At 33.3% G+C, this 120725-nt stretch overlaps 8 protein-coding genes and 1 pseudogene across 10 annotated transcripts; 4 read left to right on the forward strand and 5 right to left on the reverse strand.

The window, feature by feature from the left end:
• Positions 1-14266: 14266 nt before the first annotated feature.
• Positions 14267-16217, reverse strand: LOC116117449 (transcription factor MYB62-like). Its single transcript, XM_031403473.1, has 3 exons — positions 15722-16217; positions 15491-15620; positions 14267-15092 (listed from the first exon to the last, which is right to left on the reverse strand). Exons 1-3 carry the CDS (start codon positions 15888-15890, stop codon positions 14423-14425), a joined length of 969 nt encoding a protein of 322 aa, XP_031259333.1. The 5' UTR covers positions 15891-16217; the 3' UTR covers positions 14267-14422.
• Positions 16218-48292: 32075 nt separating this feature from the next.
• LOC116117445 lies at positions 48293-55039 on the forward strand. Of its 2 annotated transcripts, XM_031403467.1 has the most exons (10): positions 48293-48672; positions 48893-49308; positions 49528-49762; positions 50655-50824; positions 51872-52014; positions 52207-52384; positions 52505-53084; positions 53716-53828; positions 54291-54534; positions 54688-55039. In XM_031403467.1, exons 2-10 carry the CDS (start codon positions 49118-49120, stop codon positions 54913-54915), a joined length of 2082 nt encoding a protein of 693 aa, XP_031259327.1. In that variant the 5' UTR covers positions 48293-48672; positions 48893-49117; the 3' UTR covers positions 54916-55039. The 2 variants fall into 2 exon arrangements, with proteins under 2 accessions (XP_031259327.1, XP_031259328.1); XM_031403468.1 differs by lacking the exon at positions 48293-48672 and having other exon boundaries at positions 49174-49308; positions 49515-49762.
• A 2325-nt stretch (positions 55040-57364) lies between these two features.
• Positions 57365-79227, forward strand: LOC116117432 (annotated as a pseudogene).
• Positions 72119-72733, reverse strand: LOC116117451 (VQ motif-containing protein 20). Its single transcript, XM_031403476.1, has one exon. The coding sequence runs from the start codon at positions 72731-72733 to the stop codon at positions 72119-72121; it is 615 nt and encodes a 204-aa protein (XP_031259336.1).
• Positions 79228-80096: 869 nt separating the features above from the next.
• On the forward strand, positions 80097-94817 carry LOC116117441 (extended synaptotagmin-1). Its single transcript, XM_031403462.1, has 14 exons — positions 80097-80576; positions 81835-81909; positions 82064-82171; positions 83158-83190; positions 83623-83712; positions 88573-88698; positions 89282-89425; positions 90625-91041; positions 91433-91567; positions 91931-92149; positions 92278-92550; positions 92983-93120; positions 93596-93898; positions 94325-94817. Exons 1-14 carry the CDS (start codon positions 80385-80387, stop codon positions 94544-94546), a joined length of 2475 nt encoding a protein of 824 aa, XP_031259322.1. The 5' UTR covers positions 80097-80384; the 3' UTR covers positions 94547-94817.
• Positions 94818-94851: 34 nt separating this feature from the next.
• LOC116117442 (acetylajmalan esterase-like) lies at positions 94852-96564 on the reverse strand. Its single transcript, XM_031403463.1, has 5 exons — positions 96146-96564; positions 95817-96032; positions 95563-95711; positions 95210-95483; positions 94852-95100 (listed from the first exon to the last, which is right to left on the reverse strand). The coding sequence occupies exons 1-5, from the start codon at positions 96414-96416 to the stop codon at positions 94880-94882; spliced, it is 1131 nt and encodes a 376-aa protein (XP_031259323.1). The 5' UTR covers positions 96417-96564; the 3' UTR covers positions 94852-94879.
• Positions 96565-97982: 1418 nt separating this feature from the next.
• On the reverse strand, positions 97983-100152 carry LOC116117456 (GDSL esterase/lipase At5g03980-like). The gene is made up of 5 exons (XM_031403480.1): positions 99704-100152; positions 99364-99579; positions 99000-99148; positions 98650-98923; positions 97983-98338 (listed from the first exon to the last, which is right to left on the reverse strand). The coding sequence occupies exons 1-5, from the start codon at positions 99972-99974 to the stop codon at positions 98118-98120; spliced, it is 1131 nt and encodes a 376-aa protein (XP_031259340.1). The 5' UTR covers positions 99975-100152; the 3' UTR covers positions 97983-98117.
• A 1825-nt stretch (positions 100153-101977) lies between these two features.
• LOC116117459 (GDSL esterase/lipase At5g03980-like) lies at positions 101978-104064 on the reverse strand. Its single transcript, XM_031403483.1, has 5 exons — positions 103616-104064; positions 103276-103491; positions 102912-103060; positions 102562-102835; positions 101978-102250 (listed from the first exon to the last, which is right to left on the reverse strand). The coding sequence occupies exons 1-5, from the start codon at positions 103884-103886 to the stop codon at positions 102030-102032; spliced, it is 1131 nt and encodes a 376-aa protein (XP_031259343.1). The 5' UTR covers positions 103887-104064; the 3' UTR covers positions 101978-102029.
• Positions 104065-106978: 2914 nt separating this feature from the next.
• Positions 106979-113855, forward strand: LOC116117443 (CRM-domain containing factor CFM3, chloroplastic/mitochondrial). Of its 2 annotated transcripts, none has more exons than XM_031403465.1 (10): positions 106979-108022; positions 108718-109186; positions 109267-109397; positions 109888-110232; positions 111013-111169; positions 111247-111539; positions 111640-111699; positions 112751-112834; positions 113096-113261; positions 113450-113855. In XM_031403465.1, the coding sequence occupies exons 1-9, from the start codon at positions 107135-107137 to the stop codon at positions 113213-113215; spliced, it is 2547 nt and encodes an 848-aa protein (XP_031259325.1). In that variant the 5' UTR covers positions 106979-107134; the 3' UTR covers positions 113216-113261; positions 113450-113855. The 2 variants fall into 2 exon arrangements, with proteins under 2 accessions (XP_031259325.1, XP_031259324.1); XM_031403464.1 differs by having other exon boundaries at positions 113424-113850.
• The last annotated feature ends 6870 nt before the right edge of the window (positions 113856-120725 follow it).

Consider the following 120725-nt stretch of genomic DNA (forward strand, 5'->3'; position numbering starts at 1 on the left):
TTGATTAATATACTAATGTTTATAATGGAATGTTATAATTGATTAAGTAATCATATTATAAATATATAAGGTAATGTTATAATTAATTAAATTTTTAATCGTTTAATTAAGTAATGTAATAATATAGTAAATTAGTAAATTACTAATGTTTATAATGTAATGTTATAAATTCATAACTAATTATGTAATTATGTAATCATTTAACTATGTAATGCTATAATTAAGTAAGTGATCATAAAATATAATGTAATATAATAATATTATAATTTAATTGAGTAATTATTTAACTATAATGTAATGCTTAATTAATGTTTATAATGAAATGTTTATAAGGTAATGTTATAATTAATTAAATTTCTTATCATTTAATTAAGTATTATGCTAATGTTTATGTAGTAAATTAGTAATTACTAATATTTATAATATAATGTCATAATCAATTAAGTAATTATTTAATTATGTAATGTTATAATTAATTATATAATCATACTATAATGTAATGTTATAGTGAATTAACTATTAAGTAATCATACTATAAATTTTTAATGTAATATTATAATTAATTAAATTTTTAATCATTTAATTAAGTTTGTACTAATGTTTATAATAAAATGTTATAATTGATTAAGTAATTATACTATAAATCTATAACGTAATGCTATAATTAATTAAATTTCTAATTATAAGTCAATTAATTAACTATTTAATTATGTTATAACTTATAAGTCAATTAATTAAGTAGTAATCAATTAATGTAATGCTATAATTAATTATACTATAAATCAATTAAGTAATGTTATAAAATTATAATTAATTAAGTAATCATTTAACTATAATGTAATGTTATAATTGATTAAGTATGATATTTAACTAGTAATTAAATTTATTAATGTTTATCAATTTATCATATATAATTAATTAATTACTAATTTATTATAGATATACTTAGAACTTGATAATTGAAGTAAATAACTAAATATATTATTACTCAATCAAATATACTATTTTATTCAAAAATAATTCTTTTAATAACATTAAAAATGTAAAACACTTTTAATTGGATCATAATTCCAATTATTCACTTAATTGATCAAAACTTTAATATTAATGTATTATAATATATTAAAGCTTTTAATATGGTGTAATTTATATGTAATAAGTATAATTGTATTCGTATATTTATTTAATTAGGTTATTCTAAAAATTTAACTTTTTCTATTTTAAATTTTTTTATATGTAAAATAATAGAAACTCCCCCATTATTTACATTTCACAAATATTTCATTATAGTCCAGGTTCCAAAATAGGTTCTAAACAGGTTCTAAAAACAGGTTCCAAAGCAGGTTCCAAATAAGTTCCAAAACAGGTTCCAAACAGGTTCCAAAACAGGTTCCAAACCGGGTACCCCCTACAGGTTCCAAACAGGGTACCCTTTTTACAGGTTCCGGTTCCTCCACATGCAAGAACCAGAACCGGAACCGCACAGTAGCGGTTCCAAAAAATTGGAACCGGAACCTACCCGCACAGTGTAGGTTCTGGGTAGGTTCCTGGTTCCAGTTCTTATCCCCGGTTCCGGTTCTACCCGCTACCCGTGCTCACCCCTAGACTCTTTTGGAAAAAAAATTGAGTGGAGTAGTATTCTGAGAAATTTTTTATACATTTTTTATAAGCATTTTCTAAAAATATTTAGATTATTTTTAATCCCTTAGGTTTATTAATTTAACTAAACACTTCAAATAATAAAAGTTTATAAATTAATAAAAACACCTCCATCCACCCACTTATTACCGACAATCGGCCACCACCGATGAAAGGTGGCTAGAATCTGTCGTAATGATGCACTAGTGATTGGATTTGGCTGGTAGTTAGCTGATCTAGCTTTTTCTAGTCGATCCACCGTGGATCTGACTAGAAAATGTTAGATATAGCCGTTAACGATTAGATATACGACTATAGATCTGGTTATTAACGGCTAAATGACGACCAAGATATGGTTGTCATCAACAGCCAAATGTAGCCAGATGTGGTCGTCAATAACCAGATCTTTGGCCATATATCTAGCATTTTCGACCAAATCCACAATGGATCTAGCTGGAAAATGCCAGATCAGTACACTATCGATCAGATCCAGTCAATAGTGTGTCATTACAGCATATTCTAGCTACTTTCCGATGGTGGTAGTTAAACTTTTATTGTTGTGGGTGTTTAGTTAAATTAAAGTTTATAAATTAACAAATCTAGTGGATAAAAAATAATTTAAATATTTTGAGTAGAACAAAATATGATTGGATTTTAAGAATATTAAAACAAATGTATTTTTAAGTTTTTAAAATAGGACAGTGGAATATGATAGGATATGAAAAGTGTGCCAATCAGACCTTGAAATTTTTGTATCTCGTAGTTCTCTTGGCCCAAACATGTCTGAGTCCAATATCTTTTTTTTTTTAATTAATTATATAAAATAATCTTATTTTAAAGATACACCAGTAGAGTTTAGGGTTAAAATCATTTTGCCCCTTAAGTTCCAATGATTTTTGAAGTGACACTTTTGTCCTGATCATGTTGGAGAAGCGTGTAAAATCATTTTTCACCCTTTAGGTGTTAGAGAGCTTATTAAAGCCATGTATTCTAAAAGGTGACACTTTACCATCAACTCTCCTCTGCTTAACATGTCATAAATTTCTATTGTTGATATCTTCAAGTAGTGCATTATACTTCATTTGATGGCTTCATCAAAGATGAAATTGTACAAATATTTAGCGTTAAGGCGACATAAGCAACCTGAAAGATTTGCATCAAACAATAAGCTTAATTTTAATGGTTTTTATTGTGTCAATCACCGGTATCAATGCAAGCATCGAGGATTTGATATCTTTTGTTTTATTTTTTATTTTGAAAATGTTTTTATATGATTAACTAAATTACCCATTTACCTATTTAACTCTCACCATTGATAAAAAGCTTCCAAAGGCGTTCGCGTATATTTTATATGCATTTGAGGGTCAAAAGAGGTTGACAAGGCCCTACAATATAAGTTATTTAAGTGATATCAAATTATCAATGTATTTGACCACAAGGCATTGAAGATATCAATATCTTTTTTGTAAGTCATTGGTAATATGTTCAAGTTGTCAATTATAGGGGTGAGCGGGTCCGAGTATCCTCCCAAATCCCATGGAACCAGAACCAATCGGTTCTTAGGATTTGAAACATGAACCGGAACCAATCGGTTCAAATTCCTAAATGCCTAGAACCGAAACCTATGTTTTAGGTTTCGGGTACCCAGGAAAATTACAATACCCCTTAGGTTGTATAAATTGAATAATTAAGGTTATTCCAAAGTCTACTCTGTAAAAACTGTTCAAAGATCTATTGTTTTAATAATGAAAAGTTTCATTTACTATCAGTGAAAGGCAATTTAACTCTCAACTTAAGTAGCAGAAAACATTATAACAATAGGCTTGGCAAAACGGGCGGATGGGCCAAGTGTGGGTAAGGGTCTCATGGGTACAGGCCCTAAACGGGTCTAATATTTTGGATCCGCACCCTACTCTATGCAGGTACAGGTGGACCCGCAGGTGCCCTTTTTTCTCTCTCCAGTTTTCCATTTTTCACCCCCAACAATTTTCAATTATGACAGTTACATCCCAAAAATTCCTACAGTTTTAATTTTTTATAATTACACCCCCATAATTGTTATATAGCTTTTGTTGAGCCTTCTCATCATCCAATTATACAATTCAACAACAAACATTGCTATTTTATTTATATAATTATATATCTATATAAATTTCTTTACTTTTTCTCTTTCTATAAAAAATCTTTCTCTCTTTCTATCTCTTAACAACATTGAACAAGTCCTCCTCGAATCTCCTTTCACTACTGCTTCGGGTCCTGAAAAATAAAACCCCACTTTCCCATAGGACCCATCAACCGCCTTTATCGTCGCACAATTGCTTACAATTTTTTTTTTTATTTTTTTTTTTTTTTTTTTTTCAACCAACACCAACGTCATGGATTCTTTTATCGCTTCAGAATTTCAACTCTGCTTTTTTTGGTATTTGTTGTTGTTGTTATTGTTATTGTTATTGTTATTATTATTCTTTTCTTCTTTCAATTTCATTTTATTTTCTCTCTTTTACATCGCCTTGAGGAGCAAAACAAAAGCAAAGACGTGGAGAATTGGAGATGAGATTGGAGTCTGGAAATGACTGATAAGTGTGAGTGAGTTAAACGCCTAACCAGAGGACGAGAGTGACTGAGTGACAGAGTGAGTGAGTGTGAGAGTTAGAGACAAAAGTGTATGTGACATACCTTGGATGAGCAAATGTCGAGAGTGGAGAGAAGATTGATGAGAGATTCCAATGACTTTGAGACTGACGGTGGAGTGGAGAGCAGATTGATGAGAGATTGAGAGTGAGTTCGAGTTAGGCAAAACTGAAAAGTGAAAAGAGTTAAGGATTTCACATTTCAGATTTCGCGATTTGGGGGGCAAACTAAATGAATTTTTTTTTTTTTTTTTTTTTAATAAACGGGTACTCGCTGGTACTCAGTAGGTTTACTCGCCTAACCCATTGACAAAACAGGTCGAGCCAGGTACGGGTTGAGAAAAACGGGTCCAATTTCAAAGACCCGCACCTTATATTTTTTTCTCAGGTTTAGGGTTGACCCGAGGTCTAGACCCGTTTCGTCAGGTCTAAATAATAGGGATGTTTGTGCAAATTTCTCAAACATTTAGATTTTTATATATACAATTTTCTTTCATGTAAATGAAAATGAAATGGATCTCCATAAAATTTAATCCTTATAGTTTTTTTTTTAATGAATAATTATAACATTAAATATAGATATATATTACACTGAAAATAAAATTTGAAATGTAATATTATGCATAAAGAAATCACTCATTTTTAAGAACAAATTCAATGATTTCTATGTATGATAGTTCTTAATTAATATCAAATAATTAAAAAAAGAACTTAAATTTAATATTAATGTAATACTTTTAAAACTTGAAAATTTACTATACCATAATATCATAAAAAACAATTGAATAATAGAAAATTTCTTTTTCAAAATGAATGTATGTGTATCCGTCTAATCACGATGAGACACATTAATATAATTTATTCTTATGTCAATTTAATCGCAATGAAACATGTCAACGCATTGTGTAAGTATCTCTCATGTATAATGAGATTGAATAGGAGTATGCATCCAACTGTGTAGGTATTTCTCTTAGATAAATGTATGTGTGTTTGTCCAATCATGATGAGATATACCAAAGATATATATCAATTTAATCGCAATAAAGATATGTCTGTGCACGTATAAATATCTCTCGGGATATAGTGCAAGAGCACCTTCATTAATTTTTAAATATAAAAAACAAAATTTTTATTCAAATCCAATGGATTTTTTAAATTTAATGAAGATGCATTTTATTTTCAAGAAAAAAGACTTAATAGGAGAGATAATTAATAAATAAAATGTATAGAAACTTATAGTATATTAATTAAAATAAGGATAGAAAGTGAAATTTGACTCAAGGTTTTAAAACCGCGGGGAGTGATCTAGTCAGGTCACCAAGTTGGCTGGTCAAACTGGTTCAACTCCCGGGTCGAACCGTGATGTCATCATGCTTATGTCAGCATGATAATGTCATTCTAACGTCAGCATGACATATAAAAAATAATAAAATAATAAAAATGTGGTTCAACCGCTGGGTCGAACCGGTTGGACTAGCGGTTCATAACAAAAAATCTGGTCCAACCGCGGTTCAAACTGGGTCATTGAATATTTCTGATTTTTTAGTCGAACCGACCTAGCTCAATCACCGATTCCTAGTTCAACCAGTTGAACCAGTTGGGCTAGACCAAGTTTTAAAACTATGATTTAACTCTCTAGACGTGAAGAGTAGCCAAATTCACTCTTTAATTTATATTTAAAAGATAAAGTGTCTGTTGAACTCTTATTTTTATAGATAGATTCTTTATAATAAATATTTTAATTCATATAAAGAGTTATTTAAATATGTTCTTACATTATAAATATAATTTAAATTGATAATTCCATCCAACTAAAAGCACCCTAAAAATTCTCAAACTTCAAAGTACTTCAATTTTGCTTGTTTATAAGGGTTGATGACATTAGTCCTCCTAAAATATGAAAAATAATAAAAATCCTCCTTTGGTATCCCATTTTCTTAATTGTTAATACTCAAAATAAATTGTTAATATATAACCACAAACAAAATGGATCGTTTTAGTTTGTTAGCATCTACAGCAGTAAGAAATAATAATAATAAAAAATTGCTGTTTCTTCATCCCTTCGTCTTTCAAATGATTCAATTGCATTGGTTCCAATTATTGTATTTTTAAAACATAACCATTACAATTAAAAAGTATATATAATTTCATAGAATAATAATTTACTTGAATATGCAGCGGATTAGACAATTAATGAGTCATATAGCATATTAATAATCAAGAAAAAAAATATAATACATTATTTTATATTCACATTAGATAATAGATAAGTACAAGATATTTTTCTATTTATTTTTTATTCCTCAATTTATTACTCTCCTACAGTTCTACTCCTATAATAATTCCTGCAAAGTTACTCACTATATTTTCCGATCAAAAGGAACTTGATCAACAAGAAAGCTTTGACAATGGCGTCTGCTGTGTCTTTGCCATCATCGCAACCTTTACCAAGCGTCCCCTTTTCACCATTTAAACCTGAACCATCTGAAATCATTCACAAATCATAATCACCTGATCAAAACAACTCTTCCTTTTTCCCCACCTCTGCGGAAAACAAACATTTTGGTTTAATGGAAACTCACAATCATCTTCCTGTTCAGACTCCAGAGAATAAACCAACAGCCACAACACAAAATAAACCCAGAATGGTGTTGAAGTTTCGTATAAAGAGCGAGAACAAGAAGGATGAAGCAGTGGAGCAAACCCTAATTGCCTCAAGCAACAATGAAGAATCCAAGAAAGTTAAGAACTCGGACAAGAAATCAGCCGCATCAGGCAAGAAGACTGACCAGAGGGAGAAAAAGAAGCGTCGGCCGTTTTCTATTTCACTTACGAGAGAAGAAATCGAAGCTGATAAAGAAGCCATAGGAGGGTCAAAAAAGCGGCCAAGAAGGATAAAAAAGAGACCACAGAGTGTACAGCAAGTATTGGATAATTTGTTTCCCGGTTTGCGTCTAAAATATATGACAGCCAATGACTATAGGGTTCCTGATTCGCCATAATGTCAAGGTGTAAGCTATATTAGATACATAGTACTGATAGCGCAGCCATGGGAGGGTCGACAAAAGCGATCAAGAAGGATACAAAAGAAACCAAAGAGCATGCAGCGAGTACTGGATACTTTGTTTCATGATTAATTCGCCATAACGCTAAGATATAAAGACATTAATTAAAATGTTTGTTGCGATTCTTTTTGAAGATTTATGTCTTATTTTTGTTCTTTATTAAACTGATCCATTCCAAAGTGTTCGCTTTTGTGTTAGATTAATAACGAAGATTTCTTAGTTCTTTCAACTGATTGATTGATAAATTATTCCTAGGGAAACTGTATGTTTTTATTTATTTATTTATTTATTTATTTTTTAACAGTCATTATGTTGGTGGGTTGTTGAGAATAATTAATTTCCTATAATTACACAATTAATTAAAGCTAGTATTTGATGTTTATGTTATATAGGAAGTTTTAATTTAGTTATTAAGTGATAGGTTAAAGTTATCGTTACAACATGGATGTCTTTCTCTTGATACTAATAACTCTAGGTTTTCTTGTAAATACGATACACAATAGTATCTTATACAATTTCTATGCAATAAATATACACACATTTAGTGACTTGCATATACATCTTTTATACATAATATCTTTTCATAAACACACAAAGATGAAAGATGTAAATGATACAACTCATAGTTAGGTTTTCTTCTTATTATAATTATAGGAGCTAATTATATTTTTCTAAGTTAAAAAGGATTTGCGAAGATGCAAATTTGCAAGATATGGGTCATGGATAATACTCCAAAGAAATTAAACTATAGCTTATAAAATATAATTTGTATTTTAAAGTTCCTTAAATAATAAAATTTTCGTTTGATTCAATTTTATCAAACATTAACTTCAACTCTTTTTTTTTTGGAAACAATTTTAAGATAGAGTTCATCAATTAACAGTAAAACATTAAAAGAGAGAGAGAGACCGAAAGCGAGCCCGAACGGGCCACGGAATGTGGACCCTAATAAAACGGGCTGCCTTGCATGGCCTGTTTGACACATTTCCAAACATCTAGGCCCATTCCGGATTGCATTGAGCTCTAATATCAGACTAGAACCACCCCATATTTAGTTGTGTGAATTAATTTCGGAGATTGATGTAACACATATTAATAGAAGTGTTGATGTCCATACGATAGATTAATATTATTAAGGTTATTATTTTTCAATGTAAATTGAGAGTCTTGCAGATAGTTTTGCGGTTCTATTTTATTTTATTTTTAACATTAATTCGTGTTTGAGGTAAATATTTATATGATTAATTATTTTTTCTCAAATATAAATATTCTTATATTTTAATATATAAACACTAATTTTCGGGATTTGTATACAGAAAACGCTTATGCAGTAAAAACTAAAAAATTGTTAATTTTGGTAGAAATAATTTGAATGAAATATGGAATTATATTTTGCCCATATTTTTTTACTAATTCATTTTACAATAAATTACAGTGTTAACCAAATCTGCTCACTAATAAATATTCTAACTATTATGCTGGCTTTTAATTTAAAATAACGCTTTTATATTCTAACTGAATAGTGTTTATATAAAGAGATCCATATTTTCTTTGCATTGAATAACATAATATAGTTGAATTTATTATGCTATAATTGTTAAAAGGACTGATTCAATATTTCAATGAATTACTGTGTTAACCAAATATGGGCCATGTCGACTGAGGCCAATAAATATTTTCCATTTTCTAGTCATCAGGAAGCAAGAAAATTGGATATAAACTCGATCCCAAAGTGGAAACATCAATGGTGAACAAAAATGAGGTCACTTTCTTGCATAAATTTAGGAGTCTGTTTGGGAATTGGCAATGGCAACGTGGCTTTGAAAGCAAGAGAGAAGAAAAGAGATAAAGAGTTTAGCTTCTTTACGTTTCCATGTGACAATGACAAAGTAGCAACAAGAGAATAATTTTGTTGAATTTCAAAACCCTAAAAATTCTTTAGAGTAAATGACATGTTCCCAACCCAAGGTTTAGCAAAACTCTAGATTGGTATCCCTAGTTTCATAAATTCTAGATTTTCACCCTTAAATGGACATCATTTCGTTTCTTTTAATAGTTAAAGGCTAAAATGGTCATTTAATATTTTAATTTATGCAAAAACATCTCTCTCACCCAATCAGTGTCGCTGTTGATCCTTGGTACCATCTCCGACGTCAAACACTTCCAAATAAATCACAATCAACTTCCAAACAGTCTCAATCTACTTTCAAAAACCTCTTAAACAAAAGCCTACCAAATCCAAAATTCACCAAAATTGCGAAACCCTAAGAGAAGAGGTGGTAGACAAACGGTGGGCGACTAAGACCTAGGATGTTGAGGGTCTTAGAGAGGGAACGACAATGGTGCAAAAGGTGGTGGTGGGGGGAATTTTCGATGAAAGGAGCGACAGAATTTGGCTGGGAAGGGGTGATAATTGCGCGAAACCCTAAAGGGTTGGCAGCAGTGGTCGACGTGCAATTGTTGTGAGCGAGGTTGGGGGTTTTGGTGGGGGGATTATAGTGAGGCTAATGGTGGGATCTGGGGTGACTGTCGTCGACGGATTCACTAGGCGCTAGACCTAGATGAGTGCGCAAATGGCAGGGGTAGTTGCACTTGGGAAATTTTTCAAACAGGGGGTGTGCCAGCAGTCGAAAAAAAACTCAATCTTCGATCCCCAATTCGTCCAAAACCTAGCAAATCAACAAACAATACTCCAAAAAACATTCAATCAAACTCCAATTATAACCCCAACATTGAATGTCCAATCAAATAACAAACAACCACCAAAATTACACAAAATCACCCAAAATCGCAAAGAGAGCTCCTGACCGGCAAACTTTAGGCTAGGAAAGTGTTTGATTTGGGGTGAGGGTGATGGATCCTACTGATTTGGGTGAGACATCCGATAGGATCCATAGAAAGTGGCCGACGACGGCACTGGCAATGGTGGTGAGTTGAGAGAAATGGAGGGTAGTTTGGACAGAAAATTGTGGAAGGGCAGTTTAGTAATAGCATCATCTGCTCCTATGTCAAAGCTCATCCATCACTAACAATATCCATCTAAGGGTGAGAATCTGAAATTTATGAAACTAGGGGTACCAACCTGTGATTTCGCTAAACCTTGGGTGGGAATATGTTGTTTACTTTCTTTTTTATTTAATTACTATTGATTAGCATTAATTCAAGGTTATTTTCAAGTATGATTCGGATATTATTCATTATTCAAGACAGCTGAGATAGATAGCTTCGAGTTGAGTAATATATAGTTGTAAAGTTTAAATATTCATCTGTCAACCAATTATTAATTTGATTCTTCTAATCAATTTAGATATTAGGTAAGATGTTTGATGTTTATATCCATAATTAAACAATTCAAAGATCTTAGTCATCTTGTTAATTAACTAACTAGATTAAAAATAATTTCAAGTCTATTTTTATGGCTTATAAATTGCAATATTACACATTTTTTTAATCAAACTTCCTTGGAATATGCTCCTTTCTTATCACATATTCGGATTTGCATCCTGTGATTAATAAAAATATTTTTAAAAACTTTTCAATTGGTTATAAAATTTATCCCAAAACCCTAGCTACCTCCTCTTAAATTTTATATATATACATATATATATTTGTCTATTTTTCCAATTTATTATTATTATTATTACTACTGCAAAGTTAATTGGATAAGATAATAAATTGTCCGATTAGTTAGTGAATATGACATCGACATTAATGGTATGAATTCTCTGCAAGAAAAGTTAGCAAATGCCAAGGAGAATAGTCAGATTCTTTCTACAGAGATTTTATTTATTTTTTCGTGAGCTTAGTAGGAGTATTTTAATTCAGTGATGGAGAGTTCTTTGACCAGTCAATTACTTTTAATTAATTAGTTAAGATGTAATTTCTTGTTGGAAACAATCTTTATCAGGACCACCTTTTTTTCAATTTCCAGAAGTAAATTTCCATTAAAATATTGGATTCTTGTATGCATTCATTTATGAGAAGAAAGAATTTATGCGCTGTTTATCATGCATCAAAATGCCAATTGGTTTTGATATCTTTCAGTCAATATTAGTTAACCGACTATTTGTTGAAAAAAATAAAATAAAATTCTAACATGTGCTGGTTGCTTTCAGTATCCCTTTAAAAATGAACTACTTTGACTTGTCCTCTTGTATTTCAAGTAATAATAAGATCATGGATTTTTAGATACAATATATTAGTATTTATATTATAAAGTAATTCCCCACTACTAGTATCAAATTCATCTGATTTGGAAAACGGGTAGACGAAGATCTTTCCATTGGAGAGATTTTCCATAACTAGATAGTGTGAAACACACAAGGGTGTCTTTGATGTTAATTAATTTAAGAAATGTTTATCACGATTTCAATTATTTAATTGAGTTTTATGAACTTTATATGGGAATTATGATTTGATTGTTTGACAGAAGAGAAAATTCAACCACACAAAGAGAACTGAGAGAAGCTAGAGGGAAGTTGCCAAAAGATTGTAAAGGGTTTATATATGATTAATTTATTTGTCTTTATTATTAATTGGTAGAGAGATGCTAATTTACTATGGTTAGAAGAATCTTAAGTATTATTATTTTATATCACATTTTATTTATATTTTATCAATAATATTAGACGTACAAACAATTTTGATTAGTGTAAAACACAAGCGTTGAAGGTCTTTGATGTTAGTTAATTTAAAAAAGGTTTATCACGATTCAATTATTAATTGAACTTTATAAACTTTATATGGGAATTATGATTTGATTGTTTGACAAAAGAGAAAATTCAACCACACAAAGAGAACTGAGAGAACCTTGAGGGAAGTTGCCAAAAGATTGTAAAGGGTTTATATATGATTAATTTGTTTGTCTTTATTGTTAATTGGTAGAGTGTAGAGAGATGCTAATTTACTAGGGTTAGAAAAATCCTAAGTATTATTGTTTTATATCACATTTTGTTTATATTTTATCAATAATACTAGACGTACAAACAATTTTGATTAGTGTGAAGCACAAGGGTCGAAGGTCTTTGATGTTAATTAATTTAAGAAAAGTTTATCACGATTCAATTATTATTTGAGTTTTATGAACTTTATATGAGAATTATGATTTGAATATTTGACAAAAGAGAAAATTCAACCACACAATGAGAACTGAGAGAACCTAGAGTGAAGTTGCCAAAAGATTGTAAAGAGTTTATATATGATTAAATTATTTGTCTTTAGTTTTGGAAGAGAAATGCTAATTTACTAGGGTTAGAATTATCCTCTGGTATTAATTTTTTTTTTATATCACATTTTATTTATATTTTTGTCAATAATGATAAACGTACAAACAAATCTTATAAATAGTTGTATGCAAACTAATGTGATTGAAAGTGCAAGCGATGGGAAATTTTGACTTATTTTTACAATACATCAATGTAAAAAATGATATCGATAATTGTTTATTTAAAATGTCTTTATTTTGTTCTTAAAATTGAGGAGAAATATCAAATCTTAGAGGCTAAAATGTAATTAACTTAAAGGAAAATAATGAAGATGTGCATCTAGAATCTCGTAAGTGAAATGGGTTGGTGACAGAATGAAAAAAATAGTTCAAAATCAAAATTATTTTCCAAGAGTTGCTTGAATTTTATTTATTTCATTGAAAGATGACAACACTTTCACTGTCATAAACTCTTGTCGTTCTCCTGATGATTTCAAAGGGAGTGGGGTCTCTTATACACTACTGGGATATTGCTTCAGTTTTAAGAATTGTTTCCTAGAATCGGCTCATTCAGTTGGTAGGCAGCCAGTGGAGTACTTAATTTATGTATTAAATTGTCAGAGATCTAATAGTTATACTTATAGTTATCCTGTGGCTTTAAAATCAAACAAATGAAATAATATTGAAAGGAATTGACCTATGTTTCGAGCAAATGATTATCATATTGAACTTGTTTTCCTACCATTTGTCACGCCCCAACTTGAGGTCGTTGATTAATAAGTGGGGTTTTATCATTTTAAAAAATATTTTATATTATATGGTTATATAATTTCAAACAAGATATTATATTATATGGTTGTATATATGCAAGTTTAATCAATATATTAACATCTTGTTTTGTTAGACAAAGTGTATGATTTTTTTTTAAATGATTTAACCCTAACAATATCTAAGACAGTATTATATTTTAGATGCATAACTTTTATACATTGGTGAATTAACATTAGCCCACTATTGATCCATATTTTAGTCTAAATTTTATAATTCTTCAATAGAGTAAATGACATTTTCCCACCCAAAAAGTTTCAAAATACCATTTTCCCATCTAAAGTTTATATTTTATTAATACCCAAAATACATTTCACTTTCTTAGCCGACGTTCTTTGAGTTACCAAGAGTTAGGGTAAGAGAGGTTTTGTAGAGTTGAGGTTAATGGATCAACTGATGGTGATCGATTGAATATTTGTCGTCGAAATAAGCCAAAAATCAATTAAGAATAGGAAACCCTAGCTTTTCAGTAGCCAACAATCGACGAGAAATAAGGTGTCAACGAAAGAAGGTTTTTGTGGAGAGGAGATTGTAGGTTCAAATGGTGGTGATAGAGAGAATTTCCACGGCCTGAATCGGCTTTGGGTAGTAATGGAGTATTAACTTTGGGTGAAAAAGTGGTACTTTTAAACTTTTTTGGTGGGAAAGTGTCATTAAGGGAAACCTTGGGTGGGAAAAATTCATTTGCTCTTCTTCAATAAGTTTGTGTCTATCTAATTATTATGATTAAGTGTAAATTATGTGTATTTGATTTCAAAGTGAAAATAGATATAACTCATCACATAAATGATAAATCTTGATAAGAAAGAATGAATTTAATAATATACAACTTAATTAGAAGAGTAACATACATTATATTCATGGTCTAATCAAACAAACAAAAGAACATCATGTGTATTTGATTTCTCAAATTAGACTATAATTTAAAATTAATTTAAAGAAGAACATTAACAATTGCTTGTTATTAATATTGACTGACTAAAATTAAAGTTTTGAACCTTTATATTTGTTTATTACAAAAAAGTAAAAATAAGAAAACAAAGACTTTTCAGGTACCATTAATTTTCTTGTGAAGTCTTGAATTGCCACAGTTCATCCATGGTCCACATGCCATCTGCTGCTAGATCATATTCAGCCCAGTTGTTATTATCAGCTTCTATTTGGCAATCACTAAGTGGGTTGATGAAATCTCCCTGATTTGCCATGGTTTCCAAATAGAAATCTTTTTGAAACGTGTTGTATTGATAATGAAAAGGACTCGTTTGGTAGTCTGAAAACTGAGATATTTGTGAGATATTCATCGATTCTGATGAAGATATGGACGAATTTGGGCCGTGTTCGGAGTCTGAGTTCAACTCTTGCTGATTAAATCCGTAATTAACGGCTCCCTGGCCTGCAACTTTCGGTGGGGCTGCTGGTAGTGGAGACGATGACGTTGAATAATATTGCTGAAAATTAGCATGGTCATCGAAAGACTGAGGATTGAGAATATTAACCGTTGAATTTTGGGAATTATGCAAAGCTGAACTTGACGAAGATGATGATGATGATGATTCATTGATCTTCTGAAGCAATCTGGGAATCCAGAAATAACGAATAACATCTTGAAATGCTGCGCTGTTGGCGTCGATCTTCAGATGCCTCGCTTGTTTCTGAACACGAGTTCTCCAGTAGTTCTTGATTTCATTGTCAGTCCTCCCTGGTAAATGTTGAGCAATCTTTGACCACCTACAAAATTAAACAATCGATAAATTTTCACCTTATTTTAGTAGAGAAATTAAGCATTATAGAATAATGCCAAAAATAATAATAAAGATTCACATCATTTTTTTATTCCCTTTATAACTTATGTGTACTATAATTACTTTATGTCTTTTTTAAAAATTTTATTGGATCGATATAATCGTTTTAATGTTAACTATTAGATTTTCAGATACTAATATAACGAACTATATCGACGTGACACTATAACTAAAGTAATAGTTCTTTCATCGCGATCAAACTAAAGTATATTACCACTTTAATCATGTCAAGTTGATTAATGAATGATGCATATAGAACAGAGTACCAAAAAAATAGTGAAAATAAAATCAAGAAAATCAAAATTAATAATTTAGATGATTTACCTATTACCCCACTTAGAATGAAGTTCAAGAATGGACATCTGTTCCTGAGGAGAAAGATTTCCGCGCTTCACGTCTGGTTTCAGATAATTTAGCCATCTCAATCTGCAACTCTTTCCAGTCCTCTTCAAGCCTTGACCAAAACAAAATAAACCCAAAAAAAAAAAACATTAGATAAAGTCTATAAAAAGCTTGTTCAAATAAGTGAAAAAAAGAATGAAGAATCAAAGTTACCAGAACGTTTTGCTAACAAATTCCAGCGGCCTTCTCCGTGGCGAGATATGCAATGAATGAGGAGAGAGTCTTCTTCCAGAGTCCACGGCCCTCTTCGGAGCTCATGATCAGAATCACTTTCCGCAGAAGTGCTTTTGCTCTCACTAAAGGAAGACATGGAGTCTCTCATTGATTGAAGCTAAAATGGGGAAGTCTCACACAGGGAGCAAAAATATAAATGACACTTAAGGTCAATTAAAAGCTTCACCTAATTTTCTGTACTTAAGCAACTTTTCAAAGACGTAGAGGTTGAAGAAGGAAACAGACTATGGAGTTTCCATTGAACTTCCATAAGTCCAACACTTCAATCATAAATATAGAAAATAACAGAATTTTTTTAAACAGTTTGCAATCAAAGTTAAACAGTGTTTGATTTGTCTATAATCAATCACTCTAGAAGTAGCAAAACTAGGGACTCTACATAGATGGCCCCAGATTCCTCCATTTCTTTATCAAAAAAAAAAAGACTAATCACTCGAGACTCTTTCAAGCCATCACACAAAAGGAAAATAAATAAATACATAAATTATTGTTTCAATATATTTTGGCTCGTTCTAGTAGGTTTTTATTTCTCTATCAAAAAAAAAAAAAAAGAGAGAAATCTCAAAAAATAAATTTAAGGGTAATAGTCAAATTTAGGTTACGAAACATTGCTTTTTTAAAGATCATATGTTATAACAGTGTTTAAACATTTCTTTCTCATTCATGGATATTGACCATTATAGAGAAGTAGGGTAAATTATTTTATTTTATGAAGTGTGATTATTTTATATGTTATCAATCTTAATATTTATTTATTTATTATTTTTTTTTTAACTGAACTGATCGGATTAGTTTATGTACATCCTGATTAATTTTGGAGGCTAAGGGAATATTACAAATCTCGAAGCACCGGCCTGGAGATTTACCACAATTGATTGAGACATTGACGTGGCTGAACAGGGTCAATTAATTGATAGGTCTAGTGCCTTTAACTTGCACATTTTCCATTTGGGAGAACGACATTTTCCGCCCAAGTTTCGAAATGACATTTTTTCACCCTTTGTAGTTTCTGTTTTATTTTTTATTAATATTTTATTAAAAAGATAAAAATACTCTTAAATATTTTATTTTAAATTTTTTTTTATTTTTTAATTAGTCAAAAAGTCAAATATTAAAAAAGAAAAAATAGTTAACTCCACCTAAAAATTAGGATTAATGTTATAAAATTATTTAAAGTTAAATAATTTTAATATTTATTTATAATGTCATCAATATCATATCACTATTCTTTATAATGTTTTTTATTTTTACTAATTAATATAAAAAATCAATGTTCCTAATTAATTAAATAAACAAAGAAAAAAATATATTTTTATACTTGGACTAATAAATAATCGAATAAATACTTTGAATTAAATAAATTTAAATTTATAATCAACTAATTAAGAAATAAAATATTTAAGGGTATTTTCATATTTTTAGTCAAATATTAACAGAAAACACTAACCAAACCTAATGAAGGGTGGGAAAGTGTTATTTTGAAACTTGATGGGTGGGAAAGGTCATTTCATCAAACCTTGGGTGGGAAAATATCGCTCGCCCTTTCCATTTAGATATTCTTGCCAGGGGCAGCAGGTCCTTCGTGGCTTCGTGCTATATACAACATAAAAATTAATAAAGACTAATAAAATTCAACATCTAATTATAAAAATAAATATAGATTTATGATATGAATATTGTAATATTGATGGTGTGTTTGTTTTATTGTTTTAAATAGTATTTTTAAAATATTATTGTTAAGTTGAGTTGGATTATTATTACGAGATAGGATTTGAAAATTAACCAAAAAAACCTCTAGGTTTGTTAATTTAACTAAACACCTTCAATAATAAAAAAATTATAAATTGACAAAAACATCATCATCCACCCACAGTTGCTAGATTCTGGCCACCACCGTCGGAATCTTGTTTTATTGTGTACAACCAGCCAAATCTGGCCGGCTGTGCACCGCTATGGCCTTTTCCAGCCAAATCCGCCACGGATCTGGCTAGAAAAGGCCAGTTCTACAGTTAGATCTGGCTGGCCACATCTGGCTGTCAACGACGGCCAAAGATATGTTTATCGTGGATGGTCAATGATGACCATATATTAGTCATCATTGACGGTCAGATCTACTGCAAATTTGATCGAAAAATACCAGATCGATGCACTACCGGCCAGATCTAGCCGGTAGTGTGCTATTACGCCAAATTTTGACCACCTTTTGGTGGTAGTTGTCAGAATCTGACAATTGTAAATCCCTTCAAATCTCATGAATCCATTCACGTATGTCTCCTGAATCAGCTCAATATTTCCCGCATATGAGTTGTTGACGTTCAAAATTAAACGTCAATAATATTTATCATTTTTTTTTTAACTGAAGTGTTCGCATCAGTTTACCTCTATTAATTTTCAGGTTCATTGAACATTACAAATCTCGAAACGCCGGCCTGGAAATTTAAAACAAAATTGATCGAGACATTGACGTGGCTGAACAGGGTCAATTAATTGACAGGTCTTGTGCCTTTAACTTGCACATTTTCCATTTAGATATTCTTGCCAGGGGCAGCAGGTCCTTCGTGCTATATACAACTATCTTTAATTATTTCTGATTATTTTAAGTTGTAGATTAATATTTTTATTTATATCTAAATACTTATGACATGAATATTATAATATTGATGGTGTGTTTGTTTTATTGTTTTAAATAGTATTTTTGAAAGATTATTATCAAGTTGAGTTGGATTATTATTAAAAGGTAGGATTTGAAAATTAACCAAAAAACCTTTAGGTTTATTAATTTAACTAAACACTCTAAATAAAAAAAATTATAAATTAATAAAAATACCCTCATCTACCCACAGTTACTAGATTCCAGCCAATCTTGTTTCATTGCGTACGACTAGCTAGATCTGGCCGGTTGTGCACCGCTATAGCCTTTTCCAGGCGAATCTGGCTAGAAAATGTCAGAACTAAGGTTGGATCTGGCTGGCCACATCTGGCTATCAACGACAGCGAAAGATATGGTTGTCGTGGACGGTTAATGACAGTCATATGTTAGTCGTCATTGACAGCCAGATCTACTATGAATTTGGTCAGAAAATGTCAGATCGGTGCACTACCAGTCAGATCTAGCCGGTAGTGTGTTATTATGTCAAATTCTGGTCACCTTCCGTTGGTGGTTGTCAGAATCTAACAAATGTGAGTTGGTAGGGGGTGTTTTTGTCAATTTATAAAAAAAATAATTATTAGGGTTGTTTAGCTAAATTAACAAACTTATGGGGATTTAAAAGTTGAATATTATAGGATATGATTTTAAGAATAGAGAAACAAATATGTATTTTTTTAAGGATAGGAATAGAGTATTTTGAAAAAAACAAAACAAGCGCAACTATCTAACTATGTTGTTAATCCTATATATATATCACATTATGTATCTATATAAATTTTACAGAAAAATCATATGAATAAACGAATAATCATTTTTTTTTAATTTTATTTGATGTTGACTCAACTAAAAAAGAGCAAACAACATGTTCTCACCCAAGTTTTAGCCAAATCCTAAGTTCATACCCTTGGTACTATTTATTATATATTCCCACCCTTAAACTAACACTATAAGTTAATTTTAAATTTTGATTTGCGCAATTACCATCCTGCCCTTCGTTCTTATTTCACCCCACCCAACCACCATCACCATCACCGTCACCATCCAGCCACCACCACCACCCACCAAACCCACTCGATCGCCGTTCAGGCTCAATTTGGCCTGATTCCGACGCCGATTGACCAACCCAACACCACCACCAGGATCCTCTCATCTCCCTCTCGAAAACCCCTCTCATCTCTAACTGTTTGCTGCCAAGCCACCACTGCCACAGTCGACCATTCTTCTTTCCCAACACCAGCCAGCCAAACCGCCACCATATTCGGCCCTTCTTCTTTCCCAACACATTCACCTAAACACACAACAGTCAAACTAAAACATCAAACAAAAAACTAAATCAAAAATTAGTTCCACGACCCAACCAAATTCCATTTCAACTAATTTCACAAAACACAAAGTTGAGTGGCGGCGATGAATAGCGAGCAATCATGGTCGGGAAGGATGGGTGTTTTGAAGGGGAGATGCTTGTGAGTGCAAGGGTGGTGTCGTTTGGGGTTGAGGCCACCAAAATCAGCCAGAATCCAGCTGGAGACAATCGCACAGCGCATAGAAAAACCCAGATGTGGTCGGTGTTTTCCAGGTTGGAATGGTTGGTTTTAATTGAGGAAAGGCTGGAGTTTTAATGTGGGAGGTTTAGGGAGGCAGATGGTGGTGGTTTTGGGTGAAAAAAAAGCTGGAAAAGTGGCAAAAAGGACGACGACTGGACTGATTTTAGAATACGCCAAGGTGTGCTTTGTGGGATCTGTGGGGTGGGGGATCGCGATGGTTGACGAATGGTGGCAGCAAACAGTTAGAGATGAGAGGGGTTTTCAAGAGGGAGATGAGAGGATCCTGATGGTGGTGTTGGGTTGGTCAATCGGCGTCGGAATCAGGCTAAATTGGGCCTGAACGGCGATTGAGTGGGTTTGGTGGGTGGTGGTGATGGCTGGATGGTGAAGGTGATGGTGGTTGGGTGGGGTGGGGTGAAATAAGAATGAAGGATAGGATGGTAATTATATAAATCAAAATTTAAAATTAACTTACAGTGTTAGTTTAAGGGTGGGAATATAAAATAAATAGAATCAGGGGTATAAACTTAGGATTTGGCTAAATCTCGGGTGAGAACATGTCGTTTGCTCACTAAAAAAAATATAAAGTTAAAGGCAGTACTTTATTCTTGGAAAATATGGAAAAACTTTAGATTCTGACTTGACTTAAAAATTTAAGCCTAGTAAACAATTCGAATTCTTTTCCCTTTTTTTTTTGAAGGATAAAATATCAAATCCATTTATTTAATTTAAATATCACAATGGGAAAAATCATATGCTCAATTACTCAAAAAAATTTAAGTTCCAATATTCCATTATGAAATATGATATCAATTACATTGGTCTCATCGGATTTGATTTCCAACTGCACATTTCTTCTTTATTTCCAGAAATGTCTCATCGGATTTGATTTCCAACTGTACATTTCTTATTTATTTCCAGAAATCAATAAATGCCGATTGATAAAAAATATACAAAACGTGCTTGACTGAACAACATAACATAACTCATCATGAACTGCAAATCAAAACGTGGATTAATAGTGCTAGCTTAATGAGGCGGCATATTTTTGTAGCTTTTTCATTTACCGTCATTAATCTGTGGTTCTTGTTGCCCCATCTGTTTTCAAGACAAAGACACAAACAAATAAAGAGGAACGAAAAGTCAGCTAAATTTATCACTGCAGCAATATTTGACTCTCGATTATTAATTATATGTCCTGTTGTTTTCCACATATTAATTAATTGCCACTCTATGCCTATATAAATATAATTGACATTAGAACAACTATATGGCTATTTTAATTTCTGGCTGCTAAAACGTATAAAAAAGATTGGTAAACTTTTGCTATATATATATATATATATATAAAACCCAAAGAATATTTGAGTAAGCTTAATTAATTACTTAACAGTTATGCTGTTTATTTTTTATAATTAAATTAATTGGCTGCCATTTTGGGTACGAATTATCCAAATTAATAACATTCTATGACGCCAGCCATGAAGTTTGAGTGCAACGATTGAAAATTATCATTGAAATTAATCCTGCAATCTTGTTTTGCTACATTTGTTGTTCATTCATGGAAAATTATTCCAGAGATTAACAACTGTGACAAGACAGGCAATTAATGGAGACAAAATAAAGATCAGAAATTGAGTACTGATAATAATTAAATTAAGAAAAATATATTATTTGCACGCACAGCTGCTGCCTTCACCAGTTCACCTCTTCATGACACACAGAATTCTAAGAAGAAGAAAATGATAATTATGGTGGCTGATTAGATGAGAAGAAGATAACAATAACATATAAAAATTTTACCTCCCCTGGAGTCCATATTTATTAAAACCGAGTTCTGCCGTTTAAAATATTAGGATATATCCCTTTAAATTTAAGAAACAGTAGTTTTTTTTTACAATAATTTTACCATAATTCAGTTAAAAGAAAAAATCATCCCAGTTAATAGAATATGTAAATATTTATTAAATTCAAGGGAGATATTTTAAAATACAAAACCCGAACATAATTAACAGAAACCTCGTAATAAAGTCTTTCTCTCCAATTTCCATGCAAAATGACAATATAATTTGTGGGATCTTCCAGGGAGAAAAATAAAAAATATGAAAAGGATCAAGCGTGATTATCGGCTACATGCAAAAATAGAATATAAAAATCACATCATTGAATGGGATTAATTTACACGCAACCCCTGGATGAATACGTACATAGACAGTGACTTCTTCTAGTTATAGGANAAGATATCAAATCCATTTATTTAATTTAAATATCACAATGGGAAAAATCATATGCTCAATTACTCAAAAAAATTTAAGTTCCAATATTCCATTATGAAATATGATATCAATTACATTGGTCTCATCGGATTTGATTTCCAACTGCACATTTCTTCTTTATTTCCAGAAATGTCTCATCGGATTTGATTTCCAACTGTACATTTCTTATTTATTTCCAGAAATCAATAAATGCCGATTGATAAAAAATATACAAAACGTGCTTGACTGAACAACATAACATAACTCATCATGAACTGCAAATCAAAACGTGGATTAATAGTGCTAGCTTAATGAGGCGGCATATTTTTGTAGCTTTTTCATTTACCGTCATTAATCTGTGGTTCTTGTTGCCCCATCTGTTTTCAAGACAAAGACACAAACAAATAAAGAGGAACGAAAAGTCAGCTAAATTTATCACTGCAGCAATATTTGACTCTCGATTATTAATTATATGTCCTGTTGTTTTCCACATATTAATTAATTGCCACTCTATGCCTATATAAATATAATTGACATTAGAACAACTATATGGCTATTTTAATTTCTGGCTGCTAAAACGTATAAAAAAGATTGGTAAACTTTTGCTATATATATATATATATATATAAAACCCAAAGAATATTTGAGTAAGCTTAATTAATTACTTAACAGTTATGCTGTTTATTTTTTATAATTAAATTAATTGGCTGCCATTTTGGGTACGAATTATCCAAATTAATAACATTCTATGACGCCAGCCATGAAGTTTGAGTGCAACGATTGAAAATTATCATTGAAATTAATCCTGCAATCTTGTTTTGCTACATTTGTTGTTCATTCATGGAAAATTATTCCAGAGATTAACAACTGTGACAAGACAGGCAATTAATGGAGACAAAATAAAGATCAGAAATTGAGTACTGATAATAATTAAATTAAGAAAAATATATTATTTGCACGCACAGCTGCTGCCTTCACCAGTTCACCTCTTCATGACACACAGAATTCTAAGAAGAAGAAAATGATAATTATGGTGGCTGATTAGATGAGAAGAAGATAACAATAACATATAAAAATTTTACCTCCCCTGGAGTCCATATTTATTAAAACCGAGTTCTGCCGTTTAAAATATTAGGATATATCCCTTTAAATTTAAGAAACAGTAGTTTTTTTTTACAATAATTTTACCATAATTCAGTTAAAAGAAAAAATCATCCCAGTTAATAGAATATGTAAATATTTATTAAATTCAAGGGAGATATTTTAAAATACAAAACCCGAACATAATTAACAGAAACCTCGTAATAAAGTCTTTCTCTCCAATTTCCATGCAAAATGACAATATAATTTGTGGGATCTTCCAGGGAGAAAAATAAAAAATATGAAAAGGATCAAGCGTGATTATCGGCTACATGCAAAAATAGAATATAAAAATCGCATCATTGAATGGGATTAATTTACACGCAACCCCTGGATGAATACGTACATAGACAGTGACTTCTTCTAGTTATAGGAGTATGATACAGGAATAAAACTACGTGTATTAACCAATTTGTATTATCCAACTATTAACATTGGAAATTTGAAATTCTCTCCAAAAAAAAATTTCAAATTTCCAATGTTAATACTTGGATTAATATACATTGGTTAGTGTACATAGCATTACTCATGATACAGTATTATCGTTGACAATCTCGTTTATGTAAACATAGGCCTTTTTTTTTTTTTTAAATGATATTTCGAATTTTTATCTTCAGCTTTATCTGAAATTAGAACTTTATCTAGAGCTTAATTTGCGTAGATATTTTGGCTTTGATTTCTTGAAAAACAAAAAAACAAAAAACAAAAAATAATGATCATATTTCATTGCCTTTTTTTGTTTTTTTAAAGATATAATCTCACTAGTTCTAAAATTGATCACGCCACCTTCAGTTTAACGAATTAATTTTCATGAAATTTTCAAACGTTTAACGAATTCAAGAGAAGTTTATGATGATTTTCGCAGTTTAAGATTTTTTTTCCTACGAAAATAAACTGGCTGGTTATGATAAAACAAGTAAACAACACAGTTTAATTTGATTTTAAATTTTAGTTTACGTACACCTTCAAACAAGGATAATCATGAAAAAAGAAAAAAGAACCCAGTGACCTGGATACGAGTGGATTAATGACAAAAAATATGAATACTATTATATAGTTATAAAATAATCTTAGATAATGTGTCGTACCAATATTGTTTAAGGATATAATCATTGGTCCACAATAATTAATTAGTGCCCTAACTAAGCTTAATATCTCTGATTCATAACAGGAGCTTGAGTTTTCCCAAATGGCATTTTGGCCAACCCTAGCTTCTCTCTTATTAAAATAGTATTCCCATAATACTAAATCATTACTTCATATAAATGTTAATATCATATAACACATAATATATCATTTACAATGAGAAAATTTTGATATGTAACACTATTTAACTGTAGTTTTCGTTTGTTCAACAATTACAAATAAACAAAATCTACCCAATTTTTTTCAATTTCGTTCGAACAAACTTGTCCGATTTTTATTTTTCCCCAAACCACATCCCGAATCTATAAATTACAAAAAAATAAATTAATATATTTTATTTTGCAATCCATTTCTACTTGCTCTTATTTTCTAATCAAAATTGGTGTATTTAGCAACCCTCTTTTATCTTTAGTCCCATTCCTCTTATCGTTCTACTGAGTTTTCAATTGGTCCATTGTCCATTATTATAGTTTTGCATAAGCAGTCTGGCTATTAAAAGAAATTCAAAGACATATTTTTTTTCAACCCAATTTAGGTCCATAGACTAATTTTAGGCCCAATATCTATTTGGGCGTGTGTCAATTTTATTAAGCCCAAAACCCTCAACGTTATGCTTGCCCGATGAGTTTCTTTTTAATAATTTTTTAGAATTCATTATTCTCTTTTGGTCCCTCTCATTGGTTGCAATTTTTGGTTCTAGAAATTAATGTTGATATATATATATATATATATTTTTTTTTTTTTTTTTATGAGGCATAGTTTTATTTAGGAAAATTTGAATTATAACAAAGATGGAAGCCGTTTATTTCAAGTAATTTCTTTTCAAAAGTGACCTATCAATCTTTATATTAGATTATTTTTTGGTGATTGCGGCGTTTGGGTGTAAAAACCCCCTCCAATCAGGTGTCCTCTGAATATCCCTCAATGAGAATCTCGAGGATACATGTCTGGAAAACGAGTTGTATTTAGAAAAAATATCTATGTAAGGATAATAATAGTAATATCCAGTACATGCATATAAAATGTCATGCAGGATCCAAACATATAATTTCAAAACTTTAAGAATTTATCCATAAAATACACATTCGAAACATATTTATAAGGTGGAATATTCCAAAAGGTGCTTCACAAATATTTATCATTTACATTATTTACATCAAGATAAAAACATCGAGATGACAATAAATCATCTCCCCTCTCATGTAGCCCTACTGTCTCTAGCATCCTTCGCTTCTGGTCTACCTGTAAAGCAATCAACAATAAAAGGGTAAGCGTTAATCGCTCAGTAAGGAATGATTCATTTCATTCTAAATGTGCTATTTGACCTTTATTTGAACATATTTGGCAACACATCACTTATCTTTTACATCTAGGGATACTTCCCCTTTTATTTTATATATATATATATATATATATCTAATTATATTATATTGTTTTTTTTTTCTATTTCATATGTCTTTCATCATTTTATCCCATGGCTATATAACATCAATGTGTACCACATCAATAAGTATGTAAACATGTACACGCATCTAAAATCATCTAACATGAGCATAATCATCGCATAATGTAAATAACATCATAACTCATGTAATGCGACTAAACGCATATGAACCTTTAATATCTAGCCGAGCGACTTTTCTTAGCATCTTACCACTTTATATCATCTAGCCTCAAATTCATCTAAGCTCATCATTCGGGAGGCGTGCTTATGCGTATTAGCATCTAAAGCATATATTCATATTTCCTCAACCCGTATCGAGGATATGCTTAGCGTTTCCCATCATGTCTATATGAATCTCTAACATCTTATGGCATGTAATACATATTTTGGTGAGCTTAAACTTTTAATTTATCTATGATTATCAATCCATTTATATTACCTCTTGTTCACATACATCATCTTAAAACATGTTTACATCGCACTTCATGCCATTTCATAACATTAATCATGCATTGACATCATGACCATGTATATCTTTCAAATTCATCTAACTAATGGGTAACATTAGTCACATGGCATAATTACAATAATACATTAATAATCAATTCATAATCATAAGAATTGATCATGTTAAATCTTAAACCTTACTAACCAGTTCATACTTTAGGCCATTTTCCATCCATTTCTAAAACGAATTGGCTCCTGGCATAAACATAAAAGTTATAGCTCTATGTCTTAGCTTTCTAATGATTCAGAATCATCTCTTTCGATCTTATAACTCAAGTTATAGTCAAAATACGAGTAGGGTTAACAAAACCCCTAACTCACTAAATCCGAATTTTCATATAACTATGCCACATCATTCCTATTGACATAACCAATAGGTCAACTTATGGATCAAATAAACCCCAACCACCACCGCCCCTCCCCCTTAATAGTCTTTACATCTTAAGATTGTAAAATCTCATTCCAATAATCATCCTATTGCTATAACATTGTAAGCTAATGCAAACAACACCTCAACACTTCTAATAGCAACCATTAACACCATGTGGCCTCCCATACTACAGTTTTGCCACAATCAGCATCCACACTTCATTTTCTTCAATCAAACATAACAACTCATAAAACATAATAGCAATACTTCATGTACAATGAATTCAACGTAATAAGTAGAATAAATGAGTTCAACTACACTTGTCATCAACTAATTCTTGCCTTAAAGCCTTAATTTAAGGTTTCATAAAATTTACAACCCCTAGCATAAACCCTAAAGTCATGGGAGGTTCTTCCTTACCTTTTTAAAGAATTCCTCCAACAAATCCTTTGCCTTTGACTTCTTTTACACCTTATACCTACATTATAACATTATACCTCAACATCTACCTCAACTTCAAATCACATCAAAACTAAAGTTTTTAATCCTTACCTTAAACCCTTCAAATTGAAGATCCAAGGCTCCTATCTTGTTCTCCTTGAAAAATTAAGCAAAACTCCTTTAAAACTTAGAGAAAGAAAGCTTGTTTCATGGAAGATTTGAGAGAAAATGGAAGAAATGTTGAAGAAAGGCTCTCTCCTTTGGCTTGAACGAATTTCATCTCATTTATAGGAAAATATTTCATTTATTTTCTAAAATTATGCAATTGGCCCAATTATTTTAATTGTATAACTCATCAGTCCTTAATTCTTCATATAAGGGCATTTTGGTCATTTCACACTAGACATAATTATTACTTAATTAATGTCATTAAATGCAATGAAGCCTTCTCATCCTTGACTTTTTCAATGCTTATCCAGAGGCAAAATGACCATGTGGCCCCTAATGCCTTTCTATGGATAATTGATTCATACCGTTCCAAATGAATCGACTATTTTGCCTAATGTCTTTCTATGGATAATTGATTCATACCGTTCCAGATGAATCAACTATTTTGCCGTTAGTTATGTTTTATGCTTTTTAACATAAAATTAACATCTAAAGGACTATTTTGAGTTAGGAACATACCTTTCACATCTTGAGTATTACATTGGGCCAACTTGCCCGCATCTCAAATAATCTCCGGGGTATAAGCTCAATGGGCTAGCTAAATCACAAATGTGGTAGGTGGCCACTTGATGGGACTCAAACATAAGACCTTTGGATAACTTGGATAACCTAAGGTTTTGCCATCCGGCCATAGCCAAATGGTTCTTTATATTAGATTTTCCATTTAATAAGGGAACAAAACTATATTAACTCCTCTTAAGTCTAAGAACTAGGATCTATTTCATCATGCTATATATACTCAATTCATAAATTGGTAAATTAATTATTTGACTTTAGAAACATTATAGGGGATATATTAATAGGATTATTCCCATTTATCTTATAGAATTAAACTCTTTTATGGTATGACCAAATATAAACTCTTATTGGGTTATTGAATACATCAATAAATTTGTGAAATTAATAAAAGAAATCTTATATCCAATTATCAATATGGTGTCATCACATCAATAACTATATCAATTCAGGAGTTTAAAATTTTCAAGATGTCAAAAATATGTTTAATATCATTTCATTGAAAGCTATCAATATGGAAATGAAAACAATAAATACACGAAAATTCTTTTATGCTATTAGTAAATACTTAAAAAAGATTTTATCATTTTTAATATGAAACAATTTGATTATTTTGTCTTTTATTGTTACCGAAAAAGGAGTTACCAAGATCATTTAACAATGTTTATATCTATAAATAGGGGTTTTCATCTCAACCTTATGAGGTTTTGTTAAATAAGTGAAGCCTGCGACGTCGTTTAAGCCAAGTAAAAACGCTGTCGTTTTGCCTATTAGTCCAAATCAATCACAGCCATCAAAGTTAAAGAGAATCTGACGACTCCAGTTCAATCACAAGTCAACATATAAAAGGGGAACCTTTTTCACGCATTTTGGCAACTGTTAGTGTATTAGGGTTTTCTCTCTTTTCTCTGTAAATACATTTTGTAACCTGGGTTACGGTTCGAGATTCATTCTGGTTCTTCTCTGTGTAAATCGTTCTAGAGTCTTATTTTGAGGGCAAGGTGTTCCTTAAAGGGTATAGAGTATTCTAGTGGTTGAGATTTGCGGGATAAAGAGAAGTGAATGAGTGTGTGAATGTTTGGTTAACAGTGAAGGAGATTTGTCTGTAATCTATAATCTTTTTGAAGTGATTAATCTTAGTGTAGTGAGCTCCATATTCTAGAGTTCAACGTGGATGTAACTTGTTCTATATTGAACAAGCGAACCACGGTAAATCGTGTGTTGTGTGATTTTCTTGATTCTTGCGTTTTCTGTTTTGATCTGAGATTGGTTTGGCAAGTTGAGTAATTAGTATTAATTCACAACAGTGGTATCAAAGCTCTAGGTTCTAAGGCGTATCTAGGGTTAGAAATCGTTTAACTCTTAACAAATTCGAAAATTAGGGTTTGTCAGTTTTGGGGGTTTTTCGATTTAAAGGTTCGTAGATCATTAGAACTTCAAATCTTGCTGAGTCTTGGGATTAATTCGTGAGATTAGGTCATAAACACAAGGGATCGAAGAAAATAGCGCAAAAATCAAAATTAGGGTTTTGTTCGGATTTGGGGGTTTTCTTTTCGAATTAGGGTTTCAAATAGTTCTGAATCTGTTTAAGGGTATTTCAGTTGGAAAACCAGTAACCGCCTTAAAAACTGCCTGGCAGTACTTGGCAACCTCTGGTATAACAATGCCACGTACTCCTTAGACTGGATTGCCCTGTCATTATAGTATAATGAGCATTACTCGTATGGAGATCTCCCAATACGATAGGAAGATCGATTTTAATACATGGAAAAAGAAAATGAAGGCATTGTTATCCCACAATAAGGTGGGAATTGCACTGGAAAAGGATGAAACCAAGTGGTTCGAGGAAAAGGTGAAAAAGAAAGCTGAGATAGATGAAGAGGCATACAATCTGATAATCATGAATTTATCAGATAATGTACTGTGAAAGGTGGATGGCCTGGACACACCGCTTGAGCTCTAGGGTAAACTCGAAACTCTGTATGCATTAAGGTCTGCTCCTAATTTAGCATTTTTGAAAGGTGCTTTGTTTTTTTATAGAATGGATGTCTCTAAGTCAGTAGAAGAAAACCTAGATGAATTTCTTAAAATGACACTAGTGCTAAAAGGAACTGACAAGAATTAGGGGATTCGAGTCTTGCAATGATTTTATTAAATTCTTTACCTGATGAATACTTAGTAGTAAAAAATGCATTGCAGTATACTGGAACAGTCCCTGGTGTTGATCTGATAATAGCTGATCTAAAATCCAGAGAACTTGAGTTAAAGATACAGAAAAGAAATGGTAGTAATCTTTTTGTAAAGGGAAAACAAGAATCTGGTCACTCTAGTAAAGATACTGGAAAGGGTGTTCAACAAAAGTTAGGGCCACAGAATAAGAAGAAAGGGAAAGCCTATAATAATAATAAATCTAAATCAGAGACTAGAAAGTGCTTCCATTGTAACAAACCTGGTCACCTCAAAAAGAATTGTTATGATTGGATTAGGAAGCAGAAACAAAACATTACTGAGAGCAACTTAGCATCCTCTAGTAATAGCATTGAAGTTATAGAAGCCCTTACTATGTCTAGTTCTGAAATGGCCAATGAATAGGTACTAGACTCAGGGTGTTCTTTCCATATGAGTCCTAATAAAACCTGGTTCCAGAATCTAACAAATGGTGAACCTGAAACAGTGTTTATGGGCAATAATCACTCATGTAGGGTCTAAGGTGTGGGTAATATAACCATTAGACTTAAAGGTGGCCAACTCATTATGTTAACCAGAGTAAAGTACACACTAGAGCTTAAACGTAACCTGATTTCTTTAGGCACATTGGATGAAGCTGGCTATAGCTACAGGGCTAAAAATGGGTGCATTATTGTATACAAAAATGATAAAATGCTGTTTGAAGGTGTTAAAAGGAATGGGTTGTACATATTGTGTGGACAATATCATCAACTGAATGTTAACTCTGCTTTTATATCTACTAACATTTCAACTACAGAAAAGTGGCACCTAAGGATGGGCCATATAGGCCAAACTGGTATGAGCTATCTCAAGCAGCAGGGGTATTTTGGTAATGACAATGTGTCAGACCTAGATTTTTGTGAAACTTGTGTCATAGGCAAACAGCACAGGCTGAGCTTCTCAAAAGGAACTCACCTATTTGTGGGATGTTTGGATTACCTTCATGCTGATCTTTGGGGTCCTGAAAGAGTCAAAACACATGGGGGGAATAGTTATTTTCTAGCTATAGTGGATGACTTTAGTAGGAAGGTGTGGGTTTACCTACTTAGATCCAAGGATGAGGCTCTAATTAAGTTTAAGGGCTGGAAGACCTTAGTAGAAAACCAATTGGAGAAAAAAGTGAAAACACTCAGAACTGACAATGGATTGGAGTTCTGTAACACTAAGTTTGACACTTACTGCAGAGACTAGGGAATTGAGAGACATAGGACTGTAAGAGGAACCCCTCAGCAAAATGGAGTTGCTGAGAGGATGAATAGGACACTATTAGAGAAAGTGAGGTGTCTCCTTTTCACAGCTGGGCTACCTAAGTCTTTTTGGGGGCAGGCCTTAACCACTGTAGCCTATTTAGTTAATAGGACTCCATCTAGTGCAACTGGTTACATTTGTCCTAAAGAAAGATGGTCATGAAGAAAACCATCCATAAACCATTTAAAAGTTTTTGGATGTGCTGCCTATGCACATACCAAAGATGGGAAATTAGAACTAATGTCCCTAAGATGTGTGTTCTTAGGATATCAAGAAGGGACAAAAGGTATAGGCTGTGGGAGAGAGAGGCTCTAGGAATTAAGGTCATTATCAGTAGAGATGTGGTATTTAATGAATGTGTGTTTCCTTGCAGGGTTACCAACACTAATGCAGGTACCTCAAGCCATCAAGTGGAAAATCCACAGCAAACTGAAAGTACTCAGTTTGAGGTGGAGCTAACCAACCAATAAGAACCTGAAAACAAGACTGATGGACCAGAAGCTGAACCTGTACAAAATACCATTGATATTGATCTTGATGGTGAAAATGAGAATGAAGAAAACAGCGATAATGCCCAACAAGAGGATCTGGCTCATTACCAACTTGCTAGAAACAGAACAAGGAGGGAAATAAGACCACCTCCAAGGTGCAGCTATGTTGAACTTATCTACACAACCCTACTTGCTGGGGTAGATATATAGAGGACAGAGCCTGAGTCTTATGAAGAAGCCATGAAATCAAAGGATAGTAAGAAATGGCTCACTACCATGAATGAGGAAATGGACTCCCTAAGGCAGAACAAGACTTGGACTCTGGTTCCAAAACCCAAAGACTCAAAACCAGTGGAATGCAAGTGGTTATACAAGCTGAAGAAGGGCATAAATAATACTGATCCACCAAGATATAAGGCCAGATTAGTGGCCAAAGGCTACACCCAGAGGGCAGGTATAGACTTCACTAAGATCTTTTCCCCTGTTGTTAAATTTAAAACTATAAGAGTGATGTTATCCTTAGTAGCACATCATGACTTAGAGTTAGAGCAGTTAGATGTAAAAACTGTATTTTTGCATGGGGAATTAGAAGAACAGATATATATGAGTCAACCCATGGGATTTAAGGATAAACAGTTTCCTAATCATGTATGTTTGCTGCATAAATCATTGTATGGACTCAAACAATCACCTAGGCAGTGGCACAAGAGGTTTGACTCATTCATAGTAGGGATAGGCTTCACTAGAAGTGGGCATGATAACTGTTTTTATTTTGCACATGTGGATACAAATCCTGTATATCTTTTACTGTATGTTGATGACATGCTTTTAATCAGTAAGTCTAAAGCTCAGATTGATGTGTTGAAGGGAAAATTACATGTTGAATTTGAAATGAAGGATTTAGGCTGTGCAAAGAAAATATTAGGCATGCTAATAGAAAGAAACAGAAAAACTTGCAGTTTAAAACTCCACCAGATGTCCTATCTACAGAAACTGGTAGTTAGATTTGGAATGAATGACTCCAAATATGCCTCAATGCCCCTAGCTAGCCATTTCATCCTTAGTAAAGCCCAAAATCCACAAACAGAATCTGAAAGATTAAAAATGGAATCCATACGCTATGCAAATGCTATTGGCCCTGTCATGTATTCCATGATTAGTACAAGACCTGACTTGTCATTCTCTATATCACTGCTAAGTAGGTTTATGTCTAACCCTGGATGGGAACATTGGAATGCTTTGAAATGGCTTCTTAGATACATTAAGAACACTGTGCATATGAGTTTAAATTTTTGTAAAAGAAACTCCTCACTTGATATGGTTGGGTATGTAGACTCGGATTGTGCAGGTGATAGAGACTCCCGGAAGTCTACAACAGCATACCATTTTACTTTGGGAGGTAACTGTATCAGTTGGAAGTCCCAGTTACATCCACTGGTAGCTCTAACCACAACTGAAGTTGAATATGTGGTTGTAACTGACGCATTCAAAGAAGCCATATGGCTTCAAAGGTTCTTGAAAGAAGCCAAACTGCTGGATGGAACTGTGACTGTCTATTCAGACAGTCAGAGAGCTATTCATTTGGGGAAGAATCTCATGTACCATGAGAGGACCAAACACGTAGATGTGCAGTACCATTTTGTAAGGGATATGATCTCAAAAGGAGAGGTGAAACTGATGAAAGTCCCAACTGAAAACAACCCGGCAGACATTGGAACCAAGGTTGTAACACTTGCAAAGTTCAAGCACTGCTTGAACTTATTGCATGTGAGATAACCAAATCAGAACTAAGAAGGAATATGGAAATGCTTGCAGCACAACAGGAGAACATTGTTGGAAGGACTGCCACAGACTTCAAGGTGGAGATTGTTAAATAAGTCAAGCCTGCGACGTCGTTTAAGCCTAGTAAAAACGTTGTTGTTTTTCCTGTTAGTCCAAATCAATCACAACCATCAAAGTTAAAGAGAATCTGACGGCTCCAGTTCAATCACAAGTCAACAATATAAAAGGGGAACCTTTTTCACGCATTTTGGCAACTGTTCGTGTATTAGGGTTTTCTCTCTTTTCTCTGTAAATACGTTTTGTAAACTGGGTTACGATTCGAGATTCATTCTGGTTCTTCTCTATGTAAATCGTTCTAGAGTCTTATTTTGAGGGCAGGGTGTTCCTTAAAGGGTATAGAGTATTCTAGTGGTTGAAATTTGCAGGATAAAGAGAAGTGAATGAGTGTGTGAATGTTTGGTTAACAGTGAAGGAGATTTGTCTGTAATCTGTAATCTTTTTGAAGTGATTAATCCTAGTGCAACGAGCTCCATATTCTGGAGTTCAACGTGGATGTAACTTTTTCTATATTGAACAAGTGAACCACAGTAGATCGTGTGTTGTGTGATTTTCTTGATTCTTGCGTTTTCTGTTTTGATCTGAGATTGGTTTGGCAGGTTGAGTAATTAGTATTAATTTACAACAAGTTTGATCAAATAAACAATTATCTTTTAAATTTCAGAAATAACAAAAATTGTCCTACCGTTAATTATCTATTAATATACTGTTACAATTTATAACATGATAGGTGAATGAATTTTTATCTAATTTCCCACCTTTCGTGTATTTTGACACCAAAAATTTAACGATAGATGAAATTATGTTATTTCTCTAACCATATGAGAATTTTGTTATTATATTATATATAAGGGGGATTATTGTTAATACCAATATAAAAAGTAGAAACATTTACAGCAGAAAGCGAGTATAATATAATCTGGATATAACTATATTATATAATTTCTATTAAGTGACAAGTGATTAGATGAAGCTAAGTTAGGATTTTGAATGAAAATGGCAGACCATAATACTAAATACCAAACCCAAGGTTGGTAGAAGTTGAGTAAAGAAATAGATATTCTCAAGAGGCCAAATTAATTGAACTGCCACACATCCCATATGCATCAAATTAACTCATCTAACTATATATAATCTTAATAATTGATGTGTCCATATCAAATGTAATGAATTAAAGGCATGACTTTTTTGTTTAATTAATGCCTTAATCCATCTCTTTCCTTGTATCATCGAAAATTATTGTCTTTGCATGGTCTTCCTTTTTATTATTAATCATAATTCTAATTAATAAAAATGTAACTCTTTTTCTCTGGAAATTTTTCGTGTTATATTTTTAATTTTATATCTCAATTTATGAGTACTTGAGTTAATTAATTCATTTATCTTCATTTCACATCTGAATTCTTGAATAGAATAGTTCCTTCATAGAATTTTATTTAAAATTGTCTTTTTCTATTAATTTGAATGATTTAAAAGACTTTTGTTTGTTTGTTTGTTTTTTTTTTTTTTTTTTTTGTGATTTTTCTTATCAATTCTCCACTCCAAAATGGATATGTCATTTTCAAATTATATTATTAAGAATAACAACCTAACACTTTGCTCATATAAGGTAAATTAGGTTGTGTTCATAATTTGAACAGGCAAGCTGAGGTGACTATTTATTAGGGGAAACTATCCCATAGGCCATAGCATCTAACGGCGTAACCCCCAAATGAATCATGAACAAAAATATTATGTTTGTGTTCAACGGAGAATCAAACCTGAGACTGTGGATTGAAGTCATGTACAACTTCTTTACAATCCCCTTGGTTTGTCCTTACCGTTGAACTATCTATAAATAGGTATTTTCATTCTCTCTTTATCTCAACATTTATGAACAAGTTTTATCGTAGTATTTTATATTTGCCCTAAGAAAGGAATCACAAATGTGTTTTTACTGTTTTCATTTTTAGATAATAATAAATTAGAAAAGATACAAACGATGATAATAAACGCATTTTTATAATTTGAAAACTTAAAATAGAACTTCTTGTTTTTTATTTTAAATTGAAAATACTAAAAACAATAATGAACGGCACCTCATTTATCCTGAAATGGAACAACATTAATTCCCGGAAAACAAATCATGTGAAATATAAAACGAATACAAGAGCTTGTACAATACCTATCATAAAATTTATTAGATAAATATAAATCCTATCCACACATAAACACTGAGACAAAAATGAAGCTGTACCTAAAACTTTGAAAAGCACATTTTCTGCCCAAATACGCTTAGCAGCAGCAAACCTAACAGTAACAGAAACAGTGGCCTCCCATTTGACAGAAAATTTTGTGGTGTTCCTGTGCATCAATTTATTGCTTTCAGATCCCGAAACCAATTTCCAAAAAGAAAAAACTGGAAACAGAAAAATGGAAAAGATGAAACTATCAATCTGGGGTCGAGACCCTTTTTCGGATACAGAAAATCGGCATGAGCTCAACCCCATTTCGATTGAAGAATGAATAGTTTACTGGCTAAGCAATTCTTGTTCTTAAAGTAGGTGTCGTTTTCTTCCAGGTAATGTTAAAATAAGGTTCAAAGAAGAAATTTCTTCTTCCTCCACTTGAAAAATGAAATCAAACCCTTTTCATAAAACTTCAACTCAGAGTCAGTTTGGACCCACTTTGTTATTGGATATATCTCCTGAAGGTGGGACCTACTCAGGGAGCACAATTAAAAGAAACTCAAATTGCCACGTTGTCCTCTCTAAATCCGTCTACTTTTTTCATTTTATTTATATGTTTTTTTCCAAAAAAATGTCGAAATTTGTTTATCCCAAATATATATATATGAAATTAATTTTTAAATTCATCAAATATATCAAATGAAATTCTTAGTTTTTACAAAAAATTCCCAACGAATACATTTAGTAAATCATATAATGAATTATATATATCTATATATTATTTAATTATACAAACAACAAAACGAAAAAAATTTGTATATCTTTTCATATATTTTATAAAATAAATATCATTTCTAAAATTTGTTTGTCAAATTAAATTACTGTTAATTGTTTTGTGCTTATATATATATATATGCTAGCTTAAAACCTATCGTCACGGTTTCTCACTTAAATTACGGATACTCAGATAGAGAATCAAATCTGAGACCATGTGTCTATCCATACTATCCAAAATTCATTATAACCATTTGCACTACCCACAAATGAGTTATATCAAAATTTTGAAGTTTGGAAAAAAACATAAATATAAAAAATATGTATTTTTATGCATTATTTTAAGGAGTCGAAACATAAAAGTAAAAATACAACAAAAGATAATATTTTTACTATAAAAGCTATATAAATTTTTGAATATTTTATTAGTATAAATTTTATTATAGTTTAATTTGGAGGTGGTATTTGTGTTGGCTTAATAACTTGTTCATTAGTAAATTTTCTTAGTTTTGTTTTACACTTGTCAAAGTATTATAAATTTATTTTATATCGTCAATATATTAATTATAAAGAGCATTATGAATAAATACTCATATTTTTTTATAACTTATACCAAATATATTATTTATTATAAGTTTATTTACAATTGTATTATTAAGTTTAATTAACGTCTTGACCCCCCAAAAATGAGTTTTTGGCTATGCCCCTGATGTTCAGTTAGTTTACGCGTATTTCAACTAATCCCTCAAAACCCTAGAATCGTCGACCGAGTAAGAACTCCAATGACCACTTTTATTAACAACCGAAGAGAGACTTGAACTTAGAACCTCTTGAGTAATATATCAAAGAACATTTATCGAACCACTCGGTTACCCCGAGGTTGGTTTATCCCAAATTCTTTGTTAGTGGTGTTTATTTTATTTAAAAAAAAAAAAAATTGAATTTGAAAATGGAAACACTGAAAACATATATTTATTATACTTTTGGGAACAAACATGAAATATTATAATAAAGTAGAGAATGAAAACTTAGAAAATAACTATTTTATGTTTAGTGCGTTTAAGTTTAGTTATATACGAGATTCTCTATTTTTTCGTTTAAGTTTAGTTATATATGAGATTCTCTATTTTTTCTGTTTTCTATTTTAGAAAATGAAAATAGGAAATTAACATGTACTACTTGTTTTACAAAATAAAATAGATAATGAAAATAATAAGCTAACACAAACCTTATTTTACATTAAATTGTACCTTTTTTTTTTTTTTAATAACGGGATGTATGAGCCATAACACCCTGTGGTCACTTTGTAGGACTCAAACACAAGACTTTAGATAATCCACCCAGATAACTAAAGTTTTGCCGTTGGGCCACAAGGCTAATGGTTCTTTTTTTTTTTTCTTTTCACTTTTTTAGATAAATAAAATTTTAACATCATTTCATCTATAAATATATAAATTAAATATTTTGCACTGTAAAATTCAAAGAAGCCAGTCTAGAATTCATATTAAATTCTCTCCTTTGTAATGAAGTACTTTTGTGGTTGCTTCTAATTTTCATTCTTTAGTGTAAAGTAAAACTCAAAATCAAGCAAAAATTTACAAAAGCACAAAACTCCTGTGATCACACTATAAATGCACAACTCTCAGCCTCATTATTCCAACACCATTTTGGCTATTCAACAAGTTTCCATAACAACTCTCATGGCCGATTCACACAAGATTTTCAAAGCTTCAGACACTCAAATTTGAAATGGATATGGATCCAATTATGGAACAAATACACCAGTTCAATCTCCTCGGCAACTCAAACTTGAATAATTGTCAAACCTTCATGCCTTTCTGCACTGGAACTTCTTAAACTCAAACACTACTGGACTTCCCGGAAGTTTGGCCGAAACTTTTCCAGGTTTTTCCTGCAAGCAATCAGAGTATTGTGCCTGCAGTTCCTCAATCTACAGTCCATCTGAAAATGAAATTCACGAGAGCAAGAAGAGAAAAGCAATGGATATATTAGAAAGCAGCTGTGAGAACTCTTCTCCTGCAGTGTCCAAAACTGGGATTAAGAGGAAAAATGTAAACATCTAATCTGTTATCATCTTTATATTGTTAAATGTGGAATATAGTTTCATTATTGGTTGTTTTTGTTATTTTTTCAGACTTCAGGGAGAAGAAGAGAGCGAAAAACAATGAGAAGGAAGAGGAAAAACCAAAGGAAGTTGTTCATGTGAGAGCTAGAAGAGGACAAGCTACTGATAGCCACAGTTTAGCAGAAAGGGTATTAATTATTTAATCAATTATAAGCTTTTCAGAAACAATTGAAACTGAACTTGAATTAGTGAATGATGGAGATTTATGGGTTTATAATTGTTTTAATTCAGGTTAGAAGAGGGAAAATCAATGAAAGACTAAGATGCTTACAAGATATTGTTCCAGGATGCTATAAGGCAATAACAATTTTTCTTCAAGGAATTTATATAATTTACATTGACTTTCCGTTTTTGTAATATTCTCAAACTCATGAAAATTTGCAGACAATGGGTATGGCAGTAATGTTGGATGAGATAATTAATTATGTTCAGTCCTTGCAGAATCAAGTTGAGGTGAGTTTCATTAGAATTTAAAGAAGAATTTCATTAACATTACTTTCTCTGGTAAGAAGATTAAGCTAATAATAGGATTTTTTTTTCTCATTGGTTTGGATGCAGTTTCTCTCCATGAAGCTTACTGCAGCAAGCACATTTTACGATTCAATTCAGAGTCAGACGCCATAGAAAAAATGCAGGTAAAAAAATAATATACGTGGAAAAAGACTTCAATAAGAATATATCAAGTCATCTGTATTTTACTGTAGTTTTTGTTGATTGAATGTCTGAAATTTGCCAGGGGCAAAGGCAAATGAAGCAAAAGATGAGTTGGAAGGATGGTTGAGAGAAGGGATGGAGGAATTGGTTGCTCCCAAATAAGAAGGCCATCTGACTTTCACTTTTCTCTCCATACGAACACATGAAGATGCTCTAATATGTCCTAAAATTTCTCCCATTTCAAGAATTTGTCCCCACTTCATGTTATACATAGCTAGAACTTCTGGACTTTGTGTTACTTTGTAATTGCCACTCACACATGTGGGGGAATTGGAATTCAGTCAGTATATTAATTTTTAAAAGAGAAGAAAAACGAAAAGAAAATCTTATCCCTTCATTATCATTCTTCTGTATGGTTTTGTTTCCTATGGATCAGAATCTATTTGGATCCACATATAACAGTATGAAATGATGCCATTTTATATCATTCTGTAAATTTCTGTTAATCATATCAAATTGTAAGACAAATTCTGCCATCCCTTCAGAACTTTTTCTTCTTCTTCTTCTTCTTCTTTCTTTTGTTTTCTGCTCAACTTGACTGGAACTGTAATAATGAGAATGCTGAAGTGATGGCAAAAGGGCCAAAAATGATGATTGAGAATTGGGGGGACTATAATTAAGCCATTTTCATCTTGGCACGATGCTTTCACAGTACTTGACTAAACGATTCACTTGCATTCAAGTATATATCATATCAATATTGAACTTTCTTTTTGTTTCCATATGCTTTCACAGTACTGACTCCATCCAGACATGCAGCCAAAGAGAAAAGTGTTCACAATATACATTCAATGCCACTTTCTATGGTATTACTATTTTATATTTGATGATTATAATTTAAAGCATTCGATATAAGAATATAACACTATATATATCTACTTTTATAACAGTGAATTGTAGCTCGATCAGTAAAATATGTTAAAAGTCATACATGTTATCTCCTAAATGTAACTTTTTGAATAAATTTTTATATTTTTTTTTTTTTTAAAACATTGGGAGTGTCCGAACCAATTTGCATACACTTAAACTAATCTCTGAGACCTTAAAGCTGCCGGTTAGATAAGATTCCCAATGGTCACCCTAGTAGTGTATGAGGGGACTCAAACTTAGAACCTCATGAACCGTCTTTTGCTTTTTTACCACCAAATCACCCAATGATAGTTAATTTTTATACTAATTCGATTGCTCTCATGTATTGAACATTATATTTAGACCCCCATACTGCAATTTCTTGGTTTCGTTCTTGAATTTCATGTTATTAATAGTCTTGCTTTTTATTTATTTTATTATCAATCTTGTATTCAACCTTATCGATTTATGTTTTTCGTATTTTGGCTATAATAATAATTTATATACGAATATGAATATTGAATGCAAGAAAGGCCAAGTTTCTGTGGATTTATAGGTAACTATAAATTGTGTAGGACCAAAAAGAAACAAATAATTTGTAGCAAGTTGTAGAAAAATCCTAATTGTCTGTGAAAATTTAAAACTAATACGCGCATAGACTTCAAAAGGCAACAAATTTTGCAAGTGATCTCTTCTTGTCTCTCAATTATGGAACCCACAAAGCTTAGATGGATACATAAAATCTCATGGATTTTGCCAATTCATGAATTGAATGATTGGAGATGAGAAATTATTTAAGAACAAAAATTTTTAGCTTCTTTAATTGAAAAAGAAATTTAAAAAAATTGGGATAGATGCAATGCATCCATGAAAATGGGAGTTTAAATGGGCCAACAAGAGAATGGGTAAGGTGGGTTCTCCACAACGTCTCAAATGATAAGAACTCGTGAACCTATCTAATCAATTTAATTTTGTTTTTCTCTTTCCACTCAAAATCTTCTCTATTTTTGACCCTCTTTTGACTTGGTCTTTTTGGTTTGTGTCTTGAAGAAGCATGCATGAACTAGAACTAGAAGGGAAAGAGCACAATAGACCAACTGGATAACGTCAAGAATTAATCCCAATTTAAATAAGAAGTTAGATTGAGGGTCACATGGTAGGTGAAGTTAAAGTGACTAAATATATTATGTGGGCAAGTTCAAGGATCCATGAAAGTGGGCTCATCATCAAGCTTTTCAAGTGGGGAAGGTTGTTAGCTTGTCAAGAATCTAATTTAATTCCACTGATTAATAATTTTCATTGATTCATTGTTAAGTTCATACATAGAACAACACCCACTTTTTAACTAGAAAAGGGTCTATAAATATAATTTAATATCCACTATATTCCACACATATTGGCTACCATATCCTCTAATATAAATGCTTTTGATGGATTCTTAATTAAGTTCAATCCACGTAGTAATCAACTTTGTATAAGAAATAATTGTTTATATTCAAAATAAAGAAGAATACGATTGGTGAAAAGTCAATTACCCCCTTACAGAGTTTTTGAAAGTCCAAGAGAAGAACTGTGACCTTTTTAATCAACTTCCTCTCAATAGTTTCAAATATAAACCAAAGAAGAACAAAAACACAGACGGAATGTATGTCTGTTAGGATTATGTGATTATTGAATATGGGTTTTGTTTATTTGATATTTGAAAATATGGGTTTTGTTGGTTTAGTTTTTTAAAATGGCTTTTATGATGAATTTTGAGGTAGTTTTAGGTAGTTGATAATGGGTTTTGTGGTGAGGCAATGGGTTTTGTTTATGTGATTCTTTGAGATAGAGTTTCGTTTTAGTTTTTTAGGTAATTGATGATGGGTTTTTTTGCGGTGATTGACGATGTGTTTTGTAGTAGGGGGTGAGTTTTGTTTATGTAGTTGTTGAATATGTGTTTTGTGGTGGATTTTTTGGGTAGTTGATTGCGTGGTGGATTTTATGGTGGGGAAGAAAAGGGGAAGAAGAAAGAAGACGGGGGAGAAAAGATAAAATGAAAACTAGATGGGGGAAAACATAAAAAGGAGAAAAGAAAATTGTATAGGTTTTCATTAATAAAGGGCATATTAGTCTTTTACTCTATTTTGGCGTAGATTATTAACAGCAAGTTAGACATCGCTAGCATTTTGCTCTTCTTTGATTTATTTCTGAAACTATTGAGGAAAAGTTGATAGAAAATGTCACAGTTGTCTGCAAACATAGACTTCTAGAAATTGTAGGGAGTAATTGATTTTTACTCTAGGGGGATGTTTGGTTCAGGGAATGTTAGATTATCTTGAAGATTACTAAGAATCTTTAGGAAAATATGTTTGGTTAATTAATGGGTATGATATATTAATATGTTTGGTTGGAAAGAATAAATTGATAAGTATGTTATTTAAATTACTAAATTGTCCTCTAATTAAATATTATTATTATATTATTTTTTAATATTGATTATTATTTGGATTATTATAACCCCCTACATTTAAAAACTTAGCAAAGAAAACTACATAATAAAAGTTTGAAAAATCAACAAAACACCCCCACCTAGGGCTGTAAACGAGCCGAGTCGAGTCGAGTTTTGGTTTAAACGAGCCTGGCTCATTTTACACTTTGGCGAGTTTGAGTCGAGTATCGAGCCTGACGAGCCAGGAAAATTGAGCTCGAGACTCGACTAGTTTTTTGCACGAGCTGGCTCGAACTCGATTCGAGCTCGTGTAAACAAGTTCGAGCCAGCTCTTGTAACCTTGTGTCCGAGGAAGAAACGAAACAGAGATCACTTTCACTGTCGCCAACCCTTCATTCTGAATCCTCCTCCACATTCATCTCAAATTCAAAATAGAAGAAAAATAATAAAAAATGAAACCACTGCAAAACCCATCTCATCTTCATCTCTTTGTCTCCTCCACCACCTCCACATGTAGAAAAATAATATAAACTGAAACCCACTACAAAACCCATCATTTTCATCTCTTTATCTCCTCCACCACCCCCACATGTAGAACCCAACCCAGAATTTGTATACCTCCTCCAACATCACGATGCATACCTGAGATTTGAGACGAAGTAGAGAAGAGAATCAGAGATGGCGAATTTTTAAGGCAAACGAAGACTCACGAGACTGGCGACGTTGACGACCAAGGGTCAAGGGCAGGGCAGATCACCAGAGCTTTTAGTTTTTAGGATTTTTTTTTTTTTTTTGGTTCTAAATCAATAAATCCCCAAATTGATTTTGACTTATTTTGATTTTGTGGGGGTGTGTTTGTTATTTTTTAAAACTAGAAAATTCTTATACCCCCTAATAATTGTAAAAATATCATATATACCCGAGCCGACTGAAGCTATATTCGAGTTTGGCGAGCCAAGCATGGGCTGTTCGAACTCTGCTCGCATGATGACCAGACCCGAGCTTGAGCTTTTTATCATGTTCAGTGGCTCGGCTGACACCCCCACCCCCACCAACCTAGCCACTATCAGCCACCAGCAACCACCGCAGGCCGCCGGTAGTTGGCAACCTAACGGCGCACAGAAGGCAGGAAATGACCTTCCGTGCGCCATATGGCCATATCCGGCCAGATCAGACGTGACGGATCTGGCTATCAACGGCTAGATCGTTTAACGACCAAATCCATTGATCTGGCAGTCATAATGACCATCGATCTAGTTGTTGACAGCCAGATCTATCATGTCTGGCCGTCAACGGCCAAATCTTGCACGATCTGGCCATTCCGTCTAGCCGAAAATGGTCATATTGGCGCATGACGGCCATTTTTGGCCTTCTGTGCGCTGTTTCGGCTGCGGCAGCAAGTGGGTGGGGGTGGTGGCTTGGGTGGCCTGCAATTTGTTTTAAATTCAAAGGTAATTTTGTCTAAAAAGTTAATTAATGTGGGTGAAATAGTAAAAGCGATATTCATGTAAATAAATTTAAAAATAAGGGTATTATTGTCCTAAAATTTTATTAATAAGGGATAGAATTGTAACAAAAAAAGATAACCATGATAATCTTAGAATACCTAAGAAAATAAAGGTAATCAGATCATCTCTAATATTACCAATAGTAACCACTATTGGTATTTGAATATTATCGGTATCTTATATTACTTGACAACCAAACATGGTAATAAAATAATATAAGATTACTTAACCCCAGTAATCTCCAATAACCACCAATCAAAGGCCCCTAAAAATTAGTATAAACTTGGAAAAATGAAAGAACTTATTTTATTTGTTTTTCATAATCTTTCATTTAAAAAAAAAAAAAAAAAAGTGATATTATGTCAAACGTGTTGACAATGTAATATAAATTTTAAGAATCTTTCTTATTTTTTTGAAAATTATTTTCTAAAAATAAACCATAAGTTAACTTTCTAAATTTAACACTATAATTATGTCAAATTTCACTATTTCGGCCACACCTCAAATCAATGAATTAAAAAGTTTGCCTTTGAATTTTTTTATGCCTCTCTCTCTCTCACACGCGCGCAGACACATATATATAAATAATGAAAATATTGTATGAGACGGAAGATTTGATGATTTATTTATTTTTAGATAGAGTTATTAACCAGATGACATTTTTATTAAAAAATTTATAATTATAATACACTTATGTTAGACAGTGAGAGGACATTTAACGATTTAAAAACCTTAAATTTAATTGTATTAAGGATATTAAGGTAATTTTATGTGTAATATAGTTTCATATAAAATAAGTTTTTTTTAAACTACAGTAATTTGAAAAAAAAAACATATCAATAAGAAAATGACCCGTGTCAAAATAAAAATAAATGGGAACATATCAATAGAAAAAATGGAAAACTAAGGAAAAAAATTTGAAACTATAGTTTATATTTTAGTTTTAATTTTTTAATATATATTACTTTATTTTTTTAATTGTATAATTATATATATATATTAATTATTTAAAAAATTTCAGTGATGTATATATTGTTTTGTTTTTGCTTTTTTAAAAAAATTTTACTACAATAAAATCACTCACATGTGGATATTTTAATCAATTAAAAAAATTTAGTTAAAGTTAATAGTTTTATAACTGTAAGTTTTTGATAAAAATGTCTTCTAGCTAATAAAGAGCCTCAGAGAAATGGTATGTCAGGCCTTCCGATTTTGATGAGGATTGGGCCTCTTGTTGACTTGGTGGGTCGGGCTTGAACCCATCTGCAAACCCTTTACTTATAACTGTGGGTTTAGTTCGATAATATTATTTGAAAATTTATTTATTTAGAAAAAACAAATTTAAATGATATTTCTTGAAGCAAAAATTATATTTCTTCAAATACTATTAGTAATGACTTTTTTTTCTTCCAAGAATGTAGACGGTAAAATCTACGGTTATGGAATGGGAGGTATGATTCCGTGAGATTGAGGCAACTAGCAATCCATTGTACCTACATACATAAGGAAACAAGCGTAAAATGAATGGAAAACACTAGGGTGGTGTTTGTCATAGGTACTTCAACACTCAAGTCAGTAAGGTTGGATGAGGCTAATTTAGTGAGGGTGAGGGAAAGAGAAAGTTACTAGAAGTAGACTGTAACTACGGCAGTAATGTAAAGCTCTCAAGAGTGAAAACTATAAGGTTACAAGGTGTAATGCTGAATGCCTTGTGAGAAGGCTGACCTTTGTTTATATAACAATTATAGGATCTTCGAATACTAGTAGGACTATGAGTCCTTGGTGGTTGTGGTTTAGTGAATAGGAAATCATTTGATTCTATTGCCTTAGTAGGAGAGAGAGTCCTGTTCAATCTAAGATTTGGATCTTAGACGAATTAGTATGGTGGTAGATCTCTTTGAAGGAATCCGGATAGTACCGAAATAGGAAGTAGGCAACCTTGGAGTTTAAGTAAACCCTAGGTCCAGTAGGCGATTTTGGATCAATGGGCCTAGGCCTAGATGAACTAATGATGAGGCCTAAGCGGATCGGGGCTTTATTGAGGGAGCTCAATTAGTGAGCGATTTGGCAAGTGTAGTGAGTAGACCCAATACATGAATTCTATTGTGGGCCCAATCGAAATTGGGTTGTAGCTCTGAGCTCTGTTGAAGGTGTCTTTGTCTTTAGGTCTATTGAGATCAAGAACATTTTTTGGCCCTAACAAAGAGCTTATCACGAAAAGAGTTCATTGTAATTTTCCCCATAAGTATTATCGAATAATATTTCCTCCAATATATTTGAAATAACAAATTACACTGTGTGTTAGGATTTTGGTGTATGACGAATCAAGTGTAAATGTATTAATAAGATGATGGAAATTTTGTCATTGCAAATACTTGAACGTGATATATTATTTAGTAATATCTCGTAGAGAAATTGCAATTAACAGTTATAAAAGTTATATTTGTTTTATTTAAAAATCGGAGTGCGTTTGTTTCCCTATCCTATTTGTATTCCAAATCAAAATGCATATTTATTTCTCTATTCCCAAAATCTTATCTTACATTATTCAAATATTTTTAATTTTCAAATCATATCTCGTAATAATCATTCAGCTCTATCTAATAATAATATTTCTAAAATACTACTCTAAATAACTTTAAAACACGTTTGTTTCTCTATCTTATTCATATTCCAAATTAAAATGCATAATTTTTTAATTTTACTTCGTAATAACCATTAAACTCTACTTAACAATAATATTTCAAAAATACTACTCCAAATAACTAAAAGTTGTCCTTGTAATTTATTAGATTCCCAGATTCTTAGCTGTAGTAATATATTAAACTTCGTATCCCAAAAATTAATTAAATTTCTTCTAACTAAGATTAAATTTAATTAACAAAACTCCAATTCTCCGAACGACAAGTCTTATCCATCCACATAAAAAAAGACAAAAAATAATAATTATTGAAGTCACATATAACAATTATTAATGCTTTATGCGGAATTGCGGATAAGGAAGATCTCTCTCATTTTGGCAAACTTCTATTACAAGTTCGGTGTGCAACAAATTATATTTATTGAATGTATTTAATAAAATTGAATATTAGTAATAAATAATAATATACAAAATAATGGATATGTAGTTTTTAAAATGACCTAGAATATATAATTTGTAACAAGACATCAATGTGATTTTTATAAACCTATAATATAAAATTTGTAAAACAGAAATGTAAAATTTGTAATATATATATATATATATAGCAAAAATGTGTCACTATCCCATGTCATATTTAATATATCAATTTTTAATGTCACATAGTAATACACATTATTTAAAAGCATAAATTTGTAATGAAATTTTAAACGTATGACTTTAGTTTATTAAAAAAAAAAAAAAACCATATAACATTGTAACCATAATTATATATATATTTTTTTGTTAACCAGAATGTTTAAAGTAGTTTGTGTATACTTCAACTAATTTTTGAGATACATTAAATACCCTATACATCTAATGAGCTAAGTATCCATCCTGGAGGCTAAAAATTTTGTACATGACACAAATCAGAGTGGTTAAAATTAGATTTGTTATATTCTTATATTATAAGTTTCACATTAAACATCAGTGATTTGATTATATTATTTGATTGAATTAAAATGATTCATGTTTCACACATGAATTAAAATTTGAAGTTGATTTGGAATCGATCCACCAAGATCTCTGGTGGTAACTCATTCGCCAAAACTTAGATGTTAGGTGACCCAAAGTCAGAAACCAAAGTCTTTTACTTTTGTCCCTTCTAACCAATAAAAACTGCCCATGAGTCACTAACTCTGTACTATAGCTCCTCTGATCCTCGCCCGCATAAACACAACAGCACCAAACAGAGAAAGCTTGTTCGTGATAAATCAAAGTTCTTTAAACGTATCTCAATCTACAGCGCCTCTACGCGCCGAATCTTTGAGACTTTACCCAACTCGCTTCTTTTTTAGTTTTCAAGGAACCCCAGTTCACGCCAGAATCAATAAAGTCGAGTCGATTTTGTACAAGTTTATTTGGCCTCAAACTTGGTATTCTTTGCTTTGGCACCGCAAGTCATCTTTTGAGTTTTGCAATTTGGCGAAATGGGTTCGTGGCAAATGGTTCAATGAAGCAAACCCGGTTAGGGTTCGTGAAGTATTGGGAATCTCTTCAAAGCTGAGGTTGTTAGGATTTTAGGGGTTTTGATTCTACATTTTTTGAGGTGAGTTTTTAATAGTTTGGTTAGTCGAAGTTGTTGAGATTAGGTTTTTGGTGAAGATTGCCACTTCAGTTTTCAACTGTTTTGACGAGTTATTCACTTATTTGTGATCGGTTTCTAGTTATCAAATTTGACTCTTTGGTTTAATTGCATAAGCTGTTTAGCTGAATTGTGTGATGGTTTTGATTGGAAGTGGCATACATTTAATGAACTTCATTGGCAGGAACATAAACCTGAAGCAAGTCAGAGGAATAGTGGTGAACTAGATTGTTGGGGTTTTAGATAATAAGGTGTTTGGTGAGTTGTGTATTGTGGTTTTGTGGAAGGGATGCTGAGATTTACATTTTTGTTGGTAATGTGAGATTTTGCACCTGAATCCACTAACTCCTATTGAAAGTTGCGTTGTGGGTTTCATTGAGGTTGTTTTATAAAAGGGGAAGTTTTAGTGATGGCTGTGTCAAGCAAAACTAGAACTATGTTTGAGGGTCTAGTAGGAGATGGGTCATTCAAATGGTTGATTAGCAAGCGGACTTCATTTGATGAAGACTTTGAAGAGATGGGGAGGTCTCCATCTGGAGGGAGGAATTGGATAGCGGAGCTCTCGCCTGTTGCTAATATAATTGTTCGCCGATGCTCAAAGTAAGTGGGCTGCTTAATGTTTACGCTCTTTCCGTTGTGAATTATTTTATTTTTAAGTTCACACTCTCAATGTCTTGTTGTTGTTTGATTTGAAGTTATTGCGAGTGATAGGATTCCAGTGTGCCAGTAACTTAACCAACATTTTCTTGGACACTACTCATTTATCTCCATTTGCTTATAGATATAATCGTTCTTATAAAAACCAGAATAATGATGCAGAATACTTGGCATTCCCTCAAGTGAACTTCAAGAAAGCTTTAATAAAGAGGCTTCTGATTCAATAAAGCATCCATCACGGTATGCTAGGAACTTCTTGGAATACTGTTGCTTCAGGGCACTTGCACTTTCTACTCAAGTAACAGGTCATTTGGCTGATAAAAAATTTAGACGCCTAATGTATGATATGATGATAGCTTGGGAGGTCCCAGCAGCTTCAAGCCAACCTTTACTCAATGTAAGTTTTATTTGTTAAGATACTTGCTAATTAAGTTCAGGAACTTTCTTCAGTAATTGTTTAATTCGTGTCTTTCTCTCTGTTTGAAACACACTGAAATGCAAAATCCTCTCTGTCGCCCCCTTTCAATACACACACACTGATATCTTCTTCTCTTGGGAAATTTGAGTTTCACTCTCTGTTTGTTGGTTGAACATATAAATACCATGGTATAGAAACATAATATTGTTAATACTTGCCATGTAGTTGCAGTAGAAGTGAAGGCAATAATCTCTGATTTCAAATCATTGTAATTTCCCTGATTAAAATTTTTCTATATATTTATATTAAACTGGGCTTATTGTTCATCTAGGGTAAACTTCATGTTGCTTGTAGATTACCCCTTTGCTTACTATATCTTGCAGTTTGCTTTTGCAGGTTAATTTGCATAAATATAAGAATCAATCATGTTCTGTGGATTGATCTTGTATCTCTTAGATGTGTAGTGGGACACTTTGTTAAGAGAGCATGAGAGGGTAGAGAAAGGTGTAAAATATTTCCCAAATAATGTGGTAGAAGATGCATGCCTATATCTTTATCTTTCTCTGTATTGGTGACTGTCCATATACCAAGAAGGTCTGTAAGTCTTAGTGTTTTTACTCGCTAGTGAAACTTGCTATATGGGCTTTTACGGTCCTTATCTTTCTTTTATGTAGATATGATGGAATTGTTTAAGGTAGAGGATATATTTTATTGGTTGAAGATATATGTTACCCCTGTATGTCTGTCTACTTTTTATCTAGTTGTGTGCCTATGTGTATGAATGTATGATCATTGAGTTGGAATTATCAGGAGATCATTTTCTTTTAACTTGCAATTGATGCGGGTGTATATGGGCCTCATGTTTATTTAGGTGGATGAGGACGCTACGGTTGGGGTGGAGGCCTTCTCCCGAATAGCTCCAGCAGTTCCAATCATTGCCAATGTAATTATTTGTGAAAACCTTTTTGAGGTTCTCACATCTTCAACTGGTGGTCGGCTTCAATTCTCAGTCTTTGACAAGTACCTAACTGCACTAGAAAGGTAGGCAGCTCTCCATATAAATCTGTATCCTGATCCCTTCTTACTTAAAACAAAGACACAAATTGATGACCTCTTTTTCTCTTTGCTTTGGTGAAAAGAAAAGTTGCATACTTGTATGGTAGTTTTGCATTATATTTTTTGAGATTAGTATTGATTTATAGCATGCAATTGTTGTTACTTAATACTGAAGAAACATTGTAAGAAGCGTGGCAACCTTCCCATGAGAAATGCTGATTAAGATGGATCTTAACGTCAAGAAATTATCATTAGTAAACTGCAATGGTGTTTGTTTAGTTGTTTCATATAGTAGCTCCATTCTATGTTAATGTTTCTTCTTTTTCTTTTTTCAATTATATTAAGTATGTGGAATTGTCATAGTTTTTTCATTATCAAGTTTGTGTGCTTTTGTTAGAAACCCCAAACTTCACCTGCAAAAGATCACTCACAAACAACAACCCAAACCACTCCGAAACTCCAATAGTCAATAACCCAGAAATTCCAGTCACACCAGAACAATTTAATCACTTCAAAACAATTAAAGAACACAAGCAATACTAAATAACCTCAATTTATATATAGAATAGCAACTTTGTAACAACACTACTCCAATAACAGTTCATCTACGACTACAATTCAGCATAACAGAAGATAAACATAAACCAAACCATTTAAGATAAATTTGCTAAGAACAAAGAAACCCGCTGGACTTCGAGGGCCAGCACCTCCCCAACCCCTTTCCCTTTTTTACTATTTTCGAATGATCCTAGACAGATCCCTCACATTCTCTTTTATTCTTCGTACTCTCTTACTATAACCGAATTCAGCTCCCCATCAATCATCACTTGCCACTTGTCACTCTCATAAACCTAATACCACCCATACACTCACGCATACAGCCTGACAATTAGTCCCTCATCCCTTTTTTACACCTTTATATTTCCTCCCATACACTAATGTGTTGTTGGTCTCATCAGCTTTATGGTAGCATATCTTCAATCAATAGCTGCACATATCTAGCCATGATATTTGAATTGTCAATCTCTATAGAGCAATAAAAAAGATGAAGACCCAATCAGACTCGTCTATTCTATCTGCCCTTCGATCGTCAAGAGGAGAAAAGATTCTGGAAGTAGATGGGACAGTGACCACCCAGCCAGTTCTAGAGCACGTGGGAATATCTACATGGCCAGGTTGGTTCATTGGATGAATAATATTTGTTTATATGAACTTTTTTCCTTTTTCCTCTTGAAAAATTGAACCTTTGTGATAGAATATTGGATTTCTTTGGTTTCTATGTGTGTACATTCTGATTCATGCTTTAAGGAAGAAATACATAAATAAGTTATGTTGACCTACCTCCATTTATCTGTACATCTATGTAGGTCGATTGACTCTGACAGATCATGCACTATATTTTGAAGCTCACCGTGTTGTATCGTATGAGAAGGCAAAAAAATATGATTTATCTGAAGATCTAAAACAGGTTGTTAAGCCTGAATTGACGGGTCCGTGGGGTACTAGACTTTTCGACAAGGCAGTCTTTTATAAATCAACTTCCCTGTAAGGCATGCTGCATGTTAATTTCTTGTTCAAATGTTTATATGTTATGCCATTTTTACTAACTGAAAGCTTCTCTTAAACTTCTGTAGTAGTTAACTCTGAATTATGTTTCTCCTGTAGATCAGAACCAATTGTCTTAGAGTTTCCTGAGCTTAAAGGGCATACTCGTCGTGATTACTGGTTAGCAATTATCAGGGAAATTTTATATGTTCACAGATTTATAAATAAGTTCCATATCAAAGGAGTTGAGCGGGATGAAGTACTTTCAAAGGCTGTACTTGGAATTCTAAGAGTACAAGCCATTCAAGAAATTAGCACTGCAAATTCTGTACGCTGTGAGAATCTCCTCATGTTTAACCTATGTGATCAGCTTCCAGGTGGAGATTTGGTTCTGGAAACTCTTGCAAACATGTTATCTGTAAGGGAATTAGACCGGACTAACAGTTCCAGAGCTGGAGGTGAAATGTACTCAATCTCAGCGTTGGCTATGATTTCTAACTTAGGGTTTGTGTTTGGACCAAATTCAAGTAATCCCAATGAGGCTGGGCTTGTTGTGGGTGAGATAGCTGTTGGAGAGATGAGTTCACTGGAAAGAGCTGTTAAGGAGTCTAAAAACAGCTATATGAAAGTTGTGAAAGCACAAGAAACAGTTGATGGAGTTAAAGTAAATGGCATTGACACAAATTTGGCAGTCATGAAGGTATGTGGTTTTGCATCTCAACTTTGCAAATTTTACTCATTATAAATTCTCCCTTTCTTCCTATTTCTTCAAATCCCCTTTTCTGCTGATTGTTATTTTAAGATGATTAGTTGTTTGGAAAGTTGGAATTGAATTTTGGTTGCTGTCATTTATCTGGCCAAAAGATCTATATATGACATCTTTATCTCTTGCTAGTTGCTTGTGTGTGCGCATGCATGTGGATTATGATGCATGAATATAGTTAATAACAGACTGTACAAGTTGAAGGATCAACAAGGCTTTAATTTAACATTATGAGTAACGAGAAGAAGGTTGGAATTATATGGCATGATTTTCTTCATTGATAAGCTCCGTAATATACAGCAGTGAGGTAAGTTATCGGCAATATCCTAGGACTAATTCAAATATATTTGAATATTTACACTTTGAATGACAACTGAAATAAATAAGACTAAGTCAGTGATAATCACAAAGAAGACCGAGTCAGTGATAATCGCAAAGAGATCTCTATTAGTTCACAACATAAATCTGACTCTACCTTCCCTTTTTCTTTATGTAAACATACCTCCAATTTGTATACCTTATTGCCTCATGGTATCTTCTTAGTGCCTGACTTTTGCTGTATTTGCAGGAATTACTTCTTCCTGTTATGGAAGTTGGACAGTGGCTTCTTTCTCTGGCATATTGGGATGATCCTTGGAAGTCTTCAGTTTTCTGTTTGGTTTTTGCATTTATCATTTGCTGGTAAAACACATATTTAAATAACTTATATTTGGCATTACTTTATGGGCATTGGCATTATTTTTGTTCTTTTTTATTACTGCATACCCCACCTTGTCCCATCCCTTTACTAATGTCATGCCCCAAGTGTCTTTGCAATCTGGATGATGAAAATTTCTTTGACATGATGACCATAGACCTTTTGGGAGGTTAGCGAGTGTTAGATGAGGTGATCATATAATCAAGAATTTCCATTGCAAACTGGCTTTAAATAATTGTCAAAAAAGAGAGAAAAAATGACAAAAGGGTCTGAAAAAAAATTGTTAACATAAGGAAGTCGAAGCTAACTGTTGATTCTGATTGTTGAGAGGTGTTATGACACTTAAGAGTGCTGTGAAATGTATCTTTCACTTTTAAGAGCCCTTAGTTCTTGCGCAAATCACCAGAAGGTAGATTTTCTGAGAATTCATTTGATTTGCATTGTAGGGGATGGCTGGGTTATGCTTTGGCATTGATGCACATCTTTTTCGCGATCTTTATGATACTCACAAGATTCTTTAACCAAGGCAAGCCTGTTGATGAAGTTAAAGTAATAGCACCACCACCTATGAACACAATGGAGCAGCTCTTGGCTGTTCAAAATGCAATTTCTCAAGTTGAACAGCTCATCCAGGAGAGCAATGTCTTTCTTCTTAAGCTGCGTGCCTTGCTGCTCTCGATTTTTCCTCAGGTTTCGCACTTTTCATCTTTACTGATCCTTCATTTCTATTTCAAGCATTGCAAAACTATTTGTCAGGGTAGAGATCATACCTTTTTATGTTCAATTCATTTTCCTTTTTTGGTAATGTGCCAACGCTTATTTGATTGGATGTTTTTGTTCCAGGCAAGTGAGAAATTTGCACTTACCCTTTTGGTAACAGCATTGATTCTGGTCTTTGTGCCCTGTAAGTACATAGCTGCACTGATATTTTTGGAGACATTTACTAGATATTCTCCTCCAAGGAAAGCAAGCACGGAGAGATGGATGAGGAGATTGAAAGAATGGTGGTTCAGCATACCGGCGGCACCTGTAATTCTGGAAAGAGATAAGGAAGACAAGAAGAGGAAGTGAAAGTACATTTGTACAAGTACATGTTTGTAAAGTAATGTTTTGTTGGTTACCACTGTCTCAGTTGTGAAGTGTAAATTTCAACAATAATATGAAAGAAGAAACATAATAACCCACATCAATAATACAATCAATTCCTTAATTATGTGCTCGCTGTTATATATATATATATATATATTCAGTCTGTAGTGTGGATGTTTTGAAGTTCTTAAGAGTACGGACCCAATGTGAGCGATCAGTCGTTGAACTCTGATTTTGCATTTTGTGAAGTTAGCTATTCGTTATTAGTCTTTGATCTGCACTTTAAAATTCCGGAGTATTTGTACCAGAAATATACTGGTATATAGACGAAATATATAGTTTTTTAGGTAAAAGGTAATTTTATAAAGAATAACGAATTACATCTTTGAAGGGGCGTACCCCAAGCACTTCAACCCTTGCGACAGACAAAAGACGAACAAACGCAAAAGGCTAGGATATACAGTCCTATACACAACAGCCTGCAACCAAAGGAAACAGGAGAGCATATGCAAAAACAAGCCACCTTAGCCCAGAAAATCAATAACCAACCAGAACAAGCAGCAGCCAGCAGTAGAGCCTCCAATAGATTAACTATAGTTAAATTCATATAAAAAAACAAAGCGGACAGATACATTTTTTTTTTCGTTCACTTTCAATCCTCATGATTAGTGAAATTACATTCAACTCTAAAAAATCATCACAAAAATATTATCATTAAAATAAAAATTTCATTCCAAAATCCAATCTCCAAACGACAAGTCTTATCGCATCCACATAAAAAAAGACAAAAAATAATATTTGAGAGTCATATAACAATTATTAATGCTTTATGCGGAAGGAAGATCTCTCTCATTTTGGAAACTTCTATTACAAGTTCGGTGTGCAACAAATATATTTATTGAATGTATTTAATAAAATTGATATTAGTAATAAAATATAATACAAAATAATGGATGTAGTTTTTAAAATGACCAGAATATATAATTTGTAACAAACATCAATGTGATTTTTTAAAACCTATAATATAAAATTTGTAAACAGAAATGTAAAATTTGTATATATATATATATCTATATAAATGTGTCACTATCCCATGTCATATTTAATATACAATTTTTAATGTCATAGTAATACACATTATTTAAAAGCATAAATTTGTAATGAATTTTAAACGTATGACTTTTGTTATAAAAAAAAAAAAAAACCTTAATAATGTAACATAATTATAATATATTTTTTGTAACCAATGTTAAGAAAAGGTTGATATATTCAACAATTTTAGATACATTAATATCTATCACTAATATATTAGTAGTATATAAGACTAAAATTTTGTTATGGCACAATAATGGTGGTTAAAATTAGATTTGTTATATTCTATATATAAGTTCACATTAAACATCAGTGATTTGATATATTTTTATTGAATAAAATGATTCATTTTCACACATGAATTAAAATTTGAAGTTGATTTGGAATCGATCACAAGATCTCTGGTGGTAACTCATTCGCCAAAACTTAGATGTTAGGGACCTAAAGTCAGAAACAAAGTCTTTTACTTTTGTCCCTTCTAACCAATAAAAACTGCCCATGAGTCACTAACTCTGTACTATAGCTCCTCTGATCCTCGCCCGCATAACACAACAGCACCAAACAGAGAAATGTGTTCGGGATAAATCAAAGTTCTTTAAACGTATCTCAACTACAGCGCCTCTACGCGCCGAATCTTTGAGACTTTACCCAACTCGCTTCTTTTTTAGTTTTCAAGGAACCCAGTTCACGCCAGAATCAATAAAGTCGAGTCGATTTTTACAAGTTTATTTGGCCATAACTTGGTATTCTTTGCTTGGCACCGCAAGTCATCTTGAGTTGCAATTTGGCGAAATGGGTTCGTGGCAAATGGTTCAATGAAGCAAACCGGTTAGGGTTGGTGAAATGGGAATCTCTTCAAAGCTGAGGTTGTTAGGATTTTAGGGGTTTTGATTCTACATTTTTTGAGGTGAGTTTTTAATAGTTTGGTTAGTCGAAGTTGAGATTAGGTTTGGTGAAGATTGCCATCAGTTTTCAACTGTTTTGAGAGTTATTACTTTTTGTGATCGGTTTCTAGTTATCAAATTGACTCTTTGGTTAATTGCATAAGCTGTTTAGCTGAATTGTGTGATGGTTTTGATTGGAAGTGGCATACATTAATGAACTTCATGGCAGGAAACTAAACCTGAAGCAAGTCAGAGGAATAGTGTGTTGAACTAGATTGTTGGGGTTTTAGAATAAGGTGTTTGGTGAGTTGTGTATTGTGGTTTTGTGGAAGGGATGCTGAGATTTACATTTTTGTTGGTAATGTGAGATTTTGCACCTGAATCCACTAACTCTCTATTGAAAGTTGCGTTGTGGGTTTCATTGAGGTTGTTTATTAAAAGGGGAAGTTTTAGTGATGGCTGTGTCAAGCAAAACTAGAACTATGTTTGAGGGTGAGTAGGAGATGGGTCATTCAAATGGTTGATTAGCAAGCGGACTTCATTCGATGAAGACTTTGAAGAGATGGGGAGGTCTCCATCTGGAGGGAGGATTGGATAGCGGAGCTTCGCCTGTTGCTAATATAATTGTTCGCCGATGCTCAAAGTAAGGGTGCTTAATGTTTACGCTCTTTCCGTTGTGAATTATTTTATTTTTAAGTTCACACTCTCAATGTCTTGTTGTTGTTTGATTTGAAGTTATTGCGAGTATAGGATTCCAGTGTGCCAGTACTTAACCAACATTTTTTGGACACTACTCATTTATCTCCATTGCTTATAGATAATTAGTTCTTATAAAAACCGAATAATGATGCAGAAACTTGGCATTCCCTCAAGTGAACTTCAAGAAAGCTTAATAAAGAGGCTTCTGATTAATAAAGCATCCATCCGGTATGCTAGGAACTTCTTGGAATACTGTTGCTTCAGGGCATTGCACTTTCTACTCAAGTAAAAGGTCATTTGGCTGATAAAAAATTTAGACGCTAATGTATGAATGATGATAGCTTGGGAGGTCACGCAGCTTCAAGCCAACCCTATCAATGTAAGGTTATTGTTAAGATACTTGCTAATTAAGTTCAGGAACTTTCTTCAGTAATTGTTTAATCGTGTTTTCTCTCTGTTTGAAACACACTGAAATGCAAAATCCTCTCTGTCGCCCCCTTCACATACACACACATGATATTTCTTCTTGGGAAATTTGAGTTTCACTCTTTTTTGGTTGAACAAATAAATACCATGGTATAGAAACATAATAGTTAATACTTGCCATGTAGTTGCAGTAGAAGTAAGGAATAATCTCTGATTTCAAATCATGTAATTTCCCTGATTAAAAATTTTCTATAATTTATATTAAACTGGGCTTATTGTTTCTAGGGTAAACTTCATGGTGCTTGGATTACCCCTTTGCTTACTATATCTTGCAGTGCTTTTGCAGGTTAATTTGCATAAATATAGAATCAATCATGTTCTGTGGATTGATCTGTATCTCTTAGATGTGTAGTGGGACACTTGTTAGAGAGCATGAGAGGGGAGAGAAAGGTGTAAATATTCCCAAATAATGTGGTAGAAGATGCATGCCTATATCTTTATCTTTCTCTGTATTGTGACTGTCCTATACCAAGAAGGTCGTAAGTCTTGTGTTTTTACTCGCTAGTGAAACTTGCATATGGTAGATAGGATGGAATTGTTTAAGGTAGAGGATATATTTATTGGTTGAAGATATATGTTACCCCTGTATGTCTGTCTACCTTTTATCTAGTTGTGTGCCTATGTGTATGAGATGATGATCATTGAGTTGGAATTATAGGAGATCATTTTCTTTAACTTGCAATGATGGGGTGGTATGGGTCATTTTATTTAGGTGGATGAGGACGCTACGGTTGGGGTGGAGGCCTTCCCGAAGCTCAGCAGTTCCATCATTGCCAATGTAATTATTTGTGAAAACCTTTTTGAGGTTCTCACATCTTCAACTGGTGGTCGGCTTCAATTCTCAGTCTTTGACAAGTACCTAACTGCACTAAAGGTAGGCAGCTCTCATATAAATCGTATCCTGACCCTTTTACTTAAACAAAGACACAATTGATGACCTCTTTTTCTCTTGTTTGGTGAAAAGAAAAGTTGCATACTTGTATGGTAGTTGCATTATATTTTTTGAGAAGTATTGATTTATAGGATGCAATTGTTGTTACTTAAACTGAAGAAACATTGTAAGAAGCTGGCACCTTCCCATGGAAATGCTGATTAAGATGGATCTTAACTCAGAAATTATCATTAGTAAACTGCAATGGTGTTTGTTTATTGTTCATATAGTAGCTCATTCGTTATGTTTCTTCTTTTTCTTTTTTCAATTATATTAAGTATGTGGAATTGTCATAGTTTTTCATTATCAAGTTTGTGTGCTTTTGTTAGAAACCCAAACTTCACCTGCAAAAGATCACTCACAAAAAACAACCACAACACTCCGAAACCAATAGTCAAAACCAGAAATTCCAGTCACCACAGAACAATTAATCACTTCAAAACTCTAAAGAACACAAGCAATCTGAATAACCTCAATTTATATATAATAGCAACTCTGTAAACAAAATACTCCAATAACAGTTCATCTACACTACAATTCAGCATAAAGAAATAAACATAAACCAAACCATTTAAGATAAATTTGCTAAGAACAAAGAAACCCGCTGGACCGAGGCAGCACCTCCCCAACCCCTTTCTTTTTACTATTTTCAATGATCCTAGAAGATCTCACATTCTTTATTCTTCTACTCTCTTACTATAACCGAATTCAGCTCCCCATCAATCATCACTTGCCACTTGTCACCTCTCTAAACCTAATACCACCCATACACATCACGCATACAGCCTGACAATTAGTCCCTCATCCCTTTTTTACAACTTTATGTCCTCCCATACATAAGGTGTGTTGGTTCATCAGCTTTATGGTGCATATCTTCAATCAATAGGTGCACATATCTAGCATGAATTTGAATTGTCAATCTCTATAGAGCAATAAAAAAGATGAAGACCCAATCAGACTCGTTATTCTATCTGCCCTTCGATCGTCAAGAGGAGAAAAATTTGGAGTAGATGGGACAGTGACCACCCAGCCAGTTCTAGAGCACGGGAATATCTACATGGCCAGGTTGGTTCATTGATGAATAATATTTGTTATATGAACTTTTTTCCTTTTTCCTCTTGAAAAATTGAACCTTTGTGATAGAAATTGGATTTCTTGGTTTCTATGTGTTACATTCTGATTCATTTAAGGAAGAAATACATAAATAAGTATGTTGACCTACCTCCATTTATCTGTACATCTATGTAGGTCGATTGACTCTGACAGATCATGCACTATATTTGAAGCTCACCGTGTTGTATCGTATGAGAAGGCAAAAAAATATGATTATTGAAGATCTAAAACAGGTTGTTAAGCCTGAATTGACGGGTGTGGGGTACTAGACTTTCGCAAGGCAGTCTTTTATAAATCAACTCCCTGTAAGGCATGCTGCATGTTAATTCTTGTTCAAATGTTTATATGTTATGCCATTTACTAACTGAAAGCTCCTTAAACTTCGTAGTAGTTAACTCTGAATTAGTTTCTCCTGTAGATCAGAACCAATTGTTTAGAGTTTCGAGCAAAGGGCATACTCGTCGTGATTACTGGTTAGCAATTATGGGAAATTTTATATGTTCACAGATTTATAAATAAGTTCCAGATCAAAGGAGTTGAGCGGGATGAAGTACTTTCAAAGGCTGTACTTGGAATTCTAAGAGTACAAGCCATTCAAGAAATTAGCACTGCAAATTCTGTACGCTGTGAGAATTCCTCATGTTTAACCTATGTGATCAGCTCCAGGTGGAGATTTGGTTCTGGAAACTCTTGCAAACATGTTATCTGTAAGGGAATTAGACCGGACTAACAGTTCAGAGCTGGAGGTGAATGACTCAATCTCAGCGTTGGCATGGTTCTAACTTAGGGTTTGTGTTTGGACCAAATTCAAGTAATCCCAATGAGGCTGGGCTGTTGTGGGTGAGATAGCTGTTGGAGAGATGAGTTCACTGGAAAGAGCTGTTAGGAGTCTAAAAACAGCTATATGAAAGTTGTGAACACAAGAACACGTTTGGAGTTAAAGTAAAGCATTGACACAAATTTGGCAGTCATGAAGGTATGTGGTTTTGCATCTCAACTTTGCAAATTTTACTCATTAAATTCTTCTTTTCCTATTTCTCAATCCCCTTTTCTGCTGATTTTATTTTAAGATGATTAGTTTTTTAATATATATTACTTTATTTTTTTAATTGTATAATTATATACATATTAATTATTTAAAAAATTTCAGTGATGTATATATTGTTTTATTTTTTCTTTTTAAAATTTTTTTTACTACAATAAAATCACTCACATGTAGATATTTTAATCAATTAAAAAAATGTAGTTAAGGTTAATAGTTTTATAACTGTCAGTTTTTGATAAAAATGTCTTCTAGTTAATAAAGAGCCTCAGAGAAATGGCATGTCAAGCCTTCCGATTTTGATGAGATTGGGCCTCTTCTTAACTTAGTGGGTCAGGCTTGGCCCTCTTTGTATTTATTTTTATTTCTTGTTATGCCAATATAACTGTGCGTTTAGTTCGATAATATTATTTGAAAATTTTTTAAATGATATTTCTACAAATACTGTTAGTAATGACTTTTTTTTTCTAAGAGGGTAGACCATAAAATCTATGGTTATGAAATAAGGGATATGATCCTATGAGGTTAAGGCCACTAGTAATCCACTATACTTGCATACACAAGGAAACAAACGTAAAGCGAACAAAAAACACTAGGTGGTGTTTGCCATAGACATTTCGATGCTTAAATTAACAAGGTTGAATGAGGCTAATTTAGTGAGAGTTAGGAAAAGAGAAGATTACGAGAAGTTTAGTTGGAGACTACAACTATGGCAGTGATGTAAAGCTCTCAAGAGTGAGAACTATAGGGTTAGGAGGTGTAATGTTGAATGACTTATAAGAAGAACTAACCTTTGTTTATATAGCAGTTGTAGGATCTTCGAATCCTAATAAGACTATGAGTCCTTGGTGGTTGTGGTTTAGTGAATAGGAAATCTTTTGATTCTCTTGCCTTAGTAGGAGAGGGAGTCCTTTTCAATCTAAGATTTAGATCTTAGACGAATTAGTATAATGATAGATCTCTTCGAAGGAATCCAGATGGTACCGAAATATGAAGTAGGTAACCTTGGGTCTTAAGTAAACCCTAAGTCCAAAAGATAATCTTGGATCAATGGGCTTGGACCCAGATGAGTTGATGATGAGGTCTAAGCGGATTGGGGCCTTATTGATGGGGCTCAATTAGTGAGCGATTTGGCAGGTGTAGTGAGTAGACCCAATACATGAATTTTGTTATGGGCCCAATCAGAATTAGGCCGTAGCTCTGAGCTCTGTTGAAGGTGTCTTTGTCTTTGGGTCTATTGAGGTCGAAAACATTTTTTAGCTTTAACAAAGAGCTTATTACGAAAAGAGTTCATTGTAATTTCCCCCATAAGTATTATCGAATAATATTTCCTCCAATATATTTGAAAAAACAAATTACACTCTGTGTTAGAATTTGGTGTATGACGAATCAAGTGTAAATGTATCAATAAGATGATGGAAAATTTGTTACTGCAAATACTTGAACGTGATATATTATTTAGTAATACCTCGTAGAGAAATTGCAATTATCAGTTATAAAAGTTATATTTGTTTTATTTAAAAATATCTAGTGCGTTTGTTTCCCTATCATATTCTAAATCAAAATGCATATTTATTTTCTTATTCTCAAAATCATATCCTATATTATTCAAATATTTTTAATTTTCAAATCCTACCTCTTAATAATTACTCAACTCTATCTAATAATAATATTTCAAAAATACTATTCCAAATAACTTTAAAATGCATTTGTTCTCCTATCCTATTCATATTCCAAATCAAAATGTATATTTGTTTCTCTATTCTCAAAATCCTATCATAAATTATTCAACTATTTTTAATTTTTTAATTTTACCTTATAAGAACCACTCAACTCTACTTAATAATAATATTTCAAAAATATTACTCCAAATGACTAAACAAATATATTAATGGTTGTCCTTGTAATTTATTAGATTCCCAGATTCTTAGCTGTAGTAATATATTAAACTTCGTATCCCAAAAATTAATTAAATTTCTTCTAACTAAGATTAAATTTAATTACCAAAACTCCAATCTCCAACGACAAGTCTTATCATCCACATAAAAAAGACAAAAAACAATTATTGAAGTCACATATAACATTATAATGCTTTATTGCGGAATAAGAAGATCTCTCTCATTTTGGCAAACTTCTATTACAAGTTCGGTGTGCAACAATTATATTTATTGAATGTATTTAATAAATTGAATATTAGTAATAAATATAATATACAAAATAATGGATATGTAGTTTTAAAATACCTAGAATATATATTTGTAACACATCAATGTGATTTTTATAAACCTATAATATAAAATTTGTAAAACGAAATGTAAAATTGTATATATATATTATATATCAATGTGTCACTATCCCATGTCATTTATATATCAATTTTTAATGTCACATAGTAATACACATTATTTAAAAGCATAAATTTGTAATGAATTTTAAACGTATGATTTTAGTTTATTAAAAAAAAAAAAAAACCTATAACATTGTAACCATAATATAATATATTTTTTTTAACCAGAAGTTAAGAAATTTGTTATACTTCAACTAATTTTAAGATACATTAAATACTATACATACTAATTAATAGTATCCATAGACTAAAATTTTGTTGATCACTATGGAGTGGTTAATAATTTGTTTATCCTATTTATAAGTTCACATTAAACATCATGATTGATTATATATTTTATTGAATTAAATGATTCATTTCACACATGAATTAAAATTTGAAGTTGATTTGGAATCGATCACAAGATCTCTGGTGGTACTCATTCGCCAAAACTGATGTTAGTGACCTAAAGTCAGAAACCAAAGTCTTTTACTTTTGTCCCTCCTAACCAAAAAACTGCCCATGAGTCACTAACTCTGTACTATAGCCCCTGATCCTCGCCCGCATAACACAACAGCACCAAACAGAAGAAGCTTGTTCGTGATAAATCAAAGTTCTTTAAACTTATCTCAATCTACAGCGCCTCTACGCGCCGAATCTTTGAGACTTTACCCAACTCGCTTCTTTTTTAGTTTTCAAGGAACCCCAGTTCACCCAGAATCAATAAAGTCGAGTCGATTTTACAAGTTTTTGGCCATAAATTGGTATTCTTTGCTTGGCACCGCAGTCATCTTTTGAGTTTTGCAATTTGGGAAATGGGTTCGTGGCAAATGGTTCAATGAAGCAAACCGGTTGGGTTCGTGAATATTGGAATCTCTTCAAAGCTGAGGTTGTTAGGATTTTAGGGGTTTTGATTCTACATTTTTGAGGTGAGTTTTTATAGTTTGGTTAGTCGAAGTTGTTGAGATTAGGTTTTTTGGTGAAGATTGCCACTTCAGTTTTCAACTGTTTTGAGAGTTATTACTTATTTGTGATCGGTTTCTAGTTATCAAATTTGAATCTTTGGTTTAATGCATAAGCTGTTTAGCTGAATTGTGTATGGTTTTGATTGGAAGTGGCATACATTTAATGAACTTCATTCAGGACATAAACCTGAAGCAAGTCAGAGGAATAGTGTGAACTAGATTGTTGGGGTTTTGATAATAAGGTTGTTGGTGAGTTGTTTATTGTGGTTTTGTGGAAGGGATGCTGAGATTTACATTTTGTTGGTAATGTGAGATTTTGCACCTGAATCCACTACTCCTATTGAAAGTTGCGTTGTGGGTTTATTGAGGTTGTTTTATAAAAGGGGATTTTAGTGATGGCTGTGTCAAGCAAAACTAGAACTATGTTTGAGGGTCGATAGGAGATGGTCATTCAAATGGTTGATTGCAGCGGACTTCATTGATGAAGACTTTGAAGAGATGGGGAGGTCTCCATCTGGAGGGAGGAATTGGATAGCGGAGCTCTCGCCTGTTGCTATATAATTGTTCGCCGATGCTCAAAGTAAGGGCTGCTTAATGTTTACGCTCTTTCCGTTGTGAATTATTTTATTTTTAAGTTCACACTCTCAATGTCTTGTTGTTGTTTGATTTGAAGTTATTGCGAGTAATAGGATTCCAGTGTGCCAGTACTTAACCAACATTTTCTTGGACACTACTCATTTATCTCCATTTGCTTATATATAATCGTTCTTATAAAAACCAGAATAATGATGCAGAAATACTGGCATTCCCTCAAGTGAACTTCAAGAAAGCTTTAATAAAGAGGCTTCTGATAATAAAGCATCCATCACGGTATGCTAGGAACTTCTTGGAATACGTTGCTTCAGGGCACTTGCACTTTCTACTCAAGTAACAGGTCATTTGGCTGATAAAAAATTTAGACGCCTAATGTATGATATGATGATAGCTTGGGAGGTCCCGCAGCTTCAAGCCAACCTTTACTCAATGTAAGTTTTATTGTTAAGATACTTGCTAATTAAGTCAGGAACTTTCTTCAGTAATTGTTTAATCGTGTCTTTCTCTCTGTTTGAAACACACTGAAATGCAAAATCCTCTCTGTCGCCCCCTTTCAATACCACACACGATATTTCTCTCTGTTGAAATTTGAGTTTCACTCTCTTTTTGGTTGAACATATAAATACCATGGTATAGAACATAATATTGTTATACTTGCCATGTAGTTCAGTAGAAGTAAGAATAACTCTGATTTCAAATCATTGTAATTTCCCTGATTAAAATTTTCTATAATTTTATATTAAACTGGCTTATTGTTCATCTAGGGTAAACTTCATGTTGCTGTAGATTACCCCTTTGCTTACTATCTTGCAGTTTGCTTTGCAGGTTAATTTGCATAAATATAGAATCAATCATGTTCTGTGGATTGATCTGTATCTCTTAGATGTGTGTGGGGACACTTTGTTAGGAAGCATGAGAGGGTAGAGAAAGGTGTAATATTTCCCAAATAATGTTGAGAAAGATGCCTCTATATCTTTATCTCTCTGTATTGGTGACTGTCCATATACCAGAAGGTCTGTAAGTCTTAGTGTTTTTACTCGCAGTGAAACTTGCTATATGGTAGATATGTATGGAATTGTTTAAGGTAGAGGATATTTTTATTGGTGAAGATATATGTTACCCCGTATGTCTGTCTACTTTTTATCTAGTTGTGTGCCTATGTGTATGAATGTATGATCATTGAGTTGGAATTATTAGAGAATCATTTTCTTTTACTTGCAATGATGTGGTTGGTATGGGCCTCTGTTATTTAGGTGGATGAGGACGCTACGGTTGGGGTGGAGGCCTTCTCCCGAATAGCTCCAGCAGTTCCAATCATTGCCAATGTAATTATTTGTGAAAACCTTTTTGAGGTTCTCACATCTTCAACTGGTGGTCGCTTCAATTCTCAGTCTTTGACAAGTACCTACTGCACTAGAAAGTAGGCAGCTCTCCATATAAATCTGTATCCTGACCCTTCTTACTTAAAACAAAGACACAAATTGATGACCTCTTTTCTCTTTGCTTTGGTGAAAGAAAAGTTGCATACTTGTATGGTATTTTGCATTATATTTTTTGAGATTAGTATTGATTTATAGATGCAATTGTTGTTACTTAATACGAAGAAACATTGTAAGAAGCTGGCACCTTCCCATGGAAATGCTGATTAAGATGGATCTTAACTCAAGAAATTATCATTAGTAAACTGCAATGGTGTTTGTTTATTGTTTCATATAGTAGCTCCATTCTATGTTAATGTTTCTTCTTTTTCTTTTTCAATTATATAAGTATGGAATTGTCATAGTTTTTTCATTATCAAGTTTGTGTGCTTTTGTTAGAAACCCAAACTTCACCTGCAAAAGATCACTCACAAACAACAACCCAACCACTCCGAAACTCCATATCAACAGCCAGAAATTCCAGTCACACCAGAACAATTTAATCACTTCAAAACAATTAAAGAACACAAGCATACTGAATAACCTCAATTTATATATAGAATAGCAACTTGTAACAACACTACTCCAATAACAGTTCATCTACACTACAATTCAGCATAACAGAAAAAACATAACCAACCATTTAAGATAATTTGCTAAGACAAAGAAACCCGCTGGACTTCGAGGGCCAGCACCTCCCCAACCCCTTTCCCTTTTTACTATTTTCAATGATCCTATAAGATCCCTCACATTCTCTTTATTCTTCTACTCTCTTACTATAACCGAATTCGCTCCCCTCAATCATCACTTGCCACTTGTCACTCCTCTCATAACCTAATACCACCCATACACTCACGCATACAGCCTGACAATTAGTCCCTATCCCTTTTAACACCTTTATTTTCCTCCCATACATAATGTGTTGTTGGTCTCATCAGCTTTATGGTAGCATATCTTCAATCAATAGTGCACATATCTAGCCATGATATTGAATTGTCAATCTCTATAGAGCAATAAAAAAGATGAAGACCCAACAGACTCGTCTATTCTATCTGCCCTTCGATCGTCAAGAGAAGAAAAGATCTGGAAGTAATGGACAGTGACCACCAGCCAGTTCTAGAGCACGGGAATATCTACTGGCCAGGTTGGTTCATTGATGAATAATATTTGTTTATAAACTTTTTTCCTTTTTCCTCTTGAAAAATTGAACTTTGTGATAGAATATTGGATTTCTTGTTTCTATGTGTGTACATTCTGATTCATCTTTAGAGGAAATACATAAAGTATGTTGACCTACCTCCATTTATCTGTACATCTATGTAGGTCGATTGACTCTGACAGATCATCACTATATTTTGAAGCTCACCGTGTTGTATCGTATGAGAAGGCAAAAAAATATGATTTATCTGAAGATCTAAAACAGGTTGTTAAGCCTGAATTGACGGGTCCGTGGGGTACTAGACTTTTCGACAAGGCAGTCTTTTATAAATCAACTTCCCTGTAAGCATGCTGCTGTAATTTTCTGTTCAAATGTTTATATGTTATGCCATTTTTACTAACTGAAAGCTTCCTTAAACTTCTGTAGTAGTTAACTCTGAATTATTTCTCCTGTAGATCAGAACCAATTGTCTTAGAGTTTCCTGAGCTTAAAGGGCATACTCGTCGGGATTACTGGTTAGCAATTTCAGGGAAATTTTATGTTCACAGATTTAAATAAGTTCCATCAAAGAGTTGAGCGGGATGAAGTACTTTCAAAGGCTGTACTTGGAATTCTAAGAGTACAAGCCATTCAAGAAATTAGCACTGCAAATTCTGTACGCGTGAGAATCTCCTCATGTTTAACCGTTGATCAGCTTCCAGGTGGAGATTTGGTTCTGGAAACTCTTGCAAACATGTTATCTGTAAGGAATTAGACCGGACTAACAGTTCCAGAGCTGGAGGTGAAATGTACTCAATCTCAGCGTTGGCTATGTTCTAACTTAGGGTTTGTGTTTGGACCAAATTCAAGTAATCCCAATGAGGCTGGGCTTGTTGTGGGTGAGATAGCTGTTGGAGAGATGAGTTCACTGGAAAGAGCTGTTAAGGAGTCTAAAAACAGCTATATGAAAGTTGTGAAAGCACAAGAAACAGTTATGGAGTTAAGTAAATGGCATTGACACAAATGGCAGTCATGAAGGTGTGGTTTTGCATCTCACTTTGCAAATTTTACTCATTATAAATTCTCTCTTCTTCCTATTTCTTCATCCCCTTTCTGCTGATTTTATTTTAAGATGATTAGTTGTTTGAAAGTTGGAATTGAATTTTGGTTGCTGTCATTTATCTGGCCAAAAGATCTATATAGACATCTTTATCTCTTGCTAGTTGCTTGTGTGTGCGCATGCATGGGGATTATGATGCATGAATATAGTTAATAACAGCTGTCAGTTGAAGGATCAACAGGCTTTAATTTACATTATGAGTAACGAGAAAAGGTTGGAATTATATGGCATGATTTTCTTCATTGATAAGCCTCGTAATATCAGCAGTGAGGTAAGTTATGCAATATCCTAGGACTAATTCAAATTATTTGAATATTTACACTTTGATGACAACTGAAATAAATAAACTAAGTCAGTGATAATCACAAAGAAGACGACAGTGATAATCGCAAGAGATCTCTATTAGTTCACAACATAATCTGACTCTACCTTCCCTTTTTCTTTATGTAAACATACCTCAATTTGTAACCTTATTGCCTCTGGATCTTCTTAGTGCCTGACTTTGCTGTATTTGCAGGAATTCCTTCTTCCTGTTATGGAAGTTGGACAGTGGCTTCTTTCTCTGGCATATTGGGATGATCCTTGGAAGTCTTCAGTTTTCTGTTGGTTTTTGCATTTATCATTTGCTGGTAAAACACATATTTAATAACTTATATTTGGCATTACTTTATGGGCATTGGCATTATTTTTGTTCTTTTTTATTACTGCATACCCCACCGTCCCACCCTTTACTAATTCATGCCCCAAGTGTCTTTGCAATCTGGATGATGAAAATTTCTTGACATGATGACCATAGACCTTTTGGGAGGTTAGAGTGTTAGATGAGGTATCAATAATCAAGAATTTCCATTGCAAACTGCTTTAATAATTGCAAAGAAGAAAAATGACAAAAGGGTCTGAAAAAAAATTGTTAACATAAGGAAGTCGAAGCTAACTGTTGATTCTGATTGTTGAAGGTGTTATACACTTAAAGTGCTGTGAAGATATCTTTCACTTTTAAGAGCCCTTAGTTTTGCGCAAATCACCAGAAGGTAGATTTTCTGAGAATTCATGATTTGCATTGTAGGGGATGGCTGGGTTATCTTTGGCATTGATGCACATCTTTTTCGCGATCTTTATGATACTCACAATTCTTTAACCAAGGCAAGCCTGTTGATGAAGTTAAAGTATAGCACCACCACCTATGAACCACAATGGAGCAGCTCTTGGCTGTTCAAAATGCAATTTCTCAAGTTGAACAGCTCATCCAGGAGAGCAAGTCTTCTTCTTAAGCTGCGTGCCTTGCTGCTCTCGATTTTTCCTCAGGTTCGCACTTCATCTTTCTGATCCTTCATTTCTATTCAAGCATTGCAAAACTATTTGTCAGGGTAGAGATCATACCTTTTTATGTTCAATTCTTTTCCTTTTTTGGTAATGTGCCACGCTTATTTGATTGGATGTTTTTGTTCCAGGCAAGTGAGAAATTTGCACTTACCCTTTGGTAACAGCATTGATCTGGTCTTTGTGCCCTGTAAGTACATAGCACTGATATTTTTGGAGACATTTACGAGATTTCTCCTCCAAGGAAAGCAGCACGGAGAGATGGATGAGGAGATTGAAAGAATGGTGGTTCAGCATACCGGCGGCACCTGTATTCTGGAAAGAGAAAAGGAAGACAAGAAGAGGAAGTGAAGTACATTGTGACATACATGTTTGTAAAGTATGTTTTTGGTTACCAGTCTCAGTTGTGAATTGTAAATTTCACACTAATATGAAAGAGACATAAACCCACATCAATAATACAATCAATTTTTTTTATTATGTGCTCGCTTTTATTTTTATATATATTCAGTCTGTAGTGTGGATGTTTTGAAGTTCTAGTACGGCCCAATGTGAGCGATCAGTCTGAACTCTTTTTGCATTTTGTGAAGTTAGCTACGTTCTAGTCTTGACTGCACTTAAAATCGGAGTTGTACCAGAAATATACTGGTATATAGACGAAATATTAGTTTTTAGGTAAAGGTAATTTTATAAAGAAACGAATTACCTTGAGGGCTACCCCAAGCACTTCAACCCTTGCGCAGACAAAAGACGAACAAACCAAAAGCTAGATATACAGTCCTATACACAACAGCCGCACCAAAGGAACAGGAGAGCATATGCAAAAACAGCCACCTTAGCCAAAAATCAATAACCACCAAACAACACAGCAGAGAGCATAGTAAGCCTCAATAGATTAACTATAGTTAAATTCATATAAAAAACAAACGGACATACATTTTTTCGTTCACTTTCAATCCTCATGATTAGTGAAATTACATTCAACTCTAAAAAAATCATCACAAAATATATCTTAAAATAAAAATTTCATTCCAAAATAATTATAAACAGAAGCATTAACTTTTATTTTATCATTCTATTGAAATTCTATAATTTTTCTTCCATATTAAATTTAACGGTCAATGTTAACGATAAGGCTATACGTGATAATTTATAAAGTCTTACTAAAACGCGCCATTTTGGTTCTTGCAGCTGATGCAAGTGAACTTGAACTTTCTTTTTAAAAAAAATTCCAGTTCAAAACCTTTGTCCTGTAATAAATTAAGGATTTGTTCAAATTTCTCATCCATTTTAGATTATAAAATAAAGGTGTTAACACAACTTATCCCAACTTCTAATACTTGTTTTTTTTTTTTTTTTTTTTTTGTGGTTGATGACTAGAATGGTGGACCTGAAACTATCGCGGATGAGCTCAAATCAACCTTATTAATATTTTATACTTTCTCTCTTCAGAAAAGCCTTATCGCTCATCAATTTTAAACTCTTAATATTTTCTTCTCAGTTTTTTTATACCGTTAAATTCATGTAACATTACTGTGATTTTTTACGTGCAATATCATATCTACAATGTCAGTAATTATATACAAAATTTTGCAGAGATTTAAAATTATTGTTATAGAAAAACCATGAACAATAATTGAAAAAAAAAAATATATACACTAATTCAGAAAAGGGTAGGAGAAGGAGATTACAAGCAGTACTCTTAGAAAAAAAAATCTAAATGATCTGATATTTTTTTCTAAAACGTAAACAAAATATATTGAATATAAAAGAAATTGAGCATATTTCAGCTATAAGAATTAAGAAGACGGGTTTCTTTCCTTTTTTCCTCTTCTAACTATAAATATTAACAGAAATTAATATTAACCAAGGACAGGAATAAACAAACAATATTTTTTTGTTGTTGTAAAAATTTATTCCTGAAAAAAAAACTTCTATCTAATAAAAACCCAGAACCCTTATTATTAGCAGAAACAAATAATCAAAAAGAATTTAACTCCTGAAATAATAATAATAATAATAAATAATATAATAATATTTATGTATCCTCCAAAATCCTAGAATTCACGATAATCATTCATGCCTTCTGGTGCTGAAGATGATGATGATATAGAACCTCTGATATTAGGAGAAAAAAGCAATGACTCAGCTGTATAATTGTAAAATGGCTGATTCGAACATAAAAACTCAGCTGAATTTGGTGTAAAAACTGGAATATTATTTGTCAAAAATGGATTCGGAGGCTCAAAAATGGGCGGTGGCACGAAACAAGAATTCACTTGACCATCCCCTATATTACCACAACAATTTTCATCGCTCGTAATCACAGAAGACGATTCATTATCATCGTTTCCACCAATCTTTACGTTTTTATTCTCCTCATCCAACGATCTACCCCCGTTTTCCAAACCATTGATCTCCTCATTCGACCGTGATAACCCTGTCAGTTTTTGCACCAATGCCATAAAGTCCCTAGGGTGTGTATGAATGATTTTCGGCGAATGCGTGTAGATAATAACCGGGTGGTGCCGGTGTGATGGCAGCGACGACGACGAAGACGATTTTTTGATGGTATGAGAATCTTTATTGATCTTCAAGGGTGGATTAATATTGCTGATCTGATCTTTTTTAGATTGTTGATGGTAATGATTTTCTGATGAAGTTGGCCTCATTCTTGTTTTGAGACACTAATGAAATTTGAAAGGTTGTTTTATAGGGTAAATTTTTTAACTTAATTTTCTGAATTTAGTTGACAAAAATTGGTAATAGATTTCTTGCAACAACTAAATATAGATTAACTACTTCACCGATTAAATATCGCCACGTCACCGATACTTTTAGTTTAATTACTAAAATATCGTGTAAATAATTTATGATAACTATTAAATTGATACTCTTTTTTATTTTAGATTTTATTTACTTTTAATTACAAATTTAAGTATCTGAAACTAAGAGCCAAGTAGAGAGTGGATGCTGTGGGGTGTCGAGATGTGATTGGTTGTAGAAAATGAGTTACATGTGCCCGTCGTAGCGGAATTAGAGCGTGGGCACTTGGCAGTGATGGCGCGTTTAGTGGAAAGCTATGGTGGGGTTTTTATTTTTTAAGAAGATTTGCTCTTTGTAGCTTGTAGGAATGTGAACTCAATAACTTCCAAGCGCAGTCCTCGCGTTTAACCACACGCTCACATAAGTATGAACAAACTGTGGGGTTTCTATGTTTGAAGAAAAAACCCTTTTTAATTAAATGATTTGAGTTAATGAATTTTTTAATAATGGTTTAACGATACTTTCCCACTTACAGACTTTTAAAATACTATTTTACTACTTAAATTTATATTCCGTTAATGAAGAGAACAAACTCGGTTTAAGCTATTAGAGCTTTTGAAAAGAGAAGATCGATTAGTCTTTTGGTGGTTAAGATTGATCAAAATTTGATTTGAGAGGAGCGGTTGTACAAACCCTAATCATTCAATTATCGACGATTAGCTGGTCGGTAGGAGTAGGGTTATTTGAAGAGTTTTGATGAGTGATGATCGGAGAAGAGAATAGTGATAATTTAGAGTCACAACGAATCAGAAACAGAATATAAATTTAAGTATTAAAATGATATTTTAAAAGTCTGTGAATGAGAAAGTGTCATTACACTACTATTTGGTGGGAAAAAATTGTTTACTCTAAATGATTTCATAGAGTATAAGAAATTAATTATAATAATTAAAAGGACAAGAAATAAGTGTTACATAGCAGTCTGAGATTGTAATATTTAGTGGGTTAGAGAAGTGAATTGTATAAAATTTGAAATTGTGATCAGTTGATATTCTTGAATCAAAACCAAATGGATCTTTAATTAGATCAGATGAATAAGAATCCAGAGTGATTTCAATTTAGTGGGTCGTTATATTATATATTCTTTGACTATTTTATCCAAGCCTTTTACTTTTAATTAATTATATACCGCCACTACTTGCTGCTTTCAGATATACTTTTAATATTTTTATTATCTCTTTTTGCATGTGAAAAACGTGAGGTGTTTAATGTATTATTTTATTCACTGACAGCTTAATTCAACATTTCAACTTTTTTAATTTTATCTTTCATCGATACGATGTACGAATGGATTTACATGCAAGTATTTTATTATTTTTTCTTTAATAAAAAATTAATATAATCCGTAACGTAATATTGTATTTATAATTAAATCTTACAAATTTTTTCTCACAATTCTTATGAAACAACTTATAATTGGTTAATTTATAAATAGTTTAGTATGTTCGTTATAGTTCTTGTATGTCTAATTACGAATTATCACATCAAAATTGTGAAAGAAAATTTATAAGATAAGATTATAAGTTAATCTTTATCCATAATCGGTATTTTAAAACTAATTATTTACATGACCGTTAGAATTCTATATATCGTAATCCTCTCAATTTGAAAGGCTAAGTAATATTATGGGCAAATTTATAAGGAACAATAACCTAATTTGTACTTGTGAAATTCAAATATATGATAAAGGACACATGAAAATAATTTCACTTCAAAATTTAAAAACTGTTATTTGTTTTTGAAATTACAAAAATTAAACCTTAAATGTGTTTATCGAAATACTTTGAAAAATAAATCACAATTCAATCTTAAAAAACTACTGTAAAAAGAAATAAATTATTTTCACTATCATTATGTGTATTTTTAATATTATTTTAAATTTGTTTACAAATATTAAATATATTGAAATAAAAAATATCACCTAAATTGCATTAAGATATTGTATTAGTATTTGCTTTCCAAATTTAGCACAAATAACATGTTTTATTTCCAATAATAGTATTTATAAGTGCTCGCATGCGCCCAATATTCTTCGAATATGTGACATGTTATGTGTTTCATATTATAAATCTTCCATTCGACCTCACAAATTTGATTATTCATATCGTATTTTGAACATATTTTATAATAATTTTCACATTTATCTACTATAAAAGTACTACTAAAAAGATGGAATATAATATCATTCTCCATGATCATTCCAAGAGCTTACTTTAGAACTAATAATCGCCTTTAACTAAGATACATATAGCAAACGAGGTTATATTACCCTTGGTTAAATTTTCTCGGTCAAAGATATCTTTTAATAAAGTTATTTCTTTATGAGGAATGTTAGTGTCAATCATGAGTGTGATAGTCGACCGTCATCCCTTCCCGGACACATGTTTCATTATATGAAATGAAGTAAATATAGCACTCACGCTAACTAACACACCTCGTTTCCCTATTATCTATTTATTAAACTTTATGATTACATAATTTCGAGACGACTTATTTTTAAAATGAAAAGATAGATTGAACCCATTTTTGAATAACTCAAGTGATAAAACAAGTGTTGAGATGTGTGGTTGAAACATATAATCCCCGGTTCGAATCTCACTGACACTCGAGAATTAAGCAAGGAAAAAAACAAAAAGTGTTAGGTTATAAAGGCTACCATGACCAAATATGTGACGTCACTCAAATGAAATATGTGACGTCACTCAAATGAAATAGAATCTTAAATTGAATGATAATGGTGCAGATAATTACATTACATGAAATGTGCATCCTGGCCCAAAATTATAGGCGTGGCTGAGCCACTCTGTAAAGTACTTTTCAGTTTTGTCTCTCATAAATCATTCTGTACTGTTTGGCATTTATATCCTAGGATAATTACCATTTAGTCCTTGAGGTTTGGCTTAACTGTTTAGTCTTATAAGTTTTTTTAATAAAGCTTTGATCCCTATCAGAGTATCAATAACATTTTATTCTTTAGGTTTGCTAATTAGGGTCCATTTATTTAAGTATTTTGGATAGTATTTTTGAAAAAGTAAGAGTTGAGTGGGAATAACAAGGTAGGATTTGAAAATTAATAAAAATATCTCCCTAGATTTGTTAATTTAATAAACACCCTTATAATAAAAACACCCCTACCCACCAATTAAACACCGATAGCTGGCCACCATCGCCGGAGGATGGCCGGAGTCACCGTATTGACGCACGACAGACTAGATCTGGCCGGTCGTGTGCGGAGATGACATTTTCCAACCAGATCCACTGTGGATTTAGTCGGAAAAGGCAAAATCTACGGCGACGGCCAAATCTAGCCATGTTTGGTTGTTAACAGCGGCCAAAGATATGTTTGTCGTTGACGACCAGCTACAGCCAAAGATCTAGCCGTCAACAACCAACTCTTTGGCTGTAGATCTGGTCAGAAAATGATAGATCGGTGAACTAGCAGTTAGATCCAGCTGCTAGTACGCCATTATACTAGATTTCTGTCACCTTCTGGTAGTGGTGGCTGGGATCTAGAAAATGTGGGTAGGTGTGGGTATTTTTATCAATTTTTAAACTTTTTTTAAGGTGTTTAGTTAAATTAATAAACTTAGGGCGTTTAAAATTAATTGAATAAAATAAAATATGACCTTCAAAATAGGGAAACAAACAAATGTGCATTTTAGGTATGATAGAGATAGGATTAGTGCAAAACTAATTAAACAAACGGACCCTAATAGAGACACTGAAACTAAGTGACACAGTGATAGAGACCAAACCATTACTAAAAAATTGTATAAGATTAAAGTGTCAGTTTTATGAAACATTAAGGATGAAATGGTTATTTTCCCAATATTATTCTCCACTAAAAGTAATACTGGTAAGAAAGAAAAAGGTATTCCCATAGTGAAGTTGACATTTGGNTAAGTGACACAGTGATAGAGACCAAACCATTACTAAAAAATTGTATAAGATTAAAGTGTCAGTTTTATGAAACATTAAGGATGAAATGGTTATTTTCCCAATATTATTCTCCACTAAAAGTAATACTGGTAAGAAAGAAAAAGGTTGTCCCATAGTGAAGTTGACATTTGGATTTTTGTCTTGAATAAGAATGGACTTCATCGAAAATTCAAGAAGAAAAATTATTAACTTGTTGAATGCTTTTTTGTGTGATGGATTGGCCACCCACAACCTTTGGTGCATTATTCCCATTTCTCTTTCACAGCTTTAACCAAGAATCTCTTCATGCTTAATGCCAAATTTCATACCATCAAAACGACAGACTCAATATGGTCGGGATATCTCAGTTATCTAAAAAGAATATTCATATCTCAGACTCAATATGAATTTTCTAAATTGAAGTTTCTTTGGCTTCTCCGATTTAATTCTTATCCTTTTTCGGGTATAAATAAAGAGTAATAATATGAATCTTAGAATTTTTTTTTAAATTATTATTCCAATTGATACATTATTTAATATGGTATTGACATGTAAATGATAACCTCATTTAGAAGTTCTGTTAAAGACCAAGTACCAAAAATAATTATGAAAAGATAATGAATTGCCGGATTAGTCTCCAATTATTAAAATTGGATAATCATAAACTTTCACTTTATGTTATTAACAAATAATTGAAAGTGGAACCCACATGAACTCAAATTAAAATAAATTGATAAATTTTCTATTATACTTTGTCTTCGTCAATTTCTATTATCTTACACGTACCCAAAGTTTGTTACCAAGACATATTGGTACCCAAAAAATTTAAAAATGACAAACAACCTCTTTCTGTCATATTCGGTTAGAAATTTCTGTTTGCTAAAAGACAAAAACGATAAAAAAGATTAAAATACCCTTAAAAGCTTGATATTATATATTTTTTTATAAATTTATAGAAAGTCAACTGATTTAATTACATAAATACCCACATCATTATAATAAATGACAATTATGCCATGAAGTTTTTGTGGGTTAGTGAAATGACCAGTTTGTCCTATGAGTTTGTAAAACTTAACATTGAGAATTTTGAAAAGACAATGCTAGTTTTATAAAGACACATACAAAAGTAGCGTACAAAAACAATCCTCACCCTTGATTTTCATGATTTCTCTCTCTCTCTCTTTTCGTTTTTTCTTTGTTTTTTTCTTCTTGCTGATGTCATTTTATAGTCCTCTTTGTATGAATCTATGTAAAGATAGCATTTTTCTTAAAATTGAGTAGCGACAAAAGACCAATTTGTCCCCCTTTTGGCAGCAAAATAACAAAGTGAAGATATTCAAAGAATGCGGTATTTGTATTGACATAATGACATTCCTCATGATTTAAAAGAAATCCTTCATTCAAAATAACATAAAATTTGTAATGAAATTATTTCTGAGTTACAAATAACACAAAATATGACTTCAATATAGCAAAGGGAGTTTACAGTGAAAAAAAAAAAAAAAAAAAAAAAAAAAAAAAGCAATTTCGAAATGATTCTGTTAGCAGCTCTTAAATATTAGCATAAATCTTCAACAACATTGTATTTGTTCAGTTACATCTTCGAAAAATCAATTGCTCTTTTAAGTCTGGCATGTCGCTCTAACATAGGCTTAGCCAATCTGATCTCCAGAAAAGAATAGACAGACAAAGAGATACAACATGGTTTTCAATAACAAAACAAAAAGGTGGTCAGAAAATAGGATTAAGATTAAGAGTTCACAAACAAATAAAAACACAACAGACTAAGTCTACATGTGACCAGATAAAAAAACCACAGCTATATTGCAAAAATCACAGACCAGAAGATCATGGACTCATCCCTATGTTGCAAAAACCACAGCTACAATACTAACCCTTTCTTAAATATACCACAGACCTGAAACTTAAGCATCCTTAAAACCATAAACAAACAACCAATTCTTACTAAGCAAACTTATAAATGAAGATGAAACAGAAGGCATTCCAATGATAGCTTATTTAAGAATCAATCAACNATCTAGAGTTGTGTTTGAGGGCAGGGGTTCCTTGAAGGTTATAGAACACTCTAGGGTTTATTAGGATTTGCGGGATACAGGGAAGTGAATGAGTGTTTGTTTCTGGGAATATTAGTGAAGAAGATTCTTCTGTAAAGTGTAATGTTTGAGGAAATCAATACTAGTGCAGCGAGCTCCATATTCTGGAGTTCAACATGGATGTAACTTGTTCTATATTGAACAAGCGAACCACGGTATATCTTGTGTTGTGTGATTGTGCTTTGTTCTTGCAGTTTCTGTTTTGTTTGTGGCTAATCTTGCAGTTGGTATTGATTTACAACAAAAACAACAATTTTTGGCTTAATCTAAAATTAAGAGAAAACAAGATCCAAGGCTTTAAATTTTAATCCTTGAAATTCAAAGTCCAACCTACAAAACAAAGAATCAAAATCCTATTCTCACAGTAAAGCAATTCCAACCCTTCTTCCCCTTCCGCCTCTCTCCAACACAACAATGGGTTCTCTTTTTTACTTTATCTCCAGACCCACAAGCAAAAACAAAAAGAAAAGAAAAGAAAAGAAAAAAGAAAAACCAGCTACTGGTTGGCTGCCATGTGAGGAGGAAGCGAAGAAGAAAATTAAGTGGAAACCGGAATCAGCCAGATCGTGGCAGAAGAATGCGATGACTTTGTGAACTCACCCGATCTGCCACGATCTGGCCTTGAACCGCCATGATCTGGTCCAGATCGTGGTGGGCACTCTAAGTCGCGGCGGATCTAGAGCAATAAATCCGCCAATGCGATCTAGTGCTCCTCCACATTGTAACCAGACAGATCGCAGCAGCCGAATTTGTTTCTGGTGGCTGTGATATAATTTTTATGACTTTGATCCGCTGAATTTTTTTTGGTTTGATTCAAGAGAGAAGAAGAAAGAGGGAAACAAAGAGATGCAAGAAAAGAGAGGCCAAAAAGAGAGGAGGAAGCGAAAGAGAAAAAATAAAGGAAAAGAGAATAGAAGAGAACGGATACGGAGAAAAAGAGTTAAAATTTAAAAAAATTAGATGAAATTACTATATTATCCTTTAGCAGACAGAAATCCATAATTGAATATGACAGAAAATATCTATTTGTCATTTCTAAACCTTTTGGGTACCAATTTGCTTTTATGACAAACTTTGGGTAGGTGTAACTCGTTCGGCCTAAATAAAAATCTTAAATTAATCTCTTCCCACAAAATATACTGACAATTAAACCGGCCTTTTAACTTTCCTCTTCGTTCTTAACTAAATTTTAGTATTTTTTATTGTCGGAGCTGACTTTAGACTTCTCCAAATCCATTACTCTCTTCAAATTCTTCCACTTCCCTTTTACTTTCGTCCTTCAAGTTTCTTTCCAAGTAACCGATGACCATTTTCTCAGGAAAGAAGAATCTTTTTAAGGAACGTTTTATGATCTCATGTGCAAGTTTTTAGATTTCTTTTCTGGGGGTTGTTATTGTTGAGAGCCATGAATGTGAATTTGTAGTTTTTTTTTGCAAGAAAGTGATTGCTGAAGGTGTAAACTGAAATGGGTAAGAGAAAAAAGAGAGCTGCTTTCAATGTTGAAGAAGTTGTGGAGTTCTTGAAGCATTTGTTGGAGGAAAAACCTCTTCTTCCCTTTGTAATTCCTTTGATTTTGCTTCTTTGGATCATTGAGAGATGGTTCTTCTCTTTCTCCAATTGGGTTCCTCTTGTCATCGCTGTCTGGGCTACTTTGCAGGCTAGTCTCTCTCTCTCTCTCTCTCTCTCTTTTTGGTTCTATTGCTATATGCATTTTTCTTTTGTTTTTCTCTCTGAAGTTTCACTTTTTTTCTTTTTTTTTTTTTTTGGGAATTTTAATTTATATTTTGAGTGCTAGTTATTATAAAGATTTTTATGTTAATGTGTATATAATTGATAATATGAAAGTTTGTGGCTGGGATTATGGTACTTAAGTTTTAGCTACTCTATAGCTGTTGACTTGGTAGTTGAATCTAATTTATTTTTTTTTATTTTCTTGTGCTGCGTTTTGTTATAGTGCCTTCTCCTTTTTGCATTCCTAATATGACAAGGATTTAGTTTTTTTTTTTTCTTGTAAATTAATTTAATTATTTGATCACCTTATTTCAATTTGTTCCTATTTCCATCAAGCAGATGGATGATGCAACCAAACAGTGAAGATACTTCAATGAAGATGAACAATGTTTTCTAAAAAAATTCTTTTGTTTCTGGGTTTACTTGTATGTGAATTTGAAATTTTCAATGATATGTGGTTGCTATAGGGGTAGGAATTGCTATTAAGAGTACATACTGGCACTCCATTTGTTTTTCCTTCTTCCAATTATTTCCCCTCAAGTCATATTTTGCTTTTGAGTTCTTCTTAATTATGTTATTGATGTTGGCTTGCATGTGAATTGTTTAACAACTCTGTTCGGTTAGCTTTCTGAGAATTTTCTGTACTAGCTTCCATGCTTTTAGGCTGCTATGCTATGCACATCAGCCTATTAGTTCACTTTCTACTCCATAACAGATAACTTAATTGGATATCTCTTATTCAAAAGAGTATCAAACTTCATGATGAGATCTTATAACATGAGAATTTGGTTAGATATTGTGTTTGTATCATCAGTAAAGCCTTTGTGATACTGTTGTTTTGAAAATCATTCTTCTCCTTTCTGGAAAGCAAAATCAATGATATTGAGGATTTAAGGTGAGACTGAAGGATTATGACTGGGATTTTATTTGTTTCACTTTTTCTTTGCTAGGAAATTGGTCTTACTTTGTAGCAGATTGGGGTTAATTGCCTATGAACCTATTGAGATATTCTTCTTTTGTTACCTTTGCACTTTTATTTATTTAATTCTTCTTATCCATTTTACTTACTACTAGCATTGAGTGTTTGCACGCAAATATGTTGTAGTCTCTATTGAATCTAGATAAATTGATTCTTTTAAGGATATACTTGGTGATAACATGAAATATATCTCATTTTCCTGCAGTATGGGGTCCATCAACGTCAGTTACTTGTGGAAGACTTGAATAAGAAGTGGAAGCAAGTCATATTGAACACCTCGGTATCTTTTCAATCTATATTATCCCTTTTTTTTTTCCTGTTTATGTGAGATCTTAGGTTTCTTGTGTTGAATATATCCTCTCTCTCTCCCTCCCTCTCTCTCACTCTCTGACTTTCTCTTTTAATGAGGAATTTTTTTGGCATATTTTATGCAGCCTATCACACCACTGGAGCACTGTGAATGGTTGAATAAACTGTTGATAGAAGTTTGGCCCAACTACATGAACCCAAAGTTTTCAACAAGGTTCTCACACATGGTTGAGGTAAGAATATAGTGGTTCATGTTAGTTGTTTTCTGAACTTTATACTAAATATTTATATATTCTGCTTCTTTTGCTCAATGACTATTTGTTTGCTAGTACTTGTATATTCTAATGAATAATGACAAATGTAGTCACACTGATTCTTTGGCATCTCTTAACAGATTCAGTTGGTGTTTTTACGAATCTAAATTTGCTAAAATGGTTTTGCTAGCATATCTGTGGACCTTTTTTTAACTTCTCCCTTTTCAGTTATATCTTTGGTTCGTCAGGAAGACCCTATTTTTCACATAATAGGATACGTCTGAGTTCAGTCTGATAACAGATATGTCACTTAGTTACCCATGTAGGTGCATCTTCAAGATTTGGATTGTTTCAAGAACTTTGAACCAACGTGTTTTTTTCTAGATTAACATAGATTGGGCCCATTCTTTATGCTAGTATGGAAACATGTTTTATGTACATAACTTTGTGTCTAAATATATTCCACTTGGATCTCAACTATTAATTAATATCAAAAGATCTCGATTTTTAACTTGCCTTCTTTCTACCATACTAGAAGTTATTATGCTAGGCAGATAAAACCATTAGATGAGGATGAGAATAAAGTAATATTCACCGTCTGGTCTATAATATATCTTCTTGTATTGTACGATGACCAATAGAATTGCTTTATTGTATGACTTAAAAAATGAACGCTGACAATTGCATTTCACAGGCCAAGGAAGTACAAATAACTATGAGAAATCATTTCATAACAATTTGGAAGGACATACAACTTTATACTCTTTGTTCCTCCATAATAAATGTTTTCTTCTGGATCATGATTAACTCAAGCATTTATTACTAAAGAAGTTTTCAGTTCTTACTTATCTACTTTAGTTCGATCATGTTTCTCTGTGAAGAATTTGATGAAACACACAAAAGGATGAAATTATAATTATTAATTATATATCAAAGTTCTCCTAACCAAAGCTTCTTTTATGCAGAAACGTCTAAAGCACCGCAAATCAAGGCTTATAGTAAGTGATTTTCCTATTACTTTTTTGTAATTATTAAATAAATGACTTGTAATAAATAATCTCTAGACATGGGCTAGCTTGTCATATTTTGAAACATTTCTGCATTTATAAATTTAACATATGTACCGAATTAAGAGAGTTTGTTTACTTGCTTGGAGAAGAATTTTAAAAATAGAAAACTGCTATCAAGCTTGCAAGTAAATTAAAGTTTAATGATAATTTGTGTAGCACCCTCAAGTGTCACATATTTTAACCAAAAGAAGGTGAATTTTCTATAATTGTCTGTACAAGTGTCAGCATGGGTTGACAGGGCTGTCGTGTCTGCAATGTCTAACATGACAAATTTTTATGAGGATACATGCCTTTATGAAAGTTTGAGTTGATGCTAACAGCATGAAGCATGTTTATTGATGAACATTATCATTCATGCAGGAAAAAATAGAATTGCAGGAGTTCTCACTAGGTTCGACTCCGCCTTTGTTGGGTCTTCATGGAACTCACTGGTCTTCCTCAGGTGATCAGGTTTGGTTTCTGGTTTCACTTTTAGAATTTGTAAAGTACTAGTATATTCATTTTATAGGACGATCTTGAAATTTAAGTTTTCTTTTTCTATGTTTCTGGGTACAGTTTGGAAGGTGATATGTATATACATAAGCTTTAAGGTGCATGTTCTTCCATGTGTGTGCAGAAAATATGTTGAAACTAGAGAATGGCTATGGCTTTTTATCATGAAGCTACAAAAGGATTAGCTATATCTTATTAACCTGATTTACTAAGTGCTACAAAAGGATCACCAATCTAAAACATGGATCTTTGAAATCCAATATATTAATTTGGTTGATGTGTAAATGTCATTAATTTATTCCTTTATTTACTTCTTTGAAAGGGAGTATAGATAGTATAATATATGAATAATGAAACTGTGAGGAGAGGATAGAATACTTCAGTTCTGTTCCTGATCACAGGATATTACTCTGGTATTCAAGTTGTTCAAACCTGCAACATACTTTGCTCTACTATTTTGATGCCATATGTTTCCTGTAAGGCTATGCAATTAATAATTGCGAGTTAGCATGATCTGTCACACATTTATGAGGTGTCTGCTGTAGCATGGAGAGGAATGATAGTAGAGAATTAAATAATTCACACTTGTATAGTTTGATGCTAATTTTTAGTAGTATTTGCTACTTCAGTTTTTTGGCATAATTGTTTACTTTTCAACATTCAAGTTGTAAAATTTTTCCAAGACTTTTACAAGGTGTCAGTTGTTCTATTGACAGAAAGTTATGCGTATTGGTTTTGATTGGGACACCAATGAATTAAGCATCTTGTTGCTTGCCAAGTTGGCGAAGCCGTTACTTGGAACTGCCAGAATTGTTATCAACAGCCTCCACATTAAGGGTGATGTATGTCATGCTTATTTTCCTTCCTTTTATTTTAATTTTTTTTTTTTTTGCCCCTGTCAAAAAGGAATTTAACTCGTTAAAGTTGATGTAGTTTACTATTTTGTTTGATTATATGTTATTGGTCATAAAATTAGAGATTGTAAACCTTATGTATTGCACTTTTTACTTAACTATAGCAATGGAGCAGGAATTTAAATTTGTCAGCCTCTGTTGCTTGTTTCCCAGGTTTCGTTTCGGGAATTGAAACATAATAATTATTTTGTTTATGATTAAGTGGAAATGACCTTGGAGCGATTTAGATTTTGAATAAACTTCCATGCAAAATTTAATTGACTGAAAAAACATTTTCTTTTATTGATTTAGATTGTTTATGGTTCTATTTTACATGAATCATTGTTGACATTGAAGGACCACACTTTGCTGCATCTTTTATTCTCTGTTCTTGTCTTTAGTCGTGTTGATGCTTTGTGCATTATGAAAATTTCAATCCTGGGTTAATGCCTTTGATCTGATGTTTCTGCATCTTGAAGTTTTGATAGTATTGATTGTTGGCAAAATTAATTCCCTAGTTCACATTTTACAGCTTCTATTGATGCCAATTCTGGAAGGGAGAGCAGTTTTATATTCCTTTGTATCTGTACCTGAAGTGAGAATAGGAGTTGCATTTGGAAGTGGTGGAAGCCAATCTCTACCTGCCACGGAGCTGCCTGGTGTTTCATCTTGGCTGGTTCGTTTTTTAACTGTTTATATTCGAATCCAGATATATGGAAATATGAAATTGTCTTTACCTTAAATGTTCTGTATTTTAATTTAACTTATCTCTATGATTTCCACTATAAAAAGTTAAGCAAGTTAATTTGCTTCATGTTCTGGAAAATTTGGTGCTGGTTTGCTGCCTGTTGTACAACAGAAACTAGTTTAGAACAATTGTGGAAAAGCTCCTACTTTGATGATATCTAGGGCACGCAAAATCTGTACTTGATGTAATGACACATAAATTCTTATAGTAAAAGAAAGAATCTCAAGAAATTACGCTGTTTATGCAATACATACCTTTCCCTCATCTTGCTGTATTCTATCTATCGTTTCTAGTCTCATTGGCTTTCAAATGTTCCCCACCTCGTTGAAGGTTTCTATTAAGTTTATCCTTTTCAAATGCAATAATATTGCACTAAAATATCGACAAATACAGTATTACAAGTTTGGTGGTCATAGCTTTCTATTGATTTTTGTTTAGAATAGAGATGGAGGGAGCAGTATGATATGGCATTCCTCCTGTGTGTTCCCCTCAATTTACTATTAATGTCAACTGGCAGTTAAACTGGCTATTTCCACTTAAAACTAATTAAATATTGTCAATCATTGTTCCTTTTGCTTTGAAAACTCTTCATTTCTTGGCTATAAAAGTATTGGTCCTTCTGAGCATATACTCTTGTTATTTTCTCTCTTTTAAATTTATATCCTTGAATTTTCAATATTATCCTGCAATCTCTCTATTCCCTTCTTCATTAATTAACTGAAGCTATTGATAAATAAGTTAATTGTAATTATACCTTTATCGACTTAGAGGAAGAGGTCATAGTGCATCCATACATTTTAACCTCAGGCATTTTAAGTAGATTAAAAGTCTTATCTTTGTCACAATTTAATCCTTGTTGTGCTTGGGATGACTAATTAGGTCATAAGTTAAACGTGGATTATCTCATCGTAAAATCTTGTCTGTAAGTCCTAAAGTGAGCTGTTTTTGCATGGGTCCAAGGCTTATGCGATCAAGCAGCTTAGCTTAAATTTATAGATGGTAAAGAAACTATGTCTTCAATATGTTGGTGGGTTATGCATTGCATGGGTTTACTATAGTGCTAAGTTATAATTTCCAGTAAATGCTAAATTTTTGTGCTAGCAATAATTTCTTTTCCCTCATGCAGGTTAAACTTTTCAATGAAACCTTAGTTAAGACTATGGTTGAACCTCGCCGCCGGTGTCTCTCTTTGCCAGCAGTAGATTTGAGGAAAAAGGCTGTTGGTGGTATCATTTATGTGAAAGTTGTTTCTGCTAGTAAACTTTTTAGAAGTAGTTTAAGAGGAAGCCCATCAAGGAGGCAAACATCTCCTGTAGCCTGTAGTTTAGAAGAGCGCAACGATGATAAAGATTTGCAGACGTTTGTGGAGATTGAACTTGAAGAGTTAACCAGGAGAACAAATGTCAGACCAGGCTCAGATCCGAGATGGGATTCAACATTTAATATGGTTTTACATGAAGAAACAGGAATTCTGCGGTTCCACCTTTATCAATTCACGCCCTACAGTGTCCAGTATGGTTATCTAGCAAGTTGTGAAGTCAAGGTACTATGTTGATATGTTAGTTTCCTCTCTAAGGATAAATGCATGGCTCATGGCACTTTGATCTGTGACTTAGCTGGTTTCTTGGAGTGAAATTAAAGTTTCACTGTAGCATGGTTTATTTATAAGATAAATTAGGTCATATTTTTTTTTTTTTTTTTTTGTGCGTTACTATATATATAGTAGATGTTTTTCCTTACGATATGTTAAAATCTATCAACATTAAGAAATAACATACTTCATAGGCAATAGCAAGAAGATCACGTTGTAAACTAATACACATTTAATCTCTTCAAAACAATCTAGCTTGCTTTCAGAATAACTTCTATGCATAGTAGTAGTTATATCATCTGCTTTACCATCAACTAAGTCATATTTTTTTTTTTCTTTGGCAGGTCAAGTATGATGCAGATGATTCCACAACCTTTTGGGCTATAGGGCCTGACTCTGGTTTAATAGCCAAGCATGCTGAATTTTGTGGAAAAGAAGTTGAAATGACTGTTCCTTTTGAGGGGGTCAATTCAGGGGAGGTATTGTTCTCAGAATTTCATTGCAAGTAGTAATTGGCACCAAGATTCCTCTGTTTGCTGTCATCTTGGTGGTAAAGTAGGGCATGAATGAATAAATCACTAGTTAATCAAATTAGGCATTGTTGACTGGTTGTCTGAGACAATGGGAAATACTTCTGTTTGCTTCTACAACTATTTTCGTGTTCCACCTGCTTATTTTGGACCAAAGTTTGGTTTCAAATGTTGAATATTGAATTGCGTTGAAATTCCTGTAAACTTTCATTTGGTTTAGGATAAAATTAAGGTGACCACTCATCCAGTATGCATCAGGCAAAGATACCTGAACATAACTTAATAGTTTTCTTGTTTAAATGCATTTGGCAGTTGACAGTGAGGCTTGTGTTGAAGGAGTGGCAATTTTCAGATGGTTCACATAGCTTGACCAATTTTCGTAGTGGCTCGCAACAATCGCTAAATGGTTCATCAAATTTTCTTTCAAGAACTGGAAGGAAAATTAATGTAACTGTTGCAGAAGGAAAGGATCTTATACCGAAAGACAAATCCGGAAAGTGTGATCCATATGTCAAATTGCAATATGGAAAGGTCAGGTTCTCTTTCCATGATAATGTTGTGGTATAGCAAGGTTACAAATTCCTACATGTTCAATCTGTATTATTATGATCACTCATGCTCTACTCTGTCTATAATTTTAATTTTTTTTTTTTTTTCAGATTCTCCAAAGAACAAGGACTGCACATGGTTTCAGTCCTACCTGGAATCAGAAATTTGAACTTGATGAGATAGGAGGTGGTGAATACCTTAAGATAAAATGCTACAGCGAAGAAATCTTTGGAGATGATAACATTGGTAGTGCTCGGGTAAATTTGGAAGGACTTGTAGAAGGGTCAATCACGAGTTAGCATGATCTGTCACACATTTATGAGGTGTCTGCTGTAGCATGGAGAGGAATGATAGTAGAGAATTAAATAATTCACACTTGTATAGTTTGATGCTAATTTTTAGTAGTATTTGCTACTTCAGTTTTTTGGCATAATTGTTTACTTTTCAACATTCAAGTTGTAAAATTTTTCCAAGACTTTTACAAGGCGTCAGTTGTTCTATTGACAGAAAGTTATGCGTATTGGTTTTGACTGGGACACCAATGAATTAAGCATCTTGTTGCTTGCCAAGTTGGCGAAGCCGTTACTTGGAACTGCCAGAATTGTTATCAACAGCCTCCACGTTAAGGGTGATGTATGTCATGCTTATTTTCCTTCCTTTTATTTTAATTTTTTTTTTTTTTGCCCCTGTCAAAAAGGAATTTAACTCGTTAAAGTTGATGTAGTTTACTATTTTGTTTGATTATATGTTATTGGTCATAAAATTAGAGATTGTAAACCTTATGTATTGCACTTTTTACTTAACTATAGCAATGGAGCAGGAATTTAAATTTGTCAGCCTCTGTTGCTTGTTTCCCAGGTTTCGTTTCGGGAATTGAAACATAATAATTATTTTGTTTATGATTAAGTGGAAATGACCTTGGAGCGATTTAGATTTTGAATAAACTTCCATGCAAAATTTAATTGACTGAAAAAACATTTTCTTTTATTGATTTAGATTGTTTATGGTTCTATTTTACATGAATCATTGTTGACATTGAAGGACCACACTTTGCTGCATCTTTTATTCTCTGTTCTTGTCTTTAGTCGTGTTGATGCTTTGTGCATTATGAAAATTTCAATCCTGGGTTAATGCCTTTGATCTGATGTTTCTGCATCTTGAAATTTTGATAGTATTGATTGTTGGCAAAATTAATTCCCTAGTTCACATTTTACAGCTTCTATTGATGCCAATTCTGGAAGGGAGAGCAGTTTTGTATTCCTTTGTATCTGTACCTGAAGTGAGAATAGGAGTTGCATTTGGAAGTGGTGGAAGCCAATCTCTACCTGCCACGGAGCTGCCTGGTGTTTCATCTTGGCTGGTTTGTTTTTTAACTGTTTATATTCGAATCCAGATATATGGAAATATGAAATTGTCTTTACCTTAAATGTTCTGCATTTTAATTTAACTTATCTCTATGATTTCCACTGTAAAAAGTTAAGCAAGTTAATTTGCTTCATGTCCTGGAAAATTTGGTGCTGGTTTGCTGCCTGTTGTACAACAGAAACTAGTTTTAGGACAATTGTGGAAAAGCTCCTACTTTGATGATATCTAGGGCACGCAAAATCTGTACTTGATGTAATTACACATAAATTCTCATAGTAAAAGAAAGAATCTCAAGAAATTACGCTGTTTATGCAATACATACCTTTCCCTCATCTTGCTGTATTCTATCTATAGTTTCTAGTCTCATTGGCTTTCAAATGTTCCCCACCTCGTTGAAGGTTTCTATTAAGTTTATCCTTTTCAAATGCAATAATATTGCACTAAAATATCGACAAATACAGTATTACAAGTTTGGTGGTCATAGCTTTTTATGTATTTTTGTTTAGAATAGAGATGGAGGGAGCAGTATGATATGACATTCCTCTGGTGTGTTCCCCTCAATTTACTATTAATGTCAACTGGCAGTTAAACTGGCTATTTCCACTTAAAACTAATTAAATATTGTCAATCATTGTTCCTTTTGCTTTGAAAACTCTTCATTTCTTGGCTATAAAAGTATTGGTCCTTCTGAGCATATACTCTTGTTATTTTCTCTCTTTTAAATTTATATCCTTGAATTTTCAATATTATCCTGCAATCTCTCTATTCCCTTCTTCATTAATTAACTGAAGCTATTGATAAATAAGTTAATTGTAATTATACCTTTATCGACTTAGAGGAAGAGGTCATAGTGCATCCATACATTTTAACCTCAGGCATTTTAAGTAGATTAAAAGTCTTATCTTTGTCACAATTTAATCCTTGTTGTGCTTGGGATGACTAATTAGGTCATAAGTTAAACGTGGATTATCTCATCGTAAAATCTTGTCTGTAAGTCCTAAAGTGAGCTGTTTTTGCATGGGTCCAAGGCTTATGCGATCAAGCAGCTTAGCTTAAATTTATAGATGGTAAAGAAACTATGTCTTCAATATGTTGGTGGGTTATGCATCGCACAGGTTTACTATAGTGCTAAGTTATAATTTCTAGTAAATGCTAAATTTTTGTGCTAGCAATAATTTCTTTTCCCTCATGCAGGTTAAACTTTTCAATGAAACCTTAGTTAAGACGATGGTTGAACCTCGCCGCCGGTGTCTCTCTTTGCCAGCAGTAGATTTGAGGAAAAAGGCTGTTGGTGGTATCATTTATGTGAAAGTTGTTTCTGCTAGTAAACTTTTTAGAAGTAGTTTAAGAGGAAGCCCATCAAGGAGGCAAACATCTCCTGTAGCCTGTAGTTTAGAAGAGCGCAACGATGATAAAGATTTGCAGACGTTTGTGGAGATTGAACTTGAAGAGTTAACCAGGAGAACAAATGTCAGACCAGGCTCAGATCCCAGATGGGATTCAACATTTAATATGGTTTTACATGAAGAAACAGGAATTCTGCGGTTCCACCTTTATCAATTCACGCCCTACAGTGTCCAGTATGGTTATCTAGCAAGTTGTGAAGTCAAGGTACTATGTTGATATGTTAGTTTCCTCTCTAAGGATAAATGCATGGCTCATGGCACTTTGATCTGTGACTTAGCTGGTTTCTTAGAGTGAAATTAAAGTTTCACTGTAGCATGGTTTATGTATAAGATAAATTAGGTCATATTTTTTTTTTTTTTTTTTTGTGCATTACTATATATATAGTAGCTGTTTTTCCTTACGATATGTTAAAATCTATCAACATTAAGAAATAACATACATCATAGGCAATAGCAAGAAGATCACGTTGTAAACTAATACACATTTAATCTCTTCAAAACAATCTAGCTTGCTTTCAGAATAAGTTCTATGCATAGTAGGAGTTATATCATCTGCTTTACCATCAACTAAGTCATATTTTTTTTTTCTTTGGCAGGTCAAGTATGATGCAGATGATTCCACAACCTTTTGGGCTATAGGGCCTGACTCTGGTTTAATAGCCAAGCATGCTGAATTTTGTGGAAAAGAAGTTGAAATGACTGTTCCTTTTGAGGGGGTCAATTCAGGGGAGGTATTGTTCTCAGAATTTCATTGCAAGTAGTAATTGGCACCAAGATTCCTCTGTTTGCTGTCATCTTGGTGGTAAAGTAGGGCATGAATGAATAAATCACTAGTTAATCAAATTAGGCATTATTGACTGGTTGTCTGAGACAATGGGAAATACTTCTGTTTGCTTCTACAACTATTTTCGTGTTCCACCTGCTTATTTTGGACCAAAGTTTGGTTTCAAATGTTGAATATTGAATTGCGTTGAAATTCCTGTAAACTTTCATTTGGTTTAGGATAAAATTAAGGTGACCACTCATCCAGTATGCATCAGGCAAAGATACCTGAACATAACTTAATAGTTTTCTTGTTTAAATGCATTTGGCAGTTGACAGTGAGGCTTGTGTTGAAGGAGTGGCAATTTTCAGATGGTTCACATAGCTTGACCAATTTTCGTAGTGGCTCGCAACAATCGCTAAATGGTTCATCAAATTTTCTTTCAAGAACTGGAAGGAAAATTAATGTAACTGTTGCAGAAGGAAAGGATCTTATACCGAAAGACAAATCCGGAAAGTGTGATCCATATGTCAAATTGCAATATGGAAAGGTCAGGTTCTCTTTCCATGATAATGTTGTGGTATAGCAAGGTTACAAATTCCTACATGTTCAATCTGTATTATTATGATCACTCATGCTCTACTCTGTCTATAATTTTAATTTTTTTTTTTTTTTCAGATTCTCCAAAGAACAAGGACTGCACATGGTTTCAGTCCTACCTGGAATCAGAAATTTGAACTTGATGAGATAGGAGGTGGTGAATACCTTAAGATAAAATGCTACAGCGAAGAAATCTTTGGAGATGATAACATTGGTAGTGCTCGGGTAAATTTGGAAGGACTTGTAGAAGGGTCAATCAGAGATATATGGGTACCCCTTGAAAAAGTCAATTCAGGAGAACTTAGGCTTCAAATAGAAGCAGTGAGGGTTGATGATTCTGAAGGATCAAGGGTATGCTTTCCTTATTGTGAATTAAATAAACTTTTGAATGCTTCCCGAAAAGCAAAAATTATAATTATTCAAACAGGAAATATAGAGAAATAAAAGCTTTTGACGGCTTTTAAAGTTCAGGTTTAAGTTTCCTCATCCATATATTCTACAATAGATGGAACAGGTGTTGATGCACTTGTCTATGGTTTGATGATTTTGTGCTTGATTTTTAGCTCGGCATGGTTGATTTCAGGTTGACATTGGCAGGGGTCAGGGCCAATATAAATGCAGATTTTGAATCTTATGTTAGCTTTAAGGAATATGTTCATGTATAGTTATTGTTTAACAGGACCGATATCCCCAATGTGTATGTGCAGGTTGTGAACAACCTTTCAGTGCAAGAGTGACAGTTCTAATACTCTTTTCTCTTTATTTTCCCTGGACTATTTTCAGGGTTCAAATGCGAGCCCAGTCTATGGTTGGATTGAACTTGTTATTGTTGAAGGGAGAGACCTTATTGCTGCGGATCTCAGGGGGACAAGTGATCCATACGTGAGAGTGCAGTATGGAGACCTAAAGAAGAGAACAAAGGTCTGGGAAACCTCATTTTTTATTTTTACAAAATTGATGTTTTCAACTTAAACTTTCAGGTCTGTAGAGTTAAATTTTGCATCAATAACTTTTTCTTCCTGTCTTGACAACATAGCACTTCTAGCATTGTGGAAAGAGGATATGGAAATAACTGATAATTTGTTTTCTCAGTTTCTTATCTTATCTGTTTCTAATATTAACTGTAGGAACTTGTAACTGGCCTTTTTCTTCTTCCCCTATCCCATGTATAAGATGGTCAACATGAACCTCTTGTTAGTGGTGAAAGAACACTATTGTCTTTCAATGGTTTGGCATTTTTTTTTTTTTTTATAGAAAATTTTGGAGACATACTCTATTTTTCTGCAAAAGAATGGTTATTTTTTTTTTTTTTTTTTCCAGTAGTTAACAACCTGAAGTTTTCTGCTATTTATGCTAATTCAATTACTAATCTGGCCTATCACCGGTTGTCTTCTAGGTGATCGATAGAACTCTAAATCCTCAATGGAATCAGACCTTAGAGTTTCTGGATGATGGTAGTCCCCTGCTGCTGCATGTGAAAGACCACAACGCTTTACTACCCACATCAAGTATAGGTGATTGTGTTGTAGAATATCAGAGATTGCCTCCTAATGAAATGGCTGACAAGTGGATACCCCTCCAAGGAGTGAAAAGGGGAGAGATCCACGTTCAAATAACAAGAAGAATTCCCGAACTACAGAAGAGACCCAGTTCGGATTCTGAGCCATCTCTAATTAAATCACACCAAATTTCTGGCCAGGTAAGACCATGATTTCCAAGGCTTTTTGTTATTTGCATCTTCAATTAAATTAATTGCTTGTTACAGACAACATGATATTTGTGGCATGGCTTTACCTCATTTTATTAAAATTAAAATGAAAAAACAACTTAAAATTTATAAAATAAGGAGAGAGAGAGAGCTGAAGATATATTGGAATACTCATTTTAAGCTAAGTGGTTTACCTTATTCTTGTTCCATCTCTTTCTGATTTTTCATGTGTGAAATCTATCCGGAAATGTGAAGTCTATTCTGAACTATTCCGAAAATTTTATCCATCTTCAATGTTTAACTTGCTTTCATTCTTTCTGTCTGTTCATTGTCATGTTTGTGTTAGGAAAATAACACAGGTTTTTGCACAACTTGACTACTTTGATTCTGACATGTTGTTTTATGAATTCTTATCAGATGAAACAGATGATAAACAAATTTCAATCTATGATTGACGATAGCAATATTGAAGGACTTTCAACTGCTTTGAGTGAGCTGGAAACTCTTGAAGATACACAAGAAGAATACATGGCACAGCTTGAGACTGAACAAATGCTTCTACTTAACAAGATCAAAGAGCTTGGTCAGGAAATTTTCAATTCATCACCTTCGATAAGCAGAAAATCTTCCGGAAACTGAGCCATACCCTTTCAAGTTTCAACCTTACCTATTGCTTTTCTATAAATATAAGTTTTGCTTACACGAAATATCGTTCATACTGATTATGTATATGGTTTCCCAACTAATAAGTCCTTGTAATTGAAGTCAACCTTAGAGATACATAATTAATTTTGGAAATTAGCAGTTGTACACTAGACTAGAACTGATTGCATACTTTATAAAGCATCATAAGTTGCAACAGATGTACTAGCTTAGATGTTAAAATAGACCGATCATTCTCTTCTCTGAACATCCTTCTCTTATATATAATAAATTTATATTTATTGAATCACTTTGTTTGGATGCAAATGTTCAAGAAGAACAACACTGAAACTTTGGGAGGATGTCTTGGATGATCCAAGATGCCATGAGGTAATTGGCCTTGTGGGTCGAATGAATTCCATCCCAGCTGATGCGTTCAAGAGGATTTGCACAAACTGGTACGCCTGGAGTTCCACACATCTTTGAAACAGTAAAATCATACTCTCCACCAACGCCGCAACAAGCTTTTTGCACCGATGTGGCATCAAAACCTGTTTATATACATAAACAATAAAGTAACTTAACTAAGATAATTTTACGATATCAGTTAATCTCTCCTGCAGATGTTCTGGTTCCATGATGCAAGATACAAAAACTCACCAAGCGAATGAACATTTTGCAGAATCCACATGTATGCATTGTAATAATCACCATATACTATGGCCACATTAGGGTGTTCTTTTGTTAATTCTTCAAGGGCCTGTTGAAGATGCTGATTGTGATAAATTGCCAAGTTATTCAACTCCTTCACGCAGTGAAACTCATCATAAGCTGCAGTATCAGTGGTCTGAAATAGTGTCAAATAGCTCGGTAAACATCCTATTGGAAAGTTTCCAGGAACAACAATTCTTCTAGCACCGTACCCAATAACTCTCTGCATCCAAAACTCAGAATTAACGAAGAAATTCAACTCTAATAATTGGGAAGTAAGTGATTAAGAATAAGGAACTTACTGTTACAGCTTCCTTGATGGCTTGGACAACATCGGGCACCAAAAGCGTTACCTCCTCGGGAGATCTGCCTCTAAACAGTGCATAGTTATAGTCATTTCCTCCAATCTCCCCAACCATGAAGAGAGTCTTGTTAAGTTTCTTCGAACAGTCTATCAAAGATTCAAACATACAAGTAAAATATATATGCAGTCTTTTCTAATAAGAACTTCTGCATTTATCTGTTATTAAGGCGGCTTTGAGTCCGAGGCACTGACCTGCAGTGTTGCATACTGATCCATTGAAATAAGTGAACATCCAGTCAAGTTGTTTATCAAGAGAACTGTTGGTTACTGGGGATGAAACACTTTTTTCTGCTAAAATGTGTGCGGGTAAAGCAGTAGCGCCTGCAACCGCGAAATTCAATCCGCTATCGCGAGTGTGTGGATTCGGATTCAAGTAGGGTTCGAGAAAGGGAAGAGCCGCTGATATTGCTGCAAAAGTTTGATGAAAAAACTTAAGGTATAGCCAGCTGCAAAGAATGCGACTGTGAACATATGTGTTAAAGTTAAACTAACAAAGAAGAAGAACCGAATAGATTTCTTACTGAAAAAGTCGATTATGAGTAAACCGTCAGAGCATCTACCGGTTGCATTCCTGAAGAAGTATTGTCCATAGGGAAGGCGAGAACACGCAATTTGAGGTTTCTCGCGAATGAGATTGCCTGTGTCTGATATCGAATCTCCAAGTTGGTAAATTGTATTGATCCCACATTTCTCAAGCAGATATTCATAGCATGAAGCAGGACGAACAAAAAGGAAGAGAACACCGAGCGCAAGAACCGAAGAAAAAATCTTGTTATTGATGGTAGCAGCCATTATTGCTCAAAACAAACTAGAAATATTGCTTAATTTATAGGCGAAAGATATATTGTTCGAATATGAATCCACCATTTCAAGCATTTCAACCAGAACGCTTTATTCAAACTCTTTGTGTAACATGATAAAATATATACATTGATCGTCAACTTCAACAGCCAACAGGAGGTTTCAAAAACTAATAACCATATCCTCCAAGTGATGAAATTATGTAGTTTCTGAAACATGTGAGAATGGAACGTACAATATCTAGCTCAATTTAAATAAATTATTCACCGAATATATACCAACCCAGGTGATGTGATCTATTAATAGCAACCGCAAATGTCAGTGCATTCATTATCACGAGCAGTGTATGATGCTTTCGGGTTCAAGCAGGCCAAAAAATAAAAAAGGAAACCGGCTGATTGTTCTGCAAACAGTCGGCTAATAGTATCAAACCCACAACTCTTAAGAAGATCATGTGCATTGCATGAAGGAGGAGGAACAACAAGAGGTGTAGAATCCAATGCTCAAATAGACAAACTACAATATTAATCGCTTGTTATATTTATATACAGTATGAATATAAACATGTTTAAATGTATAATCAGTTAGGCCCATTTGGATTGGGTTGAAATTTATTAACAAGGGTAATATTTGTTTAATTGAGCAGATTAGATTATCGTGTTTGGCATTTTTGTACAAAAACATTATCGGAAAATAAGATAACAAATAGTGCCAAAAAGGGGGTAAATCATCGGGAATAATATTACCTGGGGGGAGGGTGGTATTAAAATATTATTTCGGTAATCCAAATTTCTGTCTAATTTTGCCCTAAAATAGTGGACAATGTGGATGAAAATATCCTTGGCTTTGTTAATAATTACAAAACACCAAATTTGTAAAATGACAAAAATACCCCATTACCACAGTGCCAGATTCTGACTACCACCGCCGGAATCTAGTCAGAATCTACCGTTACGACTCAGACTGGTTGAATCTGGCCGGTGGTGTGTCGATCTGGCTTTTTCCGGCCAGATCCACCACTGATCTTGTCGAAAAGGTCAGATTCGACCAGATCGACGAATAAACGGCCATTTCCGGTCGTTTTTAGGCCATTGTGACAGATTCCGGCCACCGCTGATGGTGGTTGCCGGAATCTGGCAACTATGGGTGGGTGGGGTTGTTTTTGTTAATTTTTAAACTTTTTTCTAGGGATGTTTAATTAAGTTAATAAACTTAAAAAGTCTAAAAGTAATTAAAAAATAGAATAGTATTTCTCAAATAATTAAACAAACAAGTATTTTGGGAATAGAATATAGAATAGGTTTTTAAATAATAAAGCAAACAAGCCCTTAATTATTTACATCTAGTAATCATCTAAAAGGTATTCTAATAAAAAAGTATTTCAGGACATTTGTTATTATTATCAACCAAACACATTAATTATTAATACATCCTAATTGAACCAAATACAATAATAATTTAAACCCAATAATCTACAATGTTATCTTTCTTTTTGGTAATCTTAATATTAAGATAAAAAAAAATATTATATGATGTAATATTAATACTTAAATGATTGTCAGAATATATATATTAAACTTATAATTTACACGACAAAACTGACTGGTCATTCTCTTCTACGAACGGCTTGGTCATAGATCTGATGAAGTAATATTTTATTAATCAGAGTCACTTTATTTTGAGTGCTCATGTTCAAGCAATACTACATTGAAACTTTGGGAGGATGTAGCGGATGACCCAAGATGCCATTTGATCATAGGCCTTGTGGGTCAAATGAATTCCGTCCCAGCTGATGCGTTCAAAGGGATTTCCACAAACTGGTACGCCTGGAGTTCCACACATCTTTGTGAGAGTGAAATCATACTCCCCACCAATGCCGCAACAAGCTTTTTGCACCATTGTGGCATCGAAACCTGTTTTACATATAAACAATAAAGAAGCCTTAGAAAATGCACGCTGGATCCATCTATAATATCAAATTTTAGGAAGAATTCAAGTACTCAGATTTTATGTCCACCTCAGAAATTTCATCTATAATTACTATCCCGTGACATGAAAAGCTTATCTTATGAGTGTGCTGCCAGTTTCAGTTTGACACTCGATATTTATTGAATCCTATGTTTAATGTTATCCCTTACTAGATCACAAGAGAATCTCCAATACCTACATATGGTGTGCATAATATCTCTTTTAAATTTATGAGGCAAGATGCAAAGAGACTGACCTAGCGAATGAGCGTTTTGCAGAGTCCACATGTATGCCTTATAATAATCACCATATGCTATTGTTACATTTGGGTGTTCTTTTATTAATTCTATGAGGGCTTGTTGAAGATGCTGGTTGTGATAAATTGCCAGGTTATTCAACTCCTTCAGGCAGTGAAACTCATCGTAAGCAGAAGAATCATTGGTCTGAAATTGTGTCAAATAGATCGGCAAGCATCCTATTGGAAAGTGTCCAGGAGCAACAATTCTTCTAGCTCCATAACCAATAATTCTCTGCAACCAAACCCAGGAATTAATTAACAGAAATTGAACTTTAATAAGCGATAAATTAACTAATAAACAAACTCACTTTAATAGCTTCCTTGATGGCTTGGACAACATCTCGTACCAAAGCCGTTACCTCCTCAAGAGCTTTGCCGCTAAACAGTGCATAGGTATAGTCATTTCCTCCAATCTCCCCAACCACAAAGAGAGTCTGGTTAACTCTCTTCAAATAGCCTATCAAAGATTCAAACACATATGCAGTTAACAATTTACTACTGTTGATAAACAATAAAAAGTTCAATTTTTTTGTAAAATTTGCACAATTTTGTTTTGCGTTTTTTATTGACATCTATAAACAGGCCCGGAAACTTTGGATTTGAGAATCAGTACCTATGTGTTTGATGTAAATCTTGTCTTAATTAAAGCAGGATTTAGGATGAAGCACTAACCTGTATTGTTGCATACTGTTTTGTTGAAATAGGTGAACATCCAGTCAAGTTGTTTACTCAAAGAACTATTGGTTACTGGGGATGGAATATTTCTTTCTGCTAAAACGTGCGCAGGCAAAGCAGTAGCGCCAGCGACCGCAAAATTCAATCCGTTATAGCGAGTGTGTGGATTCGGATTCAAGTAGGCTTCAAGAAAGGGAACACCAGCTGATTTTGCTGTGAAAGTAGGAAAAAGTAATGTCACCATTTCATCAAAGCTTAAGATATAAGTTACAAAGAATTCAATGGTATAAATACAGAGTCTAGCTAACAAAGAAGATGAAGAGAATGGATTTCTCACTGAAAAAGTCGATTATTAGTAACCCATCTGAACATCTACCAGTGGCATTCTTGAAAAAATATTGTCCATAGGGAAGGCGAGAACACCCAGCTTGAGGGTTCTCGCGAATGAGATTGCCTGTGTCTGATGTTGAATCTCCAAGTTGATAAATTGTATTGATCCCACATTTCTCAAGAAGCTTTGCATTGCATGAAACAGTAGGAACAAGAAGAAAGAGAGCACCGAGCGCAAGAACAGAAGAAAATATCACGTTGTTGATGGTAGCAACCATTGCAATTGCTCAAAACGAACCAGAAACGTTGCTTAATTGATAGCTGAGATTTAGATTACTTCTTTGAAATTATATGATTTTTTTATTCTTTCAACATTTACGAATAGGATCGACCATTTTAAGCGAATCAACAAGAATCCGTTGGTGAAACTATTTCTGTAATACGAGAAAATATAGTCAAAACTTCAGGAATTATGAAATTATGTATATTTTTAGCAAATTGAGTTGGCAGAAATAGATGGAATCCTTTTGTCAATAAACATAATGATTAAGAGAAATGATTAAAAAATGTAATAAAGACAAAAACAATAAATTAATATGTGAGAAAAAATCTTGTTATTGATGGTAGCAGCCATTATTGCTCAAAACAAACTAGAAATATTGCTTAATTTATAGGCGAAAGATATATTGTTCGACTATGAATCCACCATTTCAAGCATTTCAACCTGAACGCTTTATTCAAACTCTTTGTGTAACATGATAAAATATACATTGATCGTCAACTTCAACAGGAGGTTTCAAAAACTAATAACCATATCCTCCAAGTGATGAAATTATGTAGTTTCCGGGGGTTTTGTTGTTGGTTTCTGAAACATGTGAGAATGGAACGTACAATATCTAGCTCAATTTAAATAAATTATTCACCGAATATTTACCAACCCAGGTGATGTGATCTATTAATAGCAACCGCAAATGTCAGTGCATTCATATCACGAGCAGTGTATGATGCTTTCGGGTTCAAGCAGGCCAAAAAATAAAAAAGGAAACTGGCTGATTGTTCTGCAAACAGTCAGCTAATAGTATCAAACCCACAACTCTTAAGAAGATCATGTGCATTGCATGAAGGAGGAGGAACAACAAGAGGTGTAGAATCCAATGCTCAAATAGACAAACTACAATATTAATGGCTTGTTATATACAGTATGAATATAAACATGTTTAAATGTATAATCAGTTAGGGGATTGGGTTGAAATTTATTAACAAGGGTAATATTTGTTTAATTGAGTAGATTATCGTGTTTGACATTTTTGTACAAAAATATTACCGAAAAATAAGATGACAAATAGTGCGAAAAAGGGGATAAATCACTGGGAATAATATTACCTGGGGGGAGGGTGGTATTAAAATATTATTTCGGTAATCCAAATTTCTGTCCAATTTTGCACCAAAACAGTGGACAATGTGGACAAAAATATCCTTGGCTTTGTTAATAATTACAAAACACTCAATTTATAAAATGACAAAAACACCCCCATCACCACAGTGCCAGATTCCGGCCACCACCGTCGTAATCTGGTCGGAATCTGCTGTTACGACTCAGACTGGTCGAATCTGGCTGGTGGTGTGTTGATCTGGACTTTTCTGGCCATATCCACCATGCCAGATTCGGCCAAATCGGCAAATAAACGACCATTTTCGGTCGTTTTTAGGCCATTGTGACAGATTCCGACCACCGCTGACGGTGGTTGTCGGAATCTAGCAACTATGGGTGGGTGGAGTTGTTTTTGTTAATTTTTAAATTTTTTTATGGGGGTGTTTAATTAAGTTAATAAACTTAAGTATATAAAAAATAATAGTATTTCCCAAATAATTAAACAAACAAGTATTTTGGGAATAGGATAGAGAATAAGGTTTGAAATAATAAAACAAACAAACCCTTAATTATTTACATCTAGTAATCATCTAAAGGGCATTCTAGTAAAAGATTATTTCAAGACATTTGTTATTACTATCAATCAAACATATTAATTATTAATACATCCCAATTGAATCAAGTATAATAATAATTTCAATCGGATAATCTACAATATTATCTTTCTTTCCGGTAATTTTATTATTAAGATAAAAAAACATTATATGATTCAAACATCATTTTAACGTAGAAAAATGTTAACAATGTTATTAATACTTAAATGATTGTCAGAATATACTTATTAAACTTATAATTTACACGACAAAACTGACTGGTCATTCTCTTTTACGAACGGCTTGGTCATAGATCTGATGAAGTAATATTTTATTAATCAGAGTCACTTTGTTTTGAGTGCTAATGTTCAAGCAATACTACATTGAAACTTTGGGAGGATGTCGCGGATGACCCAAGATGCCATTTGATCATAGGCCTTGTGGGTCAAATGAATTCCGTCCCAGCTGATGCGTTCAAAGGGATTTCCACAAACTGGTACGCCTGGAGTTCCACACATCTTTGTGAGAGTGAAATCATACTCCCCACCAATGCCGCAACAAGCTTTTTGCACCATTGTGGCATCGAAACCTGTTTTACATATAAACAATAAAGAAGCCTTAGAAAATGCACGCTGGATCCATCTATAATATCAAATTTTAGGAAGAATTCAAGTACTCAGATTTTATGTCCACCTCAGAAATTTCATCTATAATTACTATCCCGTGACATGAAAAGCTTATCTTATGAGTGTGCTGCCAGTTTCAGTTTGACACTCGATATTTATTGAATCCTATGTTTAATGTTATCCCTTACTAGATCACAAGAGAATCTCCAATACCTACATATGGTGTGCATAATATCTCTTTTAAATTTATGAGGCAAGATGCAAAGAGACTGACCTAGCGAATGAGCGTTTTGCAGAGTCCACATGTATGCCTTATAATAATCACCATATGCTATTGTTACATTTGGGTGTTCTTTTATTAATTCTATGAGGGCTTGTTGAAGATGCTGGTTGTGATAAATTGCCAGGTTATTCAACTCCTTCAGGCAGTGAAACTCATCGTAAGCAGAAGAATCATTGGTCTGAAATTGTGTCAAATAGATCGGCAAGCATCCTATTGGAAAGTGTCCAGGAGCAACAATTCTTCTAGCTCCATAACCAATAATTCTCTGCAACCAAACCCAGGAATTAATTAACAGAAATTGAACTTTAATAAGCGATAAATTAACTAATAAACAAACTCACTTTAATAGCTTCCTTGATGGCTTGGACAACATCTCGTACCAAAGCCGTTACCTCCTCAAGAGCTTTGCCGCTAAACAGTGCATAGGTATAGTCATTTCCTCCAATCTCCCCAACCACAAAGAGAGTCTGGTTAACTCTCTTCAAATAGCCTATCAAAGATTCAAACACATATGCAGTTAACAATTTACTACTGTTGATAAACAATAAAAAGTTCAATTTTTTTGTAAAATTTGCACAATTTTGTTTTGCGTTTTTTATTGACATCTATAAACAGGCCCGGAAACTTTGGATTTGAGAATCAGTACCTATGTGTTTGATGTAAATCTTGTCTTAATTAAAGCAGGATTTAGGATGAAGCACTAACCTGTATTGTTGCATACTGTTTTGTTGAAATAGGTGAACATCCAGTCAAGTTGTTTACTCAAAGAACTATTGGTTACTGGGGATGGAATATTTCTTTCTGCTAAAACGTGCGCAGGCAAAGCAGTAGCGCCAGCGACCGCAAAATTCAATCCGTTATAGCGAGTGTGTGGATTCGGATTCAAGTAGGCTTCAAGAAAGGGAACACCAGCTGATTTTGCTGTGAAAGTAGGAAAAAGTAATGTCACCATTTCATCAAAGCTTAAGATATAAGTTACAAAGAATTCAATGGTATAAATACAGAGTCTAGCTAACAAAGAAGATGAAGAGAATGGATTTCTCACTGAAAAAGTCGATTATTAGTAACCCATCTGAACATCTACCAGTGGCATTCTTGAAAAAATATTGTCCATAGGGAAGGCGAGAACACCCAGCTTGAGGGTTCTCGCGAATGAGATTGCCTGTGTCTGATGTTGAATCTCCAAGTTGATAAATTGTATTGATCCCACATTTCTCAAGAAGCTTTGCATTGCATGAAACAGTAGGAACAAGAAGAAAGAGAGCACCGAGCGCAAGAACAGAAGAAAATATCACGTTGTTGATGGTAGCAACCATTGCAATTGCTCAAAACGAACCAGAAACGTTGCTTAATTGATAGCTGAGATTTAGATTACTTCTTTGAAATTATATGATTTTTTTATTCTTTCAACATTTACGAATAGGATCGACCATTTTAAGCGAATCAACAAGAATCCGTTGGTGAAACTATTTCTGTAATACGAGAAAATATAGTCAAAACTTCAGGAATTATGAAATTATGTATATTTTTAGCAAATTGAGTTGGCAGAAATAGATGGAATCCTTTTGTCAATAAACATAATGATTAAGAGAAATGATTAAAAAATGTAATAAAGACAAAAACAATAAATTAATATGCAGGGTATACTTTTCTCCCTATTCAAAATTTATAATGCTTCCACCTACACATTATAGTTAATCAATTAACAACTGCCGTATCAAAATTATGAGAGAAATTTTATGAAAAAAAATTATGGGTGTAATATTACCATAAATGAATATAAAAATAGTATATCTTCACTTATATATTAATTTTTTAAGATCAGAGAGATGGCTTCTTATAAGATATAGGAGGTATTTGTCTGAGTTTATGAAAATTAGTTTATAAGCAACAATGCTTGTAAGCTAATTTTAACTTATAAGTATTTGAAATTTTAAGCAATTACGTGTTTGGTTAAAGTATTTATAAATGATTGATAAGTAGTTGACATGTTTTGTAAAATGTGGCTTATAAGTATATTTTATTATAAAATGACTAAAAAATGTACTATATTAAATAAGGGTATACTATAGAATTTTAAAATTAAATAAGAATAATATGGTAATATGCTTGGTCAAACTAACTTATAAGTTTTTTTTTTTTTTTTTTTTGTTTATAAGCTCAACTTATAAGCTAAAAACAGTTATAAACAAACAGGTCAGCTTAATTTTAGAGTTTATAAACTAGTTTGACCAGTTTATAAGCTTAGACAAACACCTTCATAATCACATCAAAAGAGCGAGTTAGTGCGCAACTAGTGCCAAATGAAGACCCAAACAATGCATCTAGAAGCCAAAAGAGATTGTTATTAGGACAAGGGAACATGGTTATGGCTTTGATTAAGAATAATTCCCTCCGGCCTGCATTAATAAATGGGTCCTTTCTGGTTGGAGTAGTTAAGAACTATAAAGGTTGTTGACCAACGGAAAAGTATGGGAGACAGATGCACAAAGGAAAGAGTCAATTCGCGCATACTAGCCAAAGATCTAAAGGTTTCACCTCAGGAACCTACTAAGGATAAGGATAAACCAGAGGAAAGCATGGGGACGCACCCCTTTCTCTGACAGTAAACTAAATCAACTTGTAGTACTTGTGAAGATACACGAAACAAGCTCTCTTTCAAAGTATTTTGGTGGTGATTCTTCCATGGTTAATTTTCAAGATAATAATCTAAAATTAATAATTTCAGATCAATTTATTGAATGTGTTTTCATTTCACATTTTTATATGTTGTTTTCAAACAAACCCACGTTTTCATTTTTTGCATTTTCTAAACATTTTCAGTATTTTCAAAATAATAGAAAACATACACAAAATTCATTAAAAAAAGGGCGGGTATGGGGTACAAAGTAAAGTTAATGGGACCTTCTGATATAAAGTAATACTATTGGTTCCATATAAAAGTAAACTATAAGGATCCTTGTGATATCAAGTCAAACTTGTAATTAATACTAATTATAGCCTATAGCCTACAGGGGCCCTTTTGATAAGGTAAAGACATATTGANTTTCTCTGACAGTAAACTAAATCAACTTGTAGTACTTGTGAAGATACACGAAACAAGCTCTCTTTCAAAGTATTTTGGTGGTGATTCTTCCATGGTTAATTTTCAAGATAATAATCTAAAATTAATAATTTCAGATCAATTTATTGAATGTGTTTTCATTTCACATTTTTATATGTTGTTTTCAAACAAACCCACGTTTTCATTTTTTGCATTTTCTACACATTTTCAGTATTTTCAAAATAATAGAAAACATACACAAAATTCATTAAAAAAAGGGCGGGTATGGGGTACAAAGTAAAGTTAATGGGACCTTCTGATATAAAGTAATACTATTGGTTCCATATAAAAGTAAACTATAAGGATCCTTGTGATATCAAGTCAAACTTGTAATTAATACTAATTATAGCCTATAGCCTACAGGGGCCCTTTTGATAAGGTAAAGACATATTGACATAGTTCCTCTTATACAAAGTGTCAGCAAGCTTCTATAAGAGATTATGAAGATTTTGTCACTTAAAGACAGAAAGGATATAGCTGTGAGCAATCTAACTGACTCAAATTTTATCTATGAATGAATTTAGTTCGTACATCTGTTTACGCCCTATTTAATTTAAAGATATTCTTTAAGTTCTCAATCAATGAGAGGAAATGAAAGGTTTGCACAACACCAACCCAATTGCAGAAGTGTAATCATTACCTTAAGCACAACGGGTATAAATAAGCAGCGTCTCCTTACAAAATCGAGATCAGACATTCTGAATTCAATAAAACAAATAGCAAAGACATACTACTAGAAAGAGATTGACTTGACATTCTCTAAATCCTAGATTGTAGTTCGCGACTTATTATAATCTTGGTTAACGACCATGAGCACACTCATATAAAAGAAAATAGTGGATATAGAATATGCTTTAAGCATCTGAACTACTATAAAAATCATTATTCTCTCATTTACTTTTACATCTTTGCATGCTATTGTGAGAAGAGTACCTCAAATAATTCTCATAATTATTTTGCGTGTAATTTCTGAGATCTTGTCAACACGTTGCACGTGCGAAGTCGTTGGTGTCAAAATTACGTACAACATAAAGTAACACTATAAAGGTCCATCTATATAATGTAAAACTAAAAGGGTTCTTCTAATAGTAAGTGAAATTGTGGGGGTCCTCAAAAACACTATAGGGTTCCTCAAGTGAGACTACACTACAGGGGTCCTTTTTCATATAGTAAAGATACAGGGTTCCTTTAATAAATAAAAAAACTACAGAGGACTAATCAGTGAAACTGAGGGGTTCGGTATAGGGATTCCCTAAATAGTAGATAAACGATCGCGGGCGCGGGCCAATACGTGGGTTAGTGGGAACAAGCCCATCTGAAAATATCCCAACAGTATCTTATCTTCATTTCTCTCCTTCGCCAACTGAAGTGAAAACTATCTTCTTCGACGTCTCATCTTACAAAAATTGAAACGATGAACCACCATCAACACCAACATTAAGCTCAATTCTCACCCCAAAAATGGTGGCCCTCGCAACATCCAAATTAACAGAATTTCAATTCCGAAATTCACTCACACACTCCTTCCCACTCACCTCATACTCACACTCACACTCACTTAGCCTCCTCCTCTTCTCCTCCCAAAAAACGCCGTCGTATCACCTCCTCAAACCCTTCTCTTCCCTTCGTACCAACCAAAACCCTAACAAACCCGACCACCGCCTCCTCAAACCTCGCTCTCCCTCCTCCGCCGCTCCTTGGCTCAACAAGTGGCCCTCCCCAAGCCCTCCGATCGATAAAACCCCCGAAAAGGTCTCCCAATCCAATGGAGACAATCAATTTGAGGATAAAAAACAAAGAGAATCAGAATCTCAAACTCGCTACTTGAGTAATACCGATAAAGGCCAAAACGCAATAGAACGTATCGTTTTGCGGTTACGGAACTTAGGGTTGGGGTCCGATGATGAAGACGAAGAAGAAGAAGGAGAGGAGGATGGTTTAGATTCAATGCCGGTGACCGGAGAGGAGAAGTTGGAAGATTTGTTGAAGCGAGAATGGGCCCGGCCCAATGCGGTGTTTTTGGATGAAATGAACGAGGCAGAGGATGAGTGGATGTTGCCGTGGGAGAGAGAGGAGAAGGAGAGGGAGGAAGGAAAGGTGGTGGGAATGAAGAGGAGGACGGTGGTGAAGGCGCCGACGCTGGCGGAGCTGACCATTGAGGACGAGGAGTTGAGGCGGTTGAGGAGGATGGGAATGCATTTAAGGGAGAGGATTAATGTGCCGAAAGCTGGAATAACGCAGGCAGTTCTTGAGAAGATTCATGATAATTGGAGAAAGAATGAGCTGGTTAGGCTCAAGTTTCATGAGTTTCTTGCTACTGATATGAAAACTGCTCATGAAGTTGTTGAGGTTAGTTTCGTTGTTAAAAGCTTAGACTGTTCTTCAATTTTGATCAGTTTTGCAAGAAATTAATCTCAGCCCTAAATTGTTAGGAACTTTTAATACAAACTCTTGCATTGCATACAAAAGGAATTGACTTTGTTTTGCTATGACGCCATTGTATATGTGATTCCTTTAACCAGGAATAGTGTTCTATTGGCAAATCAATAACCGTCAAAATGGTTTTTCTCCTTTTCTAATTTTGATAATATGCACAAAATTCATGTTGTATATGGAATTTGACATGTCCGATAACCTGGCTAAAATATGTAGGTACATATGCTACTATTTCTAGGCCTAATATGCCATAGCCAACTAGTTTTTAACTTCTTGTCACTCTTCAACTTTCTGGTAACAAAACACTGAGAAGCACGGTAACAGCAGCAGTGTTCTGACAGCTTTGCTTGATTAATTGAATCTAAGTATTGGACCATATTGCTCATTGATGGTATTTTTAGATGACAATTGTTATTGGCCTAGTTATTATATTCTATCTATCTGTAGTGTTACTTAATGTCACCATTTTTTGTTGATTTTTCTATCTTCATATATTTTAAGTTGCATATTTGTGTTTTTTTTCTTTTCTTTTCTTTTTGTAAAGTTCTTGGTAGGACATTTTTGTAAAATAATACAAATATTAACTGAGTGCTTGTAGTGATTTTCAGCGACGAACTGCAGGATTAGTTATATGGAGGTCAGGAAGTGTCATGGTGGTGTATCGAGGAAGTAACTATGGAGGGCCTTCTTCGAAATCACAACCTGTTGAAAGAGAAGGAGATGCTCTTTTTGTCCCAGATGTATCTTCTGCTGATGGTGCAGCTCTGAGAAGTGTCAATGGTGCAACTTCAACTTCAGAAAAGAGTGAGCCTGCTGTCAGGATTGCAGATCATACTAAGACCATGACAGAAGAGGAAGCTGAATTTAACAGCTTACTGGATAGTTTAGGTCCCCGTTTTCAGGAGTGGTGGGGTACAGGAATGCTTCCAGTTGATGCTGATTTACTTCCTCAAAAAATCCCTGGCTATAAAACACCTTTCAGGGTTCTTCCTACTGGAATGCGATCTCGACTGACCAATGCAGAAATGACTGATTTACGGAAACTTGCTAGAAAAATTCCTTCTCATTTTGCCCTTGGTAGTATTCATCTTCTAAATACTGTACTATTACAGTTTATATCTCCATCATTAGCATTGATCCTGAACTTCTTAATTTAGGGAGGAATAGAAATCATCAGGGATTGGCAGCTGCTATAATTAAGCTCTGGGAGAAAACCCTTGTTGCAAAGATTGCTGTAAAACGAGGTATCCAGAATACAAATAACAAACTAATGGCTGAGGAGCTGAAGGTGTGTTCTATTTTATGTTTTGCTCTGTTCAATGCATTAGTCAATTCCATTGCTTGAACTTAAAAGTACTAGTATTGCAGCAAGTGCAAAACCATTCTCATTTTTTATACCAAGTTATTGGTGCCTAAGCAAAATATTATGCACAAAAACCTTATGTTATTGTCATCTCTAACATTTAACAATTATTTTTATGAATTTTTTTGTATCAGTGTCAATTTCAATTCCTATATATCACTCAAACAGTAAATTTTCGAGCTTTAAGCATTTCTAGTGTGCATACTCAAGATTGAACAGGTTTAGTAAATGTGGTGATATAATGAATTCTGTCTGCATAAGCTGTCAACATATCCTTATTTTTGCAAAAAAAATTTCCTCTGGGTTTTTCTGACCTTAAGATTTTTCTGCACATGCAATAGAGGACTGAAGAATATTCAACCCATGCGAGTCAACAATTAGAGCATAATGGTTTTAAATTTCTTCTACTTTGCAGAGTTTAACTGGGGGTACCTTGCTTCTCAGAAACAAGTATTATATTGTTATATTCCGTGGAAAAGATTTTCTCCCAACAAGTGTAGCTGCTGCTTTGGCAGAAAGAGAGGAATTTGCAAAACAGATTCAAGATGTTGAAGAGAAAGTGCGGAATAAAGTATTGGAGGTAACTCCATCTGGTGAAAACGAAGTACCAGCACCTGCAGGATCTTTGGCTGAGTTTTATGAGGCCCAATCTCGGTGGGGAAGAGAAGTATCCACTGAAGAACGGGAGAGGATGATGGAAGAAGCTGCCAAAGCTAAGCATGCCAGGCTTGTCAAACGGATTGAACACAAATTAGCTGTTGTAAGTACAATTTTTTCTCCTTGATAATTTGATGCTTTGAGAAGTATTTCTGAAGAACTTAAAACCAAAAACCTAAGCTGAAAGGGAAAGGCCCTGCAATAGTATATATATTCTTTACGTACACCTTAATTGGCTGAATTTAATTAAATTGATTTGTCACATAGATTCAAACACGTAAATGGACATTTACTCACAAACAAACAGTTTTAGTTCGATTAACAGAATGGTAGAATTTAAATACAATACCACTTGGTCATTGACTCTGATAACCCTTGATCTTAAAAACCTAAGTGGATAAGAAAGGCTAAAGAACAGTGATGGAGGAGAGAGGAAAGAGAGAATAAGAGATTTAGGGAAGATCGTAATTTAGGGTCCAATAGTGATTAGTAGAAAATTTACATTATTTTCAAACATTAAAATCAGAATCCAACATTAAACATAAATCCCTGTCTTTAGCCTCAAGAATGAGATAAATGATAGGTTCTTGGTCTACACATTTCATATTTTGGTTTCTTTAGACGAACAATTTTGACTGGACTATTTGGGGATTGGAGTTTTTTACCAGCATTTGGTATTTTCCTTCAGTGTAATGCCAATAACCATGTCTTGTTGAGATGAAATTAACGGTTGTGTCAATTTAATTATTGTACAGATTCATTTAATTTATTTAAGATTTGGTTATTAACAATGTCTAGGTTCTGGATAGCTTGTGGTACTTGTAATCTAAGAAGTCTTTTAGATTTGCCGTTAACGTAGTTGACTTTTTGAATTCATGAACAGGCACAAGCAAAAAAGCTGAGAGCAGAGAAATTGTTAGCTAAAATAGAAGCCTCCATGGTTCCTTCTGGTCCTGATTATGACCAAGAGACAATCACTGATGAGGAACGGATTATGTTTCGTAGGGTTGGTTTAAAAATGAAAGCATACTTGCCTCTTGGTAAGTGATTCTCAGCATCTTGATTGAAAATTAAATCTGGGCTTAACTCTAATGGTTTGTGTATGATAATTACTCAGGCATTCGAGGTGTTTTTGATGGTGTCATTGAGAATATGCATTTACATTGGAAGTACAGAGAACTTGTCAAATTAATATCCAAACAAAAGACCCTTGCATTTGTTGAAGATACGGCAAGGTTATTGGAATATGAAAGTGGTGGAATACTGGTGGCAATAGAAAGAGTTCCGAAAGGATTTGCCATAATTTACTATCGTGGGAAGAATTATAGACGGCCCATTAGCTTGAGGCCAAGAAACCTGCTGACGAAGGCAAAAGCATTAAAGCGTTCTGTGGCCATGCAGCGGCATGAGGTTTATATCTTTTAATTCCCTGATTTTCTGTTATATAACATGATTATTTCTGTGTGATTTTGGTTATATAATTCACACCATTCTTACATGAAATGTGCAGGCTCTCAGTCAGCATATATCCGAGCTGGAGAGCACCATAGAGCAAATGAGGAAAGAAATTGTCAGTAGTGTTTTTCCTACTTGCCTCTCAATTAAATGAAAACTATGCTCTGCATAATACATACGTAGTTGGCACACACAATAATTTATTCTTAGCTAGATCTATCTGCTTGAAACCATACTTACCATATTCTTGTGGACCAAGTTGAACCTCAATTTTATATACAATTTCTTGCATGGCGGACACTGTAAATCTCCCTCCAGCTCAAAACCCTCAGAGGGAACCATTTTCACAGAAAACTCACCTTGTAGTTCATATATCCTTTTGCTTTGGAGTGAACTATGGCATCGGTTTTGAAGTGCCACTGATGACCTTGTTAGTATACTTTTGTGGTGTCAATTGACATGATTAGATTGAATTTCTACTCACACCTTTGAGAGTCTCTGTGTAAACCAGATTAATTTTGCTCTCAAGATATTTGATCCTTTTGCATTTGAGTGAACAATGGAATCGGTTTTGAAGTGCCACTAATGACCTTGTTATTATACTTTTGTGGTGTCAACTGACATGATTAGATTGAATTTCTACTCATACCTTTGAGAGTCTCTGTGTAAACCAGATTAATTTTGCGCTCAAGATATTTAATACTGAATATATAGTAAATAATCGGTTTCAATGGTGTAGGTTGTTCCATATTGCCATTTTGGTAACAATTCTTTTTAGAAGTTAGAGGTTACCTGGCATGTAAATTTAGCTTGCAGGAAAATGAAACCCCTGTTATTTTAAAAACTTCAGTCTCTCAGGTTATCATCATAATGGTATTACATTATTTCTAAATGTTGTCTGTTTCTAGTGAAAGAGGCTGGGATATATATACATATACACACATTGAAACAGGAGGAACCCTTCCGCAATATCTCTTTTAAACAGGAGGCTGGGATATTGTGCTATTCGCTTGGCCAAAAAAATATATTAATAAATGTTTGATTATTAGGTTCCATGTTGACTTATCTTTTCATCATTATTATCAAAATTTATACTACTGACAAAACTAAGACAAATGATGACTTTTTGTTGACATTTTTGGGCTATTTGTGTTTATGATTTACAGGGTGTTTCCCTAGATGTACAGGATGGAAATGCTGGGAGCTCTGAGGTCCATGGCCAATTTGATCAGATGTCGGAATTGAGTGAAGTGAGTCGATCGGATTCACTCTGCTACTAACTTATTATCTTAAATATAGTTGCAAAGGTTTATCACATTGAGTGCTTCTCTATCTTCATTGCTTTTGTCTTTTTTCAACCAAACTATATATATAATCCCAAATAATCTCTGTTCCCAATAAAACTTTTATCTCCGACCTTTTGAAAGAGGAAGAATTACTACCTGTATGGGGATATGAATCATGACGAAAATTATATCTCCCTGAGGAATTATTTTCTTTCTTTCTTGCAGAGTGAAGATGAAGTTGCGGTCATGGAATCTGATGGTGATTTTGATTCTGAAGAAGATCTAGATTGGGAAGCTGATGAAGACTCTGAAATCGATCAAGATTCTCTTAGCATTTCTTGCTGAACTTAATGAGTGGATAACTTTTTGTCATTGTCTATGTCCAATTCAGGTAATCATTACTTTACGATTTAACTATCATTTTGCCTCTTTTGCTTGAATTTCAAACTTCACATATCTTCAAGTGTCTAGGACATTCTCAAGCTTTTTGGTTGAAAAATTGAGTAGCATTTTGGTCTCCATCCATATCTTTTATTCTCTTTTCCTTAACCAGGTTAAATGATGGTGGATTGTTGATAGCTTGCATCACACTTCGGATGATTGTACTTGAGAATTGTGCTGAAGATTATTATTAATGGAGCTGAAGATTCATTACTATCACAATGTGATGGATTTGCAACTTGAGAATTGAGTACTCCTAATGAGCTATTGCGCAATAGCCCAATCTGTCAGCCTCTCGGATGTGTATGCTGGAACCACGACATGAAGGCTGACTGAGATTTGACAGGAGGCAGTGTTCCGTTTTTCTCACCATTTTGGCCTTCATGCTTAAACATTGTGTAAACATGTTCTAATTATGTAATTAATGTGTAAAATACTACAATTTTGTATTCAATATCCTGAAGAAAGCCAGCAACTTCCCTTAAACAAACAAATTATTTTGCTGAATCATATCATTTTTGCCTATGAGAATTCACTGTACAATTGCGCATGGTCATAGGAAGCTAGTAGTTGAGAACCTTAAAACTTCCGGGAACCATGCATAAAGTAGGAAAGAAATCAATTCATCGACTTAACATGTACTTTAGATGATATTTGAAGCAATGTTTTAAAATCCAGACGGGAGGGCAACCCGCTCTACTGTCCAGGTCAATTGGTCCAACCGATTGGACCGGTCGGTTGGATTGGTGACGTTATTATGTTAACGTTAGACTGTTAAAAGAAAAAAACTCTCTTGTTTTTGAAGAATTTCAGATTTTCAACAAGTCAATTACTACCCAACATGATTCAAACTCAATAACAATCCCAACAGCATGATTTAATAACAATCCCAACATGATTTAAGTATTTAACAACAATCCCAAAGTTCCAAACATGATTTTGTGTTCATCCATCACAAATTAAATGACAAAATACATAATAATTAATAACAAAACATTTGGTGCAAATGTTTTTTCTTTGACCCGTCTTCATGTTGATTGAGCTTCACACACTAGCTTCAAAATTCATCATCCTCATAACCATCACCATCATCTACATAAATTTCAGTCAAAAATAAAAATCATACTTGTAATTTAATTTAAAATAGATACTAAGTTGCTTAAATAATAAATGTATTTGAAACCAACATTATGAACCATCTGTTGAATCATAAAAAAGAGGGTGATCAGCAATTCCAGCAGCAATAGATCCTTCTCCGTATAACATTTTTTCCAATCCCTCCTAATCAAGTTCACTGACCTCCTCTTCATCGTCAACTATCCAACCTTCAATTTTGTCGATACCTTTATAATCAATAAGATTGAAACTTATTTTCTTGTAACACCTTCTAAAATACTATAATGAAATATTAAAAGCATAACAAGTAAAATATCAAGGAAAATAATAGATAACAACAATAAGAGTGATGCATAATTGACTAATTGAGTAATTGACAATGTTTTATACTTGTTTTGCAAACGCAAGTTATAGTGAACAAAAACGAGATCATTCAACCTTTGATGTTCCAATCTATTCCTCTTTTTGGTATGTATGAACTCAAAACACTCTAATTTCATTCACATCCCGAAGAGCTTAAAGTTTGGCTAAGAATTTTATTTGCAAACTTTTGCAAATTTAGAGTACTATACCCAAATGATTTCCACCAATCATCTAATTGAAAATTAAACATAATAAATAAATTAGACTTAAAAAACAAAAGAACTCATAAATTTTATAACTATTACGTACCAAGACGTGTGGTTTTGGCGGTTTCAAGAGCAAGCCCATGAGAAAAGCTTTCTTCCCGGTTTGAATATAATCTATTCTCTTTCATCAACTTTGTCTTGTTCAAATTAAACGCACTTACTTTACTATCAATAGTATCAAGGAAACCACTCATGACTTCTAGCTTGGCGCAAAAAGATGTTTCGTCATATTTAAAGGTAGGATTCAAATAATAAGCCGCATCATGGATATCACGGCGCAATGTCTTATCCCAGCATAGCTTAATGATTCTTGTATAAGGCTTGTACAATCTCTTTTTATTCTTAAACAACTTCTTACTTGCATTTTTCGCTCTGTACATGCCATCATACACATATCCTATTGCAAGCACCTCATCTGAGTCAACAATCCGCAACAAACACATTAATGGACTCACAACTTTGGACCATTTACCCATATCATCCCAAAAATCGTTATCTAGAATTATGCTAATAACATACTTGCCTTTATTGCATATCGAGAATCGACAAATGACTTATCTGTCACCATGACTTGCAAGTTATGTTTGTGCTCATGAAGGTTTCTCATTGCAATGAAAGTTGTAGCAAAACGGGTTGCGCCCGGACGGACAATTTCTTTCCAACCCTATTCAATTGATAAATAATAGATGTTAGTCAATTATAAAAATTACATATTATGTTATGACTTGATAAGAACATGAGATAAAGGTATATTACTTGTCTTTTCCTCAACCATGCTATCAAGAATGTATGATTATATATAAACTTTGTCACCTTAGAAGCACGTTTCGCAAGATAAACTATGTGATCCATCTTAACTATGTCTTTTAACACCAAATTTCTGCTATATGCTGCACAGGGCGACCAAGTAATACTCGGATATTTCTCAGACAACATTCTTCTAGTAGCTTGACAATTGGATCCATTGTCTGAGACAAAATGGACAATACTACTAGGTCCAATCCATAAAGTTATCTTCTCAAACATTTTCAACAATGTCCCAACATCCTTTACACATCTAAAGCATCAACTGATTTCACAAAACAAACTCCTTTAGGACAATACACCATAAAATTGATCAATGACCTATGTGAATTATCGATCCAACCATCAGCCATTAAGGTACATCCAACATTTTCCCATGTCTTCCTTTAACTGTCAACAAGAAGCTGCACCTCTCCTTCTTAGCATCTCTCAACAAATTGACACGCAAACCATGATAATTTCGGTGTTTATATCCGATCCCAATTGTAGCTGTAGAATCCACCAAAGGCTGAAGATAAATTGAATTTACAACATTAATTAGGATGCGAGCATCATAAAAGAATCTTGCAAAAGCCATGTCTGCTCTCCACGTCGCTTCTTTTCCAACTAAACAACTCCTAATTGATGATTGAGATCCAACAATTGTCCTTGAAGCAAAATAGTCACCAACCCCAATAGGTTTTTTTTTCTTTTTGATGGACGAACCTCTTCACCATCTTCATTTATCTTATCTCCCTCAAATCCATGTACAGAAGCACCGTAAGGATTTGTATACTTACTAGAATTAGATTCTCTTTATTCTTTGCCCAATTTCGTTTAGTGCTTCTCTCATCAAGTATTGAATATCAAAGGGAACTTTTAAACAAACACCGACATCCCCTTTTGTTCTAACTAGATGTTGTTTTATTCTAAAAATACCTCTTCCTCTAGTTACTTTCCTACAGTGAAGACATGTCAATGTCTTCCTTCCATTTTGATCTTGACCCTCAATAACACGTCCCCATGCTATATCATTCCTACCTCTACTAGATTGTGAAGAAGAGTTTTGCCCAGACCCGGATGATGACATTGTCTGTTTTTGATCTTTATCAACCTGTGGCACATAAGCAATACAAATTAACAACAATAATTTAGTATACACCAGCATATTATGGACGCATTCAGGGAGGACCACCAACAATAGACTATCAAAAGAGGACCACAACACCACATGAGAACATATAAAAAGGAAACCATGATAATCAATGCTTTGTTGTTATGACATTAAGTTTTAATGTTTTATACGGTTATAACAACAACATGGCAAGCTGTGTCATATCTATGCTCTCAAACAACTTGCTTTCAATTTAATGAATTCCTAAATCACCAATTACTAGGAAATTATCACCACCCAAACTAACTTTTATCCAGTTTGCCAGTCATAGCTCTCATCAAGAAAACTACTAGAGATAGACACATGATAGCATAATAAATCATATTCCAAAGGAAAGTACTATGACTGTCGAACATAGTTTAAGAATTATGACTAGCTCATTAGCTAATAACAATTTTACAGAACCTTCCCCATAGGGATCTCCCTCTCGGCTCCCACCTCTTATCTAATTAGTCTCTTAAACACTAATCAAGCAATTTAAATTAAAACATGGTGTCATTGAATCAAAGCAACAGATTCAGTATAGTGAACAAATTATGCATCAAATAAAGACATATTGAATCATAGCAACATATTCATCAAATAAAGACAGTGGAAATACCTTTACAAAGCTTAACGGAGGGAGAGAGGCATTGTTGATTCCAGTGAAGGAGGGAGGGGTCATCGTCTGTCGTCGTCGAGCAAGAGAGAAGGAAGGTATGTCGTCGTCTGTCATCGTTGAGCAAGGGAGAAGGAAGGTGCGTCGTCATCGAAATTCAGTGAGGGAGGTGCTACCGTAGTCAAGCAAGGGAGAGTGGAGTAGAGAGTTGAATTGGGACTGAGTGCTATTGAGAGATTGAAGAGAGTGGAGTAAAGTGGTCACTGGTCAATGGAGTCGCGAGAAGGGACAACGAAGCTACGATTTTAGAGAATTGAAAGATTGAAAAGAGTGGAGAGGAGTGGAGTCGCGAGAGGGAGGCAGGGAGCTGCGATTGATTTTATGAAAATTAGATTTAGGTTTTTTTTATTTATTTATTTTATTTTAAACATTGACTCGGTTTATCAAGCAGTTCAGTTGGACCGACCGGGTCACACTGTTCATCCGGTTGAATAGAGGGTCTAAGCGGCTTTTTAACTGAGGGCAGGTTTCATATTGGTTGGGTGCCGGTCGAACCGATTGGACTGGTTGGTCCAGTCTGGCTTTTAAAATAGTGATTTGAACTCGAGGGTGATTTTGAAATTTCCTAAAATGTATTCAACATGTAGAAGGTATTTATGATATATTTGTAAAATATATGACAACATGAGGGTGCTTCATAGTGTAATGAGGCTAAACTGATATTTCACAAATCAAGAGTATTTTTCATATTTTATAACAAAATGGGCTTAATTAATAGTTGACGAACAATTGGTAAAGTATGCAATATAATGGCGCTTAAAAATATTTGCATATTGAGGGTGCATTTGTGGTCCCTTGAAGTAGAGGGGAAATGAGGGTCTTTTTGATATATTTCTAATATAATCATGGGCTTAGTGACATTTGAAAACATAGGGTGCTACTGCTTCTAAATTGATATTTAACACATCAAGGGTGTTTTTAATATATTTGTAATTATTTGGGCTTGGATACCAGTTCAATATTGAGGGTTCGTTAGACATGTTGATAAGTACATGGACTTAGACAATACTTAACAAAAAGGTATTGCTTTGATACATTGGGAAGTACGTGGACTTGAATAACATTTGAAAATTTGAGGGTTCTTTTGATACATACTTAAGTACATGGACTTGGGTGATATTTTACAATTGGAGGGTGCTTTTGATGTATTGAGAAGGGCATGGACTTGGAAATAATTGACAAAAGGGTGCTTTTGATGTATTAATGGGAAGTATGTGGGCTTGGATGATATTTGATAAATTGAGGGTGATGTTGATACATTAGGAAGTAAATGGACTCGGATGATATTTACATATTGAGAGTGTATTTGATATGTTAGTATTTGGTATTGTGGACTCAGAAAATTTGACAAATATAGGGCTCTTTGATGTATTAGTAAGTACATGGGCTTAAATGATAGTTGACACATTGTTTGTGCGATTGAGATATTAGGAAGTATGTGGACTTTGATGATATTTTTGATATATTTGGAATTACCTGGAATTGGATGATATTTACATATGGAGTGTGCATTTAACATGTTAGTAACTACGTGGACTTTGATGATATATGAGAAATTGAGGCCGCTTTTGATATATTTGGAAGTAATTGGAGTTGGACATATTTACATCATGAGGGTGCTTTTGATATAAATGTAAGTACGTGGACTTAAATATTAAACATCTGGAGGTTGTTGTTGGCATATTGGTAAGTGTGTAGACTTAGTTGATATTTGACATATTTAGGGTGCTTTGATAAGTTGGTAAGTACATAGACTTAGAGAGTTTGACATAGCAAGGGTGCTTTCATCAGAATTGTAAGTATGTGGACTTACAAATATGTAATAGATCAAGGGTGTTTCTGTTATATATGTAATATAATGGGCTTGGTCCTATCTAGTCACACAAAGCCTTTCAAATTATGGTCGAGTCCAAAGCCCATCTGGAGCGGTACCACAAATTAAGACTATCATATTTTAATATATTAATAATTAAATATGTTATTCAACCTAAGTTTGATTGAAAAATCTCTCCGTTACAGTAAAAAAATAAAAAGAGAAAAGATATAGAAATATTTTTATCAAAATTCACCATACATATTTCTTTTTTCATCATTTTCCACAATTTTGAATTAAAAATAACTTAAATTGAACTTTTTTTTTTTTTTATCATATGACTACCATTTGTTTTCTAATCTATTCAAGTAATAATTTTTCCATATACTTAAAAAACTAATTTTCAACCTCTTCGAAGACAAAATTCTTGTTTCACCCTTGCATGCGTTTGATAAATCTTAGCCTCTTTGATAATTTCTCTCTGTATATAGAGCCTCTCACACTCACAAATTTAAAATGTACCCATAGCAGTTTAATTTTGAAAATTTATTTATTCTAATCATTTCATCATGGTTTTAAGTTTTAACACAATTTAATCTCATAGCAAATTCACATAGTCTGCAGGGGAGAGTGATAAGATATGAAATTCGTTTCATCTTAGCACCTTATTCTTGTAAGAAGACCAGGAGGGGGAGTCAAGGAGGGTTTTGAAATTTTTTTGACTAGTTTTATAAATTTTCCCTTAAATGTAAAATAAATTATAAAAAAACCTCAATCCATCAGATAAGTTAACTTTCGTTTTTTCTTTTTGGGTTTTCAAAACTAAACCTCGCTTCCTCTACTTCCCAGACCCGTCTTTCTCTATTGCCTACAAGGCTATAACTATTCAACAACTTAGGTTCAAAATTTTTCTTAAATTTCTAATTCTTTGTCCACATAAATGTAGTTTTCTCCCACTTATCAAGCAAACAAGCCCCATTTTTCTTCAATTTGTTAGGTAATACTAATATATTTTATACTTGTACTATATTATTTTGAATGTTTAAGGTTAAATTATAGATTAGGATTTAGGAAGATGAAATTGCCATTGGGACCATAAACTGTACCCATCCTTTTATAATGTCCTAGATATATAGCTTCAATAGTTTAATAACCGTTTCAATAAGGTAAACACTGAATAGCTTATTTGTTTGATATGTTTATGCCCAAATGAATCATTTGTTGCTTTTGCCGAACAAAAT

The sequence above is a fragment of the Pistacia vera genome, unplaced genomic scaffold (genome assembly GCF_008641045.1).
Source record: "Pistacia vera cultivar Batoury unplaced genomic scaffold, PisVer_v2 Contig81, whole genome shotgun sequence".
In the NCBI taxonomy this organism is placed as follows: domain Eukaryota; kingdom Viridiplantae; phylum Streptophyta; class Magnoliopsida; order Sapindales; family Anacardiaceae; genus Pistacia; species Pistacia vera.

Excerpts from the sequence above, each read along its gene's own strand:
- LOC116117449 (XM_031403473.1), bottom strand. The coding sequence starts at position 15,890 with ATGAGAGACTCCATGTCTTCCTTTAGTGAGAGCAAAAGCACTTCTGCG. Across the intron at positions 15,621-15,721 it reads TTTGTTAGCAAAACGTTCTG|GCTTGAAGAGGACTGGAAAG; the intron begins GTAACTTTGATT and ends GTTTTGGTCAAG. Across the intron at positions 15,093-15,490 it reads CATTCTAAGTGGGGTAATAG|GTGGTCAAAGATTGCTCAAC; the intron begins GTAAATCATCTA and ends TTAATTTTGTAG.
- LOC116117445 (XM_031403467.1), top strand. The coding sequence starts at position 49,118 with ATGGCTGTGTCAAGCAAAACTAGAACTATGTTTGAGGGTCTAGTAGGA. Across the intron at positions 49,309-49,527 it reads ATTGTTCGCCGATGCTCAAA|AATACTTGGCATTCCCTCAA; the intron begins GTAAGTGGGCTG and ends ATAATGATGCAG. Across the intron at positions 52,015-52,206 it reads GGGAATATCTACATGGCCAG|GTCGATTGACTCTGACAGAT; the intron begins GTTGGTTCATTG and ends ACATCTATGTAG.
- LOC116117451 (XM_031403476.1), bottom strand. The coding sequence starts at position 72,733 with ATGAGGCCAACTTCATCAGAAAATCATTACCATCAACAATCTAAAAAA.
- LOC116117441 (XM_031403462.1), top strand. The coding sequence starts at position 80,385 with ATGGGTAAGAGAAAAAAGAGAGCTGCTTTCAATGTTGAAGAAGTTGTG. Across the intron at positions 93,121-93,595 it reads ACCTAAAGAAGAGAACAAAG|GTGATCGATAGAACTCTAAA; the intron begins GTCTGGGAAACC and ends GTTGTCTTCTAG. Across the intron at positions 93,899-94,324 it reads CACACCAAATTTCTGGCCAG|ATGAAACAGATGATAAACAA; the intron begins GTAAGACCATGA and ends AATTCTTATCAG.
- LOC116117442 (XM_031403463.1), bottom strand. The coding sequence starts at position 96,416 with ATGGCTGCTACCATCAATAACAAGATTTTTTCTTCGGTTCTTGCGCTC. Across the intron at positions 95,712-95,816 it reads ATCAGTATGCAACACTGCAG|ACTGTTCGAAGAAACTTAAC; the intron begins GTCAGTGCCTCG and ends AATCTTTGATAG. Across the intron at positions 95,484-95,562 it reads CCATCAAGGAAGCTGTAACA|AGAGTTATTGGGTACGGTGC; the intron begins GTAAGTTCCTTA and ends TTTTGGATGCAG.
- LOC116117456 (XM_031403480.1), bottom strand. The coding sequence starts at position 99,974 with ATGGTTGCTACCATCAACAACGTGATATTTTCTTCTGTTCTTGCGCTC. Across the intron at positions 99,580-99,703 it reads ACTAATAATCGACTTTTTCA|CAAAATCAGCTGGTGTTCCC; the intron begins GTGAGAAATCCA and ends CTACTTTCACAG. Across the intron at positions 98,339-98,649 it reads GCAAAACGCTCATTCGCTAG|GTTTCGATGCCACAATGGTG; the intron begins GTCAGTCTCTTT and ends TATGTAAAACAG.
- LOC116117459 (XM_031403483.1), bottom strand. The coding sequence starts at position 103,886 with ATGGTTGCTACCATCAACAACGTGATATTTTCTTCTGTTCTTGCGCTC. Across the intron at positions 103,492-103,615 it reads ACTAATAATCGACTTTTTCA|CAAAATCAGCTGGTGTTCCC; the intron begins GTGAGAAATCCA and ends CTACTTTCACAG. Across the intron at positions 103,061-103,275 it reads AACAGTATGCAACAATACAG|GCTATTTGAAGAGAGTTAAC; the intron begins GTTAGTGCTTCA and ends AATCTTTGATAG.
- LOC116117443 (XM_031403465.1), top strand. The coding sequence starts at position 107,135 with ATGGTGGCCCTCGCAACATCCAAATTAACAGAATTTCAATTCCGAAAT. Across the intron at positions 109,187-109,266 it reads TCCTTCTCATTTTGCCCTTG|GGAGGAATAGAAATCATCAG; the intron begins GTAGTATTCATC and ends TTCTTAATTTAG. Across the intron at positions 112,835-113,095 it reads AGATGTCGGAATTGAGTGAA|AGTGAAGATGAAGTTGCGGT; the intron begins GTGAGTCGATCG and ends TCTTTCTTGCAG.